Source organism: Pseudophryne corroboree, chromosome 1, assembly GCF_028390025.1.
Source record: "Pseudophryne corroboree isolate aPseCor3 chromosome 1, aPseCor3.hap2, whole genome shotgun sequence".
Taxonomy (NCBI): domain Eukaryota; kingdom Metazoa; phylum Chordata; class Amphibia; order Anura; family Myobatrachidae; genus Pseudophryne; species Pseudophryne corroboree.
In genome coordinates, this window is record NC_086444.1 from 561,473,233 (window position 1) to 561,601,225 (window position 127,993).

The 127,993-nt window shown below is 47.4% G+C and overlaps 1 protein-coding gene across 8 annotated transcripts; it reads left to right on the plus strand.

Annotated features, from left to right (window-relative positions):
• Positions 1–40,993: 40,993 nt before the first annotated feature.
• On the plus strand, positions 40,994–119,364 carry HACD4 (3-hydroxyacyl-CoA dehydratase 4). 8 transcript variants are annotated; one of them, XM_063914156.1, is made up of 8 exons: positions 40,994–41,230; positions 52,888–52,991; positions 62,632–62,759; positions 86,769–86,881; positions 97,038–97,144; positions 115,623–115,754; positions 115,834–115,926; positions 116,833–119,364. In XM_063914156.1, exons 2-7 carry the CDS (start codon positions 52,895–52,897, stop codon positions 115,914–115,916), a joined length of 660 nt encoding a protein of 219 aa, XP_063770226.1. In that variant the 5' UTR covers positions 40,994–41,230; positions 52,888–52,894; the 3' UTR covers positions 115,917–115,926; positions 116,833–119,364. The 8 variants fall into 8 exon arrangements, with proteins under 8 accessions (XP_063770226.1, XP_063770227.1, XP_063770229.1 ...); XM_063914157.1 differs by having other exon boundaries at positions 40,994–41,219; XM_063914159.1 differs by lacking the exon at positions 40,994–41,230 and adding an exon at positions 46,505–46,581.
• The last annotated feature ends 8,629 nt before the right edge of the window (positions 119,365–127,993 follow it).

The window sequence follows — 127,993 nt, forward strand, 5'->3', positions numbered from 1 at the left end:
TGGCTAAACACGGTATGGCCACTCTTCGGTACAAGATCATCGATCAAGTTCCACCATCTCTACGAGGTGGTGACCGTTCGAGGAAGTTGTTACAGGCCGAAGCAAAATGGATCCACACACTTAATACCCAGTCCCCTCGGGGCCTAAATGAGGCTCTTAGTCTTAAATGTTTTTTATAAGAATATTTGAGTAATGGGTACTAGTGGAGGTTGATACAGTTCATTGTATCGATATCATTACCTCTTGATCTTTCCTTGATATCCCCTCTATTAAATTTAAATTTGTAGTGTTCATCGATCCGCAACTTTTAGCCTTAGTGTATTTTACATAGTGTGTACAAGGACATTGGTTTAGTATTATGTATCTGGATATGCATTAAATAGAATTCTCTCCCCCATTATGCTGCTACATTACTTGATTGAGCAATATAAGACTGATTTAATTAATTAATACCCACATGGGTTTATACACTTAAAAATGCTCCCTTAGTAGTTTGCGTTTAGTAGGAATGTTATCAGGCTGTGACTATAATATTTGTTTGTTAACGTTAATCATATATTGTATTGTCTCACAATTTTTATTTTTGTTTGTGGTTATGCCGCAAGACAATTAGCATACACCATGCGTTCACCATCTGTTTTTATGTACTAGATTAGCACGATGCACTTTTTTAATCTTTGTTTGTAATGTCTTACAAATTGCATTGTTTTTCATGTTTATTCTGTCAATGGTAGAGCCGCAAGTTAGGTATTTGATATGTTATGTTCATCATCAGATTCTATATAGATGTCTAGCACGATGCACTTCATCAACATTTGTTGTTGTTTTTAACTTGTTACTATGGTTACTTGTTCTCCAGCCCCAGTGCGCTAGCCGCACGGACCGGAGCCGCGTCACTTCCGGTGGACGTAGTGACGTCGGGACCGGGACCCGGGCAGCGCGGCTGGTGGCGGCGGTGAGTACCTCTTTATGTTATTACTATTTAAACACTGTTTTTTGCACTGAATGGTTATCCTGACGAAGGGGCTGCGTCCCCGAAACGTAGATCTCATTAATACACGGCTTTGCTTCACTTCAATTACAAGACTCTCAGTGCCGCACTTATTTCCACTGCTGCTTATGGGACCTGGGTCCTAGGAGGTGAGGGCACGGGAGCATTTTGCCGTTACGCTGGGGAGCGAGAGGAGTGCCGGGTCTTTTATACTATATATATATATATATATATATATATATACACATACACACACACATTTTCTCAGTTTGGCTCTGTCTATAACTGACCAAAAAGACGACAAACCGTGATTACAGATTACAATTTTCATTTTTTTCCCCCCATCAATTATTTTTTATTGAAAACGGAATTTTTTTTTGAAGGGGGAAGGGGTACAGAAAAGAAAAGAGGAAGGAATGGGGAAGCATACAGAACCAGGGGAACGGGATGTAGACATACAAATATCAAAATTGTCAAAAAGTCAAATATAACAGTCCAATATAGGTAAAATACAAAAAATACAAAGTTATCTGGAAAAATATACAGATGGACACGGGTCAAACATGGGAACATATCAATAGACAGAGAATAAATAAAAGACACAGGGCTAGCAAGGTCAGTACTCAAGGCGGAAGTATAAGCCGAGTCAATTAGGGAGGAGGAGAAACGCCCCCTCCATCAGTGACGTATTCGTGCCATGCCATCCATTTCACCATTGGGGAGGAAGCTGAGGAGGAATAGGGTATAAACTCAGTTTCCATAGTAAAGTGGAATTGGATTTTGTTGGTGACTAGGGATAGAGGAGGAGGAGAAGCTTGTTTCCAACTTTGGGCCAATGCAGCCCTAGCTGCTATACAAATATGCCTCACCAAGTATCTTTGATGGGGAGGTACCTCAGCAGGAAAAATGTGGAGCAGGACTTCGAGCGGAGAGGGGGTGAGTGACAAGTTTAAGACCGTATTAATCAATGTAAATATCTCGCTCCAGAAATTTCGAAGGGAAAGGCAGGACCAGAAAATATGGAAAATATGGCCTACTTCCCCACAGTTACACCAGCAATATTTGGAACAAGACTGCCAGAATGTATGTAATCTATCAGGTGTTAAATATAGTCTATTAAGGCGTTTGATATGCATCTCTGTGTGATTCAAGCACTTAGACATTCAATAAGAAGAAATAAAAATTTGTTCCCATTGGGCTTCAGATAAGGGGAGATCCAAGTCTTGTTCCCATTTCAGCTGCGCATTAGATTTTGTGGTAACAAGCAAGCTGACAAGTGTCCTATACCAAATATGTCCCCCCTGGAATCACACAGAGACACACGCGCTAAGACAACCTGGGATAACGGATTTGGAGGAGCCACATGTTTAGGCAGACTTTTGTACCAGTGGTGAATTTGGAAATAATACAATAATTCTCCACTGGGGAGCTTATATCGAGACTGGAGTCGAGAAAATGAGAGCATAACATTACCATCCAGAAGATCCCTTAAAACATTTATATTACAAACAAACCAGGTAGAGAGATTTAGATTAGGAATTAATTTAGCTATGGCTCGTAGTGAGATAGTAGAATAAGGAAATTGATGCCCAGGTAGGCGATTCACTAATTTATCCCAGATCTGTAAAGATGTTCTGGTGGCTGGGAGAAGGGTCAATGAACGGGGTCTAGAGTTTGGGTGTATCTTAAAAAGATCTTCTAAGGGAAAGTCCAAACTCCCAGTACATTCGAGGGATACCCATCCCACTACAGGTGCCCCACTCGACCAGTATTTGACCTGGGCTAGCACACAAGACTCCTGGTAGAGAACCAGGTCAGGCATATCTAGCCCTCCCTTTCTGCGAGGGAGAATAATTTTAGACCGAGCCAGTCTAGGTGGTCGTGCCTTCCAGACATAGCGTAGCATTATAGCACAACACCTTTCAAGGTACTGTTTAGGGAAAAGAAAGGGTATGGTTCGGTATAAGTACAAGAGTTTAGGTAAGAGGGTCATTTTGAAGGCTGCTAGGTGGCCAATCCACGAAATATCATAAGATAACCAGGACTTAGGTCTAAAAAACTAGTAATGATTGGTAAGTTAACATCAAAAACAGAGGTCGTAGAAGGTGGGATTTGGATCCCTAAATATTGAATTGAAGCCAAGCACCAGTTATATGAATATTGTGATTGAAGGGTGGACACTATGGGAGCTGGAATATTAATGGGGAGAGCATCTGTCTTTGTCGTATTCATTTTATAATAGGAAGCTTCACTATACTGTCCCAAGATAGCGGGTCTGTAACAAATAAAAGGACGTCGTCCGCAAAGAGGCACAACTTGTGAGTAGTAGTGCCAATAGTCACCCTGGGAAGCCCCCAGACATCCTAACTTTCTTAGCAAGAGGTTCTATGCCCAATGTAAATATCAAGGGTGACAGAGGGCAACCCTGTCGGGTTCCATTTGTAATAGGGAATGCATCCGAGAGGAAACCGTTACTAAATACCCGTGCAGAGGGGGAGCTGTATAAAGATAATACCGAAGAAAGAATGTGGACACTAAAACCAAACTTGTCTAGAACCGAGGACATATATTGCCAGTTCAGTCTTTTAAACGCCTTCTCGGCATCTAAAGAAAGCAGAAGAAGGCCAGTGTGAGGGGGAATAATATCAATTAAGTCAAAAACTCTACGGGTGTTGTCAGAGGCCTGTCTACCTGGCACAAACCCAACTTGGTCGTGGGAAATGAGAGATGGCAGAAAGACATTCAAACGAGAAGCGACAAGTTTAGCAAATATTTTAACATCACCGTTCAAAAGTGAAATAGGCCTATAATTTTGCCAATGCGCTGGGTTTTTACCTGGCTTGGGTATAGTGATAATTTGAGCCTCCAACATTTCTGTCGGGAAAGCGCCAACAGAGGAGACTGTATTATACAAAGAGGTCAGGGTGGGCGATAATTGGTCACAAAGAGAACCGTAAAATTAATTCATGAAACCATCTGGACCGAGGGCTTTAGTATGCGGGAGTGATTTCATTACCTGAACTCTCTCAGAAGAGGTCCACGGGGCATTTAAAGACTCGAGTTGTTCCGAAGAGAGGGAAGGGAGTTTGACGTCAGCTAGGAAGGATCGTATAGAGTCAGGGGTAGGTTGGACAGTGAGAGGATCAGAAGAAACATTGTACAGCGTAGTATAATATCTGGCAAATTGATTTGCTATGTCATATGGATTGGACATTTTACCACCTTGAGGAGAGATCAGATGTCTAATCCTATTTTGAGCCTGTAGAGCACGGAGCTTGCGAGCCAGCATTTTCCCTGGTCTATTACCAGTCAAGGTAAATTTCTGCCTCAACCTATTTAAAGCAAATTGGGTCCGTCTCATAAGAAGTTTCTGAAGTTGGCCTCGAATATCATTTAATTCCTTAAGTAGGGCCCTAGAGGGGTGGAGTTTAGATTCCAAGTCTTGTTGTTGTTGGGTAGCTTGTCTTTTAATTCTAGCACCGGCCTGGATCGCCGTGCCTCACACAACTGCTTTAAGGGCACACCAGAAAGTCGTGATGGAAGTATCTGAGGGAGAATTAGTTTCCGTATATAGGGAGATGCAATCATCAATCGCTTTTTTAGATATAGGGTACGATAATAGGTGGGGGAATAGGCGCCACGGCCGTGGGGGAGTAAATTGGTGGCAATTATTCCAAGACCATAAGAGTGGGGCATGATCCGACCAAGAAATAGGCAGAACATCCACCTGTGCTGAGTGCTGCAAAGTCCATTTATCGCAAAGAATAAGATCTATGCGAGAATAGGAATTATGCACTGGAGAGAAATACGTATAATCTCTCGCAGTTGGATTCTGAACTCTCCACAAGTCATACAGGTCATATTCTGCCAACAAATTACGGAAGGCTATGGATGGGCCAGCTGGTGCTGCAGACAACTGGGAAGGAGACTGGGAAGATCTATTTTATTTTGGGTCAAGCACTAAATTATAGTCACCCAAAATAACCAAGGCACGCTGACGAACCTTCGCAATAGCCGAGCTAACTTTTCTAAGGAACAGGACTTGGTTAGAATTGGGAGCGTAGAGAGACACAATCGTGACCAGCTTATCCTCCAATTTTCCAACAAGAATGAGGAAACTACCATTTTTGTCAGCTGATTGGGACAGCAGTTCAAACGAAACAGAGTTCTGAAAGAGAACAGCCACTCCATTTCGCTTTAAGTGGCCATTTGCAAAAAAGCCAACTGGGTATCTCCGATCTTTCAGAGCCGGGGGACCTGTTGACAAAAAATGTGTTTCTTGCAGAGCAACTATGTCAGCTCTGTGTTTATGAAAAGTGGACAAGGCTAGCCTGCGTTTATTGGGGGGAGTTCAACCCTTTAACATTCAATGGGTATACTCGCACCATTTAAAATAGAAAAAGAGCAAAAGTAGCTGACATCCCATATGGGGGGGGGGCAGGGGGGGGGGCAAACTAGGGAAAAAAGAGGTTAGGACAGGTAGGGAAAACCAAAAGGGCCCAGTATATCGGGACCACATTGCTACTGCAGGGGAAAGGTATGCAGTAGAGAAAGTATGGGGAGGTGGCGGTAGCACCACCACCCGGGGTACAAAAAGCACATGTATACCTGGAGTAGTAATGTATATACAAACTACAAGTATCAATAAGGGTATCGACAAGCACATCGTCAAACAATTTAAGTGACCAGTGAGATACCCTTAGGTTTGTATTAATAAGAGAAAAGAAGGATAGAAGAGATAGAATCAAAAGAAAATGCAGGTACACATAGTAATATATACAGCAAATGAAGGAACCAAAAGCATACATATATACAACAGATAAACTCACGTATCCGATAGGGATTATAGGGGGGATGAGGTCCCCAACCAAACAGTGAGATCAACCAGGAACTACGTTAATTGGAACATAGAGTACTCAGTCAGGGCGCAGACCACTCATGGGTAAGTGGCAGGCAAGGCTTCAATGTAGAAGACACCTTAACGGAAATATCCCAGTCATTAAGCAGCTTAACCCCAGCGTCCAGAGTGGCAACCACGTAGGAGGAATTCTCATAGGAAAATCGCCAATTTCACCGGGAAGCCCCATCTGTATTTAATGTCGTGAGAACGTAGTGCCTCCATGATAGGAGCCAGAGCTCTACGTTTAGAGATGGTCAGTGCGGAAAAGTCAGGGAATATTTGTAGACCTCCAAGCGAATCCAAATCAGATGCAGATCTAGCAGCTTTCATTATCCGTTCCTTGGTCGTGAAGAAGTGAACACGGAGGAGGGTGTCCCGAGAGTAGGAGTCAGAAATTGACCGCGGTTTCGGAAGCCGGTGAATTCGGTCAATGAGAAGAACTCAGTCTTCTGCCCCCGGGAGCAGTTTACGGAAGGGGGTCATGGACAGAAGTTCCGAATTGGCCACCGAGTCAGGGATACCCGGATTTTAATATTATTTCTCCGCGACCTGTCCTTTATATCCGCCATTTTATCTTTAAACGATTCCATCTCAGCTTGTTGTCGGTCATGGGCCGAAATAAGGTCATTATGGGAGGACACCAATTCCTCCATTTTACATTCAAGATGGTCTGTACGGTCACCTAAAGCAGTTAACTCCACTTTGACTTCACGGATAGCCAAAGAGAGGTCTTGAGTGAGCTCAGATTTAAAGGCCGCAAGGACTTGACACAAAGTCTTGACAGTGAGAGGATCTGTAGAATTAGGGTCCATCCCAGGGACCGATAAGGAGTGGCCAGAGCCCTCCTTGGTACGATCAGGTTGACTCGAGGGGATGGAGCCCCTGGCAGGAGATGAGGAGATACACACCCCTTTTTGATTAGAGAAGGCCACCGGGGGCGGGAGCGCGTCCTTGATTTTTTTAGGGGGCATCTCTAGAGGGCTGCAGTAGAAGGAATAGACGAGTGAAGTTGAAAGGTCAATGCGTCACAGTCCCTGGAGGCAGATTAGTATGCTGGTTCCAAACAAAAGCTAATATGTATGCATGAGAACCCCGGGTGGAGGCGTAGAGAGGAGAGAGCACATCAGACCCCTATCCAAACATTGTTACATGCAGGATACCATTGCAGGGTCAGGCAGAGAGATGGCAAATATGAGAGAGGCACAACAAATCCCAGCAAGGGGGTACTCACAGATTCAGAACAGGGGATTCCAGTAGAAATTGGCAGCACTACAATGCAATGTAATATTCACCCCAAGGGAGATGAAATGGTGAGAGCTGGAGGAGAGCCCTGGGCAGATAACACCGGTCCTGGTCCAGCCTAGGACCTAGGTTACAGCCTCAGAAGGAAATAGAGCTGCAGAGCTGCACAGAGCTGAAAAATCCAAAATGGCCACCGGCTGTGAGTGTCTCCTTCCTAGCTGGAGACAGAGATGGATTTCCAGCACATAGGAGTGGGAGCACAAGGGTCCATGGGTTCACGGTCTCTGGGAGCCTCCAGAGACCCTCCAGGAACCGGCAGGGAGAGGTAGGAGCCATCCGGCCGTGCCGCGTCCCGTTTTCCCCGGCTCCGGAAGTCCGGCCCGGGTAGGCCAGAAACTTTAGTCCCTGGCTTCTGGGCAGAAGGTAGGCCAACATCCGCGGGAGTCTCTGGGAGCGCTCCCCGATTCCGCGGACCTCACCAACCGGCCAGCACACAGGAGCAGGAGTGGGGGAGAGGACACCAGGCGGAAAGGAGCAGGGATGAGTATGCAGGGAGGGAGAGAAGTGCCCGAAATCCCGTAGCTCTGCACAGACACGTCCTCTCTCAGCAGTAGCTAGGCCACGTCCCTTACAAATTTATTTTTTAATTACATTTACTGTTAAAAAAAGTTCTCCTTACTGTGCATACATGCTGGGCACTGGGACCCAGGGAGGTCTGTCCTCCAAACTGAGGTACTTATTGCATCATGTGACTGCAGCCATTTTGTAGATGCTTTCTTAATACAGTGAGAGACTGTGGAGTTTTGACACAAGTCTCCATGCTTAGCTCCAGGGATAACCACATATGAACCTGTGAAGCTGTTCCAGTATCCCTGCACTGCTAGCCATTTGTAGTATACACCTGATGGTGAGCAGTATGAAAACTTACTATGCTACAAGTTCCATCCATCACCAGTGTGTATTACAGTAAGTACAGCTGTACCTGTGGGATGTAGCCGGTCACAATACTTACATCCCGAACCCTCATGCCAACCAACAGGGACTATTCCCACTTGTGGGTGTCCATGACACCCATAGAGTAAGAATAGAACATGTGGTGAGCACAGCGAGCCCGCAAGGGGCTTTGCTGCGCTCCCCCCCCCCCCCCGCCCTCACCCCAACCCGCCAGACATCTAAATGCCGGGATCCCACAATCGGTATTGTGACCGGTGGACTCCTGACCGCTGGTCACACATACCCAACCCGTACCTGTTATACTTCAATAAACCAACACCACTAGTTAAGTAAGGGGGCTAACCATAGTTTGAGTCATCCAGGTCTGATATGTAATACCAGCGGTCAGGAGAACGACGCCGAAATCTCAACAGTCAGAATACCGGTGGTGATCACAGCTAGTCCTCTCGCAGGCACACTGCGCTCGGCACTCTATTAAATCCCCCCTAGGGTGGTGGCGGGGACCACCACCCGAGTGGGGACTAGGGGCTTTGGTTGGGATTCCGACCGCCGGCATTTTGCACTATTCAACTCATTAGGCTGCTGATTGTGCTCTGATTGATTCTTTAGGGTTATCTTAGTTTGTCAGTGATTTGCATTGTGCAGGTAGGTGCACAACATGCCATAACCTTGGGCATCCATTATTACAACTTCCACACTGCCCTACATGCTTTTGGGTACTTAAAAAGTAATACTGTAACTATCAATTTCCTACTATTAGAATGGATTTAGAAGCCAAAATCAAACGTCTAACATCATTCTAAACATTTGAGGATTTGAGGTTTGATTTGGAGTTTCATTTACAGTTCGATTTCAAATGAGGATATTTTATATAACATTGATGTTTTTCAGAAATTAAATTTCTATTGGGATGTGAGTTGAATTGGCAATAGAATCGATTTGACATTCGATTTAATCTTCAGTAATAATAATAATAATAATTTTATTTATATAGCGCTCTTTCTCCAATAGGACTCAAGGCGCTTAACAGATACACAGCATAATATAGTACAGAAAAATAATGAAGTACATTTTTCATAAAATACAGAAGCATGAAGATACTAAAAGAGACACTATGGAAATGCTTGAGTAAACAGGAAAGTCTTGAGTCTACTTTTGAAGGATTCTATAGTTGGGGCCTCTCGCACTGTGCTGGGAAGTGAGTTCCATAGAGTCGGAGCCGCATGACTAAAAGCTCGACCCCCAGATGAATTACGGTAGATTCTAGGTACTGCTAAAAGTCCTTCATCTACAGATCGCAGTAATCGAGTGGGGCAGTATGGGATCAGAAGCTGTTTCAGGTACCTTGGGCCTTGGTCATGTAATGCTTTGAAACTCAGTAAGCCAATCTTGAAGAGGATTCGCCATCTTACAGGCAGCCAGTGAAGGGAGTAGAGGATGGGTGTTATGTGGCTGGAACGGGGCTGGTTGGTTAACAGCCTGGCAGCTGTGTTTTGCACCAGCTGTAAGCGTTGCAATTCTTTTGCTGGTAGACCAAGGTAGAGGGCATTACAGTAGTCTAATCGAGATGATACAAATGCATGTATGACTTTTGGCATATCATCTGAGGGAATTAGGTGCTTGATTCTGGCTATGTTCCTCAGGTGAAAGAATGAGGATTTGATTGTGGCTGATATCTGATGTTTAAGTGTCAAGCCATCATCCAGGACAACGCCAAGATTCCGCACATGATCACTGGTCTGTAATTCTGAATCCCCGAGTGTAAGTCCAGTTGGTTGGCTATGCTGCAGTCTTGTCCTTTGATGTTGCGGTCGTATTATAAGGACCGTAGATATGTTCAACCCAAATCGAATGGAAATCGAATGGAAAGAGAATGCCAAATCCCTTGAATCCCCAAAATCGAACTTTAGTAAATTTTGCCCCAGGTGATTGAGTTGGCTATTGCAGAATATTCCACTTCTTTGCATTAAAAAACTCCTTGGTGCTTTCGCAGTATGTTTTGGGTTATTGTCCATCTGTACTGTAAAGCACCATCCAATTAACTTTGAAGAGTTCTATTGAATCTGAGCAGACATTATATCTCTGTACACTTCAGAATTCATTCAGCTGCTTCTGTCTTCTGTCACATCATCAATGAACACTAGTGACCTAGTGCCACTGGAAGGCATGCAGGAACATGTCATCACACTGCCTCCACTTTGTTTTACATAAGATGTGGTATGCTTCGGATCATGAGCCATTAATAGCCTTCTTCAGATCTTTTTCTTCCCATCATTCTGGAACAAGTTGATCAACTGGTCTGGCTTTTTTTAAAATTTTGTTTGTCAAAGTCTAATCCGACCTCTCTATTTTTGGGGCTTATGAATTGTTTGCACCTTGTGGTGAACCCTCTGTATTTGCTCTTGTGATGTTTTCTCTTTATGGTAGAAGTGAATTATAATTTGCCTACCTCCTGGAGAGTGTTCTTCACATGGCTGGATGTTGTAAAGTGTTTTTTTCTTTACAATGGCAAACATCCTGTGATTATCTACCACTGTTGTCCTCCCTAGAATGTTCAGGCCTTTTGGTGTTGCGAGCTCACCAGTATGTTTTTTTTGGCTTCTCCTAAGACTCCTGCTATCTCTCTGATGGATTTGTTTTGTTTTTGCAGCTTAAGGATATCCTCTTTCACTTGCATTGAGCGCTCCTTTGAACACATGTTGTGGGTTCACAGCAACAGCTTCCAAATACAAATTACAGTACATAATTGGAATCAACTCCAGACCTTTTGTCTGCTTAATTAATGAAGAAATAACAAAGAAATAGTCCAGACCTGTCCATGAAACGGGATCGGTATGCGTGACTGGCGGACAGGATGCTGGGGTCACAATACCGATACCAGCATCGTGAATGTCATGATCCCGACAGGGGTGACTTACAGTAAGTATTCTACATCCCCCCACCCCCCATAACCCTCCCTTACAGCAGCTTAACTCTAACCTCCCCTCGTAGTGCCTAATCCTAACCTCCCTTCTTAGTGCCTAAACCCCTCTATAACCAACACTAAATCACTGACACCTCTATGCCCTACACCAGAGGTTCCCAAACGCGGTCCTCAAGGCATCCCAACGGTCCTGGTTTTAAATGTATCCATGCTTGGCCACAGGTGACTTAAATAGCACCTTAGTCAATTTGATTTAATCATCTGTGCTGAGCCATGGATATACCTAAAACCTGGACTGTTTGGGTGCCTTGAGGACCACGTTTGGGAACCTCTGCCCTACACTAAACTACTGACCCATTTATACCCTACACTGTATTACTGACCACATTGTAGGTAAAAACACATACACATTGGCACAGATAGAAAAAAACAAAACACACACATGCACATTAGTACAGATAGAAAAAACAACAACACACACATTTGCATGGATAGAAAAATAATAAAGCACAAAGGCCACCACAAAAATCACGTAGGCTCCAACAGGAAAATAATAAAACACATTGGCACTGATGAAGCACCGAAAAATCAAAAAACTTACAACCTCAATGAGTATCTAAGCCTCAGGCTGTTGCGCCATCTACGTGGCTGTTTGGCATGTCTGTTCCTTATATCTAGGAACCCCTGTGTCTCCCCTTTTCTTTCCCCCTGTGTGAGCCATGCCTCCCAGAGGGAGTGATATACCCCCTTTCCCTTGTGTGAGCCATGTCTCTCAGCCACACCATCATATCCCGCCTGCGTCTCTAAGACACACCATCATCTCCCGTCTGCGTCTCTCCACCACACCATCTCCTCCCTGCATCTCTCAGTTACACCATCATCTCCTTCCAATGTATCTCAGCCACAGCATCATCTCCCCCTCGCGTCTCTCAACAACACCATCATCTCCTCCCTGAGTCATCTCTCAGCAAACAATCATCTCCTGTCTGCGTCTCTCTGCCACGCCGTCATCTCCCACCATCCCACTCACTTTGTGTCTCTCAGCCTTCCACCTTCTCTCTGTGCCTCTTAGCCTCCCACACTTCACTCTGTGCCTCTCAGCCTCCCACATTTCACTCTGTGCTTCTCAGCCTCCCACACTTCACTCTGTACCTCTCAGCCTGCTCCCCCTTCACTCTGTACCTCTCAGCCTGCTCCCCCTTCACTCTGTGCCTCTCAGCCTGCTTCCCCTTCACTCTGTACCTCGCAACCTGTTCCCCCTTCACACTGTGCCTCTCAGCCTCCCACACTTCACTCTGTCCCTCTCAGCCTGCTCCCCCTTCACTCTGTGCCTAGCCTTCCACCTTTCACCCTGGGTCTCTCAGCCTGCTCCCCCTCACTTTGTGTCTCTCAGCCTGTTCTCCATTCACTCTATGCCTCTCAGCTTTACCCTTCACTCTATCTCTCAGCCTGCTCCCCCTCCCCCAAGTCTTTCAGACTGCAACTCATCTCTCTCACATGCCTTCGCCTCCCCATTCACCGATAGCTGCCCTAACCCGTAATACAGTGAGTCGGTGGACAGAAAGTGAGGGCAGGCGTTGCTTCTTCACTGCAGGATCAGACAGGGCAGGGAGCGCCTGTGGCCATGATGTAATGCCGGTGCTGCACTCCCGCCTACTACCCTGGCATGGTGGGACTCAGGAAAGCGTTTATAAGGCCGATCACAGGATCAAGGCCGGATCTAGACTTTGCAAAGCTCATGGCGAAAGTTTTCTTTGCAGACCCAAACCACAACCCACCCCCACACAAATATTTAGTATCCCCCAAACGTATGACAGAGGGACCACAGCAGATATCTCTGATACCTACAGTGATTGCTCCATTCCCGTCGGATCTGAAGATGGCGGTAGCCCTCTGTAGCCTATGGGTTACACCACAGATTTAGCTGGCGGTGGGGTCCCCCGAGACCCTCCCTGGCAATGGCAGCCGCAATATGTGGTCAGTGGAGCCACGCATGCACAGTAGCCCTGGCAGCACTCAGAGTCAAATGCAAATACAGGCTCCTTTGGGTGATATTACATGCCACCGGTAAAAGCACATCCTGCCATAACATTGCACCCCAAGCACACTGTGAATGTGATTTTAAATAAGTGCCTCCCTAATACAAACACACATGATGCAACCCACCACAGATTTCACATACAAATACAAACTAACCATGTTGCCTACTAATTATTTTCTATTGATTTTAATTGATATCTATTTCTTTATGATTTTCTAACTGACCAAGGGATCAAAGGGGTTTATTCATTTTAAAACACACTGCACACATGATCTATATAGATTAATGAAACGCACAAAAAATAGTTGCCATAGAAACACAAAGAGATGGAAAAAGCTATTTCCTCTTGCATCATTTTTATTTCCAAAACATTAAAGTTAAACATATGATTTACTGCCACAGTCACTGTCAGACAGTCTGACTGTACTCACAATCACAGCAGAGTCTTCAGTCAGTTCTCCAGTCCACACTGTCCGCAGGGCAGAGCTCAGAGGCTGCAGGCTGCTGTGCACGGGTGTATTACTTCACGTGCCCCGCCGAATGCCAAGATGCGCTGCCTACTGCTGCGGGTGCCGGGGTCAGGGACTGTCAGACAGTGCCTTCTATCAAGGGTCTGGGTCAGTGGCTCAGACAGGTAGACTGCAAGCTGCTGTGCACGGACGGTGTTTGAGGCCAGCCGGCCAGGCAGTCGCGTGTAGTACCACGCACACCCCGCCTAATGCTGAGATGTGACTCCTCTGCTCTTCTCTCCCGTAGGCCACGGCTGCTCACAGATGCCATGGGCAACATGGGAAAGTGATAGGGAACACCAGCAGTCCTGCCACTGTGCAGTTTGTAAATGTCAGCAGGCAGCAAGATCGAGCAGATGTTGGTATCAGCAGAATGACTGCCCTGCTTGCCTCTCCCCCCTTGCACAGTGTGCGGCATGCGGTACTTGCACCGCTGGAGCCACTGCTCTTTAAACTAGCTGTGCACACTTCTGACTGAGTCAGGGTACAATGAAGGAGCCTGTGCCCCCTTCAGTGCTGGAGCCTGGCGGCAACCAACTCTGTTACCTCCGGGAGTTCCGCCCCTGGGTCTGAGGCTGACACTAAGCTGTGCGTTGGCCAGACCGTGCCCACGAAACGGCGGCCAAATGCTGCCGTTTCGCCCCCTCCCGCCCATCGACCGCCTCTGCCTGTCAATCAGGCAGAGGCAATCATAGCACAGCGATGGGCGGCCATGCGCCGGCGCACTGCGGCGCCGGCGCAGTTCTGACCCGATTGCTACGTTGCAAAAAACTGTAGCATGCGATCGGGTCAGAATGACCCCCTATATTCATTATATAACTATAACTTAAATATGTTTTGGTAAACCAATTAGAAATAGCGCAGAGATTACTTAACTACCGCTCCTTGGTAGTTTTATCTCTTTGATGATTTCCACCAGTTTAACCTCATTGCGGAGGGATGTCGTATCAATATGTAAATGAAGAAAAATATATATAGTGAAGTATAGTTTAATACATAAATAATAAAAAAAAGTCTGGACAAAACAATTTCCAATAAATTCTGAACACAAGCTGAAGCCCTTTAAGTGGCAGTCCTTCTATCACTCAATATAGAGGAAAATTACCAAAGATGTTGGAACTGCAATGTAACAGTTCATATCAGCATGAGAGTCCGTGGGAAAGAATTCCCGGGGTTTCCCCACAGGCAAGCAGCTGTCAGAGTAATCACCACTATTGAGCGGAGTCAGAACGCCAGATATCCACCAACGCGTTTCCACCCTTTACTAGGGTCTTTTTCAAGGTGCCAGTAACAACTGACAATGGCTCTGCTTCTCCAGATATTTGAATACCCTCTACCCAATCCTAACGCTCTGCCCACAGCTGGACCCTATACAGCAATCAACTAATTCATCCTGTGGTTCTTTTGCTGAGAGCGGGCGTACCTGAAGTCCACGTCATGCGTAGTCATGATGACGTGACACATTAGGACAATATCTCCAGATTGGTTTGTGATGTATTTATAAAACCTTAAACGAAAGGAGTTTTGAGGGAGAGTGGACCACTATACAGATATATGCCGTTAAGATGAAAAATCCGTTTACGCTGGAGATCGCGACTGAGGAGGACGGACGAAGATAACGTCACTGGGGAAAGGTCTATCAACGGGGGAGACCCGGTTGCCATGACTATACATGACGTGGATTCCAGGAGAGACACGGTCGTCATGACTACGCATGACGTGGACTTCAGGAACGCCCGCTCTCAGCAAAAGAACCACAGGATGATTAGTTGATTGCTGTATAGGGTCCAGCTGAGGGCGGAGTGTTAGGATTGGTTAGAGGGTATTCAAATATCTGAAGAAGCAGAGCCATTGTTAGTCGTTACTGGCACCTTGAAAAAGACCCTAGTAAAGGGTGGAAACGCGTTTATAGATATCTGGCGTTCTGACTCCGCTCAATAGTGGTGATTACCCGGACACTATATACACTGCTCAAAAAAATAAAGGGAACACTAAAATAACACATCCTAGATCTGAATGAATGAAATATTCTTATTAAATACTTTGTTCTTTACATAGTTGAATGTGCTGACAATAAAATCCCACAAAAATTATCAATGGAAATCAAATTTATTAACCCATGGAGGTCTGGATTTGGAGTCACACTCAAATTTAAAGTGGAAAAACACACTACAGGCTGATCCAACTTTGATGTAATGTCCTTAAAACAAGTCAAAATGAGGCTCAGTAGTGTGTGTGGCCTCCACGTGCCTGTATGACCTCCCTACAACGCCTGGGCATGCTCCTGATGAGGTGGCGGATGGTCTCCTGAGGGATCTCCTCCCAGACCTGGATTAAAGCATCCGCCAACTCCTGGACAGTCTGTGGTGCAACGTGGCGTTGGTGGATGGAGCGAGACATGATGTCCCAGATGTGCTCAATTGGATTCAGGTCTGGGGAACGGGCGGGCCAGTCCATAGCATCAATGCCTTCGTCTTGCAGGAACTGCTGACACACTCCAGCCACATGAGGTCTAGCATTGTCTACTCCTCCCTCTGAGCGCCCACAAACCCTCTCCTTTTTACTCCTCCCTCTGAGCGCCCACAAACCCTCTCCTTTACTCCTCCCTCTGAGCGCCCACAAACCCTCTCCTTTACTCCTCCCTCTGAGCGCCCACAAACCCTCTCCTTTACTCCTCCCTCTGAGCGCCCACAAACCCTCTCCTTTACTCCTCCCTCTGAGCGCCCACAAACCCTCTCCTTTACTCCTCCCTCTGAGCGCCCACAAACCCTCTCCTTTACTCCTCCCTCTGAGCGCCCACAAACCCTCTCCTTTTTACTCCTCCCTCTGAGCGCCCACAAACCCTCTCCTTTACTCCTCCCTCTGAGCGCCCACAAACCCTCTCCTTTCTTGCATTAGGAGGAGCCCAGGGCCAACCGCACCAGCATATGGTCTCACAAGGGGTCTGAGGATCTCATCTCGGTACCTAATGGCAGTCAGGCTACCTCTGGCGAGCACATGGAGGCCTGTGCGGCCCCCCAAAGAAATGCCACCCCACACCATTACTGACCCACTGCCAAACTGGTCATGCTGGAGGATGTTGCAGGCAGCAGAACGTTCTCCTTGGCGTCACCAGACTCTGTCACGTCTGTCACATGTGCTCAGTGAGAACCTGCTTTCATCTGTGAAGAGCACAGGGCGCCAGTGGCGAATTTGCCAATCTTGGTGTTCTCTGGCAAATGCCAAACGTCCTGCACGGTGTTGGGCTGTAAGCACAACCTCCACCTGTGGGCGTCGGGCCCTCATACCACCCTCATGGAGTCTGTTTCTGATCGTTTGAGTAGACACATGCACATTTGTGGCTTGCTGGAGGTCATTTTGCAGGGCTCTGGCAGTGCTCCTCCTGTTCTTCCTTGCACAAAGGCGGAGGTAGCAGTCCTGCTGCTGGGTTGTTGCCCTCCTACGGCCTCCTCCACGTCTCCTGATGTACTGGCCTGTCTCCTAATAGCGCCTCCATGCTCTGGACACTACACTGACAGACACAGCAAACCTTCTTGCCACAGCTCGCATTGATGTGCCATCCTGGATGAGCTGCACTACCTGAGCCACTTGTGTGGGTTGTAGGGAGGTCATACAGGCACGTGAAGGCCACACACACTACTGAGCCTCATTTTGACTTGTTTTAAGGACATTACATCAAAGTTGGATCATCCTGTAGTGTGTTTTTCCACTTTAAGTTTGAGGGTGACTCCAAATCCAGTCCTCCATGGGTTAATAAATTTGATTTCCATTGATAATTTTTGTGTGATTTTGTTGTTAGCATATTCAGCTATGTAAAGAACAAAGTATTTAATAAGAATATTTCATTCATTCAGATCTAGGATGTGTTATTTTAGTGTTCCCTTTATTTTTTTGAGCAGTGTATATTTTTCCTCATTTACATATTGATACAACATCCCTCTGCAATGAGGTTAAACTGGTGGAAATCATCAAAGAGATAAAACTACCAAGGAGCACTAGTTAAGTAATCTCTCTGCTATTTCTATTTGATTTACACTTTTGGTGAAGGGTGAAGGAGACCTTCAAGGGGTTTTTACTGATAAGCTGCTCTTAGTGCGCACGGAATCATCACCATTATATTCTTCTAAATGTTTTGGTAAACAGCTGAAGAGACAAAAATTGTAAGTGTCCAAATGTATGTGGCCCTAACTGTAAATACACTTTCACTTTATAACATAAAAAAGTGAAAAAATGCCAAAAATGCCAAAGTAGTTAAATACAGTATGTTTTACAGTCCTTGTATATTTGAATCCTTGACTACTGTGGTACTGTATAATATCCTATCAAATCATATAACTTTATCCTTGTGAAAGTGTACAAAACCAGTTTATCAGCCACAATGCATATTTTGAATTCTTATCTGGCCCTTTGCATTCCTTCCTTCCCTTTCCCATTATAGAATAGAGCTATTTCTTTTTTAGCTATCGGTATAAGCAGAAGACATTTCTTACCGCTTTTTATATTTTCTCTAGACAGTTATTTCTTATACTGTTGTAAAAGTTAAGTCAAAATAAATGTATATATAAAACACATGTACACTTGTACACTAAACATGTGCCGAAACAAGATGAGTACTTTAGCATCTTTATCACTGTGTTTTGTTTCACCCTGGATATGGACCCTGCCAGGGTCATATATAGAGAGGTGGAGGCCCGCATGCAGGCTCTGTCAGGGCCCCCTTCTTTCTAACTGGCGTCAGCGCTGTAACTCTGGGCACTAGAGTACCTAGGGGGCCCAACACTGTCCCAAAATCAAGAGCGCATGTGCAGATCTCTGGGAAAATTGCACAGTGGCAATTTTCCCAGTGATTTTCCTACTGCGCATGCTCAATGTCTGTCCATCCCAGCCTGCGCTGACTGCCGTGCCTGTCCATCCCAGCCTGCGCTGACTGCCGTGCCTGTCCATCCCAGCCTGCGCTGACTGCTGTCTCCAAACTACTGCATACAACTCTCCAGGAAGATGGTCTATGTGTGGCCAGGGATCTTGGCTTTGGAAGGGAAAGTGATGTAGCCATGGGTAAGGGGGGGGGGGGTATTGCGGAAAGGTTAGTTGCATGGCCGTGAGGGTTGGTTGCTCGGGGAGGGGGGGGGGGTTAGCTGCTAATTAACGTGGCCACTGGGGGGTTGTTGTTGTTTGCCCAGGGACAGCTGAACAGCAATGTGGCCACGAACGGCTGATTTGCCTGGGGGTACCATCTTAGTTGTGTGGGGGTTGATTTGTCCAGGGGGTGGGGGGAAGCTGCTCAGTAATGTGGCTTCTGCAAAGGATTTAGGCAGCTGTGGAAAAAATTGCTGCACAGCAAGAATGCTTTCAAAAATAAAAGTGTTAATAGTTTATTTTTATCAATTAACACATTGCAAAGTGAACAGATGAAAAATCTAAATCAAATCAATATTTGGTGTGACCACCCTTTGCGTTCAAAACAGTTTCAATTCTTCTAAGTACACTTGCACACAGTTTTTGAAGGAACTCGGCAGGGAGGTAGTACCAAACATCTTGGAGATCTTCTGTGGATGTAGGCTTGCTCAAATCCTTTTGTCTTGTCATGTAATCCCAGACAGACTCGATGTTGAGGTCAGGGCTTTGTGGGGCCATATTATCACTTCCAGGACTCCTTCTTCTTCTTTACAATGAAAACAGTTCTTAATGATATTGGCTGTATGTTTGGGGTCATTGTCCTGCTGCAGAATAAATTTGGAGCCAGATGCCTCCCTGATAGTATTACATGATGGATAAGTACCTGCTTGTATTTTTCAGCATTAAGGGCACCATTAATCCTGACCAAATCCCCAACTACAGTATACCCACAGGTTTAACAATACTTAAAAAATATATCATTAATTTAAAAAAAAGATAAACATGGCAAAAACATTATAAAAATATATACAGTATCTCTTAAAATATATTTAAAAGGATATATAGATATATACATATATATATATATATATATATATATATCAAAACATCATCTCTTTCATCTTACTTTACTTTCTCAATCGCTTCAAAACTAAAATTCTCTAGATTGGCCCCACAAGACTTCCAGAAATGTGCGTTATGTGCACTGATACCGCTTCTCCCCCATGTATTAATGCAGCAGTGTGTGCTACATGATTAGTGGACTGCAATCTTTAAGATAGTCGTTGCCCACTTCCGGTGGGCGGGCCGAACGATCCGGCTGCCTCTCTCCTGAGCTCTCCCTCCAGGCTCACTAACTAGCCTATTCCAGCGGCTCAACCTGGACCGGAGACCCCACAATTACACCCGCGGGTCCCGGAGATAATAGGGAGCGAAGTGGTGTGTGTCCCGGCTCGCTCCCCCCCCCCCCTCGTTTCGCCCGCCGGAGTCCGCACACGCTGTGTGCAGTGAATGATGGTGGCCATCTTGGACCTCGTGCAGGGCCGAGACTAGGCTGCCTGAGGGATCCCAGACCGCTTGCAGCACTCCGCTTTGCCCCCCGGCGGCCCGCCGGACCCCACACTGCTGACTGGCAGCTCCGCTCTCTCAGGTGCGTGCGGACGTGACTCGTCCTGCCGCCGCAGCGGCTGTGTCTCCCCCTGACCCTCTGTCTGGGAACCTGGTGCGCCCTGTGCCCCCCTGCCCTCATTGAAGAGACGCGGACCCCTGCCATCTCTGCACCACGCCGCCGGCCTACACCATCGGCTGGCTGGCACTAGTGGCAACGTGTGCATCCTGCTGGCCCCTGCTTGTGCCTGTCGGAGAAGAGTCAACACTACACATCTAGGGCTTCTCAGGTACCGCACTGGTCACTGCCTGAGCTCTGCCCTTGCTGCGGTTACACGTGGGCTGTCTTGCTTCCCTGCCTCACCTCCCCCTACCACAACTTGTGCCTGGATGAAGCGTATTCTGCCTCGACACTGCTAAACGTAGGTGCTTGAATCATATTCTCCACTATGGAAAAGTATGTGGCCAAAACACTCTGCACGAATAAGAATTCTCAAAATAAAAATAAACCGACAGCTAAAGATAAAGTGCAAAGCCCTGTTCAACAGGGGTATCCGTCCTCTCCTGGCAGGAGAGACGCAGATGACCTGTCGCTTGCCGATGTCCGAGCTAGCCCGTCCTCAATACAAAAGGCCAGAGAAATTTCAGAAATCATGTCACCACTCTTAGACGCAAAGCTGGTGCCATTGATGGAGGCCATTACGTCAGCGGCAGCTCAATTGACCCAACACACACAACGTTTGGCAGAGGCCGAGGACCGGATCTCCACATTGGAGGATGATCATCATGCGATCCAATCCCAACAGCAATCACATGACAGCACCTTGGTGGCCATGAGCAATAAACTCGAGGATTTGGAAAATCGCAACCGTCGTAACAACTTGCGCCTGATTGGCCTCCCAGAGTCGGTTAGACAGAAAGACCTGCTAGACTTGGTTATCCGCTGGCTCCCCACAACTCTTGATTTGCCCCCCTCACCCACTTTTTATCGGGTTGAACGAGCGCACCGCATCGGCCCCGATAGACAATCTTCACAATCTTCCCAGTCACGGCCTAGACCTGTAATTTTCAAGCTGCTGAATTATCTTGACAAGGTGAAGATCTTGAAGGCCTATCGCAGATGCTCTAACCTCCGTTATGAAGGATCTAAACTTCTGCTCTTTCAGGACTTTTCTTTCCAAGTTTCAACACAACGAAGAGAATTCTCCCCTGTCTGCAAAGAACTGTTTTCCAAAAGCATCAGATTCGCTCTTCTTTACCCTGCAAAACTAAGACTCTTTCATGCCGGCAAGCCACATTATTTCGATACCCCGGACTCTGCTCGCAACTTTCTCAAGTCTTTACCCGCATCACAACCTGATTCTCAGATGGACGATGCTGATTGACTTTTCTAAAACCAAGTATTCTTTCTCCTTTCTCTTCTTTTATCTCTTCTTTCTGCTCCAATGGATAGTACACTGTTGAATATTTACATTTTGCTCTTACAGCCATTGCTGTGTAAGTGCTTTTCTTACTCATTGAGGTTGCGGGGATGGCGGGAGGCCCTTCTTCCATTTTCTCTATCAGCCCCTTTTTCTTTCTCTTTCTCTATTCATACTAAGGTTTCTGTTACATATGGATGGTTATTACTACTATCATATTGGGCTCAAAAATTCAAAAATGTTTTTGACGGGTGGCCAAAGTTATATCGGTTAGTACTTTATACATGTATCATATTGTTTCGTTATATGTTTATTGTGACTACACGTGACTTCCTGACGTGCTCCTTTAGCCCTTCCCCTGCTCGCTGGGATGGGGCATTGGGCTTTCGATTGTGGCTTCTCCTTCTGCGTTCCATCGGACTGGGCATTGGATAATGTCGGACCCTAAAGATGTTGAGCCCCCCCTTGATAGCTTAAGGAGGTCTCTCAAGTTTGTCTCATGGAATGTAGAGGGTTTGAACACACCAATCGAGAGGAAAAAAGTACTGAACCACCTTAAAAAATTTAATCCCGATGTGGTGTTTCTACAAGAGACACACTGGCGAATTACTGATCCTAATATACTTAGGGACACCTGGGTTGGAGACTTTAGAAGTGCCTCATATACTACCAAAACAAGGGGAGTATTGCTCCTTTTTCGTAAATCATTGCACTAAGAGATTAGGGAGGAATGGATAGACCCAGAGGGCCGATTTTTGTTTTTAAAGGTTGATATTGAGGGGGAACGGTTTACTCTGGCGTGTATCTACGCCCCCACAGGGCCAAACGCTTCTTTTTTTTCAGACATCTTTGTTAATTTGCAGGACTGGGTAGAAGGTTCCTTGATTTTAGGGGGAGACCTTAATGTTGTTTTAGACCCGCTGCTAGACGTGTCAGATGGTCCTAGACAATCGGGTTTGAATAGATCCACTCCCCCACCATTGTCCCTAATGCTGGACTCCCTACAGCTCTTGGACCCCTAGCGATTTCTTTATCATGACTCTAGGGAATACTCCTTTTTTTCACACTCACACAAAATATTCTCTAGATTAGATCACTGGCTAGTATCCGCCTCTTTGATCCATAGAGTAGAAGACACCACCATAGCTAATATTCTTCTATCAGACCACGCTCCAATCACTCTATTAATTACTTTGACCACACCCCACTCATATTCTCATATCTGGCGGTTCCCAGAACATCTAGCCCACTCAGAAGACTTCAAACTCTATTTGACCCAGTCATATCTCAATTACACAGGTGACAATGCAACACATATTGATGATATGAACCTTTTCTGGCAGGCTTCTAAGCCTGTTATTAGAGGTCAAATAATCTCATATGTTGCCGCCAGGAAAAAACAACTTCGGGAGAGGATGGCTAAGGCTTCCCTCCAGGTTGCCTCTGTTTATTCCCAACTACTGGCTGACCCGTCTGAATCTAATAGAATACGATATAAAGATGCCAAATTAGTCCATGATACCCTCTGTACTGAACAAGCCAAACTGTTTCTTTCCTTCCAGTCCAACAAATATTTTCGTTGGGGTAACCGCCCCGGGAAATTATTGGCAAATATGGTGTAGGCTCATATGACCCCCTAGGCATATCTCCTCTATTCGAGACACTCACACGTCACCTACACTGACACAGGAAACAATCAGTGACACCTTTCTGACTTTCTTCGAGACTAAATATACCGCCCCTCCCGACCAACCAGAAATTGGCACAGACTTTTTAACACAAGCTGGCCTTCCCGCTTTATCGGAAGAGGACAAAGAATTCCTCACTACTCCCATCACTACAGCGGAATTGGAATAGGCCATTAAATCCTTAACCAATGGGAAGTCCCCGGGTCCTGACGGATTATCGGCAGCCTATTACAAACTACTCCTCCCACATATAAGCGACCACCTTTTAACATTGTATAATTCAATCTTGGCAGGCCATCCAGCCCCTCTTGACTTTAACACGGCACGGGTTATAGTCCTCCCTAAACCCAATAAAGATCACATTTTGGTCTCGTCTTACCGGCCAATTTCATTATTAAATCAAGATTTTAAATTATTCACGAAGATGCTTGCTTCCCGCCTCCAGTTGGTTCTGCCTAAACTGCTCCATCCTGCTCAGACAGGATTTCTATGCAATAGGCACTCTGTATATCATATTCGCTCTTTACTAGCGGCCATGATTAAAACTCATAGCTAACTGGAGACGGGAAACATAGTCCTAAGTTGCGATGCAGACAAGGCCTTTGACCGAGTCTCTTGGGCCCATATTGATAGAATACTTAGATTTCAGAATTTTGGCCTTGATTTTCTCCAGGTGTTTCGCACCCTCTACCAAACTCCACAAGCCTTCTTAACGATTAATGGTCACAACTCCAGACTCTTTTCCCTACACCGTGGCACCAGACAGGGCTGCCCCCTATCTCCCCTACTCTTTAACTTAGCTTTAGATCCTCTTCTCCGCCACTTTATAAAGGAAACCAGATGGCAGGGTATTGTCACGAACCGATCTCTCACCTCTGCGGGTTCTGGGGTTCATCCGTTGCCGGTGCGGTTGCTCGCGGTGCTGTGCGGCCGTGTGGGGACGCGGCGTGATCGGTGGCACAGGTGATGCAGGATCTGGGAGCTGGGAGTGCGGGGACCAAATGGCCTAAGGCACCGCTGTGTGTCTGCAGTATAGGAGGCGGCCATGTTGGAGACCAAATAAGCAATACAGAGCACTTGTGAAAACACCTGTGGGTAAGTGTAAGCCAATCCCGTGCTTGTGCTGCCTTTAAGTAGGCTGGGATTATGGTACTCTGGGCCAGTGCTTTGTTGTATCTACGCTATGCCTTAGCTCTGTGCTCTCTCTGTGCATTCCTGTGTGATTCCCGTGGTCCAGATATCGCCTCCGCTCCCAGAGGTCCGTCTGCAGCCTTCACTGCTAAAGAACCACCAGCTCCCTGCTGTGCTGTCAGTCAATCACTCTCCCAGTGGCAAACAAGTGAACTCCCAGAGTCTTGCAAGAGGTTACCCTGTCTGCCTGCTTCAACCACACAGACTTTGGAGGATTTCTACTAACACCAGCTGTTCGTTTGTTCTGCTCCAAACTTAACCTATTCATCACCAATGTCGTCTGCTGCAGTTTCACAGTGATCTTCAGAACTCGCAAGTAACCCATTTCAGTATTGTATTTTCTGTGTTGCTACAAACAAGGACAATTCTCCACAGCCTTTCAGTTAAATCTCTAAACTTCATTACAAGTCTCTACAGTTACTCATTTATGTCTGCATTATCCAGATTAACACTCTATACAGTTCTGCATCAAATCTTGTTGCTTTTGGACAATTCATCATTCATTCAAGCCTGTTTTAAACTCAGTTCTATGAACATTTCCTCAATGTATCTTTAAGACTGTTCCTGTTTATCATTTTACCACTTCATGCAATACGTCAGTTTATATATGGTGATTTATAATTTGTCATTCAACTTCTTACTGAAATTGTTGCTTTCAATAAATATATGAAACGGAACTTTCTTCGTCCTCTCTGCTTTCATCATACCCCAGCACCTACACCTTTGGTTGGTCCAGGGTTAACGGATTCACAAAAACACCCGGCCCTGACAGGTATAAAACTAGCGGATCGAGAACTTAAATTCTCGGCATTCGCGGATGATATTTTACTTTACTTCGGCAACCCCCGGGTGGCCGTACCACATCTACTAGACATTTTAGATTCCTTTGAAGAAGTTTCTGGGTTCAAAATCAATTATTCTAAAACTGAGGCTTTGGCCTTCTTTCCCTCGGCCAAAATGGGTTGGGGCAATACCTTCCCATTTCACTGGGCCTCAAATAACTGTATTACCTATTTAGGTATTGTGTTCCCTAATCATCCTTCCGAACTGTACTCCCTTAACTTTCCCACATTGTTCACTAGGACATATGCTGACTTCACTAAGTGGGCCCACCTCCCCCTTACATACACGGGCAGGAGTCATTTGTACAAAATGACCAGTTTCCCGCGTTTCTTATATGTGCTTCAGATGTTTCCGCTGATTCCGCCCAGGGACATATTCACTCAACTGGATAAGGCACTATCCAAATTTATTTGGGCGGGTAAACGCCCTAGATTCTCATTGTTTAAACTACGTCAACCTCGGTCCCTTGGGGGCTTGAATTTGCCGTGCCTGTACACTTACGCTTTAGCAGCCAATTACAGGAGGTGCTTTGGACTGGATCGGCGGACAGAGCATATATGCTAACACATATTTAGAACAATCCTTTACATCTTCTTGGAAGCTGGTAGCCCTATTAAACGCAACTCCCAATTCCATGCCAAATAGTGTAAAGGACAATTTACTTATATCCTCTACCTGTGCAGCATGGCGGTTGGTCCGCTCACAGCTTAAACTATCGCGATATACGTCACTGTTCTTACCTGTCTGGGGTAACCCAGACTTTCAACCCCACACAATCTCCCACATATTTCAGACTTGGTACGACGGAGGCCTGAAATACATTCATCATTTTCTGGATGCTGAAACTTTGACCTTGCTAACACATTCACAGGTTATAGCACGTTTCCCACATTTACAGATACCATTATTTCCCTTTCTCCAAGCCTGTAGCTATGTGCAGAAGGTTCTGTCCTTGTTATCGCTACAGGACAAATCCCACAATTTGGATAAAACCCTACGCCTGACCGTGAATAGTAGCTTTTCCACAGCCCTCATACACTCACACTCTCGCACCTTACTAAACATAGAATCCGGCTCAGTGGGACTCATGAAATGGCGACTGGATTTTCCGGATCTTTCTTTAAAGTTGATCCTAGAGGCCAACACTTACTTGGATAAAACATTGGGTTCCATTTCATATTCAGAAATGCATCAGAAAATCTTACATAGAGCATATGTCACCCCAAAGTTGCGACACCTTATTGGAGCTTCCTCCTCATCCCATTGTTTCAAATGCGCTGCTCCAGACGCAGATCTGGTTCATTGTCTATGGTCCTGCCCTAAGGTACAGGCACTATGGCAAGCACTCCAGTCATATATCACAATAGACATTCAGATACAGTTTGAAATTACTAAAACATGGGCATTTTGGGGCATATTCCCGAAATCCTCTCCTATCAGGCTGTCTAAAGAACAACGTATTTTATTAATTAAACTAGCAGCTGCCACCAAGAAGACAATCCTCTCCCAGTGGATCTCTGCTGATCCTATACCCATCTCACTAGTACACCCTAGGATCTTTTCCACCTTGACTGGACTAACACCACTTTACAGAAGGAAAAACTGACGGCACAATATTTTCATATTTGGTTACCCTATGTTCTGACTCTTCCCCCGATCATAAAAGAGGCTCTACGAAAATGTTTTAAGGATACTAAATGGTATCTTTTGGAGACTCTTGACTCCGCAGCCCCCTTCTGATCGTACTGCTCCTAAATATTCAACTGGCCCAATTGTTGCTGTTCTCTTTTGTTGATACGATACTTGTTTGCCTCCTCTAGTGTATAGTTTTGATATCGCTCGGGGTCTACGTGGAGCACTATTACAATCGCAATTACTTTTACTATTACGGTATTACATATCTCTCAATGTTCTCATGTATAACTTGTTGTTTCCCATTTGTATGTTTTTTGATGTTCACCTGTCAATAAAAAACTTTTGATTAAGATAGTCGTTGCCCATTCACAGCCACTGTACCTGGCTGTGGCAGCTGCTGACTCTGGGCTATGTGTAAGATCCTGCGATGGTTGCGAGATCTCATGCATGACCACTGGAGCCAGCTGGTGGTGAGACCAGCGCATCAGCACTAGGCTGATGTGCTGTGAGGGTCTGACGGTGATCACCATGGGGGTGTTTTCCCCCTCACCCTTCTTCAGCTGTGAGATAATACATTTCAGCGCTACTGCTTCCTGCTTCGCCTTGGTAAAGAGGTAAAGCAGGAGGAGCTGTATCTGCACTCTTCATGCCGCTATAGTACATTTACCCGCGAGCTTACCCCTGCAGTAGAATACCAGTGGATGGGTGGCGATCGCATTTGCCATTAGTACATGCAGTAATTAAAGGGAGAAAGGTGGGGGAGCGGAGGTAGGAAGCACCCCTCCATGACAATGAAATGCCCCACATCATTGGGATCAGGAGCATCAGAACGTTTTTAGATTGGGGTGGGCAAGATTTAATCTCATTTTGGCGCCCCTAAATTGCTGAATCGCTAAAGGCCAGATCCACCTGAAATACATTGAGAAGGCCAGATTCACACTAAGGGGGTCATTCAGATCTGATCGCTGCTGTATGTTTTCGCACAGCGGGCAATTAAGAATTAACTACGCACACGCAATGGACAGCAACAAAGGGCATCTCTGGTCAGCGAGGGGATGATGCAAAAAATCCGTTGGCACGGGCGTTCACAAGGTGATTGACAGAAAAAGGCCATTTGTGGGTGGTAACTTACCGTTTACTGGGAGTGTCCGGAAAATCGCAGGTGTCCCCAAGCGTTTTTACGTAGGGTGTCTGACGTGACGGCCCCGATCAGCCTGATGTGATCGCACTGTAGGAGTAAGTCCTGAGCTGCGCAGAGACTGCACAAAGTTGATTTTAGTGGATTTTAGCAGCTCGGCGTACACATGCAATCACACACTTGCACGGCAAATATACACTCCCTCTGAAGGTGGCGACTATTTGAATACAGAACAGCAAAATTAGCACTTCAGCTCTCCCATGCCACTCTAGTTTCCCACCACGTGCCCCATGTAGCAGGGAGAGTAGGTCAAGCACTAGCAGTGACCAGTGCAGTGCTGGCGTCGAGGTGACTTTTAGTAGTGGCCGACGGCCATGGGAGTTACAGGGAGGGTGAGGGCAGGAATGCTGGGGGGGGGGGGGGGGGAGTTACAGGGAGGCTGAGGGCATGGATGCTGAGGGGGAGTTACAGGGAGGGTGAGGGCAGGGATGCTGAGGGGGAGTTACAGGGAGGCTGAGGGCAGGGATGCTGACAGGGAGTTAGAAGGAGTGTGAGGAGCACTGAGGAGGGAGTTACAGGGAGGGTGAGGGCAGGGGCACTGAGGGTGGAGTTAGAGGGAGGGTGAGGGCTGGGACGCTGAGGGGGGAGTTACAGGGAGGGTGAGCGTAGGGATGCTGAGGGGAGAGTTAGAGGGAGGGTGAGTGCACACTGAGGGGGGAGCTACATGAAAGATGAGACCAGGACGCTGACGGGGAGTTTCATGGCACGTGAGGGCAGGGACACTGAAGGGGAGTTACAGGGAGGGCGAGGGCATGGGCACTGACAGGGAGTTACAAGGAGTGTGAGGGCATGGGCACTGACAGGGAGTTACAAGGAGTGTGAGGAGCTCTGAGGGGGAGTTACAAGGAGTGTGAGGAGCAATGAGGGGGGAGTTACAGGGAGGGTGAAAGTAGGGATGCTGAGGGTGGAGTTAGAAGGAGGGCGAGTGCACACTGAGGTGGGAGCTACATTGAGGGTGAGGGCAGGGACGCTGACGGGGTGTTACATGGCGGGTGAGGGCAGGGACACTGACGGGGAGTTACAGGGAGGGTGAGAGCATGGGCGCTATCAGGGAGTTAGAAGGAGTGTGAGGAGCACTGAGGGGGGAGTTACAGGGAGGGTGAGGGCTGGGACGCTGAGGAGAGAGTTACAGGAAGGGTGAGAGTAGGGATGCTGAGGGGGGTGTTAGAAGGAGGGTGAGTGCACACTGGGGGGGAGCTACATGGAGGGTGAGGGCAGGGATGCTGATGGGGAGTTACAGAGCGGGTGAGGGCAGGGACACTGACGGGGAGTTACAGGGAGGGTGAGAGCATGGGCGCTGATGGGGTGTTAAAGGGAGGGTGAAGGCAGGGGCACTGAGGGGGGAGTTACAGGGAGGGTGAGGGCAGGGGCACCGAGGGTGGACTTACAGGGAGAGTGAGGGAAGGGGCCTATAAAAATCGGTTTATTAGAATAAATAAAATACTCTAAATCCAAGTGTGGATTAAACATTCATATACAGATTATAACATACGGAGAGCCATTCCCCCCCCCCCCCCCCCCCTGACTGTTGATTACCATATAGGAGTGTAAGTAAGCAAAAGGCAGCAGCCTGTGACACGTGGGATTCTGTCTGTGTGCTGCGGCTATTCCTTTGATTTAGAGCAGCCCACTGGGGAGGTGGAGCTCGGGTCTCGGCGAGTACTCAGAGCTGCCTGAGATAGTGTGGTTTTCCTGGGCGGGTGGGCGGCACATCTCTTTATGCCGCCGGCACCGCTGCTACGCTGCCTGTGGTAAGTGAGACAGGCTCTGGCAGCAACAGGCAGGACAGTGCGGCTCCCTCAGTAAGGAGGCAGAGAGGGGGGAGTCGCTTTTCATGCTGCCGGAGCAGCTGCTGCCTGTCACAGTGACAAGCGCTGGCAGCCGGCAGTAACAGCAGCACTTCTCAGCAAGGAGGTGTGACAGGGAGACAGAAAGTGTCAGGGAAATAGTGGGTGACAGAAAGACATTGGGTGACATAAAAATAGTGGGTGACATGGTGAGGGAGACAGGGAGAAACTACGTGACAGAGATAGTGGGTGACAGGGAGAGAGAGTTACAGGGAGAGAGAGTGACAGGGAGATAGTGGGTGACATGGTGAGGGTGACAGGGGGGATAGCGGGTTACATGGTGAGGGTGACAGGGAGGATAGCGGGTTACATGGTGAGGGTGACAGGGGGGATAGCGTGTGACATGGTGAGGGTGACCGGGGGGATAGCGGGTGACATGGTGAGGGTGACAGGGGGGATAGCGAGTGACATGGTGAGGTGGTGACAGGGGGACATGATGAGGGTGACAGGGGGACATGGTGAGGGTGACAGGGGGATAGCGGGTGACATGGTGAGGGTGACAGGTGGATAGTGGGTGACATGGTGAGGGTGAAAGGTGGATAGCGGGTGACATGGTGAGGGTGATAGGGGGATAGCGTGTGACATGGTGAGGGTGACAGGGGGATAGCGTGTGACATGGTGATGGTGACAGGGGGTATAGCGGGTGACATGGTGAGGGTGACAGGGGGGATAGCGGGTGACATGGTGAGGGTGACAGGGGGGATAGCGGGTGACATGGTGAGAGTGACAGGGGGGATAGCGGGTGACATGGTGAGGGTGACGGGGGATAGCGGGTGACATGGTAAGGGTGACAGGGGGATAGTGGCTGACATGGTGAGGGTGACAGGGGGATAGCGGGTGACATGGGGATAGCGGGTGACATGGTGAGCAGTGGCGGAACTAGCGAGCGGTGGGCCCAGGTGCGACAAAATGCTTTGGTGTCCCCCCCCAATCCCATCCAAGTCCACCCCCTCACCCCTGGAGAGGATCTGGTGAGGGGGACCTGCTCAGGGCCAGAGAAATGGATACCTAGCAACAGTGCCGTAACTAGACATTTTAGCACTGTGTGCAAGAAACGGCATCGGAGCCCCATCCCTGCATGCAAAACAGGGGCAGTGCACGCCGTAGGCACGCACAAAAATAGTGGCGTGGCTTTGTGGGAAAGGAGTGTGGCCACAAAATAATACCAATTCATAAAACGGTGCACAGTAGTCTCCATTATTCAAATTACGCCGCACAGTAGCACCACTACACCAGGTAGAGACCCTTTTACACCTTACGGCGGACAGATTCCCCTTTTTACACATTGCGGCAGACAGCGTCCCCTTTTTACACATTACGGCAGACAGCGTCCCCCTTTTTACACATAACGGCAGACAGCGTGCCCTTTTTACACATAGCGGCAGACAGCGTTCCCTTTTTACACATAGCGGCAGACAGCGTGCCCTTATTACACATAATGGCAGACAGCGTCCCCTTTTTACACATAACGGCAGACAGCGTCCCCTTTTTACACATAACGGCAGACAGCGTCCCCTTTTTACACATAACGGCAGACAGCATGCCCTTGTTGCACATAGCGGCAGACAGCGTACACTTTTTACGCATAACGGCAGACAGCGTGCCCTTGTTACACATAGCGGCAGACAGCGTACACTTTTTACACATAACGGCAGATAGCGTACCCTGATTACACATAACGGCAGACAGCGTCCCCTTTTTACACATAACGGCAAACAGCGGGCCCTTGTTACACATAGCGGCAGACAGCGTGCCCTTTTTACACATAACGGCAGACAGCGTCCCCTTTTTACGCATAACGGCAGACAGCGTGCCCTTGTTACGCATAGCGGCAGACAGCGTACACTTTTTACGCATAACGGAAGACAGCGTGCCCTTGTTACACATAGCGGCAGACAGCGTACACTTTTTACACATAACGGCAGATAGCGTGCCCTTATTACACATAACGGCAGACAGCGTCCCCTTTTTACACATAACGGCAGACAGCGTGCCCTTGTTACACATTACGGCAGACAGCATCCCCCTTTTTACACATTACGGCAGGCAGATTCCCCCTTTTTACACATTGCGGCAGACAGCGTCCCCTTTTTACACATTACGGCAGACAGCGTCCCCCTTTTTACACATAACGGCAGACAGCGTGCCCTTTTTACACATAGCGGCAGACAGCGTTCCCTTTTTACACATAGCGGCAGACAGCGTGCCCTTATTACACATAACGGCAGACAGCGTCCCCTTTTTACACATAACGGCAGACAGCGTGCCCTTGTTACACATAGCGGCAGACAGCGTACACTTTTTACGCATAACGGCAGACAGCGTGCCCTTGTTACACATAGCGGCAGACAGCGTACACTTTTTACACATAACGGCAGATAGCGTACCCTGATTACACATAACGGCAGACAGCGTCCCCTTTTTACACATAACGGCAGACAGCGGGCCCTTGTTACACATAGCGGCAGACAGCGTGCCCTTTTTACACATAACGGCAGACAGCGTCCCCTTTTTACGCATAACGGCAGGCAGCGTGCCCTTGTTACGCATAGCGGCAGACAGCGTACACTTTTTACGCATAACGGAAGACAGCGTGCCCTTGTTACACATAGCGGCAGACAGCGTACACTTTTTACACATAACGGCAGATAGCGTGCCCTTATTACACATAACGGCAGACAGCGTCCCCTTTTTACACATAACGGCAGACAGCGCGCCCTTGTTACACATTACGGCAGACAGCGTGCCCTTGTTACACATTACGGCAGACAGCGTCCCCCTTTTTACACATTACGGCAGACAGCGTCCCCCTTTTTACACATTACGGCAGGCAGATTCCCCCTTTTTACACATCACGTCAGGCAGATTCCCCCTTTTTACACATTACGTCAGGCAGATTCCCCCTTTTTACACATTGCGGCAGACAGTCCCCCTTTTTGCACAAGAAAGAAAGAAAGAAAGAAAGAATTATACTTACCCTCTCCGTTGGCTCAGGCTCCTCGGTGCAGCTTCTGGCAGATCACGATTCCCGGGCAGGAGATACAGAGGAGGAGGCAGGTGGAGGAGGGAGCCGCAGCAGCGCTGTGTTGTTGGTGGAGGCGCTGCTGCTGCTGTCCCTCTGCTTCACTATAGGCTGTTCTCGGAAGATAGCCTATAGTGAAGCAGAGGGACAGCAGCAGCAGCGCCTCAACAAGTAACAAATCGCTGCTGCGGCTCCCTCCTCCACCTCCCTCCTTCTCCTTACCCCCGTGACCGCTGCGCTGCGCTCCTCTCCTGTGTCCTGCGGGCGGCTGTGTGCTGCGGGCAGCAGTTGCCCGCAGCACACAGCGGCATGTAATGAGTCAGTTTGACTCATTACATGCTTTGGGCCCCTGGACAGTGGCGGGCCCCAGTGCAATGCACTGGTTGCACTGGCGGTAGTTCCGCCTCTGATGGTGAGGGTGACAGGGGGGATAGCGAGCGACATGGTGAGGGGGTAACAGGGGGACATGATGAGGGTGACAGGTGGACATGGTGAGGGTGACAGGGGGATAGCGGGTGACATGGTGAGGGTAACAGGTGGATAGTGGGTGACATGGTGAGGCTGACAGGTGGATAGTGGGTGACATGGTGAGGGTGACAGGGGGATAGCGGGTGACATGGTGAGGGGGTGACGGGGGACATGGTGAGGGTGACAGGGGGATAGCGGGTGACATGGTGAGGGTGACAGGTGGATAGCGGGTGACATGGTGAGGGTGACAGGGGGATAGCGGGTGACATGGTGAGGGTGACGGGGGATAGCGAGTGACATGGTGAGGGGGTGACAGGGGGACATGATGAGGGTGACAGGGTGACATGGTGAGGGTGACAGGGGGATAGCGGGTGACATGGTGAAGGTGACAGGTGGATAGTGGGTGACATGGTGAGGGTGACAGGTGGATAGTGGGTGACATGGTGAGGGTGACAGGGGGGATAGCGGGTGACATGGTGAGAGGGTGACAGGGGGACATGGTGAGGGTGACAGGGGGATAGCGGGTGACATGGTGAGGGTGACAGGGGGATAGCGGGTGACATGGTGAGGGTGACAGGTGGATAGTGGGTGACATGGTGAGGGTGACAGGTGGATAGCGGGTGACATGGTGAGGGGGTGACAGGGGGACATGGTGAGGGTGACAGGGGGATAGCGGGTGACATGGTGAGGGTGACAGGGGGGATAGCGGGTGACATGGTGAGGGTGACAGGTGGATAGCGGATGACATGGCGAGGGTGACAGGTGGATAGCAGATGACATGGTGAGGGTGACAGTGGGATAGCGGGTGACATGGTGAGGATGACGGGGATAGCAGGTGACATGCTGAGGGGGGTGACATGGTGAGGGTGACAGGGGGATAGCGGGTGACAGGTGGATAGCGGGTGACATGGTGAGAGTGACAGGGGGATAGCGGGTGACATGGTGAGGATGACAGGGGGGATAGCGAGTGACATGGTGAGGGGGTGACAGGGGGACATGTTGAGAGTGACAGGGGGATAGCGGGTGACATGGTGAGGGTGACAGGTGGATAGTGGGTGACATGGTGAGGGTGACAGGGGGGATAGCGGGTGACATGGTGAGGTGGTGACAGGGGGACATGGTGAGGGTGACAGGGGGATACCAGGTGACATGGTGAGGGTGACAGGTGGATAGCGGGTGACATGGTGAGGGTGACAGGTGGATAGTGGGTGACATGGTGAGGGTGTGACAGGGGGACATGGTGAGGGTGACAGTGGGATAGCGGGTGACATGGTGAGGGTGACAGGTGGATAGCGGGGGACAGGTGGATAGCGGGTGACATGGTGAGGGTGACAGGGGGGATAGCGGGTGACATGGTGAGGGGGTCATGGTGATGGTGACAGGGGGATAGCGGGTGACATGGTGAGGGTGACAGGGGGATAGCGGGTGACATGGTGAGGGTGACAGGTGGATAGCGGGAGACATGGTGAGGGTGACAGGGGGGATAGCGGGTGACATGGTGAGGGTGACAGGGGGATAGCGGGTGACATGGTGAGGGTGACAGGGGGGATAGCGGGTGACATGGTGAGGGTGACAGGGGGATAGCGGGTGACATGGTGAGGGGGTGACAGGGGGACATGGTGAGGGTGACAGGGGGATAGCGGGTGACATGGTGAGGGTGACAGGGGGATAGCAGGTGACATGGTGAGGGTGACAGGTGGATAGCGGGTGACATGGTGAGGGTGACAGGTGGATAGCGGGTGACATGGTGAGGGTGACAGGTGGATAGCGGGTGACATGGTGAGGGAGTGACGGGGACATGGTGAGGGTGACAGGGGGATAGCGGGTGACATGGTGAGGGTGACAGGTGGATAGCGGGTGACATGGTGAGGGTGACAGGTGGATAGCGGGCGACATGGTGAGGGTGACGGGGGATAGCGGGTGACATGGTGAGGGTGACGGGGGATAGCGGGTGACATGGTGAGGGTGACAGGGGGGATAGCGGGTGACATGGTGAGGGTGACAGGTGGATAGCGGGTGACATGGTGAGGGTGACAGGTGTATAGCAGGTGACATGGTGTGGGTGATAGGGGGATAGCGGGTGACATGGTGAGGATGACGTGGATAGCAGGTGACATGGTGAGGGGGGTGACATGGTGAGGGTGACAGGGGGATAGCGGGTGACATGGTGAGGGTGACAGGGGGATAGCGGGTGACATGCTTAGGGTGACAGGGGGGATAGCGAGTGACATGGTGAGGGGGTGACAGGGGGACATGGTGAGAGTGACAGGGGGATAGCGGGTGACATGGTGAGGGTGACAGGTGGATAGTGGGTGACATGGTGAGGGTGACAGGGGGGATAGCGGGTGACATGGTGAGGGGGTGACAGGGGGACATGGTGAGGGTGACAGGGGGATACCAGGTGACATGGTGAGGGCGACAGGTGGATAGCGGGTGACATGGTGAGGGTGACAGGTGGATAGTGGGTGACATGGTGAGGGTGTGACAGGGGGACATGGTGAGTGTGACAGTGGGAAAGCGGGTGACATGGTGAGGGTGACATGGTTAGGGTGACAGGTGGATAGCGGGTGACATGGTGAGGGTGACAGGGGGGATAGCGGGTGACATGGTGAGGGGGTGACAGGGGGCATGGTGAGAGTGACAGGGGGATAGCGGGTGACATGGTGAGGGTGACAGGTGGATAGTGGGTGACATGGTGAGGGTGACAGGTGGATAGTGGGTGACATGGTGAAGGTGACAGGGGGTTAGTGGGTGACATGGTGAGGGTGACAGGGGGATAGTGGGTTACATGGTGAGGGTGACAGAGGGGATAGCGGGAGACATGGCGAGGGTGACAGGGGGAAATAGCGGGTGACATGGTGAGAGTGACAGGGGGATAGCGGGTGACATGGTGAGGCGGTGACAGGGGGGATAGCGGGTGACATGGTGAGGCGGTGACAGGGGGACATGGTGAGGGTGACAGGGGGACATGGTGAGGGTGACAGGGGGACATGTTGAGGCGGTGACAATGGGGATAGCGGGTGACATGGTAAGGGTGACTGGGAAAGCGGGTGACATGGTGAGGGTGACAGGGTGATAGCGGGTGCCATGGTGAGGGTGACAGGTGGATAGCGGGTGACATGGTTAGAGTGAAAGGTGGATAGCGGGTGACATGGTGAGGGTGACAGGGTGATAGCGGGTGACATGGTGAGGGTGACAGGGGGATAGTGGGTGACATGGTGAGGGTGACAGGGGGATAGTGGATGATAGGGCACAGCCAACCTCCTAAGCCCCCCACCCCTCCCACTGCACGGTGACAGGGGCAGGGGATGCCTCCCAGCAGCATAGACAGCCTCCTCTCCCTTTTATCCCCCCGTCACAGGGGGTGTCCCAGCAGCACAAACAGCCTCCCCCCCCCCCCCCTTTCACAGAGCAAAGTGAATGCTTCCAGCGTCACAGACAGCTTCCTCCACCTCCCCCGCTGTCACTGAGGATGATGCCTCCAGCCGCCTCTTCCCTCTCTCCCCCACGCTGTCTCCGGAGATGCCTCCAGCCGCACAGTCCACAGCCAGCCTCCTCACCCTCTCCGTTCCCACTCACCTGTCCGACTCCGGGCTCAGTAGGTCTGCCATCTGCATCCATCGTGCGTGGAGATATCCTCCCCCGTCATGCTATGGCCGGGAAGCTCGCACCTCACATAGCAGAGCTCAAGGAGGCGGAGTTACTATGGCTGCAGGCATGCTGCTGCTGTATGACTAGCAGCGCAGCGGCAGAAATAACAATAAAAAAATGCCTGAAAATGACGGGGGAGGGGCCGCACCTGGCCTGGGACGTTCACTGCTCCAGGGACGTGCAGTCAGGGGAGGCAGTGCCTCCCCTGTCAGTAATGATTAAAATAATATAAAGAAGATACTTATGACACATATTCTGTGTCATGAGTATCTGCTTTATATTATCCTAATCATGGGATACTCCTGGGAAAATGTGTTTGGGAGGCACCGATCGTGGTGCCTCCCTGTCAGAAAGGGAAAGGTATGGGGAGTGGGGGGGGCGGGCGCGGGGGGGGGGGCCTAGCAATGGGCATTAAAAGCCCATTGAAATAACATGGGAAAGCGGCACCATTAGAGGTGCCGTTTTCACACAGGGACGTGCTTTCAACCTATGAAAGCATGCCCCTGTCAGTCAGGCCACAGTGATTGGCCAGCGGATTTGTCACTGGATCCGCTGTCAATCAATGTTGTGGGCACGACGGAGGTGTGGGCAGCGGAGATGCGGGCGACGGGTGGTGGCGGAGGCGCGGGCAGCGGTGCAGAGTTTTGACAGCGGAGCGGTTCCAATTTAAAAAATGCCACCTCAGCGTCATTTTTTAATTTCAAGATGGCCACCTCGAGTCAATCACGGCACGCAGCGTCATCGCCCCCCCCCCCCCCCCCCCCGACTGACTTATATAAGTCAGCGCGAGGGAGCGGCTGTCAGTCCGACGGCGGAGGAGGAGCGGAGAAGAGCTCCTGAAGGCAGAAGACGCCGGAAGTCCTGGATGGGCGGCGGCTATGCAAATGAGCTTAGCAGCCGCCGCCCACCAGGTGAAGACGCTGGAAGCCCTGGGGAAGGCGGCGGCCATGCAAAAGAGCTTTAAGGCCGCCGCCTCCCAGGTGAAGACGCCGGAGGAAGACGCTGGAAGCCCTGGGGAGGTGGCGCCCCCCCAGGTGAAGACGCCTAAAGCCCTGGGGAGGCGGCGGCCATGCATAAGAGCTTAAAGGCCGCCGCCCCCAGGTGAAGACCATGTCAAATAAACTTTTTCTTAATGACTGTGTGGTGTTTTTATTTTAATATTTTCTTTACAGGTGGGCAACAGGTGCCAGCAGGCCATTTACTATATGTCCGGGCATGCTGGCACTTGTGGTTCTCCAAGTGCCAGCATGCTGGGGCAGGCTTGCTGGGACATGTTGGCCACCTGTAAAGAACAATATTACTGTTTTTTACAGGTGGACCACAAGTGCCAGCGGGCCATTTATATCCGGGCATGCTGGCACTTGTGGTTCTCCAAGTGCCAGCATGCTGGGGCAGGCTTGCTGGGACCTGTAGGCCACCTGTGAAGAACAATATTAACAATGAACCCCGCACCCACCGCCACCAGGGGTGCGGGGCATAGCACTGGGCTATCAGTGCTGGTTGTTGCTCGGGAGGGGGACCCCATTTTCATTTTTTGGGGTCCCCACTTCCGAGGAATTCCAGCCCTAGGCTGACTAATTTGGGGGGCAAATTAATGTTATGGCAGGGGGACCCCATACTGAGTGTCTCCCCTGCTATGGCATTATCCCCCCTGGCTGGTTCTGCCTGGTGCTGGTTTCACGAATGTAGGGGGGGGGGGGGCTACACTTCCCCCTCCCCCCCACTCTATGGGAGGGGGGGGGGGGAATGCTAGCTGCTTGTGCCTCCCCAGCCACTGACCTCAATGCATGCCACTGCACGGAGCAGAACGGAGGATGTAATGTACGGTCTTTCACCTGACCGCACATCGCTCCTCCGCTCTTCCTGTACCTTGATCGGCGCCTCTCTATGTTTTGAGAGGGGGGGGGGGGGCGAGCAGCCCCCTTGCCCCCCCAGTTCCGACGCCTCTGATTGGGATGGTCATCATACACCCGGCATTGCATGAAAAAACTATTTCCATTGAGCTGAGAATATTGATGCTTACTAACCACTGGCTCCAATGTTCATCTATAGCCTGTCCCAATCTGCTCATCTTCAGTGCCAGGAGGTATGGTGACATGCTGGACAGAATAAGCCAAATAAAAACACTTTTCAGTAAAGGCACTAGCAATATTTTACCACTAGTAAAAGTATGTGTATGAGTATGGAAATGATAAGTATAGAAAGCCCTGGATACCACCAGGGCCGGCTCTACCATTAGGCAGCTTTAGGCGGCTGCCTAGGGGCGCCACTGAATTCATCTAGCAAAAAACTGAAGGATGTCTCTGTATGCGGCCTCCTCCTTTTACACTGCGCTGGCTGCTGCTGCGGGTCTAATCAGGTGCATCTACCACTATAAGGCTGTACCACATAGTGCCTCAGCGCTTCCTCTGTGCCGACATGAGTAACATCAAGTCATGTGAAGGCACATAGGAGGCAGATGTAACTATGGTTCCCGAGGGGCGCACCCATGGCCGCTCTTCATAGCCCTGATGCACCTCCTGCAGGGGGGTTGCAGGTTAGGGGCCACTAGGTTGAAGCTTTGCCTAGGGTGCATAGAGACCTTGCACCGGCCCTGGATACCACTGCATATAAACTTTGATATGTGTAAGATGCGGTGTCACTAATGTTTTCCTAATACCAATAGGTAACCATTTTCAATGCAGACATCAATGTCATTTCGGCAATACACAACGCAGCAGCTGTGACCACAAGTTCCCATTGATTTTAGTGGAAATGTGATGACAATGTAATTGTTGCTTTTACCGTGTGATTTAGGGACTTTTTACTGGCTGTTTAAGAAACACAGTTGTGAGGTTCTTTGTTCTCATAAACTGTTATTATGCAGTTAGAAACTGGAAGCAGTAAGGTGGGCATGGCCAGAAAGAGAAATCATATCACTTATACCCCTTTCACACTGAGCAAAAAACCTGCCATACTGCCGTGGAAGGATGGAGCATCCTGGATCCTGGCTCAGTGTGAAAGATAAATCCCGGGTCCAAATTTCCAGGGCCTTGATCCTGGTCGCAGCGTAGCCTCCAGTATGAAAGGCACGACCTGAGTCATTGACTAATAGGAGCTGATTGGCAGACTCAGTAGCAATTGGAGATTATATAATCTCCAAGCATCCACTGTTAAGGTGGGTACACACTGGCTGATAGATCGGCCGTTCTATTGAACGGCCGATATATCGTGGGTCCGTCGGCCAGTGTGTACGTGCGAAATGTCTGAACTCCGTCGTTCACAGACATATTGCGTCGGGCCTGCAGTACAGCCGATGGCCAATGTATCTACCAATATATTGGCGCATCGCTGTGCGTGTACGGACGACCAGCCGATCGCACGTACACATGCTGCAGTAGCCGGTGGTGATTGACAGCTGAACTGGGTGGGCGTGTGTACACGCCCGCCCATTTCATGACGTAAGTCCCCGACAGATCGGGCAGTGTGTATGCACAGCACACTGCCGGATCCGTCCATAGATATATCTGCAGATCAATTGATCTGCAGATATCTATCAGTGTGTACTCACCTTTAGACCGATTACCCAGGTCACTGGAAGATCCAGGTCCGGTGTGCTTGGCAATGACCCGGGAAGACCTAGGTCCGGTGTGAAAGGGTAAGTAACGTAAAACCTGGCTCCAACCCGTGTTTAATGTTCCGAGTTGTAGCCGGGTTTTAGGTGTGAAAGTGGTAATACCTAAGCACATCTTATATCTGCAGTGCTGGGGCTTGTTTCTTTACACCTGTAAGTAATGTATATAAGCTACATGAAAATAAATGAAAGCAGAAGTGTGTGACACCATACAGCTGTCTGTTTCTAGTGTTGTGGTTATTCTGAGCTTGTTCCTCAGTAAGTGCTATGAAGCAGAAACGTAACGTAGGAGGGGAGTACAGGGAGGGAGCCGTTGATTTTAGTTAATGGGAGTGTATTTCCCTCCCTGACCCAGCCTATAGCTTTGTACAGTGCAGAACTGCAGGGACTGGTGTATATTGCCTTTATATATACAGACAAATTACTGAGCTCCACTCTCCGCTTTGGGGGCACTCCAGATGAGAGGTCTCATCTGGAAAACAGCTGCTCTTTGGCTGACCTAGGAGTAAGAACCAGTGTGTACTAGTACCAGGCTCTGCCCAAGTATACTTCCAGAAGAGAGCGACATCCTCAACTAATAGGTACAGCCGGGGTGAGTTGTTTCCCTTTGTTGTTATTGGCAGAGATGTGAGTGACCATGGGGAAGTATAAATTCTGCTATTTCTCATTAAAGTCTGCGGGGACAGAACTGCGAGCTTCCACACAGCATGGCCTAGAACTGATCCTGAAAACAAGAAATAGCTGCTTGGCTTCTCTAGTAGCAAACACCTGGCAATGACACCCTGAAGCTGATGTGCAGGGGAATGCCTAGAATCACGCTCTTGTTTTCTGAATCCCATGAATTAACACTTTCAATAGAATACATAAACATGTATCTGTATATCACACTAGCTGCCAGTTTTATTTAATAAGCTTGAAACAGGAAACAGAAATGAAGAAACCACAGCAAGCCAGCAAAATCATTGTTTCCTACCCTCCCTCATTCTGCAGGAGACTCAGTAGGCAAGAATACAGCAAATGCTACACTTTGGGCAGGGCCGTAACTAGGTGTGTGCAAGGGGGCACTGCACATAGCGCTGCAGGATAGGGGGCGCTGTTGACGGCACTTGTCAATTATCTGTTTTTATTACTTTCACTTGCAGCTCCCCCCCTTTTGAAGCCCAGCATCTCCTGTCGTTAATACCAATACAACATTCATGAACTCAACTTGAGATTTCTTTGTTATTCTGTCACACTGTCCTTTATAACATTTCAAGATGCTGACATACCCGGGATTCTAATCCACAGTCAGACAATCTATTTATTGGGCTATCTGCCCTTGCATAGACAGATAAATAATTCTAAGATAGAGAATTAGAACTATTTGAAGCTTACCTTGTACTTTGTGAAAAATGCATTGCAGCTGAACAGATCTATGTAGTGTGTGGCTGCAAGTGATTGTATGTGTAGCTGCACACTACATAGTTCTGCTCAATTGCAATGCTGATTTTTTTATTTTTTTTTGCAAAGTACCAGTAGCTTCATATAGTGTTTATAGTTTTTATGCAGGATCAAATAGCTCAATAAGTAGGGTGTTTGATTAGAATTCAACAGGTTATAGGTTTGAATCCTGGGTATGGCAGTATATTGGAATGCGTTATTTAATTTGGTATAAAGAGGATTTGTGTAATGTGGGAATGGGCTTTCCCTGGGCTCAATCTTGTCATGCCCCTTCCCCACGAGGCATGTGCCTTATGTCCCTTTTGGAAAAATGAAAGGGAGGGGTCAATTATCTCTCTGGCACAGGGCACCAAAAAGTCTAGTTACGGCTCTGATTCTGGGTGCCAAGTACTGCTAAATATTTCCACAAAACTGTTCCAATCAATGCTTTAATCTGGATACACCAGGGATTGATATTCTGGAATTTTAAACAAAAACAAAAATAGTAACACCTGAAATTCTAAGGAAAGTGTAAAGAACATACTGTATAGAACAGGCATGTATAACCTCGGTCCTCAAGGCACACTAAAGCCTCGTACACTATATAGTCAAAATCATAAGAAAAGTTAGTGCAAATTGCACCATGCATATGCTCGTGATGCCGATGCGCGGTTCTGTGGGATCAGCATCGCAAGAAAAAAATAGACTGCGCAGGCAGTGCTGATATTGGCTAGATTGGGGCTCATGCCTCCGGGCAGGTTCTAGCCAATATCGGCCATAAGCCGAAATCTCACCGTGTGTACACACCATAACAGTGCAGGTTTTAGTGATGTGGTATACAGGTTTCAGCTTATATGCTTAAATAAAAATAACTGAGGTACTAATTAAGTCGCCTGTGCTTAAGCCTGGATATCATTAAAACCTGGACTGATAGTGTGCCTTGAGGACCGCAGGTTGGGAATACCTGATATAGAATAATCAAGTGCAAAATTGTTATCTGTCTATTAATCACTTTCAATGATCTACAGCCTTTTGGCTTTCTAACCTAACAGAAAAGGCTTAACATCCATCTGGCAGTGAAATGCCAACAATTGGTGGGCAGCAATTGGTACTTTCCAACTAGTGTATAGAAATATCAAGAAACGGAGGGAACGATTTTGTACAAGACAATGTATATCATAGATCAGTGGTTCTTAAACTCGGCCCTCAGGACCCCACACAGTTCACATTTTGCAGGTCACCAAGCAGGGGCACAGGTGTATTCATTACCAGTGGCGCCGAGAGGGGGGAGGGGGGGGGGGAAAGCGGGTTCTCTTTACCTGGGCATGTTGAAGTTTTAGGCAGGTGTAGAAAAAATGCTGCAAAGTAAATGTTTTCAAATAATATAAGTGTTGATAGTTTATTTTTATCAATTAACAGAAGAGAAATCTAAATCAAATCAATATTTGCTGTGACCACCCTTTGCCTTTAAAACAGCATCAATTCTTCTAGGTGCACTTGCACACAATTTATGAAAGAACTCAGCAGGGAGGTTGTTTCAAACATCTTGGAGAACTAATTACAGATCTTCTGTGGATGTAGTCTTGCTCAAATCCTTCTGTCTCTTCATGTAATCCCAGACAGACTAGATGATGTTGAGATCATGGCTCTCTGGGGGCCATATCCTCACTTCCAGGACTCCTTGTTCTTCTTTACACTGAAGACAGTTCTTAATGACATTGGCTGTATGTTTGGGGCAGAATAAACTTGGAGACAATCAGACGCATCCTTGATGGCATTGCATGATGGCTAAGTACCTGCCCGTATATCCCCCCCAGCCCTCCACCTGTCAACATATATGTATATATATATATATATATATATATATATATATATATATTTATATATATATAGCAAAGGAGAACAACGTGGCACTCACGGCAGATTTCAATAATCACAACCACAGCGTTAGAGTAGAGCAACGTTTCAGTGGCACCCCACTGTCATCAGGCTTTATTGGCCACTGAAACGTTGCTCTACTCTAACGCTGTGGTTGTGATTATTGAAATTTGCCGTGAGTGCCACGTTGTTCTCCTTTGCTATTATTCTATATATATATATATATATATATATATATATATATATATATATATGTGTATATAGGGAAGTGGGAGTCTGAGCGGTGGCAACACTGCTTACCTTCCAGGATGGACGCTGCTCGGGGAGAGGCAGCTGCGCTGATCAGATGCAGCTTCTGGGTCTGTCTGTGGAACTTTCACCCACCGTTGCATGCCTCCTATTATGCTTTTCTTCAATGAGGTTTTATTGCCTGCAGCATGGTCCCACCCCAAGCTCCAGGCAGTTTCTGATTGAGAGGGAAGGCTGATCTGTCGCTGCCTGATATAATCTCTCCCTGTCATACTCTAAAGATAAAAGCAGATTTGTATCATTTATAACAAACTGTTATCTACAGTATATTGTAAATATAACACTGATCATTGGAAAAATCTGTTCTTTTCATTGGAGTATGACAGGTGAGGCTCTGGCTCTACTGCTTACCCTGACCGCTCATACCTGATTAGCCCCATGGTTTTAGCCATGAAAAGAACCCATCTAGTCATTTCTATGGAGTATTTAGACACTACTACCTCTAAGATAATCTGATGGCATGTTTTTTAAGACACTCTTCATGGTTTTGATGTAGTTATTGGTAGCATGCAATATTTCCTACAACTTAAAGACTATGTGGAAGTCAATGCCAGGAATATTTTCTTCCTAATTCCCATCTCCAATTAAGTACATTTGAAGGAAATTATTCATATTGGGAAGTGGCAGATGATCCTACTCAGAAGTAGACTTGACCCTGAACTTTAAATTTTCCATACATGTATGTTGAATCATCCACTGGACTTGTTGCTCCTAAGGATGTCATTTGGAGAGAGGTATTATATTTTCAAATGTCTGGAACACTTTTTATTTATAGTATGTTCAGGCAACCAGAGAAATAAGTGCCTTAGGTGGGTCCAAAAGTGGTGGGCGTTTAAGCTTGCTCCCACAGCTACACATACTGTACCAGGTGCTTCTTGGCGCTGCAGTGCATGAATTGCTTGGACATATTCCCAATATTTACCATAGGGAGCATCTCATACTCATCATACTCCTCATAGTGAAATGCAGCATGTTTAAAGCCTTGCCATGGTTTTAATCTGAGAACTGCAGTTCTTGCAGCATTAACAGGTTGTTAAATTTGTGTTGCTGCTGGGGACTCCTTGGCACTCGAGGCTGCAATTTGTACAGTATTAAATGACTGGCAGGTTTGTCTTGCAGCTGGGGACTCCATGGCCCTGGATGTAGCAGTTTGTGCAGCCTCGATTGACTGACTGACATGTTTGTCTTGCAGCTGCAAACTCCATGTCCCTTGAGGTTACATGTCTAGCTGCTTCGGCTGACTGACATGTTTGTCTTGCAGCTAGGGACTCCATGGCTCTGGATGTAGCAGTTTGTGCAGACTTGATTGATTGACATGTTTTTCCTGCAGCCGCTGACTCCATGTCCCTTGAGGCTGCATATCTGTCAGCTTCAGCTGACCGACGTGGGGACTCCATGGCCCTAGCTGCTGCATGTCTAGCAGAATCAACAGATTGGCGAGCTAGCTTTGCATTGAGTGATTCTCCGTCAGGTGGTTGCTTGTCTCTCTTGTTGAGCTGCCAAGCCTGCTTTTACTTCTTCTGAAGTCTCTTCACATCTTGCCACTCTTTTACTTCTGACTGGATTGTTTTTATGGTGGCATGGCTTTTCTGAAACTTATGGTTATGCTTTAACAATGAATTGTCCTGAAAAGGACCACACATTTGAAGGCTGAGATCTGAGAAGAAGTAAACTTAGGGGGTTATGTACTAAGCAGTGAAATAAGTGGAGAAGTGAGCCAATGGAGAAGCAGTCCATGGCAACCAATCAGCATTGAAGTAGCATTTATAATTACATTCTTTAAAATTATACAGAGCAGCTGATTGGCTGCCATGGGCAACTTCTCTACTAGCTCATTTCTTTGCGCTTATCATTGCTTAGTACATTTTCCGCTTTAGTCTGAATGTGGTATACTAAAGGGGGAATATTTGAAAAGGAACACAGAAGTCATTCACACCTGTATAACAATTAGAAGTAAATGACAATTCAGGCAGGCATATTCTCTGAATGGGGTATATCAGGAGCAGACTGACTTACAGAAAAAGAAATCAGTATAGCTTCCAAAATCACTGCAGTTTCAGAAATCATTGTCGAGCAGAAATCTCTGAGACCAACATGGGAGACCATCGGCCTAATTCAATGTTGATTGCAAAATAACATTTTCCTCTAATGGGCAGATATAACATGTGCAGAGAGAGTTACATTTGGCTAGTAACTGTCAGTGCAGGTGCAGTGTATTACAGTTGATCCTCCGACTCACTGCTTTTTTGTTGGAGCTCTGCCTGACCCCACTGGTACATATCAGCCTGTGCCTTCAGATCAGCGCAGTTTTTGGCACCGGGAGACATCCTGAGCGAAGTTGGTTAAATGAAAAATTTAATTTAGAGACTCCATGGCAAAGTTGGTGACCACCATGTAGACATACATGGCTCTGATGATGCTCAAACATAGCCAAAATCCTAATCCTGGTAAAACTGCACCACACACACACACTAGATATTATAGTCCCAACATATGCAGTTTTAATCCCATTTGGTAGCAGGGCCGGCTCTAGGCATGTTCGAATAGAGCGGCCGCGCAGGGCGCCACCCTTAATGGGCGCCGCGCGCTTGGGCCGCCATATTCGAAGCTGGAGCCGGCCCTGTGCAGCATTGGCCCGGCAGTGTGTGCGCTATGCGCGCGGCGCCGGTGTCTAACGTCAGACGCCGGCGCCGCGCAGCGCGCATAGCGCACACAAGTGGCCGCCCGGCCGCCCGCACCTGGACCCGGACCCGCACTCGCCCGGCCCCACTCCCGCACTCGGACAGGCTCAGCAGTACTCCTCCCCCTCTCAGCGCCGCAGGTATTGGGGAGGGGGGAAATTAATCTGGCACTGTGGGGGCATATCTGGCACCGTGGGGGCATTTCTGGCACACTGGGGGCATATATGGCACTGTGGGGGGCATTTCTGGCACTGTGGGGGCATTTCTGGCTCTGTAAGGGCATATCTGGCACTGTGGGGGCATATCTGGCACACTGGGGGCATTTATCTGGCACACTGGGGGCATTTATCTGGCATACTGGGGGCATTTATCTGGTACTGTGGGGGCATTTATTTGGCACTGTGGGGGCATATCTGGCACTGTGGGGGCATATCTGGCACACGGGGCATATCTGGCACTGTGGGGGGCATATCTGGCACTGTGGGGGGCATATCTGGCACTGTGGGGGGCATATCTGGCACTGTGGGGGCATTACTGGCTCTGTGGGGGCATATCTGGCACTGTGGGGGCATATCTGGCACACTGGGGGCATTTATCTGGCACACTGGGGGCATTTATCTGGCACACTGGGGGCATTTCTGGTACATTTCTGGCTCTGTGGGGGCATATCTGGCTCTGTGGGGGCATTTATGTATTTGGCACACTGGGGGCATTTCTGGCACAGTGGGGGCATTTCTGGCACAGTGGGGGCATTTATCTGGCACTGTGGGGGCATTTATCTGGCACTGTGGGGACATTTATCTGGCACTGTGGGGCATTTATCTGGCACTGTGGGGGCATTTATCTGGCACTGTGGGGGCTTTTCTGTATCTGGCACTGTGGGGGCTTTTCTGTATCTGGCACTGTGGGGGCATTTATCTGGCACTGTGGGGGCATTTATCTGGCACTGTGGGGGCTTTTCTGTATCTACATATCTGGCACTGTGTGGCCATTTATGTATCTGGCATTGCTGGGGGGCATGTCATGTGTTGCTGGCACTGCTGGGGGGCATGTCATGTGTAGCTGGCACGGCTGGGGAGCATATCATTTAGTGTTCCCGCTAGGCGTTTGTGGCTAGGCAATGTGTCTAACGTGCTCTGCCTGGCGCAAAGTGTCTAACGTGCTCTGCCTGGCGCAAAGTGTCTAACGGGCTCTGCCTGGCGCAAAGTGTCTAACGGGCTCTGCCTGGCGCAAAGTGTCTAGGAGGTTCTACCTGGTGCAGTGTGTATTAACTGCACTACTGTGTGGTGTAATGCGAATTGCCACTATTATGTGGCCACGCACCTTCCCCACGAAGCAACGCCCCTAAATTTTTGCTGCGCGCCTTCGGCGCGCACTGTCCATGCTTTGCCATGTGTGTAGATGAGCAACAAGCATTACAGTATGTACATCATTTTGCCCTCCTAACTTAAAAATGTGCCCTCCCTGCCCTAAAAAGTGAACACTATCGTGTAGCTGGCACTGCTGGGGGGCATATTGTGTGTAGCTGGCACTGCTGGGGGGCATATCATGTCTATCTGGCACTGCACATTGTGTATCTGGCACTATACTGGAGACATTATGTGTATCTGACACTATACTGGAGAAATTGTGTGTAAGGAACACTACTGTGGCTGTTATGTGTAAGGCTGCTAATTGTGTGCGTAGAGGGGGTGTGAAAACATATTTATTTATAGTCTAATAATATGAAGTTATGAGGCCACGCCCACTTTTCCTGGAGCGCGCGCGCATGGGGGGGGGGGGGGGGGGGCGCTTTTACATGTTTTCGCTCAGGGTGCTAGTAGGCCTGGAGCCGGCCCTGTTTGGTAGTATGACATTTCACAGCAAAACCTGTGTTGGCATGTATGCATAAGTAATAAGTAAATAATTTCCCTAGGATGTAGCCAGATGTCTGGTGATAAACAATTGTGTACATCTAAATAGCAAAGTTTCTAGGATGTAAGTGTCCCACCACCACTGGTATCTGCCGTTACTTGGAATTCAATAGTGGGTGAGTGGGCAACTGGATCACAATCAGTGGCAGATTTTACCTACAGATGTATCCACTTACATCTTTGCTCCAGTCACGCTAAACAGCCCTCGAAGTTGCGCCATGCCTTAGTGGAACTCGGTAGCGCAGAGTATTTTTATGTGTTTTTTCCCCGAAAATGTGTATGAGACGCAAAGTAATGCAATAGGCTTTCTACAGCTTCTGGTAATTGAAATGATATGCAGCCCTCCTATATTCTGTGTATAATTGCAGCTCTATCTTCATCCAAAATGCCACGTTAGTGTTTTCCATGAAGACACTGTAGCATAGCATGTTGTATGCAAATACAGTCCCAGTCACACACAGCATATACTGTAGGCATGCTGCATATCATTTTAATCAGCAGAAGCTGCTTGCGCGTCCTATTGCTAAGATGTATTGTCACAGAAAAAATGCAACCCCCTCCTCCAAAGAGGTAGGAGCCGCTGCTGACCACAATCCAAAAAATAAATCTTAACGGGCTTCTACTTTCTGTATTGCAAGTTAAATAATCCCTAATACAGTTCCAGTGGAGGTATAGTAGGAGGTTAAATGCAAGCACAGATCAGTGGCAAACGCAGGATTTGCATGGGGGGGTTTCCAGAACTGGGCGGAGCCAATCACGGGGGTGGGGACTGAGGTGACCCAGTATATGCTGGGTCCGTAAAACTAGTGTGTCTGTGTGTGTGTGTGTGTGTGTGTATCTCCTATATATTAGCCCTGTGACTCTGTGGCTGCACTTCTAACGCTGGGTGGAGTCACAGACCCTGCCCTATGTGTGTCAGCACACCACATGACACACTATAGGAGAAGGGACCACCAGGAGACACACCATTCTCACTGACGGCCCACACTGCCAGGTAAGCAAACACCCACACACCCTTAACACCACCTACTACACCCACCTTACCCACCACACACCCGCTACTAAGGCAACCGCTAGCCCCCCACTACCATCTCACTCCACGACCACACTGCACAGCAGCCTCCTTCATATCCACCCCCCTTCAGCAGCCAAGCAAGTGGACACAGTTCACCACACCTCCTGCCTGGCCAGCCACGGACAGCCGCCGCTGGCCGCCAAGCCACCATTCACTGCCTGTATTCCACTGCCCAGCTGCGGACTGCACAGCAGCCGCCACTGGGCGCCAAGCCGCAGCCGCTTCCCGGCTGCCCGCTCCCATACCTACGCTCCCCAGTCCGCGGCCGCCCCCGCTCCCATACCTATGCTACCCAGTCCGCGGACGCCGCTTCCCCCCTCCCTCCCGCGGTTAGCTTCTGCTAGCCGCTACCCGCCAGAGCTGCGGAGCCGCCAACGGCGGCTTTGTATGCAGAGGGGGGAGAGCTGAAAGGCTGACCGCAGAGAGCTCTCACGCCAGCCGCGGTCCGTCTCTGACAAGGCAGATCACTGGGACAGGGGGGGGGGGAGTAATGCCCACAGGGAGGCCCCATAACTAAGCTGTGTTTAAGGCAGCAAACAGCTCAGGCTATTAAGCCTGTGAGGGGTCAGTGATTTACAGGACTGCTGAGCACTGTAAGCCTATGTTACGTGTAAAGATGTGTGTGTATATATATAGGGGTATCTGTGGAAATCTATATGGATGTGTGTATATTTCTGTATATATATTTCCTAAACTGCTGAGCACTGTAAGCCTATGTTACGTGTAAAGATGTGTGTGTATATCTATAGGGGTATCTGTGGAAATCTATATGGATGTGTGTATATTTCTGTATATATATATTTCCTAAAATATGTTTGTATATGTGTGTGTGTGTATGTGTGTATATATAACGCTGGGTGGAGTGACAGACCCTGCCCTATCTGTGTCAGCACACCACATGACACACTATAGGAGAAGGGACCACCAGGAGACACACCATTCTCACTGACGGCCCACACTGGCAGGTGCGCAAACAGACACCCACACACCCTTACCACCCACCACCACCTACTACACCCACCTTACCCACCACACCCGCTACCAAGCCCGCCGCTAGCCCCCCCCCCCTACCATGTCACTCCACGACCACACTGCACAGCAGACTCCTTCATATCCACCCCCCTTCAGCAGCCCCGTCACCCTCAGCACACCGAGGTGCCGTACAGGAGCCGTGCCATACAAATACCTCACGGCCACACTGCACTTAGGGAGCACCCCCGCACAGCAGCCTCACTCACTTCCAGCGCCCTTCAGCAGCCCCGTCACCGAGACGCACAGAGCGCTCACCCTGTGTCACGGAGGCGCCACACACCGCAGCAGAAGTCAAGGCAGCGCCACCTCCGTCACCCGCAGCGCTGTACCTGCTACCTGCACCTCCCGCCCCGCTCTGCCTGCGGCACACATCGGGCAATCCACCATCACCCAGCACTCATCAACCCCTGCATCCCCACCCCCAATCACCACTTTACTAAAAATTTTGTTTTCACTCAAATTTTTAACATGTAAACCATATCTTCACATACTTGCCTTGAACAACCATCTCCTCTATACATAACATTGACACCTACAATCTTACCAGCCTCCCCTATACACACTGCTCACCCACTCACAAAAGCCTGCACCCCATTCACCAGCACATTCCCTTTTGTCATACTACATCTACCCACAAACAAACCAACCATTCCACCACAACTTCACCATCTACTATTCTACCCCTTCACTTTTCTGTCCAGTTTACCGGGGCGTAGCCCCTTACGACGGTGTGAAGAGTGCCCGTAGGGCGCGATGAATCACCTAGTATATATATATATATATATTTATATATACATATATCTACATATATATATATATACATACATACATACACACACATATACACATATACATAGCATATTAAACATGCATACATGCATGCATACATATATATATATATGTACACACACATACAGTACACATATATATATATATATATATACACATGTATACATATATATATATATATATATATATATCTATCATATCATATGTGTGTGTGTTTATATGTATGTATGTATGTATGTATGTATATATATATATATACATGTGTATATATGTATGCACATGGATATATATGTACTATAATTAAAATAAAGTAAACTTTTATTGCACTTACAAGTGCCACCAGGAAGACAGCAGGCTGCAGAGGACGCTAGACAGCCATTAATAATACTCATGCAGCAAAAAAAAAAAAAAAAAAAAATTTTTTTTTTTTTTTTTTAGTGGAGGGGGGTTTCTGGGTGCTCGGAAACCCCCCCCCCCCCCCCCCTGGGTGCGCCACTGCAGATGATCGATCACATCCAGTAGTAAATTAAAGAAATCTGTAGTAAGGAGTGCAGGAGGACCCTTTTTCAGGAGTGTGGTAAACCTCATAGGACACTGAGCTCGAAATTTCATGTGTTTCACCATCAGGTTTGGTCGCAATGCATATATTTCTTTTTTGGGTTCCATAGGGGGTCCACAGAGAAGACATTGGGAGTTGTAGGTGGTGGTAATAGGACCGGGCACCAAACAGTTAAGCTTTTGGTATCCCAAGATGCTCTGGTCCCCCTCCCCTATACCCCAACTCCATGCTCAGGCATCCTCACTTTCGTTTTGGTAGGCAGGAGCCGCACCTTTAAAAGCTGTGGCTGCAGCTGCTGCTGGGGAGGAAAGAATGATACAGTACATGCCAGCGTCAGTAAGAGGAACAACGTAAGCGATGAAATGTAACACAATCTCCGATGCAGTAAATGTGCATCATTAGTACATCCCGCCCAGTGTTACTCCTTTTTCTGTACTCCTCACATGAGACTTTGTGACAAAATGTTGTTTAGAGTACAGTAAAATAGGTATAAGTGCAGAACAATAGGCAATAAGGAAATCAGCACTACTAAAGTTAAAGTTATAATTGATTATATTTAATAAAACATCACCTTTATGTTCTCTCTCTTTGCAGGTCCAGGATGAAGACGTATCTTTCAGTCTATTATCTCATTCAATTCTGTGGCCATTCTTGGATCTTTACAAATATGACAGCCAGGCTTCTTTTCTTTGGAAAAGGTAACATTGCAGTTGTAAATGATGACATATATATACATATACTGTACATAGGGGGTCACTCAGACCTAATCGCACGCTAGGTTTTTCCGCTGCGATCAGGTCAGAACTGGGCATGCGTATGCACCACAATGCACAGGCGCGTCGCACGGGTACAAAGCGGATCGCTGCTGTGTGATGGATTGTACGAAGAATCCATTCACACGGGTGATCTCAAGGAGACTGACAGGAAGAAGGCGTTTGTGGGTGTCCACTGACCATTTTCTGGGAGTGGTTGGAAAATGCAGGCGTGTCCAAGCGTTTGCAGGGCGGGTGTCTGATCGCAATTCCAGGACCGGACATGGTGAAGTGATCGCAGCGGCTGAGTAAGCCCTGGGCAACTCAGAAACTGCACAAAACTTTTTTGTACCGCTCGGCTGCACATGCGATCGCACACTTGCAAAGCAAAAATATACTCCCCTATGGGCGGCGACTATCTGCTCGCAGCAGTGCAAAAAAACCCTAGCGAGCGATCAGGTCTGAATTAGGCCCCTACAGTATACTAGTTTGTATTCAAATGTACGCATTCAAGTCTAATGAATAACCTGAATTGGTACAAAGGTAAGCTGTAAACTGCTAAAGGTTAAAAAAATTGAAAACATGAAATGTACTGAAAAGGAGACTTATAATAGATTTACCATTGTTAACTCTCTTTCTGCGAGGTACATTGAGTTCCACAGGGAAAACATCGGGGTGTAGAGTGGATCTTGATCCAGAGGCACCAACAGGCTAAAGCTTTAGGCTGTCTCAGGATGCATAGGGACCTCCTCTATAACCCCGCCTCCAGGCACTGAGAGCTCAGTTTCGTTAACCAGTCCAATGCAGGAGCAGGCAAGAGAGAAGGCAGATATTAGTCACATAGAGACACATTCTCATGAAAGGAGAATGCCATACAACCCAATGCCATACAACCCAAAGAAGCTAGGTGCGTCAGGGTGGGTGCCCTGTGGAACCCAATGTACCTTGCAGAAAGAGCGTTAACAATGGTAAGTCTACCATAACTCTCCTTTTCTGCAGCAAGTTACATTGGTTTGCACCAGGAAGACATCGGGGATGTCCTAAAGCAGTTCCTCAAGGAAGGGGACACGCTTTAGCGGATGTGAGAATCCGGCATCCAAAGGAAGCATCCTGGGAGGCAAAGGTATCAAAGGCATAGAACTTAAGAAATGTGTTCACAGAGGACCTTGTAGCCGCCTTGCACAACTGTTCTGCGGACGCACCATGGCGGGCCGCCCAAGAAGATCCAACACACCGAGTAGAATGTGTCATGACTGTAGTTTTGTGAACCCAATGTGTATGTGAAGTCCGTGCAGGTAACTGGGGGACTGTGTGTATATTGGCTGCTCAGTGGGAATCAGTGAGATGAATAGCTCAAGGAAAACCATGGACGATGAATTAGGTACAAAAAGTAAGATTTAATGGAGTAATGATAATTCACAGAGGCTGAGGTTACCCCAATGACTGAACTGAAGAATGGAGTTAATTGTAAAACGATGCTGTAGCACTCTGTATGAAGAACAATGACTGTGGCTGTGACTTTAGGACGAGGCTGAAGAACTGAAGACTATGGCTGTGACTTTAAGATGAGACTGAAGAATACTGTGATTGTGTCTTTAAGACGAGACTGATGAATACTGCGGCTGTGTCTTTAAGACTAGACTGAAGAATACTGAGGCTGTGTCTTTAAGATGAGACTGAAGAATACTGTGTCTTTAAGATGAGACTGAAGAATACTGCGACTGTGTCTTTAAGACGAGACTGAAGAATACTGTGGCTGTGTCTAAGACGAGACTGAAGAATACTGTGACTGTGTCTTTAAGACGAGACTGAAGATACTGCGGCTGAGTCTTTAAGACGAGACTGAAGAACTGAAGACTGTGACTTTAAGACGAGACTGAAGAATACTGTGACTGTGTCTATAAGCCGTGACTGAAGAATACTGTGACTGTGTCTTTATGATGAGATTGAAGAATACTGTGACTGTGTCTTTAAGATGAGACTGAAGGTACTGCGGCTGTGTCTTTAAGACGAGACTGAAGAACTGAAGACTTCGACTTTAAGACGAGACTGAAGAATACTGTGACTGTCTATAAGCTGTGACTGAAGAATACTGTGACTGTCTATAAGCCGTGACTGAAGAATACTGTGACTGTGTCTTTATGATGAGATTGAAGAATACTGTGACTGTGTCTTTAAGAGGAGACTGAAGAATACTGCTGCTGTGTCTAAGACGAGACTGAAGAATACTGCAGCTGTGTCTAACACGAGACTAAAGAATACTGTGACTGTCTTTAAGAAGAGACTAAAGAATACTGTGACTGTGTCTTTAAGACGAGATTGAAGAATACTGTGACTATGTCTTTAAGACAAGACTGAAGAATACTGTGGCTTTGTCTTTAAGACGAGACTGAAGAATACTGTGACTGTGTCTTTAAGACTAGACTGAAGTATACTGCAGCTGTGTCTTTAAAACGAGACTGATACTGGATATAACTGGTAACACAACTGTAATCCGGACTAGGTAGCAAAAGAGCAGAGGTTTACAGGAATTAAGGTAATAGTGTTACCTCTTAGGGAGCTCAGCTACTAAGCTCACACTGAGCTGTGTGACTCAAGGAACCGGCAGCTTCTGTAACACAAGTCTCTCTGCTTACTTCCTGGTCCTTGGTGATTGGTGAACAGAGTCAGGTGAGTCAGAGAGTCTCAGGCTGGCACAGGATTGGATAGCTCCAGGTCAGGTGATCAGACCCTGTCATGTCAGTACTCCAGGTCAGGCTGTGATGTGGAGTAAGGCCTAGCAGGCCGAAAAACACTGAAGCCTGAACTTCTACAAATGAACAGAGGATGCTGACCTTCAGGACTAAACTCCAGATTGCTGAATACAGTGAAGAATCAAATGCTGCTCACAGCTGATTACTGATTCATCAGTGAAATTCCTACTAAGGTGGCTTAATCAAGAAAGCAACACAGATTTGCAGTCTTCATACTATACTCATACTATACTCAAGCCACAGAATATGAGAAATACAGTCAGGATCGTGACAGAATGGGCTTTAATAGCAGCAGGAGCTGGGAGTCCAGCCTGTGCATAAGCTTGTGCAATCACCATTCTAATCCATTTTGCCAAGGTTTACTTATTCGCAAGCCAGCCACGTTTGTGGAAACCAACTGGACAAAAAAAAGGTATCTGACCTCCTGATAGAGGCAGTCCTCTCCACACAGATACGGAGAGCCCTAACCACATCCAAAGAAAGTTCTTTAGAAGACAAGTCCGAAGAGATAAAGGCAGGGACCACAATCTCTTGGTTAAGGTGAAAAGATGACACCACCTTAGGTAAATAACCTGGTCGAGTTCTTAGAACTGCCTAGACACGGTGAAATATCAGAAAGGGTGGACGACAGGACAAAGCGCCTAAGTCCGACCCCCGTCTTGCAGAGGCAACAGCCAGCACGAACAGGACCTTGGCCATGAGCCAGTTAAGGTCCACAGATTCAACAGGTTCAAATGGAGACTCTTTCAGGGCATGCGGTACAACAGACAGATCCCATGGAGCCACAGGAGGAACTCAGGGAGGCTGAATACATAGGACACCTTGAGTGAAAGTATGGACGTCAGGTATAGACGCAATTTTCCTCTGAAACCTTACCGACAAAGCAGATATGTGAACCTTGAGGGAGGCCAGACGAAGACCCAAGTCCAGGCCTCTTTGCAGAAAAGCCAGAATCCTGGAAGTTCTGAATCTATAGGTATCCTAATTCTTATCAGCCCACCAGGTGAAGTAAGAATTCCAAATCATGTAATAAATCCGGGCAGAGGCCGGTTTGCGGGCATTCATCATAGTTTGAATAACTGCCTCGGAAAATCCTTTGGCCTCAGGAGTGAAGCTTCAAGAGCCATGCTATCAAAGCCAGTCTAGCCAGGTCTCGGTACAGACAAGGGCCTTGTACGAGGAGGTCTGGTCGCTGAAGAAGCAGAAGAGGATGCCCTGTCGACAGACCTTGCTGGTCTGAGAACCAATGCCATCTAGGCCCCGCTGTAGCTACTAGAAGTAGCATTCCTCCTTCGTGTTTGAACTTCCGTAGGACCCTGGGCAAGAGTGACACCGGTAGGAATACGTAGGACAGCGAAAGTTCCCTGGAACGGTCAGTGCATCAGTGAATGCTCCCTGGTCCAAGATTCAAAGACCAGAACCTTGTAATTATGTTGAAACGCCATGAGGTCTGCGTCCGGTAGGCCCCATCTGTCCACGAGAAGTTGAAAGATTCTGGATGAAGACTCCACTCTCCGACATGCATGTCCTGGCAACTGAGGCAGTCCGATTCCCAGTTCAGGACGCCCAGACTGAACACTGCCGATATGGCTGACAGATGGAGTTCAACCCAACAAAGGATTTTTGACACTTCCATTATTACCATGCGGCTTCGAGTGCCGCCTTGATGGATTATGCATGCCACCATGGTGGCGTTGTCTGACCGTACTTGAACAGGCCTGTTCTCTACCAGAGGCAGGGCAAAAGAGATTGAACACTGCCCTCAGTTCTAAGATGTTTATCGGGAGGAGTGATTCCTCCTTGGTACAGTAACCCTGATAAGAGTGATGCTCCAACACCGCTCCCCATCCCCTCAGACTGGCGTCTATTGTCAGTAGGACCCAGTTGGGGATCCCGAAGAGATGGCTCCTGCTCAATTGCTGGTCCTGGAGCCACCAGGTCAGCGACAGACGAACCTCCGGAGTCAAAGAGCTCATTTGAGATCTGATCCGATGACGAAGGCCATCCCACTTGGAAAGGATTAACTGTTTTAGAGGGCGGGAATGAAATTGAGCGTACCATTTCGAATGCCAACACCATCAGGCCAAGTACTTTGTGGGAATTTGCCAGAATCAGCAAGTTGTCCAAGTACGGCAGGATTCCGACTCCCTGGCGACGGAGGTAGGCCGTCATCATGGCCTTGGTGAAGATCCGAGGAGCCATAGCCAGTCCAAATGGCAGAGCCTGGAATTGGTAGTGAAGGTTGCCAATAGCAAACTACAGGAACTGCTGATGTGACATGGCAATAGGAATATGCAGACATGCACCCTGTATATCCAGGGATACCATATAGTCTCCGGGTTCCGTAGACAGCACAATTGAGTACAGTGTTTCCATACGAAACATGGACACTCTCACAAACTTGTTCAGAGATTTGAGGTTGAGTATAGGCCGGCAGGACCCATTGTGTTTCGGAACCAGAAACAGGGTCGAGTAGTAACCTTTGCCCCTCTGGGACTGAGGTACCGGCACAACCACTCTTATACCTAGAACCTACAACCTTTTGTAGAGCTTGCGCCTATAACGGGTCCGAAAGGATAGCAGTAGCTCAGAACTGGCGAGGAGGACGTTTCTTGAAGAAGACAGCATACCCATGAGAGATAACTTCCAGTACTCATGCATCTGAAGTGGTCTTTAACCAGACCTGCGCGAACTGTAGAAGTCAGCCACCCACCCTGGAGTCCCCCAGGGGAGGCCTGCCCCATCATGCAGCAGGCTTGTCATGTTTTGAAGCAGGCTGACGGGCTGCCCAGGACTGTTTTGCCTTGGGCTTGGTGGTTTTGGGAGCACGAGATTGTCTCGGGACCCTTTGCTTTCCCTTGAGGCCGAAAGGAACGCAAAGTGGTACCTTGTGCCTTCTGTGCAGAAGGATTAGTAGTGGGGAGGAAAGCTGTCTTAGCAGCTGCTAATTAAGACCCAATTTTATTTAGGTCTTCCCCAAATAGAATGTCCCCAGTAAAGGGGAGTACCTTCAAAGTCTTTTTGGAGTCCAGGTCCACTTTCCACGACCTCAACCACAGAATGCAGTGAGCCAGGACAGACGTAGTCGACGCCTTGGCTTCCAATACTCCCGCCTCAGAGGACGCCTCCTAAATGTAATAGGATGCGGTGGTAATGTGAGACAGGTATTGTCTGGCATTGTCAGAAATATCCACGGGCAGCTCATCCTCTAATGCCTGAACCCATGCTTCAATACCTTTTGCCGCCCAAGATGCGGCAATAGTGGGTGTATGAACAGCCCCTGTAAGGGAGTATATAGATTTCAGGCATCCCTCCACACGCTTATCTGTCGGTTCCTTCAGCGAGATGACAGTGATGACAGGCAGAGTGGATGACAACACGAGGCAAGTGACATGAGAATCCACCGGAGGGTACACAACTCTGCAAAGAGAGGATAGCGAGCCAAGGCCCGTTTAGGCAAAGGGAATTTCTTCCCTGGATTAGACCAGGGTTCCCGCCTGATGTCCACGATAAGGTCAGAATGGGGTAATACAGTTTTAACCACGTTCTGCTGTTTAAACGTATCAGTTTTCTTTGCCACAGTAGTGGAATCCTCACCAGTGATTTGTAGGATATGCTTTAGAGCAACCACTAAGGTAGGGACATCAATTTGCAATGGAGAATCCTCATCAGTAACACAGGATTCAGTGTATGACAGGACCGTATGCTCCCCCTCCTCTTCTGGTGAAACATCAGAGAGGTTTGTAGATTGTGAGGAGGAAGCAGCCTGCTTAGAGGACCCAGGGACACCGGAGTGATCTGGGGTAGATTTTTGTCTCACCAAGGACTGATTTAGTTGCTACATCTGGTTAGACAAATTTTCCGCCCAAGGCAGATTATCCATAGGGACAAATTGTGGCGGTAGTGGCACAGGTGGTCCCATATAAGGGCGCTAGGCGTTCCACCAGAGTACCCAGTAGGTTGGTGAACGCAGCCCAGGGTGGCTCCTGAATAGGTGCAGGAGCTGCGGACTTATTGGGAGGTACATGACAAGTAGTACACAGACCATCGTACAACACTTCTCCCTCTGCTAAATCCTTGGAGCATGCTCTGCATGATGCAGGAGCTTCCACTGATTTACAGCCCTTTTTATTAGACATTGGGTGGTAGTCAAATGATATATCACGCCCAATCTCCTATCTAAAGTGATCCTCATTATCACACAAATTGCACCCATAATAATCAGGTTTAGCTGCGTAAAGGGTTAGGCGCCCTCGCTACCCTGGGGGTAGCGGGCTGAAATGATTATACCACACCCGTCAGCAGAAACAGAACGGGTGTGGAAGGGAGTGAAAAGAATTGAATACCGCCCATTATGAGATATATGCAACAACAGGGCTATTCTAGTACGATCAAGCCAAACAAAAAACAATACCTGCGGATAGAACCTGGTATTATGTGACTGTAACACAGTAGAATACTGTATATGTATTTGATATGTGTAATAATATAAGACCCAAACGCACCTAGCCCAGGGTACAAAATATAGTGACAGTTATATCTGGGAAACACTGAGAGTGAAACCACACAGCAGATACAGGCACACAGTCACAGGCAATGCAGAAGTTGTTATCACAATAAAGCTGCACTGGACTATTATATATACTGTATGTATATATAATAGCACGGTCAGAATACTCGTACAATATATTCTGCAAAGGTACACTTTCTTAACTAACACTGTCTGTTCCACTTCCAAGACATGTAGGATACTCAAGTGAATGCAAAGTCACAGCTCTGTATACAGGCAGCTTTACATGGGAGACCTTGCCTTGCAATCCCAGAGACCAGCTGCTGCTGCTATGGTGTAAGATGGTGCCCAGTGTCTCTGTGAGGGAGAGTGTGAGGCAGCTCCAGGGCGGGAAATCTGCAAGGAGATGGCACCCTGGGCCAGAGGAGGGGCTACAGGTCAAGGGCCGGCTTCCCTATTCTGGACTTCCACCCCAGGTACTGTAGAGCCTTACTAAATGGTGTTAATACACCAGACCTGTGCTCTGAATGCCCTGGTGGTCTAGTGGGGTCCCTGCCCAGTGACAGTGTCCACGCTAGCGCCGCGACCCATCTCTCTAGATCGCGGACGGGACGCGATTTAATGGCAGGTCCTGCCCTGGGGGACCCTCTTACTGTACCCCCTCCCAGTAGCAGCCATGTGAACCAGGAGAGCGGTCTGCATCTCTGCCGCAAGTACCCGGGAACCAGGATGCAGGATTATGCTGCGCCGCTTGGGAGATGGAGCTGCAGCGCTTAATGTCACCCTGACATACAACGCTGACAGCTCAGCCAGAGAAGTAGAAATTTTCTTCAGAAAGCTTTTTAGGGCTGCACAGTGCTGCTGCAGGCACCAACTCGAAACTGAGCTCTCAGTTCCTGGAGGCGTGGTTATAGAGAAGACCCCTATACATCCTGGGACAGCTAAATCTTTAGCCTGTTGGTGCCTCTGGATCAAGATCCACTACACCCCGATGGTTTCCCTGTGGAAACCAATGTAGCCTGCTACAGAAATGCAAATAAAAAAAAACAGGCCATTTTCAGGGAATAAGTTATGGTTTAATAATGTACAGCTGTTCTGTGGTAAGGCGACTAAACCAGTTGATTATTTAAGACTGTATTAAGGACTTATGGACCAATACATTAAGGGTGGGATGCATTAAAACCATGGGGGTCATTCCGAGTTGTTCACTCGTTATTTTTTTTTCAGCAACGGAGCGATTAGTCGCGAATGCGCATGCGCAATGTCCGCAGTGCGACTGCGCCAAGTAAATTTGCTATGCAGTTAGGAATTTTACTTACGGTTTTTTCTTCGTTCTGGTGATCGTAATGTGATTGACAGGAAGTGGGTGTTTCTGGGTGGAAACAGGCCGTTTTATGGGTGTGTGCGAAAAAACGCTACCGTTTCTGGGAAAAACGCAGGAGTGGCTGAAGAAACGGAGGAGTGTCTGGGCGAACGCTGGGTGTGTTTGTGACGTCAAACCAGGAACGACAAGCACTGAACTGATCGCAGATGCCGAGTAAGGTTGAAGCTACTCAGAAACTGCTAAGAGGTGTGTAATCGCAATTTTGAGAATCTTTCGTTCGCAATTTTACTATGCTAAGATTCACTCCCAGTAAGCGGCGGCTTAGCGTGTGCAAAGCTGCTAAAAGCAGCTTGCGAGCGAACAACTCGGAATGAGGGCCCATGTGCACTGCAGGTGGGGCAGATGTAACATGTGCAGAGTGTGTTAGATTTGGGTGGGGTATGTTCAAACTGAAATCTAAATTGCAGTGTAAAAACAAAGCAGCCAGTATTTACCCTGCACAGAAACAAAATAACCCACCCAAATGTAAATCTCTCTGCACGTGTTACATCTGCCCCACAAGCAGTGCAACATTGTTTTGCCCGTTAGTGTGTTTTTTTGGTTTGCTAACAAACCTGAATAACAAGTATAGCCAATAAAGGGGGGTACTCACGGAGCGATTGCTGCTTAAAATCTAAGCAATCTGAATAGATTTCCTAGATTTTAAGCAGCGATCACTCCGTGTGTACCGCTCACAGCGATAGCGATGCGCAGCCCCGCGTATCGCTATCGCTAGATTGGATCATGCAGGCCAATCTAGCAGGTAGCTCACTTCACCCGCTGGGTGAAATGAGCGCCCCTCCGCACGCTCAGCACACATCGCGCTGTGTGCTGAGCGGGGGGAGAGATGTATGCTGAGCGGTCACTGATAGATCGCTCAGCACACATCTCTTTAGTGTGTATCCCCCTTTACATTGCCCTTATGCCACATGCTTATTCATTACAATATACTGTGTTTAGATTCTTTTGCAGATACATTCTACACAATTGGGCTGGTGATGCAGGTGTGCCAGTTACTGTCTGTCCTGGAGATACTACATGTTGTGTTTGGTATAGAACAACAATCCATTCTACCAAAGTTTTTACAGGTATGTTGGTACTACTCCATTTATACATCTGTTTATGTCTCAATAGTGATAGTTAAATAAGATTTTAAACCTACCGGTAAATCTTTTTCTCCTAGTCCGTAGAGGATGCTGGGGACTCCGTAAGGACCATGGGGTTTAGACGGACTCCGCAGGAGACATGGGCACTCGAAAGACTTTAGAATGGGTGTGCACTGGCTCCTCCCTCTTTGCCCCTCCTCCAGACCTCAGTTAGAGAAACTGTGCCCAGAGGAGACGGACAGTACGAGGAAAGGATTTTTGTTAATCTAAGGGCAAGATTCATACCAGCCCACACCATCCACACCGTATAACCTGGAATATACGCAACCAGTTAACAGTATGAACAAAACAGCATCAGCCAACGACTGATCTTAACTGTAACATAACCCTTATGTAAGCAACAACTATATACAAGCCTTGCAGAAATATGTCCGCACTGTGACGGGCGCCCAGCATCCTCTACGGACTAGGAGAAAAAGATTTACCGGTAGGTTTAACATCTTATTTTCTTTTACGTCCTAGAGGATGCTGGGGACTCCGTAAGGACCCTGGGGATTATACCAAAGCTCCAGACCGGGCGGGAGAGTGCGGATGACTCTGCAGCACCGATTGAGCAAACATGAGGTCCTCATCAGCCAGGGTATCAAACTTGTAGAATTTTGCAAAAGTGTTAGAACCCGACCAAGTAGCTGCTCGGCAAAGCTGTAAAGCCGAGACGCCTCGGGCAGCCGCCCAAAAAGAGCCCACCTTCCTAGTGCAATGGGTCTTTACCGAATTTGGTAACGGCAATCCAGCCGTAGAATGAGCCTGCTGAATCGTGTTCCAGCGAGCAATAGTCTGCTTAGAAGCAGGAGCGCCAACCTTGTTGGCTGCATACAGGACAAACAGTGCCTCTGTTTTCCTAACCCGAGCCGTCCTGGCTACGTAAATTTTTAAGGCCCTGACTACATCCAGGGACTTGGTATCCTCCAAGTCTCCCGTAGCCACAGGCACCACAATAGGTTGGTTCATATGAAACGATGAAACCACCTTAGGCAAAAATTGAGGATGGGTCCTCAACTCTGCTCTATCCACATGGAAAATCAGATAGGGGCTTTTGTGAGACAAAGCCACCAATTTGGATACCCGCCTTGCAGATGCCAAGGCCAACAACATGACCACCTTCCAAGTGAGAAATTTTAAATCAACCGTTTGAAGAGGTTCAAACCAGTGAGATTTTAGGAACCGTAACACCACGTTAAGGTCCCATGGTGCCACTGGGGGCACAAATGGAGGCTGGATGTGCAGCACTCCCTTTGCAAAAGTCTGGACTTCTGTGAGAGAAGCCAATTCCTTCTGAAAGAATATAGATAGGGCCGAAAACTGTACCTTAATGGAGCCTAACTTCAGGCCCATATCCACTCCTGTCTGTAGAAAGTGGAGAAAACGGCCCAGGTGGAAATATTCCGTAGGAGCATTCTTGGCTTCACACCAAGATACATACTTCCTCCAAATACGGTGATAACGTTTCGCCGTCACCTCCTTCCTAACCCTTATCAGAGTAGGGATGACTTCCTCCGGAATACCTTTCCCAGCTAGGATTCGGTGTTCAACCGCCATGCCGTCAAACGTAACCGCGGTAAGTCTTGGAACACGCAGAGCCCCTGCTGCAACAGGTCCTCCCTGAGAGGAAAAGGCCATGGATCTTCTGTGAACATCTCCCGAAGATCCGAATACCAGGCCCATTTGAGGCCAATCTGGAACAATGAGTATTGTCTGCACTCTTTTTCGTCTTATGATTCTCAATATTTTTGAGAGGAAGAGGAGGGAACACATAGACCGACTGAAACACCCATGGTGTCACCAAGGCGTCTACCGCTACTGCCTGCGGGTCCCTTGACCTGGCACAATACCTCCGAAGCTTCTTGTTGAGGCGTGACGCCATCATGTCTATTTGAGGAAGTCCCCAAAAACTTGTTATCACTGCAAAAACTTCTTGATGAAGTCCCCACTCTCCTGGATGGAGACCGTGTCTGCTGAGGAGGTCTGCTTCCCAGTTGTCCACTCCCGGAATGAAGACTGTTGACAGAGCGCTTACGTGATTTTCCGCCCAGCGAAGATTCCTGGTGGCTTCCGCCATTGCCACTCTGCTCCTTGTCCCGCCTTGGCGGTTTACATGAGCCACGGCTGTGACGTTGTCTGATTGAATCAGAACCGGTAGGTTGCGAAGAAGATTCTCCGCTTGTCGTAGGCCGTTGTATATGGCCCTCAATTCCAGTATGTTGATGTGTAGACAAGCCTCCTGGCTTGACCATAGTCCCTGAAAGTTTCTTCCTTGTGTGACTGCTCCCCATCCTCGGAGGCTCGCGTCCGTGGTCACCAGAACCCAGTCTTGAATGCCGAACCTGCGACCCTCTAGAAGGTGAGCACTCTGCAGCCACCACAGGAGAGACACCCTGGCCCTGGGGGACAGCTTATTTTTTGATGAATTTGAAGATGGGACCCGGACCACTTGTCCAGAAGGTCCCACTGAAATGTCCTCGCATGAAACCTGCCGAAGGGGATGGCCTCGTAGGTCGCCACCATTTTTCCCAGTACTCGAGTGCATTGATGGACTGACACTCTTTTCGGTTTTAACAGGTCTCTGACCATGTTCTGTAGTTCCTGGGCTTTTTCCATCGGGAGAAAAACCCTCTTTTGTTCCGTGTCCAGAAACATGCCTAAGAAAGATAGCCGAGTCGTTGGAACCAACTGTGACTTTGGTAGATTTAGAATCCAGCCATTTTGCTGCAGCACTCTCAGGGAGAGCGACACGCTTTTCAGCAACTGATCTCTCGATCTCGCTTTTATCAGGAGATCGTCCAAGTACGGGATAATTGTGACTCCCTGCCTGCGCAGGAGCACCATCATTTCCGCCATTACCTTGGTGAAAATCCCCGGGGCCGTGGAAAGCCCAAACGGCAACGTCTGAAACTAGTAATGACAGTCCTGTACAGCGAATCTCAGGTACGCCTGATGAGGGGGACATATGGGGACATGAAGGAATGCATCCTTTATGTCTAGTGACACCATAAAATCCCCCCCTTCCAGGCTGGAGATAACTGCCTGGAGCGATTCCATCTTGAATTTGAACTTTTTCAAGTACAGGTTTAGGGATTTTAGATTTAGAATGGGCATGACCGAGCCATCCGGTTTCGGAACCACAAACAGGGTTGAATAGTACCCCTTCCCCTGTTGAACTAGGGGAACCTCGACAACCACTTGTTGTTGACACAGTTTTTGAATTGCAGCTAAAACTATCTCCCTTTCTGGGGAAGAAGCTGGTAACGCCGATTTGAAAAACCGGCGAGGAGGCACGTCTTCGAATTCCAGCTTGTATCCCTGGGATACAATTTCCATTGCCCAAGGATCCACGTCTGACTGAACCCAGACGTGGCTGAAGAGTCGAAGACGTGCCCCCACCGGCGCAGACTCCCTCAGTGGAGCCCCAGCGTCATGCGGTGGATTTAGTAGAAGCCGGGGAGGACTTCTGCTCCTGGGAACTAGCCGTAGCCGGCATCCTTTTCCTCTACCCTTACCTCTGGTGAGGAAGGAAGAGCCCCGACCTCTTCTGGACTTATGCGGCCGAAAGGACTGCATCTGATATTGTGGTGTTCTCTTTTGCAGTAGGGGAACATAAGGTAAAAAGGTAGATTTACCCGCAGTAGCTGTGAAAACCAGGTCCGCGAGACCTTCCCCAAATAAAACCTCACCCTTGTAAGGCAAAACTTCCTTATGCCTCTTTGAGTCGGCATCACCCGTCCATTGGCGGGTCCACAGGGCTCGCCTAGCAGAAATCGTCATGGCGTTGGCTCTCGAACCTAGCAGCCCAACGTCTCTCTGAGCGTCTCTCATATATAAGGCTGCGTCTTTAATGTGACCTAAGGTCAATAAAATGGTATCCCTATCTAGGGTATCAATGTCATCTGACAAGGTATCTGTCCAAGCTGCTACAGTGCTACAAACCCAAGCCGACGCTATTGCCGGTCTGAGCAAGGCACCCGTATGTGTATAAATTGATTTTAAGGTAGTTTCCTGTCTGCGATCAGCAGGATCCTTGAGGGCTGCCGTGTCTGGAGACGGTAGCGCCACCTTCTTGGACAAGCGCGTTAAAGCCTTGTCCACCCTTGGCGAGAATTCCCACCGTACCCTGTCCTGTGCATGGAAAGGATACGCCATAAGAATCCTCTTGGGAATCTGCAGTTTTTTGTCTGGAGTTTCCCAAGCTTTTTCAAATAACGCGTTCAGCTCATGAGATGGGGGAAAGGTTACCTCAGGTTTCTTTTCCTTAAACATGCATACCCTCGTGTCAGGGACAGAGGGGTCAACTGTGATATACAAAACATCTTTTATTGCAATAATCATATAATGAATACTTTTGGCCACCCTTGGGTGTAACCTCGCATCATCGTAGTCGACACTGGAGTCAGAATCCGTGTCGGTATCAGTGTCTGCTACTTGGGACAGGGGATGTTTCTGAGACCCAGAAGGGCCCTGTGACACAGTCAAAGCCATGGATTGACTCCCTGTTTTATCCCAGGACTCTGCTTTGTCCAATCTCTTATGTAATAAAGACACATTTGCATTTAAAACATTCCACATATCCAACCAATCAGGTGTCAGCGTTGCCGATGGAGACACCACATTGATCTGCTCCACCTCCTCCTTAGATGAGCCTTCCGCTTCAGACATACCGACACACACGTACCGACACAACCACACACTCAGGGATATATCTATATGGAGACAGTCCCCCAATAAGGCCCTTTGGAGAGACAGAGAGAGAGTATGCCAGCACACACCCAGCGCCACCGGACACTGGAATAAAATCCCAGTTAGTACAGCACTTTTATATAAATATATAAATACACTCACTGCGCCAATTAAATGTCGTCCCCCCCCCCCCTCTTTTTTGCCCTCTGTAACTGTGTTCAGCAGGGGAAAGTCCGGAGAGCCAGCTTCTCTGCAGTGTGCTGTGGAGAAAATGGCGCTGGTTAGTGCTGGAGGATCAAGCTCCGCCCCCTCACCGGCGGGCTTCGGTCCCGCTCAAATTATTTATACTGGCGGGGGTTTTTCAATATACCGCCTCTGCAGTATCTAATCTATCTGCCAGTGTCCCTTGAGGTTAATATTGCTGCCCAGGGCGCCCCCCCTGCGCCCTGCACCCTTACAGTGCCCGCTGTGTATGTGTGGGAGCAATGGCGCGCAGCGTTACCGCTGCGCGTTATCTCAGTGAAGATCTGAAGTCTTCTGCCGCCTCTGAAGTCTTCTTTTTTCTTAATACTCACCCGGATTCTATCTTCCGGCTCTGTGAGGAGGACGGGACGATCGGCGAGGGTGAGACCTGCGTTCCGACCCTCTGGAGCTAATGGTGTCCAGTAGCCTAAGAAGCAGTCCCCCCTCAGTCCCACGAAGCAGGGAGCCTGTTGCCAGCAGTGCTCCCTGAAAATAAAAAAACTAACAAAAAGTCTATTTTCAGAGAAACTCAGGAGAGCTCCCCTGCAGTGCACCCAGTCTCCTCTGGGCACAGGATCTAACTGAGGTCTGGAGGAGGGTCATAGAGGGAGGAGCCAGTGCACACCCATTCTAAAGTCTTTAGAGTGCCCACATCTCCTGCGGAGCCCGTCTATATCCCATGGTCCTTACGGAGTCCCCAGCATCCTCTAGGACCTAAGAGAAAGTTAGATCTTGCAGCTTGAAAATCTTCCAGAAACACAGCTGTTTATTTGCAAAAGTGCAAAAATAAGAATTTACTTACCGATAATTCTATTTCTCGTAGTCCGTAGTGGATGCTGGGAACTCCGTAAGGACCAGGGGGAATAGCGGCTCCGCAGGAGACTGGGCACAAAAGTAAAAGCTTTAGGACTACCTGGTGTGCACTGGCTCCTCCCCCTATGACCCTCCTCCAAGCCTCAGTTAGGATACTGTGCCCGGACGAGCGTACACAATAAGGAAGGATTTTGAATTCCGGGTAAGACTCATACCAGCCACACCAATCACACCGTACAACCTGTGATCTGAACCCAGTTAACAGCATGATAACAGAGGAGCCTCTGAAAAGATGGCTCACAACAATAATAACCCGATTTTTGTAACAATAACTATGTACAAGTATTGCAGACAATCCGCACTTGGGATGGGCGCCCAGCATCCACTACGGACTACGAGAAATAAAATTATCGGTAAGTAAATTCTTATTTTCTCTGACGTCCTAGTGGATGCTGGGAACTCCGTAAGGACCATGGGGATTATACCAAAGCTCCCAAACGGGCGGGAGAGTGCGGATGACTCTGCAGCACCGAATGAGAGAACTCCAGGTCCTCCTCAGCCAGGTTATCAAATTTGTAGAATTTTGCAAACGTGTTTGCCCCTGACCAAGTAGCTGCTCGGCAAAGTTGTAAAGCCGAGACCCCTCGGGCAGCCGCCCAAGATGAGCCCACTTTCCTTGTGGAATGGGCTTTTACAGATTTTGGCTGTGGCAGGCCTGCCACAGAATGTGCAAGCTGAATTGTACTACAAATCCAACGAGCAATAGTCTGCTTAGAAGCAGGAGCACCCAGCTTGTTGGGTGCATACAGGATAAACAGCGAGTCAGATTTTCTGACTCCAGCCGTCCTGGAAACATATATTTTCAGGGCCCTGACAACGTCTAGCAACTTGGAGTCCTCCAAGTCCCTAGTAGCCGCAGGTACCACAATAGGCTGGTTCAAGTAAAACGCTGAAACCACCTTAGGGAGAAATTGAGGACGAGTCCTCAATTCTGCCCTGTCCGTATGAAAAATTAGGTAAGGGCTTTTATAGGATAAAGCCGCCAATTCTGAGACACGCCTGGCTGAAGCCAGGGCTAACAGCATTACCACTTTCCATGTGAGATATTTTAAGTCCACAGTGGTGAGTGGTTCAAACCAATGTGATTTTAGGAACCCCAAAACTACATTGAGATCCCAAGGTGCCACTGGAGGCACAAAAGGAGGCTGTATATGCAGTACCCCCTTGACAAACGTCTGAACTTCAGGAACTGAAGCCAGTTCTTTCTGGAAGAAAATCGACAGGGCCGAAATTTGAACCTTAATGGACCCTAATTTTAGGCCCATAGACAGTCCTGTTTGCAGGAAATGCAGGAAACGACCCAGTTGAAATTCCTCTGTAGGGGCCTTCCTGGCCTCACACCACGCAACATATTTACGCCAAATACGGTGATAATGTTGCACGGTTACATCCTTCCTGGCTTTGATCAGGGTAGGGATGACTTCATCCGGAATGCCTTTTTCCTTCTGGATCCGGCGTTCAACCGCCATGCCGTCAAACGCAGCCGCGGTAAGTCTTGGAACAGACAGGGTCCCTGCTGGAGCAGGTCCTTTCTTAGAGGTAGAGGCCACGGGTCCTCCGTGAGCATCTCTTGAAGTTCCGGGTACCAAGTCCTTCTTGGCCAATCCGGAGCCACGAGTATAGTCCTTACTCCTCTCCTTCTTATGATTCTCAGTACCTTGGGTATGAGAGGCAGAGGAGGGAACACATACACTGACTGGTACACCCACGGTGTTACCAGAGCGTCCACAGCTATTGCCTGAGGGTCCCTTGACCTGGCGCAATATCTGTCTAGTTTTTTGTTGAGGCGGGACGCCATCATGTCCACCTTTGGTTTTTCCCAATGGTTCACAATCATGTGGAAGACTTCTGGGTGAAGTCCCCACTCCCCCGGGTGGAGGTCGTGTCTGCTGAGGAAGTCTGCTTCCCAGTTGTCCACTCCCGGAATGAACACTGCTGACAGTGCTATCACATGATTTTCCGCCCAGCGAAGAATCCTTGCAACTTCTGCTATTGCCCTCCTGCTTCTTGTGCCGCCCTGTCTGTTTACGTGGGCGACTGCCGTGATGTTGTCCGACTGGATCAACACCGGCTGACCCTGAAGCAGAGGCCTTGCTTGACTTAGGGCATTGTAAATGGCCCTTAGTTCCAGGATATTTATGTGAAATGACGTTTCCATGCTTGACCACAAGCCCTGGAAATTTCTTCCCTGTGTGACTGCTCCCCAGCCTCTCAGGCTGGCATCCGTGGTCACCAGGACCCAGTCCTGAATGCCGAATCTGCGGCCCTCTAGAAGATGAGCACTCTGCAACCACCACAGGAGAGACACCCTTGTCCTTGGAGACAGGGTTATCCGCTGATGCATCTGAAGATGCGATCCGGACCATTTGTCCAGCAGATCCCACTGAAAAGTTCTTGCGTGGAATCTGCCGAATGGAATCGCTTCGTAAGAAGCCACCATTTTTCCCAGGACCCTTGTGCATTGATGCACTGACACTTGGCCTGGTTTTAGGAGGTTCCTGACTAGCTCGGATAACTCCCTGGCTTTCTCCTCCGGGAGAAACACCTTTTTCTGGACTGTGTCCAGAATCATCCCTAGGAACAGCAGACGTGTCGTCGGAATCAGCTGCGATTTTGGAATATTTAGAATCCACCCGTGCTGTCGTAGTACTACTTGAGATAGTGCTACTCCGACCTCTAACTGTTCCCTGGACCTTGCCCTTATCAGGAGATCGTCCAAGTAAGGGATAATTAAGACGCCTTTTCTTCGAAGAAGAATCATCATTTCGGCCATTACCTTGGTAAAGACCCGGGGTGCCGTGGACAATCCAAACGGCAGCGTCTGAAACTGATAGTGACAGTTCTGTACCACAAACCTGAGGTACCCTTGGTGAGAAGGGCAAATTGGGACATGGAGGTAAGCATCCTTGATGTCCAGAGACACCATATAGTCCCCTTCTTCCAGGTTCGCTATCACTGCTCTGAGTGACTCCATCTTGAATTTGAACCTTTGTATGTAAGTGTTCAAGGATTTCAGATTTAAAATAGGTCTCACCGAGCCGTCCGGCTTCGGTACCACAAACAGCGTGGAATAATACCCCTTTCCCTGTTGTAGGAGGGGTACCTTGATTATCACCTGCTGGGAATACAGCTTGTGAATGGCTTCCAATACCGCCTCCCTGTCGGAGGGAGACGTTGGTAAAGCAGACTTCAGGAACCGGCGAGGGGGAGACGTCTCGAATTCCAATTTGTACCCCTGAGATACTACCTGTAGGATCCAGGGGTCCACTTGCGAGTGAGCCCACTGCGCGCTGAAATTCTTGAGACGACCCCCCACCGAACCTGAGTCCGCTTGTAAGGCCCCAGCGTCATGCTGAGGACTTGGCAGAAGCGGGGGAGGGCTTCTGTTCCTGGGAAGAGGCTGCCTGCTGCAGTCTTTTTCCCCTTCCTCTGCCCCGGGGCAGATATGAGTGGCCTTTTGCCCGCTTGCCCTTATGGGGACGAAAGGACTGAGCCTGAAAAGACGGTGTCTTTTTCTGCTGAGAGGTGACCTGGGGTAAAAAGGTGGATTTCCCAGCCGTTGCCGTGGCCACCAGGTCCGATAGACCGACCCCAAATAACTCCTCCCCTGTATACGGCAATACTTCCATATGCCGTTTGGAATCCGCATCACCTGACCACTGTCGCGTCCATAACCCTCTTCTGGCAGAAATGGACAGCGCACTTACTCTTGATGCCAGAGTGCAAATATCCCTCTGTGCATCTCGCATATATAGAAATGCATCCTTTAAATGCTCTATAGTCAATAATATACTGTCCCTGTCCAGGGTATCAATATTTTCAGTCAGGGAATCCGACCAAGCCACCCCAGCACTGCACATCCAGGCTGAGGCGATTGCTGGTCGCAGTATAACACCAGTATGTGTGTATATACTTTTTAGGATATTTTCCAGCTTCCTGTCAGCTGGCTCCTTGAGGGCGGCCGTATCAGGAGACGGTAACGCCACTTGTTTTGATAAGCGTGTGAGCGCCTTATCTAACCTAGGGGGTGTTCCCCAACGCGCCCTAACCTCTGGCGGGAAAGGGTATAATGCCAATAATTTTTTAGAAATTAGCAGTTTTTTATCGGGGGAAACCCACGCTTCATCACACACCTCATTTAATTCATCTGATTCAGGAAAAACTACGGGTAGTTTTTTCACACCCCACATAATACCCTTTTTTGTGGTACTTGTAGTATCAGATATGTTCAAAACCTCCTTCATTGCCGTGATCATGTAACGTGTGGCCCTACTGGAAAACACGTTTGTTTCCTCACCGTCGACACTGGAGTCAGTGTCCGTGTCTGGGTCTGTGTCGACCATCTGAGGTAACGGGCGCTTTAGAGCCCCTGACTGTGTTTGAGACGCCTGGACAGGTACTAACAGATTTGCCGGCTGTCTCATGTCGTCAACAGTCTTTTGTAAAGTGCTGACGCTGTCACGTAATTCCTTCCATAAGACCATCCAGTCAGGTGTCGACTCCCTAGGGGGTGACATCACTATTACAGGCAATTGCTCCGCCTCCATACCATTTTCCTCCTCATACATGTCGACACAACGTACCGACACACAGCACACACACAGGGAATGCTCTGATAGAGGACAGGACCCCACTAGCCCTTTGGGGAGACAGAGGGAGAGTTTGCCAGCACACACCAGAGCGCTATATATATACAGGGATAACCTTATATAAGTGTTTTTCCCTTATATAGCTGCTGTATTGATTAATCTGCCAAATTAGTGCCCCCCCTCTCTTGTTTTACCCTGTTTCTGTAGTGCAGGACTGCAGGGGAGAGTCAGGGAGACGTCCTTCCAGCGGAGCTGTGAGGAAAAATGGCGCTTGTGTGCTGAGGAGATAGGCTCCGCCCCCTTCTCGGCGGCCTTTCTCCCGCTTTTTTAAGGAAAAACTGGCAGGGGTTAAATGCATCCATATAGCCCAGGAGCTATATGTGATGTATTTTTCGCCATCTAAGGTGTTTTTATTGCGTCTCAGGGCGCCCCCCCCCAGCGCCCTGCACCCTCAGTGACCGGAGTGTGAAGTGTGCTGAGAGCAATGGCGCACAGCTGCGGTGCTGTGCGCTACCTTATTGAAGACAGGACGTCTTCTGCCGCCGATTTCCCGGACCTCTTCTGTCTTCTGGCTCTGTAAGGGGGCCGGCGGCGCGGCTCTGGGACCCATCCATGGCTGGGCCTGTGATCGTCCCTCTGGAGCTAATGTCCAGTAGCCTAAGAAGCCCAATCCACTCTGCACGCAGGTGAGTTCGCTTCTTCTCCCCTTAGTCCCTCGGTGCAGTGAACCTGTTGCCAGCAGGACTCACTGAAAATAAAAAACCTATACTTAAACTTTTTCACTAAGCAGCTCAGGAGAGCCACCTAGTGTGCACCCTTCTCGTTCGGGCACAAAAATCTAACTGAGGCTTGGAGGAGGGTCATAGGGGGAGGAGCCAGTGCACACCAGGTAGTCCTAAAGCTTTTACTTTTGTGCCCAGTCTCCTGCGGAGCCGCTATTCCCCCTGGTCCTTACGGAGTTCCCAGCATCCACTAGGACGTCAGAGAAACTGTGGATATGTATGTTTTACACATATGGAGTTAAACCCATATTCCACTTTTGCTAATGTTCCTTGTGACACCCTTAGGAATGGCCATCAAGCATCGATGATTCAATCGATGGTCTATGACAGATGTTGCATACTTTTACCATCAATGGGGGGAACCAGATAGTTTCCCACCATAGATGGGTCAGTGCTACAGTTTCCCCCCCACCCCCCCATCAAAGTGTCAGGGCATGGAGCTTAGCCCCGCCCCTGACACTAAGAATCCACACCCCTGGGCTCCGATTGGCCCACAGTTCATCTTACAGTAATGCAAGGGTGAACATCGATAGGTAAAACCACTGACGGTTTCCTTACAGATGGTTTTACACCATCAAGGTTATCCATCAATGGTACCACCGATGGATAACTCACCAATGGCCATCCCTAGATACCCTGCACATACCTTGCCTTGCTTAAAAGTCCAGCTGGATATGGTCATGGTTAAAAAAAAAATAGACATATACGTCAGAGACCAACTTATAAGAGCTGTAACGTGGCACTTCCACGCCCTGGCCCTTACTGTTCAACTTCCTACCATACCTGGCTAATCTTGGGACGCCCAAAATAGTATGCAAGTATACCGGACACTGCCTGCTGACACCCACTTTACTGGCTCCATGATGCGATTCACCTTAGAAACGCTGGGAATTGTAATTGTACAGCGAGGGGTGGAGCTACAATGACGTAAATGTAGCTCCCCCCACCACCACACACATCTCTTACCTGACTGCTCCATACCCCCCATCTAGCTGGGCAGCCAGGATATTGTATACCTCCTATGCAGTGGTGGGATTCAGCCGGTTCGCACCGGTTCTTTAGAACCGATACCTAAAGTTAGGTATGGTTCTTAGAACCGGTTGCTAATTGCGTGGGTGCTCCCGGGCCCGAGCACCCATGGACCGCGAGGAGCACCCATGGATCCCGCCGCTGCCCCAGTAGCGCTAGCCGCCGCTGCCCCCGCAGTAGATTGAGATGCGCTGGGGGCTGCGGAAGTGCTTCTGTACCATAGCAATGTAAAAAAAAACAACCAAAAATGGCCGCCGCCAAGGAGGAGACAGATGCTAGAGGTCACATTTGACCTCTAGCGCCTGTCTCCTCGGCGGCGGGCATTTTAAGAGGGTGTTTTTTTTACACTGCTGTGACTGCTTTGGTACAGAAGCGCTTCCGCAGCCCCCATCGCGTCTCAATCTACTGCGGGGGCTGCGGGGGCTAGCAGTAACCACTGAAGTCCACACCCACCCTTCTTAACTTTACTGGGGCAGCGGCCAGAAGATACCTGGCAACACACAGGAAACCCCTGACAACGCACAGGAGACCCCTAGCAACGCGCATGAAACCCCTGGCAACGCACAGGAGACCCCTAGCAACATGCATGAAACCCCTGGCAACGCACAGGAGACCCCTAGCAACGTGCATGAAACCCCTGGCAATGCACAGGAGACCCCTAGCAACATGCATGAAACCCCTGGCAACGCACAGGAGACCCCTAGCAACGCGCATGAAACCCCTGGCAACGCACGGGAGACCCCAGGCAATGTAAGTGGCATTATTGTGTGTGGGCATAAAATGGTGTCAGGACCATAACTGTGTGTATCATAATATGTAATTGGCATTACAGTGTGTGGCATAACGCATAATGGGTATTATTTGAGTATTAAATGCATGAATTATTAAACTACCTTTCGGTATACTTAAAATGGTCATTAGGACATAGAACCGGTTGTTAATTTATTTGAATCCCACCACTGCTCCTATGCCTTTTATATCTCCACTTTTTGGTAAACAAACATTTAAATTTTTTAACTGGGCTTAACATATAATGATAATTAACTCTCACTGAAACTGGTTTTAGTAAGCATTAGATTCTGCGTTTGTAAAACTTGTTATTACATTGCTAGGGCAACACCAAGCAAGGCTGGCATATATTGGGCCTTGCCTTATACGAGATGTGGCGATTAAATAACGAGACTGATGCTATAATTTATGTTTAATTATATATCAAGTACATTTTAACTGTTCCCCTTCTGCATCCACACCCTGCTGAATTCTTATTTTCCATTGGTCAAAGCCATACTGTAGCTCAAATGTCAGCTGTCTCAACAGCACCATAATTTTCTTTATCTCAGTAACTGCTGCAAAAGAGGTTCCTTTGTTTACAGATTTAACGTTAGGGAAAAGAAAGAAGCCACACTGCGCTTGGTCTGGTGAGTGTGGAGGGTGTCCTAGTGCTGCAATCTGTTTCTCATCCAAAAACTGCTTCACAGAGAGAGCTGTGTAGGCTGATGGGTTGTCCTGATGGATGAAACAGTGGCGGAACTAGTGAGTGGTGGGCCCAGGTGCAACAATATGTTTTGGACCCTTCACCCAACCCCAAATTAGAGACTATTTGTTTGCAGCTAAGGCGCATGCTTGAACAAGGGGCATTGACTTGTAGCACACAGGGTATCAGTATTTCTCTATCGTCCTAGTGGATGCTGGGGTTCCTGAAAGGACCATGGGGAATAGCGGCTCCGCAGGAGACAGGGCACAAAAAGTAAAGCTTTAGGATCAGGTGGTGTGCACTGGCTCCTCCCCCTATGACCCTCCTCCAAGCCAGTTAGATTTTGTGCCCGGCCGAGAAGGGTGCAATCTAGGTGGCTCTCCTAAAGAGCTGCTTAGGAAAGTTTAGCTTAGGTTTTTTATTTTACAGTGAGTCCTGCTGGCAACAGGATCACTGCAACGAGGGACTTAGGGGAGAAGAAGTGAACTCACCTGCGTGCAGGATGGATTGGCTTCTTGGCTACTGGACATCAGCTCCAGAGGGACGATCACAGGTACAGCCTGGATGGTCACCGGAGCCTTGCCGCCGGCCCCCTTGCAGATGCTGAAGTAAGAAGAGGTCCAGAATCGGCGGCAGAAGACTCCTCAGTCTTCTAAAGGTAGCGCACAGCACTGCAGCTGTGCGCCATTTTCCTCTCAGCACACTTCACACGGCAGTCACTGAGGGTGCAGGGCGCTGGGAGGGGGGCGCCCTGGGAGGCAAATGAATACCTATTTTGGCTAAAAATACCTCACATATAGCCTCCGGAGGCTATATGGAGATATTTAACCCCTGCCAGAATCCGTTAAGAGCGGGAGACGAGGCCGCCGAAAAAGGGGCGGGGCCTATCTCCTCAGCACACAGCGCCATTTTCCCTCACAGAAAGGCTGGAGGGAAGGCTCCCAGGCTCTCCCCTGCACTGCACTACAGAAACAGGGTTAAAACAGAGAGGGGGGGCACTAATTTGGCGATATGCTTATATATATATTAAGATGCTATAAGGGAAAACACTTATATAAGGTTGTCCCTATATAATTATAGCGTTTTTGGTGTGTGCTGGCAAACTCTCCCTCTGTCTCTCCAAAGGGCTAGTGGGTCCTGTCCTCTATCAGAGCATTCCCTGTGTGTATGCTGTGTGTCGGTACGTGTGTGTCGACAGGTAGGAGGACGATGTTGGTGAGGAGGCGGAGCAATTGCCTGTAATGGTGATGTCACTCTCTAGGGAGTCGACACCGGAATGGATGGCTTATTTAGGAAATTACGTGATAATGTCAACACGCTGCAAGGTCGGTTGACGACATGAGACGGCCGACAAACAATTAGTACGGTCCAGACGTCTCAAAAACACCGTCAAGGGTTTTAAAACGCCCGTTTACTTTAGTCGGTCGACACAGACACAGACAGGGACACTGAATCCAGTGTCGACGGTGAATAAACAAACGTATTCCTTATTAGGGCCACACGTTAAAGGCAATGAAGGAGGTGTTACGTATTTCTGATACTACAAGTACCACAAAAGAGGGTATTATGTGGGATGTGAAAAAACTACCATAGTTTTTCCTGAATCAGATAAATTAAATAAAGTGTGTGATGATGCGTGGGTTCCCCCCGATAGAAAATTATGGGCGGTATACCCTTTCCCGCCAGAAGTTAGGGCGCGTTGGGAAACACCCCTTAAGGTGGATAAGGCGCTCACACGCTTATCAAAACAAGTGGCGGTACCGTCTATAGATAGGGCCGTCCTCAAGGACCAGCTGACAAGGCTGGAAAATATAATAAAAAGTATATACACACATACTGGTGTTATACTGCGGCCAGCGATCGCCTCAGCCTGGATGTGCAGAGCTAGGGTGGCTTGGTCGGATTCCCTGACTAAAAATATTGATACCCTTGACAGGGACAGTATTTTATTGACTATAGAGCATTTCTATATATGCGAGATGCACAGAGGGATATTTGCACTCTGGCATCATGAATAAACGCGATGTCCATAACTGCCAGAAGATGTTATGGACACGACAGTGGTCAGGTGATGCAGATTCCAAACGGCACAGTATGGCCGTATAAAGGAAGAGGACTTGTTTGGGGTCGGTCCATCGGACCTGGTGGTCACGGCAACTGCTGGAAAATCCACCGTTTTTTACCCTAAGTCACATCTCTGCAGAAAAAGACACCGTCTTTTCAGCCTCAGTCCTCTCGTCCCTATAAGATCATATCTGCCCAGGGATAGAGGAAAGGGAAGAAGACTGCAACAGGCAGCCTATTCCCAGGAACAGAAGCGTTCCACCGCGTCTGACAAGTTCTCAGCATGGCGCTGAGACCGTACAGGACCCCTGGATCCTACAAGTAGTATCCCGGGGGTACAGATGGGAATGTCGAGACGTTTCCCCTTCGCAGGCTCCTGAAGTCTGCTTTACCAAGTCTCCCTCCGACAAGGAGGTAGTATGGGAAAAAATTCACAAGCTGTGTTCCCAGCAGGTGACAATTAAATTACCCCTCCTACTACAGAAAAGGGGTATTATTCCACACTATATTGTGGTACTGAAGCCAGAAGGCTAGGTGAGACTTATTCTAAAAAAAAAAAAAAAAAAATTTTTTTTGAACACTTACAAAGGTTCAAATTAAGATGAAGTCACTCAGAGCAGTGATAACGAACCAAGGGGACTATATAGTGTCCCGGGACATCAGGGATGCTTACCTCTATGTCCCAAATTTGCCCTTCTCACTAAGGGTACCTCAGGTTCGTGGTGCAGAACTGTCACTATCAGTTTCAGACGCTGCCGTTTGGATTGTCCACGGCACCCCGGGGTCTTTACCAAGGTAATGGCCGAATTGATGATTCTTCTTCGAAGAAAAGGCGTCTTAATTATCCCTTACTTGGACGATCTCCTGATAGGGGCATAGTCCAGGGAACAGTTGGAGGTCGGAGTAGCACTATCTCGGATACTGCTACAATCAGCACGGGTGGATTCTAAATATTCCAAAATCGCAGCTGATCCCGACGACACGTCTGCTGTGCCTAGGGATGATTCTGGACACAGTCCAGAAAAAGGTGTTTCTCCCGGAAGAGAAAGCCAGGGAGTTATCCGAGCAAGTCAGGAACCTCCTAAAAACAGTGCATCATTGCACAAGGGTCCTGGTAAAAATGGTGGCTTCCTACGAAGCAATTCCATTCGGCAGATTTCACGTAAGAACTTTTCAGTGGGATCTGCTGGACAAATGGTCCGGATCGCATCTTCAGATGCATCAGCGGATAACCCAATATCCAAGGACAAGGGTGTCTCTCCTGTGGTGGTTATAGAGTGCTCATCTTCTAGAGGGCCGCAGATTCGGCATTCAGGATTGGATGCTGGTAACCACGGAGCCCAGCCTGAGAGGCTGGGGAGCAGTCACACAAGGGAAAAATTTCCAGGGAGTGTGATCAAGTATGGAGACTTTTCTCCACATAAATATACTGGAGCTAAGGGTAAATTTATAATGCTCTAAGCTTAGCAAGACCTCTGCTTCAAGGTCAGCCGGTATTGATCCAGTGGGAAAAACATCACGGCAGTCGCCCACGTAAACAGACAGGGCGACACAAGAAGCAGGAGGGCAATGGCAGAAACTGCAAGGACTTTTCGCTGGGCGGAAAATCATGTGATAACACTGTCAGCAGTTTTTCATCCCGGGAATGGAAACTGGGAAGCAGACTTCCTCAGCACGACCTCCACCCGGGAGAGTGGAAACTTCATTGAGAAGTTTTTTCCACATGATTGTAAACTGTTGGGAAATACCAAAGGTGGACATGATGGCGTCCCGTCTGAACAAAAAACGGGACAGGTATTGCGCCAGGTCAAGGGACCCTCAGGCAATAGATGTGGACGTTCTGGTAACACCGTGGGTGTACCAGTCGGTGTATGTGTTCCCTCCTCTGCTTCTCATACCTAAGGTGCTGAGAATTATAAGACGTAGAGGAGTAAGAACTATACTCATGGCTCCGGATTGGCCAAGAAGGACTTGGTACCCGGAACTTCAAGAGATGCTTACAGAGGTCTTATGGCCTCTGCCGCTAAGAAGGGACTTGCTTCAGCAAGTACCATGTCTGTTCCAAGACTTACCGCAGCTGCGTTTGTCGGCATGGCGATGGAAAGCCGGATCCTAAGGGAAAAAAGGCATTCCGGAAGAGGTCATTCCTACCCTGGTCAAAGCCAGAAAGGAGGTGACCGCACAACATTATCACCACGTGTGGCGAAAATTTGTTGCGTGGTGTGAGGCCAGGAAGGCCCCACAAAGAAATTTCAACTCGGTCGTTTCCTGCATTTCCTGCAAACAGGAGTGTCTATGGGCCTCAAATTGGGGTCCATTAAGGTTCAAATTCGGCCCTGTAAATTTTCTTCCAGAAAGAATTGGCTTCAGTTCCTGAAGTCCAGAAGTTTGTCAAGGGAGTATTGCATATACAAACCCCTTTTTTGTGCCTCCAGTGGCACTGTGGGATCTCAACGTAGTTCTGGGATTTCTCAAATCACATTGGTTTAAAACCAGTCAAATATGTGGATTTGCAGCATCTCACATAAAAAGTGACCATGCTCTTGGCCCTGGCCTGGACCAGGCGAGTGTCAAATTGGTGGTTTTTTCTCAAAAAAGCCCATATCTGTTTGTCCATTCGGACAGGGCAGAGCTGCGGACTCGTCCCCAGTTCTCTCCCTAAGGTGGTGTCAGTGTTTCACCTGAACCAGCTTATTGTGGTGCCTTGCACCTACTAGGGACTTGGAGGACTCCAAGTTGCTAGAAGTTGTCAGGGCCCTGAAAATATATTCCAGGACATCTGGAGTCAGAAAATCTGACTCGCTGTTTATACTGTATGCACCCAACAAGTTGGGTGCGCCTGCTTCTAAGCAGTCGATTGCTCGTTGGATTTGTAACACAATTCAACTTGCACATTCTGAGGCAGGCCTGCCACAGTCTAAATCGGTTAAGGCCCATTCCACAAGGAAGGTGGGCTCATCTTGGGCGGCTGCCTGAGAGGTCTCGGCATTACAACTCTGCCGAGCAGCTACGTGGTCAGGGGAGAACACGTTTGTAAAATTCTACAAATTTGATATCCTGGCAAAAGAGGACCTGGAGTTCTCTCATTCGGTGCTGCAGAGTCATCCGCACTCTCCCGCCCGTTTGGGAGCTTTGGTATAATCCCCATGGTCCTTTCAGGAACCCCAGCATCCACTAGGACGATAGAGAAAATAAGAATTTACTTACCGATAATTCTATTTCTCGGAGTCCGTAGTGGATGCTGGGCGCCCATCCCAAGTGCGGATTATCTGCAATACTTGTACATAGTTACAAAAATCGGGTTATTATTGTTGTGAGCCATCTTTTCAGAGGCTCCGCTGTTATCATACTGTTAACTGGGTTTAGATCACAAGTTGTACGGTGTGATTGGTGTGGCTGGTATGAGTCTTACCCGGGATTCAAAATTCCTCCCTTATTGTGTACGCTCGTCCGGGCACAGTACCTAACTGGCTTGGAGGAGGGTCATAGGGGGAGGAGCCAGTGCACACCACCTGATCCTAAAGCTTTACTTTTTGTGCCCTGTCTCCTGCGGAGCCGCTATTCCCCATGGTCCTTTCAGGAACCCCAGCATCCACTACGGACTCCGAGAAATAGAATTATCGGTAAGTAAATTCTTATTTATTCATCTACAATGAAAAATAGTCTTCATTCTGAAAATCAGCTTTGATTAAAGACAATTTTGCATTGTACGTGAATAATACCGATACACTGTGAGGAGTGAGTGCTGTGTATGTAGAGGACGGGTCAGATGACAGACGTTTGAACAGGGTGGGCAGAGATTCCGAAGAGCCTTTACTTATCGATATGAAGGGTGGCGATTGATCTCTTCACCCTTCATTGAACTATGTTCGCTTCCGTGGCTACCCCCAGCATCTTCCCCCCTCCTTACATCACCCCCCTCAATTCTTGTAATGGCCCGAGGTGCAGCAGCAGGTGGTGCATTATGAGTCAGTTTGACTAATTATACCACCTGCTAGTGCTGAGGACTCCTTCATTGCGGCGGGCCCTGGTGCAATGCACTGGCTGTACTGCCGATAGTTCACTTGTCCACTCTTATCACTGCTTTATACAACTCCCCCTAAATCTTTTGTGCCACTGAAACACAAGTGCACGTGACATACAATCTGCCCCGTAAAACCTAGGTTAGCATATGGAAAGATTCGGTGGCCATTTTGTTCAATTTAACTAACACTAACAGCAACTTTTTTAGAGGCTACTATGGATGCTTTTTGCACCCTCTCTCTATAAAGGCAGCAGCATGGCTAACTGCAATCAGATTACACGTATCAAATCAATGGTTTAGTTGTAATATTGATTTGGATTCTGGGCCTCGCCTGATGAACTTGTGCCTTTCCAGATCCCAGCCATGTTGCCGCTGAACTTTATGTAACTTCCTCATAGTTACTATGACATTGTAATGTTTCAGGGGGCATGTGTCATGTTTATCCCTTGTGCAATGAGGATTATGGCCCAGATTTATCAAGTCTTGGAGAGTGATAAATTGCACGTTAATAAGGTACCAACCAATCAGCTCCTAATTCTCATGTTGCAGGCTGTGTTTGAAAAATGACAGGTGACTGGTTGGTACTTTATTACTGTGCAGTGTATCACTCTCCAAGGCTTGATAAATCCTTTGATGTGCACTCATCTTCAGTGTTGTAATTACGGTTGGAGGCAGCAAATGGATATGTGAATAGGGAACGTGCAGCATGTACATTTGAGACAAGGCTTTCTGCTCTATAAATAACAGTCAGCCAATCAGAGCAGTCTCATGTGTGAGCCGTTCTAAAGATACATGCAGGTGAAAATGTACTAAAATGTACCTTTAAGCTCTTTCGTATGGCCCCTGCCTCCCCAGGGCTTGCGGCATCCTCTTCCACTATCTTCACCTTTTATCTCTTTTGTATGGCTGCCGCCCACTAGATCTTTCTTTCAGGAGCTCTTCGTCGCTCCTACTCCACTGTTGGACTAGTACCTACTGCCGCTCGCTGGCTAATCTAAGCCGGCAGAAGGACAAGGGGGCGAGCGATGACGCTGCTTGCCGTGGCCATGTTGAATTTTAAAATTGACGCTGTGGCACCATTTTTGATAAAGAAAAGCTGCTGCCATTGTGCACGCCGCCTGCTGCCGAACTCTATAGATAAAGTCGCCACCATTCCCCCTGCTGCCTCCATCCACCATACCCTACACCGTCTCCCACCACCATGCACAGGAGGAGCCAGAGGCCCAAGGAGTCAGGAGGGTATTGGGCGTAGTAGGGGTCTGGCCTAGGTGACACAAAAAATTCTGAGTCCCTTTACAAGTCCTTAACCAGTCTCAGCATTATACAGACTGAGCTGGTTTCCATTAAAACAGGAGAATCACAGGCATGGTGTGATAACTAGCACTAGGCTAGAGTGTTGGATCAGACTACACTATAACAGAAAATCCCTCAATGTGGGGTCCCCTATAATGAAGAATAAAGGACCCAGCCTGGTCAGATCAGTGCTGGAATGTCCATGCTGAAAAGCACTGGGCCTCTTCTCCGCAGCCTTAAGCTTTGGGCAATGGAATAATGGGGGAAATGTCATTTAGTGGTCACAGTATGATGTAACGAGGTCGCTAATAAGTAAATACTACACTGGCACATTTCAATAATTACATTTTATCTAGACTCCATGAAATACCACTTTTATCAAATAAAATTTTCTCAGGGTCATTGAATGGGAATTCTTGTTTCTTCTTATTTTAAATGGGAATCCTTATTTCTTGATCCACAGGGAATATATATATATATATATATATATATATATAGAATGGGGGAATATGGGTATCGGCGACTGGTGTTGTTTAAAACAGAATCATTAAAGGTTAAAATTTATGAGCCAAAAAATATATAAGATTAACAAACAAGCTTTTTTAATATATAAAAGTGGAATAAAATATAGAAAATTTCACTAGTACTGATAAAAGCATAAAAATCTTTGTAAAAGGTAAGGAATTCAGACTTAGCTTTTAAGATAGGCAAGGGGGGCACTACAGGGAACCCAACGCGTTTCGTCTCAATCAGACTTCTTTTGAAATACGGAAAAATCCGATATCCAAAATACCTCTGGTCCCAAGCATTTTGGATAAGAGATACTCAACCTGTATGTATGTATATATATATATATATATATATATATATATATATAAGTGTTCTGCAACAAGATCTGCTCCTGTGTTGAATCAATTAAATGGGATCTTCAACAGCTGCGGAGTCTCCTGTAATTGTGCAGAGCAATTCTTGTCACGCAACGTTTTCTTTTACAGTTTATTTCCTGTGGAATAAAGCGAAGAGTATTTCCCACTGAATTACTTTATTTTATTTACGTTTCTAAAATCGGCATGTACTAATATCAATTGTGCAATAGTGTTTCCACTTTAGTGGTTGCAATTTTCCCATCATACTCTTACTTTAATCTACAGGTATAGTAGGGATTGGTAGTCTTTGGAGGATGGCCGGGCAGCAACCTCTCCCTTTCCTGTAGAGGCCCCATCCCATACATACATACATACATATATGATAGCTAAAAAAAACAAATGTGCAAGCATGCTTTTGCCAGATTCACTTCACATCTAAATGAGGCCCACAATGAACTGAAAGACAGAATTGCCCATGAGTGTTTGTGCTGTAATCTCTGTAATGGCATTCATTTCAAAACCCATATATATATATATATATATATATATGGCGAAGTTTCCCCAGGGCGCTAATGAATTCCTTTGGTATATCTAAATTTCTCACTTTTAATAAAACTTCATAATTCACTTATATTAGAACTTTCATAAAATCAATTCTGTTTATTTAACAAAGTACAATTGGATACATTATGTCACAATATGTCTACAGTGACCAATAACAAAGTTTTGTACAGATGTTTATGTTGATTCCAGTATATTTCAATCACCAAACAACAGAGAAGTCTTCCTCAAAGACAAGACAATTGCTGCTGTCTTAACCCAACGCGTTTCGTCCTATGGACTTCATACATACCAATTGCGTTGAAAATTAGTACATAGAGCAGCTTCACATCCAAGCGTGAATTTTTACATAAAACTGAAAGCTGTGAATGAGCCTATAATGGAACAAAGTATATAGAAGAAAAAGAAAAGATGGACTTTAAACCACTTCAGCTCTGATCAAAAAATATATTGATATATACTGGAAAGAGTTCCAACGATATTAATTCGTATCCAGTACAAAAGAGGACTAGGTAAACCATATATAAACCTTTATGTCCGTATAAATTCATAGTATGCCTCATAATAGATTTTAATTTTAATCAATTAGTCTTGTTCAGTCTTGTTATCCTATACCCCTCCTCATTCATATTTCTTTTATCATTTAAATCTACAGATATTCCATGTGGTGAGATCTAGTACGATATCACTTTTAAGTGTTTTTATGTATCATTGAAGATACGTTAAGTTGCTCATTCTTATAGTGATCCTTTGGTATGTATTAATTATAATTGTAAAGGAAATAAGTACAATTTTGATAAAATGTTATACTTATGAAACACTTTCTACATTGTTTAGATTATAAGTACAACCCCTGATGAAGTCCATAGGACGAAACGCGTTGGGTTAAGACAGCAGCAATTGTCTTGTCTTTGAGGAAGACTTCTCTGTTGTTTGGTGATTGAAATATACTGGAATCAACATAAACATCTGTACAAAACTTTGTTATTGGTCACTGTAGACATATTGTGACATAATGTATCCAATTGTACTTTGTTAAATAAACAGAATTGATTTTATGAAAGTTCTAATATAAGTGAATTATGAAGTTTTATTAAAAGTGAGAAATTTAGATATACCAAAGGAATTCATTAGCGCCCTGGGGAAACTTCGCCATTCCTATTCCAAATTTAAGTACTCTCATCTAACAGGAGGTACTTCCCCCGAAGGTGCAGCTGGCCACTTTTAGCGCGATAAAGGTCTTATTTTCTTTATATATATATATATATATATATATATATATATATTACTATGGAGGTTTCAATGTACCTTATAAAATAAATTGCATCCTGCAGAACAGAGTTGGATTTAAGGAAACCATGTATGTTGTTAGTATGCAGGATTAAAATTTAGAAATGTACATTTATACCTTCCTTGTCAATCCAGTTGAGTGCTTAAGTGACATATCCCTCTTCCTTTACAGGTAACAGAGAGACTAGTCATCTTGTTCGTGGTCATCAGCAGCCAGGAAGAGGTGCAGAGCAAGTGTATAATCTGTGCACTCTTCTTTCTGTGGAACCTGTGGGATGTAATCAGGTAATTCCTCTAAAGGTGCATACACACGGAGAGATTTTGACTATGAGAGATTTTGACTGAGAGATTTCCCTTGAACTGGCAGTAGGAGATTTTGACTAACTTTTCCAGAGATTTTGACTAACTTTACCAGCGATTTTGACTATGAGCGATTTTGGCTAACTCATTTAAGCAAGGGGATGCATTTTCTTTTCCAGCGACCTAGCCAAAATTGACTTGCCTGCACAGTCTATTTTTAGCAGCGATAGTGACCTGGCGGGGACGCGCATCGCTATCGCTGGCTGTGTACACACAGAGCGATATGCACTAACTTTCTGAGCGATTTTGACTATATAGTCAAAATCTCTCAGCTATATCGCTCCGTGTGTATGGACCTTAAGACAGTGAATCAAATGCCCAAAATGCGGAGATTCTGCTGCCAGTTAGGTCTGATGGGGATCTTTCAGATGTTGAACATGGAAGACGACAACTCCAATGACTGCATCCGACCACACGTGCGATCATCGTTCAAACAAACAGTGTTGTGATATCTTTATGATTCTGTTACTACACACTTGTGGCTTAATTGGACATAGAACTGCCCAGACAGGTGACAGATTGAATGGACACCAAGAGAAGTCTTGTAGTTATCTGTTTCACAACACATTACGGGAAAGTACTTACCATATTCTGGAGTGAGCCAAGTCACATGTAACAATGGCAATAAGTGCACAAATAAGCTCCTACCACAACAGTAGAAACCTAAATGTTTGCAACCACTACCTACAGTACCTATTGTGCTGCGTGGTAAGTCTCTATCCTTATAGGCAGAATAGAGTACACAATTAATGGCATAACTGGCATGCATGCAAATTGGTTGCATTTTACTGGGATTGGCCAGTAACTTTCAAAAGAGAATTCATTGGGGTACACAAACAAGAAGGTGCCACCACCTGCAGCACTAAATGCTTTTCAAACGTCTCCTACCAGATCACAGTAAAAATGAAATCATCGATGTAATGCCAGGCAGGTACAACCCTTACTAAAAATTATATATTTTTTGCCATCATTTTTAATATAAGGAAAGTTAATCCATGAAAGTGACACTTGATGTTGTTTCTTGCTAATAGCAAGGTTTATCTTCAAGAAAAAAAATGATAATTTACCACCACAGGAACTAAAATACATTTTTAGTTAAAATGACTATATTGAACAATTATTTTGCATAATCCCTTCTGCAGAAAATTGGGTTATCCTCTTCCTGTTTCTATTGGCTTTATCTCCTTGAAAATCATACTTGTTCAGACTTCTGTAGTCATAATTTTGACTATTTACTATACTGTGTAGCTTTTGGGTTCTTTGTGATTTCATATAGAATCATATGGTCTGATCTTAGGGAGAGTTTACAGGACATCCACTGATGGGAATATTGGAAACGTCAATGTTCTTTATTTGTAAATAATCTCTCTCATTGTTGATTGATGGACTTCAAATTATTTGGAAATGGCAGTAGAATATTTCTCAGAGTGAGGGGTATTATTTACTAATGTCAGATTTTTGGTGATTTTGTATTTGATTTGCATTCGATTTAGCATTTGGAGATTTACTAAAGGTAAAAATTAATGTAAAATCAAATATAAAACCAAATCACACTTCAAAATCGAATATCTGTAAAACGTTACTTTTTCATAGACAAATATAGATTCCTGACTAACTAACATTCAAATTGAAAATCAAACACAAAATTGAATTACAAATCCCCAAAATAATAGACTAATAACAGACAAGCGATTTGAGCTCCATTCCCTGAACCTTCACTATGATGCCTACAAAAGTAGAGATGATGGACACTATGACAATGTTTTTGCACTTGAGCGATTATTGGTAAAGTAGGCATGGATATTCTTTGCACTGCGCATGCGCCTAAATCTAATAGTAATCGGCTGGATGCACTTGAAAATCTGGACTCAAGCAGCGTGCCTTCGGTATCTCTTTTCAGGATGCCATGTTGCATGGCCAGTGATTCCATTGAGCTGCCGATTGTTGATGGATCTGCGTGTGCCTTGGGAATGTGTAAGCAGGTGCGGTGCCTTTGTACAATTGCAGGTGCAGTCGCCAATATGTCCATCAATGAATCAGGCCAGATATTAATAATATTGTAAGGGCTCTATGTAACAGGTCCCCATTACATGATTTCAGATGTTTTTATCAATAAAAAAAAAAAATCAAGAAATACTTGATGATTTGCGCACATCTCTAATAAAAGGGACCCAAACATGTCGCTCACCCTGGCTGTAGGAATGATGAGCCTCATTCAGAGATGTGCACAGTGGCAATTGCTCCTGTGTCTTTGTATTCCCCGAACCCTGCGGCTTAGGGGACACTATGTGTGACTACGCAGGACCCGTTACACACATTCACAGAATGGGTCCTGTGCATGCACAGATGAGCTCACCATCGTAGTTATATGCAAACCAGAATTAGAGGAACCACAGCAGCTTCTTGCATGTGACTTTGTCCAATAGAAATACATAGGGAAGTGTTTGTTCTATTTTATTAGATTTTATATTTGATTTTATAGGTGATTTCATGTTCGGTTTTGAAATGTATAACCTAAACCGAACACAAAATGATTTTTTAAAATCGATTTCAAAATTGAATCTAGTAAATGCGTGATTTAATAAAGAATGTTGATTTGATTCAATTTCAGTCAATTTAAATCACACATTAGTAAATATACCCTACATTCCTCAGACCACCCTGCTAAAGGTTCACCTTATAACCAGGAGGTAGCGCTTCATGGTAATCAAATACATGCACTAGATTAGCAACACCCAGCACAATTAACTTCCTTACCTGACATCAAGGCAGTGATAGTGTCATTGGCTTCACACATGGCTTCTTCATGTTGATTACACTATTAAAATCCATTATGGGTTATTTGCTGCATGATTAATCATGTTATAACTAGAGATGAGCGCCTGAAATTTTTCGGGTTTTGTGTTTTGGTTTTGGGTTCGGTTCCGCGGCCGTGTTTTGGGTTCGAACGCGTTTTGGCAAAACCTCACCGAATTTTTTTTGTCGGATTCGGGTGTGTTTTGGATTCGGGTGTTTTTTTCAAAAAACACTAAAAAAACAGCTTAAATCATAGAATTTGGGGGTCATTTTGATCCCAAAGTATTATTAACCTCAAAAACCATAATTTACACTCATTTTCAGTCTATTCTGAATACCTCACACCTCACAATATTATTTTTAGTCCTAAAATTTGCACCGAGGTCGCTGTGTGAGTAAGATAAGCGACCCTAGTGGCCGACACAAACACCGGGCCCATCTAGGAGTGGCACTGCAGTGTCACGCAGGATGTCCCTTCCAAAAAACCCTCCCCAAACAGCACATGACGCAAAGAAAAAAAGAGGCGCAATGAGGTAGCTGTGTGAGTAAGATTAGCGACCCTAGTGGCCGACACAAACACCGGGCCCATCTAGGAGTGGCACTGCAGTGTCACGCAGGATGGCCCTTCCAAAAAACCCTCCCCAAACAGCACATGACGCAAAGAAAAAAAGAGGCGCAATGAGGTAGCTGTGTGAGTAAGATTAGCGACCCTAGTGGCCGACACAAACACCGGGCCCATCTAGGAGTGGCACTGCAGTGTCACGCAGGATGTCCCTTCCAAAAAACCCTCCCCAAACAGCACATGACGCAAAGAAAAAAAGAGGCGCAATGAGGTAGCTGACTGTGTGAGTAAGATTAGCGACCCTAGTGGCCGACACAAACACCGGGCCCATTTAGGAGTGGCACTGCAGTGTCACGCAGGATGTCCCTTCCAAAAAACCCTCCCCAATCAGCACATGATGCAAAGAAAAAGAAAAGAAAAAAGAGGTGCAAGATGGAATTGTCCTTGGGCCCTCCCACCCACCCTTATGTTGTATAAACAAAACAGGACATGCACACTTTAACCAACCCATCATTTCAGTGACAGGGTCTGCCACACGACTGTGACTGATATGACGGGTTGGTTTGGACCCCCCCCAAAAAAGAAGCAATTAATCTCTCCTTGCACAAACTGGCTCTACAGAGGCAAGATGTCCACCTCATCATCACCCTCCGATATATCACCGTGTACATCCCCCTCCTCACAGATTATCAATTCGTCCCCACTGGAATCCACCATCTCAGCTCCCTGTGTACTTTGTGGAGGCAATTGCTGCTGGTCAATGTCTCCGCGGAGGAATTGATTATAATTCATTTTAATGAACATCATCTTCTCCACATTTTCTGGATGTAACCTCGTACGCCGATTGCTGACAAGGTGAGCGGCGGCACTAAACACTCTTTCGGAGTACACACTTGTGGGAGGGCAACTTAGGTAGAATAAAGCCAGTTTGTGCAAGGGCCCCCAAATTGCCTCTTTTTCCTGCCAGTATAAGTACGGACTGTGTGACGTGCCTACTTGGATGCGGTCACTCATATAATCCTCCACCATTCTATCAATGTTGAGAGAATCATATGCAGTGACAGTAGACGACATGTCCGTAATCGTTGTCAGGTCCTTCAGTCCGGACCAGATGTCAGCATCAGCAGTCGCTCCAGACTGCCCTGCATCACCGCCAGCGGGTGGGCTCGGAATTCTGAGCCTTTTCCTCGCACCCCCAGTTGCGGGAGAATGTGAAGGAGGAGATGTTGACAGGTCGCGTTCCGCTTGACTTGACAATTTTGTCACCAGCAGGTCTTTCAACCCCAGCAGACTTGTGTCTGCCGGAAAGAGAGATCCAAGGTAGGCTTTAAATCTAGGATCGAGCACGGTGGCCAAAATGTAGTGCTCTGATTTCAACAGATTGACCACCCGTGAATCCTTGTTAAGCGAATTAAGGGCTCCATCCACAAGTCCCACATGCCTAGCGGAATCGCTCCGTGTTAGCTCCTCCTTCAATGTCTCCAGCTTCTTCTGCAAAAGCCTGATGAGGGGAATGACCTGACTCAGGCTGGCAGTGTCTGAACTGACTTCACGTGTGGCAAGTTCAAAGGGCATCAGAACCTTGCACAACGTTGAAATCATTCTCCACTGCGCTTGAGACAGGTGCATTCCACCTACTATATCGTGCTCAATTGTATAGGCTTGAATGGCCTTTTGCTGCTCCTCCAACCTCTGAAGCATATAGAGGGTTGAATTCCACCTCGTTACCACTTCTTGCTTCAGATGATGGCAGGGCAGGTTCAGTAGTTTTTGGTGGTGCTCCAGTCTTCTGTACGTGGTGCCTGTACGCCGAAAGTGTCCCGCAATTCTTCTGGCCACCGACAGCATCTCTTGCACGCCCCTGTCGTTTTTTAAAAAATTCTGCACCACCAAATTCAAGGTATGTGCAAAACATGGGACGTGCTGGAATTTGCCCATATTTAATGCACACACAATATTGCTGGCGTTGTCCGATGCCACAAATCCACAGGAGAGTCCAATTGGGGTAAGCCATTCCGCGATGATCTTCCTCAGTTGCCGTAAGAGGTTTTCAGCTGTGTGCGTATTCTGGAAAGCGGTGATACAAAGCGTAGCCTGCCTAGGAAAGAGTTGGCGTTTGCGAGATGCTGCTACTGGTGCCGCCGCTGCTGTTCTTGCGGCGGGAGTCCATACATCTACCCAGTGGGCTGTCACAGTCATATAGTCCTGACCCTGCCCTGCTCCACTTGTCCACATGTCCGTGGTTAAGTGGACATTGGGTACAACTGCATTTTTTAGGACACTGGTGAGTCTTTTTCTGACGTCCGTGTACATTCTCGGTATCGCCTGCCAAGAGAAGTGGAACCTAGATGGTATTTGGTAACGGGGGCACACTGCCTCAATAAATTGTCTAGTTCCCTGTGAACTAACGGCGGATACCGGACGCACGTCTAACACCAACATAGTTGTCAAGGCCTCAGTTATCCGCTTTGCAGCAGGATGACTGCTGTGATATTTCATCTTCCTCGCAAAGGACTGTTGGACAGTCAATTGCTTACTGGAAGTAGTACAAGTGGGCTTACGACTTCCCCTCTGGGATGACCATCGACTCCCAGCAGCAACAACAGCAGCGCCAGCAGCAGTAGGCGTTACACGCAAGGATGCATCGGAGGAATCCCAGGCAGGAGAGGACTCGTCAGAATTGCCAGTGACATGGCCTGCAGGACTATTGGCATTCCTGGGGAAGGAGGAAATTGACACTGAGGGAGTTGGTGGGGTGGTTTGCGTGAGCTTGGTTACAAGAGGAAGGGATTTACTGGTCAGTGGACTGCTTCCGCTGTCGCCCAAAGTTTTTGAACTTGTCACTGACTTATTATGAATGCGCTGCAGGTGACGTATAAGGGAGGATGTTCCGAGGTGGTTAACGTCCTTACCCCTACTTATTACAGCTTGACAAAGGCAACACACGGCTTGACACCTGTTGTCCGCTTTTCTGTTGAAATATCTCCACACTGAAGAGCTGATTTTTTTGGTATTTTCACCAGGCATGTCAACGGCCATATTCCTCCCACGGACAACAGGTGTCTCCCCGGGTGCCTGACTTAAACAAACCACCTCACCATCAGAATCCTCCTGGTCAATTTCCTCCCCAGCGCCAGCAACACCCATATCCTCCTCATCCTGGTGTACTTCAACATCTTCATCTTCAATCTGACTATCAGGAACTGGACTGCGGGTGCTCCTTCCAGCACTTGCAGGGGGCGTGCAAATGGTGGAAGGCGCATGCTCTTCACGTCCAGTGTTGGGAAGGTCAGGCATCGCAACCGACACAATTGGACTCTCCTTGTGGATTTGGGATTTCGAAGAACGCACAGTTCTTTGCGGTGCTTTTGCCAGCTTGAGTCTTTTCAGTTTTCTAGCGAGAGGCTGAGTGCTTCCATCCTCATGTGAAGCTGAACCACTAGCCATGAACATAGGCCAGGGCCTCAGCCGTTCCTTGCCACTCCGTGTGGTAAATGGCATATTGGCAAGTTTACGCTTCTCCTCCGACAATTTTATTTTAGGTTTTGGAGTCCTTTTTTTACTGATATTTGGTGTTTTGGATTTGACATGCTCTGTACTATGACATTGGGCATCGGCCTTGGCAGACGACGTTGCTGGCATTTCATCGTCTCGGCCATGACTAGTGGCAGCAGCTTCAGCACGAGGTGGAAGTGGATCTTGATCTTTCCCTAATTTTGGAACCTCAACATTTTTGTTCTCCATATTTTAATAGGCACAACTAAAAGGCACCTCAGGTAAACAATGGAGATGGATACTAGTATACAATTATGGACTGCCTGCCGAGTGCAGACACAGAGGTAGCCACAGCCGTGAACTACCGTACTGGTACTGTGTCTGCTGCTAATATAGACTGGTTGATAAAGAGATGTCTATGTAACTATGTATGTATAAAGAAGAAAGAAAAAAAAACCACGGTTAGGTGGTATACAATTATGGACGGACTGCCTGCCGAGTGCAGACACAGAGGTAGCCACAGCCGTGAACTACCGTACTGTACTGTGTCTGCTGCTAATATAGACTGGTTGATAAAGAGATGTCTATGTAACTATGTATGTATAAAGAAGAAAGAAAAAAAAACCACGGTTAGGTGGTATACAATTATGGACGGACTGCCTGCCGAGTGCAGACACAGAGGTAGCCACAGCCGTGAACTACCGTACTGTACTGTGTCTGCTGCTAATATAGACTGGTTGATAAAGAGATGTCTATGTAACTATGTATGTATAAAGAAGAAAGAAAAAAAAACCACGGTTAGGTGGTATACAATTATGGACGGACTGCCTGCCGAGTGCAGACACAGAGGTAGCCACAGCCGTGAACTACCATACTGTACTGTGTCTGCTGCTAATATAGACTGGTTGATAAAGAGATGTCTATGTAACTATGTATGTATAAAGAAGAAAGAAAAAAAAACCACGGTTAGGTGGTATACAATTATGGACGGACTGCCTGCCGAGTGCAGACACAGAGGTAGCCACAGCCGTGAACTACCGTACTGTACTGTGTCTGCTGCTAATATAGACTGGTTGATAAAGAGATGTCGTAGTAGTATGTATGTATAAAGAAGAAAAAAAAAACACGGTTAGGTGGTATACAATTATGGACGGACTGCCTGCCGAGTGCAGACACAGAGGTAGCCACAGCCGTGAACTACCGTACTGTGTCTGCTGCGACTGGATGATAAATGATATAAAAAATATATATATATCACTACTGCAGCCGGACAGGTATATATTATATATTATATAATGACGGACCTGCTGGACACTGTCTGTCAGCAGAATGAGTTTTATTTTTATAGAATAAAAAAAACAACAACACACAAGTGAAGTCACACGACGAGTGTTTAACTTTTTCAGGCAATCACAATATAAGTATACTACTAACTATACTGGTGGTCAGTGTGGTCAGGTCACTGGTCAGTCACACTGGCAGTGGCACTCCTGCAGCAAAAGTGTGCACTGTTTAATTTTAATATAATATTATGTACTCCTGGCTCCTGCTATAACCTATAACTGGCACTGCAGTGCTCCCCAGTCTCCCCCACAATTATAAGCTGTGTGAGCTGAGCAGTCAGACAGATATATAATATATATAGATGATGCAGCACACTGGGCTGAGCCTGAGCAGTGCACACAGATATGGTATGTGACTGAGTCACTGTGTGTATCGCTTTTTTCAGGCAGAGAACGGATATATTAAATAAACTGCACTGTCTGGTGGTCACTCACTAGTAAACTCTCTGCACTCTCTACACTTCTACAGTACTCCTCCTAGTCCTAAGCTCCAGTAAATCTCTCTCTCTTATAATCTAAATGGAGAGGACGCCAGCCACGTCCTCTCCCTATCAATCTCAATGCACGTGTGAAAATGGCGGCGACGCGCGGCTCCTTATATAGAATCCGAGTCTCGCGATAGAATCCGAGCCTCGCGAGAATCCGACAGCGTCATGATGACGTTCGGGCGCGCTCGGGTTAACCGAGCAAGGCGGGAAGATCCGAGTCGCTCGGACCCGTGAAAAAAAACATGAAGTTCGGGCGGGTTCGGATTCAGAGAAACCGAACCCGCTCATCTCTAGTTATAACATTGAGAAAACTAAACCATTAATACCTATGGTGTGCTATGTTATAAAAATACAGAATTATTCTTCACATAACTGTATACAGGTGCCTTCCCCACGCATTGACCTATTAAATCACATTTTACCAATCGTGGGAATTTCTTAATATGCTAAGTAAAAAGCCATAGCAATGATTTTGGATGTGCACTGAATTTTGATTTTGACTCCAGTCGAGTCGGTCCTCACTAAGAGAGTTAGATTTGGGTGGGTTATTTTGTTTCTGTGCAGGGTAAATACTGGCTGCTTTATTTTTACACTGCAATTTAGATTTCAGATTGAACACACCTCACCCAAATCTAACTCTGTCTGCACATGTTATATCTGCCCCTCCTGCAGTGCACATGGGCCCTCATTCCGAGTTGTTCGCTCGGTAAATTTCATCGCATCGCAGCGATTTTCCGCTTAGTGCGCATGCGCAATGTCCGCACTGCGACTGCGCCAAGTAAATTTGCTATGAAGTTAGGATTTTTACTCACGGCTTTTTCTTCGCTCAGGCGATCGTAGTGTGATTGACAGGAAATGGGTGTTTCTGGGCGGAAACAGGCCGTTTTATGGGCGTGTGGGAAAAAATGCTACCGTTTCCGGAAAAAACGCGGGAGTGGCTGGAGAAACGGGGGAGTGTTTGGGCGAACGCTGGGTGTGTTTGTGACGTCAAACCAGGAACGACAAGCACTGAACTGATCGCAGATGCCGAGTAAGTCTGAAGCTACTCTGAAACTGCTACGAGATGTGTAATCGCAATATTGCGAATACATCGTTCGCAATTTTAAGATGCTAAGATTCACTCCCAGTAGGCGGCGGCTTAGCGTGTGCAATACTGCTAAAATCGCCTTGCGAGCGAACAACTCGGAATGAGGGCCATGGTTTTGCCCAACTGCTAACACATTTGCTGCTGCGATCAATTCAGAATTAGGCCCTCTATGCTGACAACAGTGACGAAAAAACATTGTTACATTACTTAGAATAGTATCACACTTTCACTCATTGGTTTGCTTGGTGCATACAATACCTTATGATCTAGCAGTGTTTGCTCCAGTCATGTTTGAATTGTTTTTCTGCAGATACCCATACCATCTGTTGTCAGCTGTAGGAATAGATTACCCAGTTCTGACATGGCTCCACCATACATTGTGGATTCCAGTTTATCCTTTGTCACTGGTGGCTGAAGGTAATTATGTATATTTTCATTGATTGTATATCCCTTAATCCAACATTCCCACACTGAAATGAATTATTACAATAAATTACCTGTATTCAATTTCACTATGTTGTATAAAGTGTATTTATGCAAGGCACTTAATTAGCTTTCCAGGTTTTAACACTACGTATATACCTAAGTAGTTAGAATATTCAGCACATTTTGGACTAGAAATGAACTGGAAGTCGCTAAACATCCATGCTTCAGACCCACGTGTATCTTGTGGCACAAATATGAGAACTAAACAATGAGCATTTTTACACTTGTTCACTATCATACTAGCCACGCGCTCAATTAAACCACACCCACTATTTATGACCACTTAATGTGCAACTATTTTTTGGGTTCTAATTTAGTAGAACACTGGCTACTTCATCCTTCAACATGTAAACAGAAAATACTAATCTACAGTATACTGTAACATAATTTATGTACACATAGAATAATCTTAGTGTGTTTGCTATTCACTGACACTTAAGCATCTCATTATTAATATTATATACTTGCTCTTGTTGCCATCTCTGCCTGTATTTTCCTCTAAACCCCCCCTCTCTCTCCCACCTATCCACCCTTCCTTTTTGCCTTTACTCTTTCTCCCCCTCTTACTCCATGTCTCTCCTCCCACTTCTATTTCTTTCTCCCTCTGAAACTCAATCTCTTTCCTTCTTTCTTAAACTCCGTTACTCTCTCACTCTCTTTTCCCCTTTGGCTCTCCTGCTTCTGTGTCTGCATCTATATATCTCTCCTGCCCCTCTGTTTCTTGCTCTTCTCATCCACCCCAGAGACAGACTATGGTAACAACCACATTAAATTTCCAAGCCGTCATAAGGATTAATGAACTATAGCAATATAACTGCAATTTAGAAGTGTGGTATATTCCATAAACAGGAGATTATTATTATTAAACATTTTTTATACAGCTCAATCTGTGAACAGCTGTTTCATTAATACACGTCTCATGGACCCAACATAAAAAATACAAAATTCTTCAAACACATACTTTTGTTTTAATATCTTGCTTTTTGCTATTTATGACCTCTTCACCATTTACTTTTATTAAAGAATATTAAAAGATAAGTTTTAAATTATTTACTTTTAAATTAGGAGTGTTATCTATTGTGTGACGATTAATGGAGTACGTACTAACAGACATTATAGAGAATGAAATGACACACCACACACCATAACCCTTGCTGTGTACACGGAAGGACCTCTAACTTAATCTCCTACATAATCACAAAGCTTATGAACGTGATTACAGTATTATACCTCTGCAGTGGTAACAACTTTTCGTAGTAATTTGGTCCATTTACAGACATCTGATGGATAGAAAGAATACTGTAATAGTCTATTTCCTATCTGCCAAACACAGTTGAGAAGGAATTAAAGTAGGACACAGTTAAAAGTATTATTGAAGTGATTAATGCCCCTTACAGATGTGTCCTTATACATGTTTGCTGCAGTAGCATAAAACAGCCCCTCTCGGGTCACAGGTCCAGTCAAACTTTTCTAGTGTTGGGTGTCTTTTTTTGCAGAAAATGTGTCTCAGACACAATGCGACTAGGACGTACCAGGAAACTGTGCTGATAATGTGATATGTGACACTTGTATCTGTGTGCAAAACATTGCAGAATTACAACACACACAAGCAGGCGCTGGCAACTTTTAGCCGGGGGGGCAAATGCAATCATGTGGCCCTGGCTTTGCTACAAGCCCTCCCTGCATATCTCCTTGCTGTCTTATTGAGTCCTACCTGCATACAGTGCATCCGGAAATTATTCACAGCGCTTCACTTTTTCCACATTTTATTATGTCACAGCCTTATTCCAAAATGGAATAAATTAATTTTTCACCTCAAAATTCTACACACAATACCCCATGACAACGTGATTTTTTTTTTAGATTTTTGCAAATTATTAAAAATAAAAAACTAAGAAATCACATGTACATAAGTATTCACAGCCTTTGCTCAATACTTTGTTGATGCACCTTTGGCAGCAGTTACAGCCTCATGTCCTTTTGAATATGTTGCCACAAGCTTGGCACACCTATCTTTGGGCAGTTTCGCCCATTCTACTTTGCAGCACCTATCAAGCTCCATCAGGTTGGATGGGAAGTGTCGGTGCACAGCCATTTTCAGATCTCTCCAGAGATGTTCAATCGGATTTAAGTCTGGGCTCTGGCTGGGCCACTCAAGGACATTCACAGAGTTGTCCTGAAGCCACTCCTTTGATATCTTGGCTGTGTGCTTAGGGTCGTTGTCCTGCTGAAAGATGATCCGTCGCCCCAGTCTGAGGTCATGAGTGCTGTGGAGCAGGTTTTCATCCAGGATGTCTCTGTACTGTACATTGCTGCATTCATCTTTCACTCTATCCTGTCAAGCCTCCCAGTTCCTGTCACTGAAATACATCCCCACAGCAGGATGCTGCCACCACCATGCTTCACTGTAGGGATGGTATTGGCCTTGTGATGAGCGGTACCTGGTTTCCTCCAAACATGACGCCTGGCATTTACGCCAAAGAGTTCAATCTTTGTCTCATCAGACCAGAGAATTTTGTTTCTTATGGTCTGAGTCCTACAGTTGCATTTTGGCAAACTTCAGGTGGGCTGCCATGTGCTTCTTACTAAGGAGTGGCTTCCGTCTGCCCACTCTACCATACAGGCCTGATTGGTGGATTGCTGCAGAGAGGGTTGTCCTTCTGGAAGGTTCTCCCCTCTCCACAGAGGAATGCTGTAGCTCTGATAGAGTGACCATCAGGTTCTTGGTCACCTCCCTGACTAGGTCCCTTTTCCCCTGATCACTCAGTTAAGACAGCCGGCCAGCTCTAGGAAGAGTCCTGGTGGTTCCGAACTTCTTCCATTTATGGATGATGGAGGCCACTGTGCTCATTAGGACCTTCAAAGCAGCAGATATTTTTCAGTACCTTTCCTCAGATTTGTGCCTCGAGACAATCCTGTCTCGGAGGTCTACAGACAATTCCTTTGACTTCATGCTTGGTTTGTGCTCAAACATGCACTGTCAAGTGTGGGACCTTATATAGACAGGTGTGTGCCTTTCCAAATCATGTCCAATCAACTGAATTTACTACAGGTGGACTCCAATTAAGCGGTAGGAACATCTCAAGGATGATCAGTGAAAACAGGATGCACCTAAGCTCAATTTTGAGCTTCACGGCAAAGGCTGTGAATACTTATGTACATGTGATTTCTTAGTTTTTTATTTTTAATAAATTTGCACAAAATCTCAAAAAAACTTTTTTTCACGTTGTCATTATGGGGCATTGTGTGTAGGATTTTGAGCGAAAAAATTAATTTATTCTATTTTGGAATAAGGATGTAACATAACAAAATGTGGAAAAAGTGAAGCAAATACTTTCCGGATGCACTGTATATCCCTGACTGCTCACTCTATAGCTGTCTCTCAGGATGGTATTATAATCCCAGTATCACTGACCTGGTTTGGGAGTGTTGTGGACTCGGGGTTTCTTCCGGTGACCGGGAAGAGGAACCGCCGCTGGACCGCAGCAGAGATGGCCGAATATAGGTTTTCCTCATGCAGGATCTGGTCGGCAGACAGGAGGTACGTGTGGATGCTGGAGGTCTCCTGAAAGACAGAACTTGAAAAGGTGCTGAGGAATAAATGAGAAAGTACTGGATGCTGGGGACACCAACTACGCTTGTGAGCACTGGGTGTTTGGAGGCTCTGAGGTGTTTAGAGGCACTGAGGTGCTTGCAGGCACAGAAGTGCTTGGAGGCACAGTGGTGCTTGGTGGCACAGAGGTGCTTGGAGGTACTGAGGTGCTTATAGGTGCAGAAGTGCCTGGAGGCACTGAGGTGCTTGGAGGCACTGAGGTGCCTGTAGGTTCAGAAGTGCCTGGAGGCACTGAGGTGCTTGGAGGCACTGAGGTGCTTGTAGGCGCAGAAGTGCTTGGAGGCACTGAGGTGCTTGTAGGTGCAGAAGTGCCTGGAAGCACTGAGGTGCTTGTAGGCGCAGAAGTGCTTGGAGGCACTGAGGTGCTTGTAGGCACTGAGGTGCTTGGCGGTACTGAGGTGCTTGTAGGCACGGAGGTGCTTGGAGGCACTGAGGTGCTTGGAGGTACTGAGGTGCTTGTAGGCACGGAGGTTCGTCTGGAAGCGCTGAAGTGCTCGGAGGCACAGAGGTACTTGGAGGCACAGAGGTTCGTCTGGAAGCGCTGAAGTGCTCGGAGGCACTGAGGTACTTGGAGGCACAGAGGTTTGTCTGGAAGCGCTGAAGTGCTCGGAGGCACAGAGGTTCGCCTGGAAGCGCTGGAAGCCACGGGGATACGAGAGCTCTGGAGATCACAACTACAATAGCAGTAAAGATGATACTCAGGCGCCGGAGCTCTGCCCGGCGTCTGAATTTGAACTTCCCGCCAGCGTCTGATTGGGGAAGCGCTTGATGACGTCACCTGTCCCCCAGGGAACGCCAGGCGCACCCGCGACGTCCATACTACGAGCGCCGGACGGAGCGCCGGGTGCCGGAGACTGCCAGTGAGGACGGCCGCCCGGAGATCCAGCGCCCCCAGAGAGGCAAGTACGGCGGCCGCGGCATGACAGTACCCCCTCCTCTAGGAGTGGCCCCTGGACACTTTCCTGGTTTCGTAGGGTGTCTAGAACGAAAATCCGGATTAGTCGAGGAGCAGAGACCTCAGAAGCCTTTATCCAACTTCTCTCCTCAGGACCATACCCTTTCCATTCCACCAGATATTGCAGATTCTTGTGAAGGTAACGAGAGTCCAGAATAGTTTTGATCTCGAAGTCTGTTCCGGTTTCAGCTTCCACTGAGGTGGGGCTAGAGGACTTTGAATGAAAACGATTAAGGACGAGAGGATGAAGAAGAGAAACATGGAAGGCATTTGGTATACGTAGGTGAGAAGGCAAACCCAACCTACAGACCACAGGATTTAGGACTTGTAGCACAGGATAAGGACCGATGAATCTTGGAGCGAACTTCATAGTGGGCACCTTTAACCGGAGATTACGTGTGGAAAGCCATACCCTATCTCCAACCTTGTATTGAGGAGCGGCTCACCGTTTCTTATCTGCGAAGAACTTGTATCGGGCAGAAACCTTTTTAAGACTAGCATGAATCTTACTCCAAATTTGTCTGAAGTGTAGTAGAGTGGACGTTACAGCTGGAACCTCTTCTGTCGAAAGACTTGGTAATTCCGGAACTCGTGGGTGGAACCCATAAGTTGACGAAGAACGGAGACTCACCAGTGGAAGAATGAAATGAATGGTTATGGGCAAACTCCGCCCAAGGCAGCAACTCCACCCAGTTGTCCTGTGAAGGGGAGAGATAAAGGCGGAGGAAAGTCTCTAGATCTTGATTGACTCGTTCCGTTTGTCCATTCGTTTGGGGATGATAAGCGGACGAAAACTTAAGTTTAATCTGTAAGGCCGAGCAGAGAGCTTTCCAAAACCTTGCGGTGAACTGTACCCCTCGATCAGAGACTATTTCCTGAGGCAACCCATGCAACCGAAAATGTTCTCGGACGAATAATAGAGCTAATTTAGGAGCTGTCGGCAGACCCGTCAATGGAACGAAGTGCACCATCTTCGAAAAGCGGTCGACAATCACCCAGACGGTGTTGCAACCTTTGGAACAGGGCAAGTCAGTGATGAAGTCCATGGAAATGTGAGTCCAGGGTTTCATAGGAATAGGCAAAGGACGAAACAACCCAGCAGGAGGCAGGCGAGGAGATTTATGCTGTGTACACTGTGGGCAAGAACTAACGTAATCCTGTACATCCTTCCTGATGGTGTCCCCCCAGTAAGATCTTTGCAGAAACTTGTACATCTTCTGGGCGCCGGGATGACCGGAAAACTTGGAGATATGGGCCCACTGTAGTATTCTCGGCCGGAATTTAGCTGGTATGGACATTCTTCCAGGGAGAGGACCTGGAGTAGTTGAGGCAGCGGAGACAGAGATTGGATTCAGAATTAAACTCCGCTCGAAAGAATCATCTTCGTCTGTGGGAGTTTGTGAACGGGACAGCGCATCCGCTTTAGTATTGAAAGTCCCGGCCCGGTACTTGATAACAAAAGAAAATAGAGTGAAGAAGAGTGCCCATCTAGCTTGGCGAGGATTCAAGCACTGTGCGGTTTTGATATACAACAATTTTTTGTGATCAGTGTAAATGGTAATCACATGTTTGGCCCCTTCTAAGAGATATCTCCACTCTTCCAAGGCAGATTTAATTGCCAAAAGTTCCTGGTGGAAGCCACACGGATGTAATTTCTTATCTGAGGAGTACTGAGAGAGAACGGCCCCAACTCCGACCGAGGATGCGTCAACTTCTAGGAAGAAAGGTTCTTCGAAATTTGGTTGTTGAAGTACTGGAGCGGACATGAAAGCTGATTTCAAGTGGGAAAAAGCCTCTATGGCTTCGGGAGGCCACAAACCCGGGTTGGAGCCCTTTCTCGTCAAGGCAGTAATGGGTGCAACAATGGTGGAGAAACGCCTAACGAATTTCCTGTAGTAATTCGCAAAGCCCAGGAATCTTTGTATTGCTTTCAAAGAGAGAGGCTGAGTCCAGTCACGAATGGCAGAGAGCTTCTCCGGATCCATGCGAAGCTCCGTCGCCGAGATGATATAACCGAGGAACGGAATTGAAGGTACATTTAGAGAACTTAGCATAGAGACGATTCTTTCGTAAACGGTGGAGCACCTCTTTACTTGAGTCCTGTGTTCAACAAGGTCTTTGGAAAAAATCAATATGTCGTCTAAATATACCACAACACTTCGATATAACATGTCTCGGAAGATTTCGTTGATGAATCCCTGGAAGACGGCAGGAGCATTACTAAGGCCAAACGGCATCACCAGGTATTCGTAATGCCCATCCCGGGTATTGAAGGCGGTCTTCCATTCATCCCCTTCTCGGATGCGTATAAGATTATAGGCTCCACTCAAATCGAGCTTGGAGAAAACGCGGGCGCCACGAACCCTATCAAATAACTCTGTGATTAGTGGCAAGGGGTATTTATTCTTGATGGTGATATCGTTTAGCCCGCGGTAGTCAATACATGGTCTCAACCCCCCGTCCTTCTTTTTCACTAAAAAGAAGCCCGCTCCAGCAGGGGAGGAAGAGGGGCGAATTAATCCCTTGAGCAGATTGGACTTAATATAGTCCGACATAGCTTGAGTCTCAGGAAGTGACAAAGGATATGTGCGGCCACGGGGCGGCATCTTCCCTGGGATAAGGTCAATAGGGCAGTCCCAAGGCCTATGAGGTGGTAACTGGTCAGCCGCCTGTTCCGAAAACACATCCTTGAACCCTTGATACGCCTCCGGAATATGCTCTTCATCCGACTTAGAAGAGACACGGAGCGGACAAACGGAAGTGAGACAGTTAGCGTGACAAAAAGAACTCCAAGACAGAATTTGAGAAGACTTCCAGTCAATGTGGGGATTATGAATTTTGAGCCAAGGCATTCCGAGGACCAGATCATGATGCATTTCCGGAATCACCAAGAATTCCAGACATTCTTGATGTAGAGCTCCGATCTGCAGCTTAACTGGCTCCGTGCGCCACGTTATGAGACCCTTGGATATTCTAGTACCATTGATAGCCATCAACGAAATAGGCCGCTCGATAGGCCGTACCTTTAAATCCATGCTTTGGACACAGGAAGAAGAAACAAAGTTCCCCGCAGCTCCGGAATCCAACAGGGCCTCACACGACTTGGAGACTGACTTGGTGATTAAAGACACAGGAAGCAAACAATCCAAAATCGGAGAAGATTTAGTCGTGACCCCCAACTTGACTCCTCCGGAACAAGCTAGGCCTGCCCGTTTCCCGGACGGGATTTACAAAACTTGAGGAAATGATCTGTGACTCCACAGTAAAGGCACAGTTTACCCTCACGACGACGCTGTCGTTCCTCCGGAGACAGTCGGGACCGGTTAATTTGCATGGGTTCGTCCGAACTGGGCACAGCCGCCGGCCTGGGAGGAGGATGCCGGAACCTGGAACGATCTGAATGACTACGTTCTCCTCCACACTCCTGCATCCGAAGATCCACCTTGACGCAGAGGGAGATCAACTCTTCTAATGGATCCGGCAGATCCCTAGTGACCAACTCATCTTTCAGCCGGTCGGAGAGACCGTTCCAGAAGGCAGCCCTCAGGGCGTCATTATTCCAGCGAAGTTCAGAGGCAATGGTCTGGAAATGAACCATGTACTGACCCACGGAGCGGGAGCCCTGACGAACACGGAGCAAGTCAGAAGAAGCAGTGGTCATTCTGCCAGGCTCGTCGAAGATTCTTCGAAAGGACGTGATGAAATTGGTGTAGTTGGAAACCACGGGATCAGATCGTTCCCATAACGGAGACACCCAATCCAACGCTGACCCCTCGAGCAGGGAAACAATATACGCCACCTTAGACCGATCCGTAGGGAAATTATGAGAGAGAAGCTCGAAGTGCACCTCACACTGGTTTAGAAAACCACGGCAATTCTTTGGATTTCCATTATAGCGGGAAGGAGTAGGAATCTGAATGCGTGACCTGGTACCGGCCGGAGGTTGGACGTTACTGGAAACGGCAACTGGAGCAGTTACGGGAACTGAAACCGGAATTACGGAAGCTAAGGATGCTTGAATTTGATCCAATCGGCCGGAAAATTCCTGGAGATATTGCATCACCTGGCCCTGTGTCGCCTCCTGAGTCTGAACTCGGGAAGCCAAGCTTTGGATGGCGCTCGACTCTGTGTTCCGATCCCCCGGGTCCATGTGGCCTGAGTATACTATCACTGACCTGGTTTGGGAGTGTTGTGGACTCGGGGTTTCTTCCGGTGACCGGGAAGAGGAACCGCCGCTGGACCGCAGCAGAGATGGCCGAATATAGGTTTTCCTCATGCAGGATCTGGTCGGCAGACAGGAGGTACTTTGCTGGAGGTCTCCTGAAAGACAGAACTTGAAAAGGTGCTGAGGAATAAATGAGAAAGTACTGGATGCTGGGGACACCAACTACGCTTGTGAGCACTGGGTGTTTGGAGGCTCTGAGGTGTTTGGAGGCACTGAGGTGCTTGGAGGCACTGAGGTGCTTATAGGTGCAGAAGTGCCTGGAGGCACTGAGGTGCCTAAGTGCCTGGAGGCACTGAGGTGCTTGTAGGCGCAGAAGTGCCTGGAGGCATTGAGGTGCTTGTAGGTGCAGAAGTGCTTGTAGGCACTGAGGTGCTTGGAGGCACTGCTTGTAGGCACTGAGGTGCTCGGAGGTACTGAGGTGCTTGGAGGCACTGAGGTGCTTGGAGGCACTGAGGTGCTTGGAGGCACGGAGGTTCGTCTGGAAGCGCTGAAGTGCTCGGAGGCACAGAGGTACTTGGAGGCACAGAGGTTCGTCTGGAAGCGCTGAACTGCTCGGAGGCACAGAGGTACTTGGAGGCACAGAGGTTCGTCTGGAAGCGCTGAAGTGCTCGGAGGCACAGAGGTTCGTCTGGAAGCCACAGGGATACGGGAGCTCTGGAGGTCACAACTACAATAGCAGTAAAGATGATACTCAGGTGCCGGAGCTCTGCCCGGCGTCTGAATTTGAACTTCCCGCCAGCGTCTGATTGGGGAAGCGCTTGATGACGTCACCTGTCCCCCAGTGAACGCCGGGCGCACCCGCGACGTCCATACTACGAGCGCCGGACGGAGCGCCGGGTGCCGGAGACCGCCAGTGAGGACGGCCGCCCGGAGATCCAGCGCCCCCGGAGAGGCAAGTACGGCGGCCGCGGCATGGCACCCAGCGGTTAGTATCCAGACAGTCAGAATGTCGATAGCGGCATTCCGACGTTCATAATCCTGACAGATCCCGGTAAGTATTTTAACCGTACCCCTAACCCACCCCTCCCGCAGCCTAACCCTAACACCCTTCAACACCACCTCCGCAGCCTACCTCTAACACCCACCACCTCCGCATCCTACCCCCTAACACTCCCCACCACCACCACAGCCTAATCCTAACCCTGTCCCTAGTGCTAAACCTAATCCAGTACTTACTGTCAGGATCCTGACCGCATTCCCTGTCCCACATTGAGGCCATCGCCACACATACTGACCTCACAGAATTCAGTGACCCGCTCACATCTCACTCATTGACCCCTACAGCACACACTGACCCCTAACAACACTCACTGTCCACCTCAGTGCACTCACTGACCCCCCTGACAACATTCATTCTCCATTCACTGACCCCGTCACAGCTGATACGCTGCCTCCCACAGCACAATGACCCCTTTACTGCCCACCCCCCACACAGCACTCACAACCTTACAGTACACCCTCTGTATGGTCCACCTCAGAAAATTCCTCACTCCCTTTAATGTCACAGTTCTCCCCTCTCCTTCACTGTCCATCTCACAGCTCCCATGGCCCTTTCAGTGTTTCCAGTGTCTGCTAATCCATATTTTAGTAGGTAAATTTTTTTTTTTAAATCACCATTCAGTGTTGAAAAAAACAAAACAGTTTGGTCATCACAAATCTTTTTACCGCAGCCTATAACACTGGATGAACAAACTGCTTCAATTTCTATTCAGATCACCTTCCAAAAGCAAAACAAAGTACCAATGATAAGCACATACAACCATCCTACCGACACCAAAAAGTTTCTCCTTTCCTTACACCAGAGATTTTGAACTCTCAGCACACTGAGGATGTTAAAATAATCACCATCAACTTTTTTTTTAGTACTGCCTGATGCATATTATGCCCCATTATAGTGCCCTCTATACACATTATGCCATATCGTTATGTCCCTTATACCACATTGTATTGCCCCAATACACACTATGCCACATCATTATGCCCCTTATACACTGTGCCACATTGTAGTGCCCTTGTTATTTAGTATGCCACATTTTAATACTCCTGGTACGTATTATGCCACATTGTAGCATCCCCTGAAACACATTATGCCACACTGTAGTGCCTGCTGATACACATTATACCTTATTGTAGTGCCCCTAGCACACATTATGCCCCATTATAGTGCCCCTAGTCCACAGTTTACCACACAGGCCACACTTGAAGTAACTAACTTAGCAAAGATATTGCAAGTGGGAAAAGCAGAAATCACTTTATCAAGGGATCTGCTGTATTAGTCCAATATGGAACCCTGATCCACACACAAAGCAGATGCGGAACTGCATGTCACAACAGTTCTGTAAGGCATCAGCCGGAATGCCAACATGTGGCACATATCTCAGCCGCTGACAGTGGTGTATGTGTGTGTGGAGAGCGGGTAGTACAGGATACGAGTTTAAAAGCTTGCCCAAGTGTGTGCATATTGGGTCAATGAAGTACAAGAAAACTGCACAAAAAATAGTAGTAATAACCAGTTTTTAATCCAGAGATAGCTTTCGTGTAAACTGCATGGAAGCTATACAATTGTTTAAGTGAACACCCCATTTCTTGCACATGAATGTACGGGATTAGCCATGTTCAGCAGCTACTACCGTGCTATGTGCCAGGTGCACTGCAGTGTAATGCTGGGTACACATTAGAACACAATGTTACCATCTGTCATATTAGGACGACAAATCGTGAAAATAATATAATATGTATGCAGAATTGTGTATTCCTGCAGACGACATATAAGATTGTTGTATGCAGCTGTGCATATTTATGAAGGACAGAACAAGAGATACCAGAGTATTTTATTATATGCTTGGAGTGGCGCTTTATTTGGAGGTATGTAACTGAGCAAATTAACTTGTTTTGGGAGTACAAGACCCCAGACCCGATGGCTATATACGTGTGTGTATATATATATATATATATATATATATATATACACACACACACACACACACATACATACTAGCTATATACGTATATATATATATATATATATATAGATTTCTCAATGGGCAGCACTCACAATGCAATGTAGGTAAAGATCCCGTTGCCTTCCTGGATACCCCTGCGCTGAGGTTCAATATACATATATTCTGAGGCAGCACTTGGTAAAATAAACGTAGACCAGACTACTGATGCACAAGCAGTAGTCTGGTCTACATTTATTTTGCAGAGTGCAGCCTCTGAATATATATATATATATATATTTATTTTACACACACACACACACACACACACACACACACACACACACACACACACAGTATCCATTTACAGCTTGGCCCGTGATGTGAAACTGCTGCGGCATAGCGTATGGTAGCCTGCTACCCATACAGTACAGCTGAAGGAGCTGGCGGAGGTAGCTGTGAGCGATACCCATAACTACACAGGGAGCAGGCAAAGATAAATTTGTGGGCATGGCAGGAAGCTATGCTACCGTTACCCATACGTTTGCTTGTGGTAGTTGGTAGTGGCCAGCCTCCTGCAGCCAGTCACAGATGAGCACAGTGCGGCTGCAGACAGCCCTGTACTACTAAAAATAAGATTTTACACTTACCAGTAAATCTATTTCTCGTAGTCCGTAGAGGATGCTGGGACTCCGTAAGGACCATGGGGAATAGACGGGCTCCGCAGGAGACATGGGCACTTTAAGAAAGACTTTAGACTCTGGGTGTGCCCTGGCTCCTCCCTCTATGCCCCTCCTCCAGACCTCAGTTAGAGAAACTGTGCCCAGAGGAGATGGACAGTACGAGGAAAGAATTTTTGTTAATCCAAGGGCAAGATTCATACCAGGCACACCAATCACACTGTATAACTTGTGATAAACTACCCAGTTAACAGTATGAACAAACAACATAGTCTCGGTCCAAACCGATGAACTATAATATAACCCTTATGTAAGCAATAACTATATACAAGTCTTGCAGAAGAAGTCCGCACTTGGGACGGGCGCCCAGCATCCTCTACGGACTACGAGAAATAGATTTACCGGTAAGTGTAAAATCTTATTTTCTCTAACGTCCTAGAGGATGCTGGGACTCTGTAAGGACCAGGGGATTATACCAAAGCTCCCAAAAGGGCGGGAGAGTGCGCATGACTCTGCAGCACCGATTGAGCAAACAGGAGGTCCTCCTCAGCCAGGGTATCAAACTTATAGAACTTTGCAAAAGTGTTTGACCCCGACCAAGTAGCAGCTCGGCACAGCTGTAGTGCCGAGACCCCTCGGGCAGCCGCCCAAGACGAGCCCACCTTCCTAGTGGAATGGGCCTTAACCGATTTCGGTAACGGCAATCCTGCCGTAGAATGCGCCTGCTGAATCGTGTCACAGATCCAGCGAGCAATAGTCTGCTTTGAAGCAGGGCCGCCAACCTTGTTGGCTGCATACAGGACAAACAGTGCTTCTGTTTTTCTGATCCTAGCCGTTCTGGCCACGTAAATTTTCAAAGCCCTGACCACATCAAGGGACTCGGAATCCTCCAAGTCACGTGTAGCCACAGGCACGACAATAGGTTGGTTCATATGAAAGGATGAGACCACCTTAGGTAGGAATTGAGGACGGGTCCGCAACTCCGCTCTATCCATATGGAAAACCAGATAGGGACTTTTATGTGATAAAGCCGCCAATTCCGAAACTCGCCTAGCCGAAGCCAAGGCTAACAACATGACCACCTTCCAAGTGAGATATTTCAACTCCACTGTTTTAAGTGGTTCAAACCAATGTGACTTAAGGAAACTTAACACCACGTTAAGGTCCCAAGGCGCCACCGGAGGTACAAAAGGAGGCTGAATATGCAGTACTCCCTTCACAAAAGTCTGTACTTCAGGTAAAGAGGATTCTTTTTGAAAGAAAATGGATAAGGCCGAAATCTGAACTTTAATGGAGCCTAATTTTAGGCCCAAATTCACTCCAGTTTGTAGGAAGTGAAGAAAACGGCCTAGCTGGAATTCTTCCGTAGGAGCATTCCTGGCCTCACACCAAGAAACATATTTTCGCCATATTAGGTGATAATGTTTAGACGTCACGTCCTTCCTAGCCTTTATTAGCGTAGAAATTACTTCATCCGGAATTGCAGATCCGGATACCAGGTCCTTCGTGGCCAATCTGGAACAATGAGAATTGTTCTCACTCCTCTTCTTATTATCCTCAACACCTTGGGTATGAGAGGAAGAGGAGGAAACACATACCGACTGGAACACCCACGGTGTCACTAGGGTGTCCACAGCTACCGCCTGAGGGTCTCTTGACCTGGCGCAATACCTTTGTAGCTTTTTGTTGAGACGTGATGCCATCATGTCTATTTGGGGTAGTCCCCACCGACTTGCAATGTGCGCGAAGACTTCCTGATGAAGTCCCCACTCTCCCGGATGCAGCTCGTGTCTGCTGAGGAAGTCTGCTTCCCAGTTGTCCACTCCCGGAATGAACACTGCTGACAGAGCGCTTACATGATTCTCCACCCAGCGAAGAATTCTGGTGGCTTCCGCCATTGCTTCCGCCACTCTGCTCCTTGTGCCGCCTTGGTGGTTTACATGAGCTACTACGGTGATGTTGTCTGACTGGATCAGAACTGGTCGATTGCGAAGTAAGATCTCCGCTTGACGTAGGGCGTTGCATATGGCCCTTAGTTCCAGGATGTTGATGTGAAGACAAGTCTCTTGACTTGACCAAAGTCCTTGGAAATTTCTTCCCTGTGTGACTGCTCCCCAACCTCGGAGGCTCGCGTCCGTGGTCACCAGGATCCAGTCCTGAATGCCGAACCTGCGGCCTTCCAGGAGGTGAGCACTGTGCAGCCACCACAGGAGAGATATCCTGGCTCTGGGAGACAGGGTGATCCTTTGATGCATTTGTAAATGAGACCCGGACCATTTGTCCAGTAGGTCCCATTGAAAAGTCCTCGCATAGAACCTGCCGAAGGGGATGGCCTCGTACGAAGCCACCATCTTCCCCAGGACACGGGTGCAGTGAAGCACTGAAACCTTTTTTGGCTTTAATAGGTTCCTGACCAGAGCTATGAGCTCCTGAGCCTTTTCCATCGGAAGAAAAACCTTTTTCTGTTCTGTGTCCAGAATCAGGCCCAAAAAGGTCAGACGCGTTGTAGGAACCAGCTGGGACTTCGGAATATTGAGAATCCAGCCGTGCTGTTGCAACGTCCTCACTGACAGTGACACGCTGTCCAGTAACTTCTCTCGAGATCTCGCCTTTATGAGGAGATCGTCCAAGTATGGGATAATTGTGACACCCTGCTTGCGCAGGAGCACCATCATTTCCGCCATTACCTTGGTGAAAATTCTCGGGGCCGTGGAAAGCCCAAACGGCAACGTCTGAAATTGGTAATGACAGTCCTGTACCGCAAATCTCAGGAACACCTGGTGAGGAAGAAAAATCGGAACATGAAGGTAAGCATCCTTTATGTCCAGGGAAACCATCCAATCCCCCCCTCCAGGCTGGCGATGACCGCTCTGAGCGATTCCATCTTGAACTTTTTCAAGTACAGGTTCAGGGATTTCAGATTCAAAATGGGTCTGACCGAACCGTCCGGTTTCGGAACCACAAACAGGGTTGAGTAATACCCCTTTCCTTGCTGGAGAAGAGGAACCTTGTCTATCACCTGTTGCAGGTACAATTTTTGAATTGCAGTTAACACTAACTCCGTTTCTGACGGAGAAGCTGGCAGAGCCGATTTGAAAAATCGTCGAGGAGGCATCTCTTCGAATTCCAGCCTGTATCCCTGAGAAACAATCTCTATTGCCGAGGGATCCACCTGTGAGTGAACCCAGACGTGGCTGAAAAATCGAAGATGTGCCCCCACTTGATCTGGCCCCCCCAGGGAAGCCCCAGCGTCATGCGGTGGATTTTGCAGACGTAGGGGGGGGGGACTTCTGCTCCTGGGAACTAGCTGTGTGCAGCTTTTTCCCCTTGCCTTTACCTCTGGCAAGAAAGGACGATCCCCGTACCATTTTGCTTTTATTTGAACGAAAAGACTGCATTTGGTAATGAGGTGCCTTCTTAGTATGTTTTGGGGAAACATAAGGTAAAAAATTTGATTTACCAGCCGTAGCAGTAGAGACAAGGTCCGAGAGGCCTTCTCCAAACAACTCTTCCCCCTTGTAAGGCAACGACTCCATATGCCGCTTTGAGTCGGCATCCCCCGTCCACTGTCGGGTCCACATGAGTCGCCTAGCAGAAATAGACATAGCATTTATTCTGGAGCTTAGTAAACAAATGTCTCTTTGAGCATCCCTCATATATAACGCAGCATCCTTGATATGCTCTAGGGTCATTAGAATGGTATCCTTATCTAGGGTCTCAATCTCCGTAGACAAGGAATCTGTCCATGCTGCGACAGCACTACAAACCCAGGCCGATGCCATAGCCGGCCTAACAATAGTACCAGAATGTGTGTAAATGTACTTCATGGTAACTTCATGCTTACGATCCGCAGGATCCTTGAGGGTAGCAGTATCCTGGGAAGGCAGTGCCACCTTCTTGGATAAGCGTGTCAACGCCTTGTCTACTTTAGGCGAAGATTCCCATCGTATCCTGTCCTTTTGTGGGAAGGGATACGCCATTAGAATCCTTTTGGGAACTTGTAGTCTCCTGTATGGAGATTCCCAAGCCTTTTCGCACAATTCGCTTAGCTCAAATGAGGATGGAAAGGTGATCTCAGGCTTTTTCTCTTTATACATGTATACCCTCGTGTCAGGGACAGGGGGTTCCTCAGTAATATGTAACGAATACCTTTAGCCACTTTTGGCTGTAATTTTGCATCCTCATAGTCGACACTGGAATCTGAATCCGTGTCGGTATCTGTGTCAGTGATCTGGGATAATGTGTGTTTCTGAGACCCAGAAGGTCCCGGTGCCACTGGGACAGGCATGGTCTGACTACCTGACTGATCCCTAGCCTCAGTCTTGTCTAATCTCTTATGCAATAAATTTACATTAGCATTCAAGACATTCCACATATCCATCCAGTCCGGTGTCGGCGTTGCCGACGGCGACCTGGCAATCATGCACTCCCCCTCCTCCGTAGTCGAGCCTTCGTCGTCAAACATGTCGACACACGCGTACCGACACACTCCACACACACAGGGAAGCTCTTTTCTGAAGACAGGTTCCCCTTTAGGCCCTTTGGAGAGACAGAGAGAAAGTATGCCAGCACACACCCCAGCGCTATATGCCCCCGGAGAAAAACACAGAATGTTTACCCAGTAGCGCTGCTGTAATGTATAATCGCCAATTATGTGCCCCCCCTCTACTTTAAAACCCTCTTTCACCGTGTGTCAAGCAGGGGAGAGTCCGGGGAGCTTCCTCTCAGCGGTGCTGTGGAGAGAAAATGGCGCTGGTGAGTGCAGAGGGAGAAGCCCCGCCCCCTCGGCGGCGGGCTTCTGTCCCGCTCAAACTTAATAAAATATGGCGGGGGCTCTTTTATATACATGTACAGTGCCCACCTGTACATGTATATAGTCATTTGCCATAGGAGAGGTATTCTATTGCTGCCCAGGGCGCCCCCCCTGCGTCCTGCACCCTTACAGTGACCGGAGTATGTGAGGTGTATGGGAGCAATGACGCAGAGCTGCAGTGCTGTGCGTTACCTCAGTGAAGCACCCGAGGGCTTCTGCCGCCTCAGTAGTCTTCTTTCTTCGTTTCTTCCGGCTCTGTGAGAACGGCGGCGCGGCTCTGGGATGAACGCCCAGGACGAACCTGTGTTCCACTCCCTCTGGAGCTAATGGTGTCCAGTAGCCGAGAAGCAGAGCCTATCATTTAAGTAGGTCTGCTCCTCTCTCCTCAGTCCCTTGATGCAGGGAGTCTGTTGCCAGCAGAGCTCCCTGAAAAAGAGAACAAAACCTAACAAAATGCTTTCTTAGCAGGAAACTCAGGAGAGCTCCCTGCAGTGCACCCATCTTCCTCTGGGCACAGTCTAAAACTGAGGTCTGGAGGAGGGGCATAGAGGGAGGAGCCAGTGCACACCCAGAGTCTAAAGTCTTTCTTAAAGTGCCCATGTCTCCTGCGGAGCCCGTCTATTCCCCATGGTCCTTACGGAGTCCCAGCATCCTCTAGGACGTTAGAGAAAGTGTACTGGCATGGGGGGCAGATGGCACTCTGCTCCCCAGGCCAGCCCGCCACTGCATACAAGTCACACATAGATTGTTGGTTAAATCCTGTTACTGGATTTTTGTGTCCTGTACTCTTTACTCTGTATGGTTTTGTATGAAGCTTTGCAATAAAATCTATTTAAAAAAACAAAAAACAGAACAAGTACATAAAAGTGCAAATTTAACACAGAGGTAGAGAGTACACTACACTGTTCCTATATTCTGGCTTCAAGCAGTTCCGGAATACTCTACCCTGGTGGCACTGATCAAAGTCAGTTGTTCGGAGCTCGACACCATGGAGAAGTGTAAATTAATGCATCAGTTAGTTATTCTGGAAATCAAGCATCTGGAACATGGAACACATGATTTGGCCACTTTTATGGGGAAAGAAGTTAATGGATGTAAATAAGTTTTTACTAGAATATTTAGGACTTTCTATATATTTTCTTGTGTTTAAGTAATATGACAATTTTCTTTTTTTTTTTTTGCAGTATATACAGTCTATGAATCACTTCCATATTTTGAAACTCTTGGCACATTTTGCTACAAGATGGCACTGCCAATTGCTGTGTCAATTCACTTTCCATACATTCTAAAAGTATATGAGGTCTTTCTACCTGCAGGTAAAGTGCTATTGAGAAATTATATACTCTGGAATGCTCTGCGTAGCCATTTAGCTAACACTATCATATCATCACTTAGGGATGCTGTACACATGCAGCCATTTACTTTCAGAAAGGAAATGTTATCTCAAACAAAGACATGCAAAGTTAAAAGTGAAGTAATAATCACAAGGTAAGAAAAATAAAGTATTTGAATAACATTTTACAGGTTAATTTAATGTTTGTTCACATCACGCTTACATTGGTAATGTGCCTTATATACTGTTCCTTCTCTCTGTATTGTTGACATCTGTATACAGATGATAGAGGGGACAGATTCAGCAACATTCTAGTAATTTTAAATGATGACCTGTAATATAATATAAATAGGGGAAAGATATGAACGATTATAAATCTGTACTAGTCACAGTGCCGTGTTTAGGACCGGGCCAGCCCGCGGATTCTGTGTGCAGTATTCTATGAGGTCTAGCCAGCCGCACAGAATACTGTGAAAAAGACCCTCCCAAAATGGCCACCACCTGAGAGAAGACAGTTTTGATGGATACTAGAGGAGGTGGCGATCATTTTGGGAGGGACATTTTGACAAAGCCCAGAGGGAGGACACAGCAGGCAACGGCACAGCAGTGCCAGGAATGTGGCTGTGGCAGCAGCGGAGGGAGCAGGCTAGCAGCACCATACAACCCCTGACAATGAGCAGGACCAGGTACAGTGCCAATTTTAAAGGGCATTGCGAATATTTCTAAATGAAGTATGGTGCAATGGGCATAACTGTGTGGGGCATACTTTAGTGCAAGGATTACAATTTGGGTCATAATATGGTGCTAGTGGATTTACTGTTTGGGGCATAATATGGTTAAAGCAGTATTTTTCCTGCAAGACCATGCCCATTTTAGCAAGACCACGCTACCCTTTCCCTGGGGCACGCACATTTTTTTGTTCGCACTGGAAGTCAAATTGTCTAGAAACATCCCCGCCTAGGCAAATACTTATTTATTTCAAAATCTTCAGGATAGCACCTCAAACGTAATGCACAATGCAGTTAATACATTTGCTAAAGAAATACATATTCTGTGTATAGGTTACTTCCTGACATGAAGATCTGAAGTTCATTCTCTGCCTACAACAGCAGGATCTGCCTTGCATGCTGCCACGCAAATCTCTTATACTGACTGAACCTAAAATACTGACTGAAACTAACTCTAAAGTTAAGACTCAAACACAAAAGTATCGGCTATGAAAGCAGAGATGGAGTAGGGTTTCTGGGAGCAGGTGGTTGTCAGATGATCTGTCAAACGTGTCTCCTCCACTGCAATGTGCTTGCATATTGCTGGTATTAAGAAGAATGGGCCAACTAGGTGCAACGTAGTGCATAGTCTTCTTCCTGTTCTATCTGTAATGCCTACAGTTAATACAATTAAATTGGGGTATATAGTTTGAAATTGCAATTAGAACTGCATTGTATTATAAAAGTATTATCAGAATGACATTTATTTAATTGAAAAAAAAAAGAAAAAAAGTCACATCATATCTTACATAAACACCGAAAAATAGTATCTTTTTTTTAGACCTTTAAATAGTGTTTTTTTCCGTTGATCATAAACAAAGTGTAGTTTTCTAAGCATTCTTATTTTCTTCTAAGTGTGCATTTACTACGGTATAAAACTGTAGTCTTACTGGGAAGCTGTGCCCCTGCTTAGCAGAACACAGTAAATTGTGTATTCACAACTAACAAATATGAAAAGTCTGATGAGAGGACACATTATTACATTCTGCTGTATGTCATGACTGGCACAGCAAGCGAATTTCCTATTGAACAGTGGTGTGGCTAGCAGGTAAGAGAGCAGCTCAGAAACACTAACGCTGTATGCCCACATCCGAATAGGTATATATAGGCACATGTCTACTCTACAGAGAGCAAGAAATGCCATGTCATAGTTTTGGAAAGTAGGCCTGATTCATATTTCTAAGTAAAGCAAAAAAGCAAGCAACGGGACAAAACCATGTTGGGCTCTGGGATTCGGGTGGGGTGTGTTCAAACTATAATCTACAGATGTGTCCAGATATGTTGTTGCTTTGTACATGTACAGCAGCGTTTCATAGCGTATGCATCCCGGTATGTTGCGATTATTCGCAGCCGCAAGCTCCTCTATTGGAAATAATGGATAGCGGGAGCTTGCATATGCGCGCTACTCATAGCCAGATTAAGGGGGGGATGCAGGGTATACTGTACCCCGGGCCCCCCTTTATCATGGGGCCCCCCAGCCAGAGCACACTGACATCACTAGCTTTCCCTCTTAAGCAGCAGCAGAGCCAGCAGCCAGAATGCGAGCAGAACAGTATGCAGTGCAGGTAGAGACACAGGAATATGATGTTTCATGAGCTACCAACGGAGCTTTCTGACCAGAGGAGAGATAGAAGGGTGGAGAGAGCTGTAAGTGACACAGGAGGGATCCCAGCTTCTCCTCCCTGCCTGGGTGTCTGGGTCCTGTGTAAACTGTTATGCAACTAAACCATTTGGGTCTAGAGATAGAGACACACACAAGGAGTCATCCTAAATTCTGTCCCAGTGTGTAAGTAGTACATAGGCTGCTGCTATTCTTGCATGTGACAAGATAAATGTATTTATTTTTCTATGTGTATTTTAAGGTTAAGTTGTCTTTGTTCCACTACAAGAAAAGTTTATAAAATAGTTGTCTTTCAATTAGATGGAGCTATAAACAGTACCCAGGCATTATTAAACAATTAGTTAAATCTAATATACACCATTGGTTTAAATTTAATACACACAATCTATACCTCCCACCGTGACCCATTCCAGGAGGGACAAAATGCTCTCTGCATGGACTTCCCTCTTAATTTATGATTGCAATCACCTGTGTTGAAGTACCTTTCTTCTCAATTAAATAGTTCAACACAGGTGGCACCAATCATATGTTAAGTGGGAAGTCCAGGTAGAGAGCATTTTGTCCCTCCTGGAATGGGACATGTTAGGAGGTATGCACAATTTAATCTACATCCCGCACCTTCCATCGGGTCCCCCTGTCTTTAGTGCCCCGGGCATCCCCAATGCTTAATCCAGCCCTGGCGCTACTCGCTATACACACCGCAATTTAACAATGTAACCGGACACATCAATAAAGTGCAGAATAAAAATAAAGCTGGCTAACATTTGCGGAGTGCATGCAAAAGTAGTTCTGTTCCAGACACAAAGTTACATGTTTTTTTGCTTTGCTTACAAACATGAATCAGGCCCAATATGTGAAATATGTAAGGAAAAAAAAAAAAGCACAAATGTACTCGTTATACAACAAATTTTAAGCTCTGGTAAACAAGACAGATTTTAGCATTGTTCCTGCATTATCAGCAGTTATCAACATGAAGAATAAGTTATCAGAAGTTTCATTACTCTTATCTGTGGATGATCTCTATTGTACAGCAGAGTACCTACTGTACATGCAGGACTGCAGTCTGCTGGAGACCTGACAACAATGAACTATCCCTTGTGTTTACAATTGTGCACTGGGATAAGTTTTCAAGTCTATGTCCATTGGAAAATTTATTTGCTTGTATTCTGTACATGACTATAATAAAAGCAAAACTGTTCACTGTACATCTTAAAGTCTATTTAACTGTCTAAATGTGGATTCAGATGTTTATGCTTAGCTTAGATATGTCAATGTGCTGACGTTATGTACAGTTCGGGGTTGATTCTGAGTCGCATGCTAAGTGGCTGTAATTGGGGCAGCTAAGCCAGATCTACCACCTTATGCTAATGCATGGGTCCGTGCATCTACAAGCGAGAAACCATGCTGCCCATTGATTTTACACCAGCCGCTGTAACCATCATTAGCATGGGCACTTGCACCAGCCCCATGCTATGTACAAGAGATGGGATGTAGTCATGCTACCGCCGCTCACTATACCGATGCCGGGATCCCGAGCACTTGAAAGCCCGATAGCATGCCAACTAACAGGGACTTATTGGCTTGCTGTGCTCGCAACAGGTTCTATTCCCACTTTATGAGTGTCGTGGACATACACGAGTGGGAATAGAACCTGTTGCGAGCGCAGCAAGTCACAGAGCCCACTGTGTGCCCGCAAGGGGCTTCGTTGCGCTCGCCCCCCCACCGGTAATCTAAAGCACGGGATCCTTACGTCGATATGGTGACCGGCGGGATCCCAAATGCCGGTTACCTGTACCCAACCCCAAGAGATACATCAGACACAGGCTTCCCTTTCTCTGTACGCACAACTCAGAATCACACAGAGCTTTAGATACTGGCCCTTTACACTCCGACGGCAGTTATGTGATTGCACTGTAGCTCCCCAGTTCCCACCCCAACACCCCCAATTTCAGAGACAGCGCAAACATGTGCAAAACCTGCCATTTGCATACAGTATGTGCATAGAGATCCATCCGATTCAGAATCACCTTCTCTCTCTCTCTCTTATTATACACGTCTGTTAAATCTTCCCTTCTTTATAGCTTAGAGATAATTAAAACCCTTATTATAACATGTGGATGTCAGTCCCTGCTATCATGTGTACTAGAAGCTGGGCTTCAAGCCAGCTCCCCCATGCAGGGTATAAGCAGAAAGGTTCATAAAATAACTCAACTGCCGCTCACATTACACAGGAGCCATAGAGAGATGGCAGTGTTTCCTTTTTCCCTGTAATCATCCCTGCATGGCAGATACATTTTATCTAAAGGGGGGTACACACTAGAGATGTGCACTTGAAATTTTTCGGGTTTTGTGTTTTGGTTTTGTGTTCGGTTCCGCGGCCGTGTTTTGGGTTCGACCGCGTTTTGGCAAAACCTCACCGAATTTTTTTTGTCGGATTCGGGTGTGTTTTGGATTCGGGTGTTTTTTTCAAAAAACACTAAAAAACAGCTTAAATCATAGAATTTGGGGGTCATTTTGATCCCAAAGTATTATTAACCTCAAAAACCATAATTTCCACTCATTTTCAGTCTATTCTGAACACCTCACACCTCACAATATTATTTTTAGTCCTAAAATTTGCACCGAGGTCGCTGGATGACTAAGCTAAGCGACCCTAGTGGCCGACACAAACAACTGTCCCATCTAGGAGTGGCACTGCAGTGTCACGCAGGATGGCCCTTCCAAAAAACACTCCCCAAACAGCACATGACGCAAAGAAAAAAAGAGGCGCAATGAGGTAGCTGTGTGAGTAAGCTAAGCGACCCTAGTGGCCGACACAAACACCTGGCCCATCTAGGAGTGGCACTGCAGTGTCACGCAGGATGGCCCTTCCAAAAAACACTCCCCAAACAGCAAATGACGCAAAGAAAAAAAGAGGCGCAATGAGGTAGCTGTGTGAGTAAGATAAGCGACCCTAGTGGCCGACACAAACACCTGGCCCATCTAGGAGTGGCACTGCAGTGTCACGCAGGATGGCCCTTCAAAAAAATACTCCCCAAACAGCACATGACGCAAAGAAAAATGAAAGAAAAAAGAGGTGCAAGATGGAATTGTCCTTGGGCCCTCCCACCCACCCTTATTTTGTATAAACAGGACATGTACACTTTAACCAACCCATCATTTCAGTGACAGGGTCTGCCTCAGCCGTTCCTTGCCACTCCGTGTGGTAAATGGCATATTGGCAAGTTTACGCTTCTCCTCCGACAATTTTATTTTAGATGTTTGAGTCCTTTTTTTACTGATATTTGGTGTTTTGGATTTTACATGCTCTGTACTATGCCATTGGGCATCGGCCTTGGCAGACGACGTTGCTGGCATTTCATCGTCTCGGCCATGACTAGTGGCAGCAGCTTCAGCACGAGGTGGAAGTCGATCTTGATCTTTCCCTATTTTTGGAACCTCAACATTTTTGTTCTCCATATTTTAATAGGCACAACTAAAAGGCACCTCAGGTAAACAATGGAGATGGATGGATACTAGTATACTTATGGATGACGAGCGACTGCCAACACAGAGGTAGCTACAGCCGTGGACTACCGTACTGTGTCTGCTGCTAATATAGACTGGATGATAATGAGATAAAATTAAAAATAAGATTTTACTTACCGATAAATCTATTTCTCGTAGTCCGTAGTGGATGCTGGGGACTCCGTCAGGACCATGGGGAATAGCGGCTCCGCAGGAGACAGGGCACAAAAGTAAAAGCTTTAGGATCAGGTGGTGTGCACTGGCTCCTCCCCCTATGACCCTCCTCCAAGCCTCAGTTAGGATACTGTGCCCGGACGAGCGTACACAATAAGGAAGGATTTTGAATCCCGGGTAAGACTCATACCAGCCACACCAATCACACTGTACAACCTGTGATCTGAACCCAGTTAACAGCATGATAACAGCGGAGCCTCTGAAAAGATGGCTCACAACAATAATAACCCGATTTTTGTAACAATAACTATGTACAAGTATTGCAGACAATCCGCACTTGGGATGGGCGCCCAGCATCCACTACGGACTACGAGAAATAGATTTATCGGTAAGTAAAATCTTATTTTCTCTGACGTCCTAGTGGATGCTGGGGACTCCGTCAGGACCATGGGGATTATACCAAAGCTCCCAAACGGGCGGTAGAGTGCGGATGACTCTGCAGCACCGAATGAGAGAACTCCAGGTCCTCTTTAGCCAGGGTATCAAATTTGTAGAATTTTACAAACGTGTTCTCCCCCGACCACGTAGCTGCTCGGCAGAGTTGTAATGCCGAGACCCCTCGGGCAGCCGCCCAGGATGAGCCCACCTTCCTTGTGGAATGGGCCTTGACAGATTTAGGCTGTGGCAGGCCTGCCACAGAATGTGCAAGTTGAAATGTGCTACAAATCCAACGAGCAATCGTCTGCTTAGAAGCAAGAGCACCCAGTTTGTTGGGTGCATACAGGATAACAGCGAGTCAGTTTTCCTGACTCCAGCCGTCCTGGAAACCTATATTTTCAGGGCCCTGACAACATCTAGCAACTTGGAGTCCTCCAAGTCCCTAGTAGCCGCAGGTACCACAATAAGCTGGTTCAGGTGAAACGCTGACACCACCTTAGGAAGAAACTGGGGACGAGTCCGCAGCTCTGCCCTGTCCGAATGGACAATCAGATATGGCTTTTGTGAGACAAAGCCGCCAATTCTGACACTCGCCTGGCCGAGGCCAGGGCCAACAGCATGGTCACTTTTCATGTGAGATATTTCAAATCCACAGATTTGAGCGGTTTAAAATGTGATTTGAGGAATCCCAGAACTACGTTGAGATCCCACAGTGCCACTGGAGGCACAAAAAGGGGGTTGTATATGCAATACTCCCTTGACAAACTTCTGGACTTCAGGAACTGAAGCCAATTCTTTCTGGAAGAAAATTGACAGGGCCGAAATTTGAACCTTAATGGACCCCAATTTGAGGCCCATAGACACTCCTGTTTTCAGGAAATGCAGGAATCGACCGAGTTGAAATTTCTTCGTGGGGCCTTCCTGGCCTCACACCACGCAACATATTTTCGCCACATGTGGTGATAATGTTTTGCGGTCACCTCCTTCCTGGCTTTGACCAGGGTAGGAATGACCTCTTCCGGAATGCCTTTTTCCCTTAGGATCTGGCGTTCAACCTCCATGCCGTCAAACGCAGCCGCGGAAAGTCTTGGAACAGACCTGGTACTTGCTGAAGCAAGTCCCTTCTTAGCGGCAGAGGCCATGAGTCCTCTGTGAGCATTTCTTGAAGTTCCGGGTGCCACGTCCTTCTTGGCCAATCCGGAGCCACGAGTATAGTTCTTACTCCTCTACGTCTTATAATTCTCAGTACCTTGGTTATGAGAAGCAGAGGAGGGAACACATACACCGACTGGTACACCCACGGTGTTACCAGAACGTCCACAGATATTGCTTGAGGGTCTCTTGACCTGGCGCAATACCTGTCCAGTTTTTTGTTCAGGCGGGACGCCATCATGTCCACCTTTGGTCTTTCCCAACGGTTCACAATCATGTGGAATACTTCCCGATGAAGTCCCCACTCTCCCGGGTGGAGGTCGTGCCTGCTGAGGAAGTCTGCTTCCCAGTTGTCCACTCCCGGAATGAACACTGCTGACAGTGCTATCACATGATTTTTCGCCCAGCGAAGAATCCTTGCAGTTTCTGCCATTGCCCTCCTGCTTCTTGTGCCGCCCTGTCTGTTTACGTGGGCGACTGCCGTGATGTTGTCCCACTGGATCAATACCGGCTGACCTTGAAGCAGAGGTCTTGCTAAGCTTAGAACATTGTAAATTGCCCTTAGCTCCAGTATATTTATGTGGAGAGAAGTCTCCAGACTTGATCACACTCCCTGGAAATGTTTTCCCTGTGTGACTGCTCCCCAGCCTCTCAGGCTGGCATCCGTGGTCACCAGGACCCAGTCCTGAATGCCGAATCTGCGGCCCTTTAGTAGATGAGCACTCTGCAGCCACCGCAGAAGAAACACCCTTGTCCTTGGAGACAGGGTTATCCGCTGATGCATCTGAAGATGCGATCCGGACCATTTTTCCAGCAGATCCCACTGAAAAGTTCTTGCGTGAAATCTACCGAATGGAATCGCTTCGTAAGAAGCCACCATTTTTTCCCAGGACCCTTGTGCAATAATGCACTGACACTTTTCCTGATTTTAGGAGGTTCCTGACTAGCTCGGATAACTCCCTGGCTTTCTTCTCCGGGAGAAACACCTTTTTCTGGATTGTGTCCAGAATCATCCCTAGGAACAGCAGACGTGTCGTCGGAAACAGCTGCGGTTTTGGAATATTTAGAATCCACCCGTGCTGTCGTAGAACTACTTGAGATAGTGCTACTCCGACCTCCAACTGTTCTTTGGACCTTGCCCCTATCAGGAGATCGTCCATTTTCTTTGAAGAAGAATCATCATTTCGGCCATTACCTTGGTAAGGACCCGGGGTGCCGTGGACAATCCAACCGGCAGCGTCTGAAACTGATAGTGACAGTTCTGTACCACGAACCTGAGGTACCCTTGGTGAGAAGGGCAAATTGGGACATGGAGGTAAGCATCCCTGATGTCCCGGGACACCATATAGTCCCCGTCTTCCTGGTTCGCTATCACTGCTCTGAGTGACTCCATCTTGATTTGAACCTTTGTATGTAAGTGTTCAACTATTTCAGATTTAGAATAGGTCTCACCGAGCCATCTGGCTTCAGTACCACAATATAGTGTGGAATAATACCCCTTTCCTTGTTGTAGGAGGGGTACTTTGATTATCACCTGCTGGGAATACAGCTTGTGAATTGTTTCCACTACTGCCTCCCTGTCGGAGGGAGACGTTGGTAAAGCAGACTTCAGGAACCTGCGAGGGGGAGACGTCTCGAATTTCCAATCTGTACCCCTGGGATACTACTTGTAGGATCCAGGGGTCCACTTGCGAGTGAGCCCACTGCGTGCTGAAACTCTTGCTTCTGGCAGATATGGACATCGCACTTAATCTTGATGCCAGAGTGCAAATATCCCTCTGTGCATCTCGCATATATAGAAATGCATCCTTTAAATGCTCTATAGTCAATAAAATACTGTCCCTGTCAAGGGTATCAATATTTTCAGTCAGGGAATCCGACCAAGCCACCCCAGCGCTGCACATCCAGGCTGAGGCGATCGCTGGTCGCAGTATAACACCAGTATGTGTGTATATACTTTTTAGGATATTTTCCAGCCTCCTATCAGCTGGCTCCTTGAGGGCGGCCCTATCTGGAGACGGTACCGCCACTTGTTTTGATAAGCGTGTGAGCGCCTTATCCACCCTAAGGGGTGTTTCCCAACGCGCCCTAACTTCTGGCGGGAAAGGGTATACCGCCAATAATTTTCTATCGGGGGAAACCCACGCATCATCACACACTTCATTTAATTTATCTGATTCAGGAAAAACTACAGGTAGTTTTTTCACACTCCACATAATACCCTTTTTTGTGGTACTTGTAGTATCAGAAATATGTAACACCTCCTTCATTGCCCTTAACAAGTAACGTGTGGCCCTAAAGGAAAATACGTTTGTTTCTTCACCGTCGACACTGGAGTCAGTGTCCGTGTCTGTGTCGACCGACTGAGGTAAAAGGACGTTTTAACGCCCCTGACGGTGTTTGAGACGCCTGGACAGGTACTAATTGGTTTGCCGGCCGTCTCATGTCGTCAACCGACCTTGCAGCGTGTTGACATTATCACGTAATTCCTTAAATAAGCCATCCATTCCGGTGTCGACTCCCTAGAGAGTGACATCACCATTACAGGCAATTGCTCCGCCTCCTCACCAACATCGTCCTCATACATGTCGACACACACGTACCGACCCACAGCACACACACAGGGAATGCTCTGATAGAGGACAGGACCCCACTAGCCCTTTGGGGAGACAGAGGGAGAGTTTGTCAGCACACACCAAAAACGCTATATTATACAGGGACAACCTTTATATAAGTGTTTTTCCCTTATAGCATTTTAATATATATAGTCATATCGCCAAATAAGTGCCCCCCCTCTCTGTTTTAACCCTGTTTCTGTAGTGCAGTGCAGGGGAGAGCCTGGGAGCCTTCCCACCAGCATTTCTGTGAGGGAAAATGGCGCTGTGTGCTGAGGAGAATAGGCCCCGCCCCCTTTTCGGCGGGCTTCTTCTCCCGTTTTTCTGAGACCTGGCAGGGGTTAAATACATCCATATAGCCCCCAGGGGCTATATGTGATGTATTTTTAGCCAGAATAAGGTACTATCATTGCTGCCCAGGGCGCCCCCCCCAGCGCCCTGCACCCTCAGTGACCGCTGCTATGAAGTGTGCTGACAACAATGGCACACAGCTGCAGTGCTGTGCGCTACCTTATGAAGACTGAAAAGTCTTCTGCCGCCGGTTTCTGGACCTCTTCACTTTTCGGCATCTGCAAGGGGGTCGGCGGCGCGGCTCCGGGACGAACCCCAGGGTGAGACCTGTGTTCCGACTCCCTCTGGAGCTAATGGTGTCCAGTAGCCTAAGAAGCCAATCCATCCTGCACGCAGGTGAGTTCACTTCTCTCCCCTAAGTCCCTCGATGCAGTGAGCCTGTTGCCAGCAGGACTCACTGAAAATAAAAAACCTAACAAAACTTTTACTCTAAGCAGCTCTTTAGGAGAGCCACCTAGATTGCACCCTTCTCGGCCGGGCACAAAAATCTAACTGAGGCTTGGAGGAGGGTCATAGGGGGAGGAGCCAGTGCACACCACCTGATCCTAAAGCTTTTACTTTTGTGCCCTGTCTCCTGCAGAGCCGCTATTCCCCATGGTCCTGACGGAGTCCCCAGCATCCACTAGGACGTCAGAGAAATATATATATATATCACACTAGTACTGCAGCCGGACAGGTATATATTATGTAATGACGGACCTGCTGGACACTGTCTGTCAGACTCAGCACTGCAGACTCCTAAAGTAAGCTACTAGTATCAAGAAGATAGAAAAAAAAAAAAAAACACGGGTAGGTGGTATACAATTATGGATGGACGAGCGACTGCCGACACAGAGGTAGCTACAGCCGTGGACTACCGTACTGTGTCTGCTGCTAATATAGACTGGATGATAATGAGATAAAATTAAAATATATATATATATCACACTAGTACTGCAGCCGGACAGGTATATATTATGTAATGACGGACCTGCTGGACACTGTCTGTCAGACTCAGCACTGCAGACTCCTAAAGTAAGCTACTAGTATCAAGAAGATAGAAAAAAAAAAAAAAAAACACGGGTAGGTGGTATACAATTATGGATGGACGAGCGACTGCCGACACAGAGGTAGCTACAGCCGTGGACTACCGTACTGTGTCTGCTGCTAATATAGACTGGATGATAATGAGATAAAATTAAAATACATATATATCACACTAGTACTGCAGCCGGACAGGTATATATTATGTAATGACGGACCTGCTGGACACTGTCTGCAGAATGCGTTTATAAAAACACCACACGACGAGTGTTTAACTTTTTCAGGCAGACAATCACAATATACTGGTGGTCAGCAGACAATCACAATACTGGTGGTCAGTGGTCACTGGTCAGTCACACTGGCAGTGGCACTCTGGCAGCAAAAGTGTGCACTGTACTTAAAATATGTACTCCTGCTATAACTGCTCCCCAGTCTCCCCCACAATTAAGCTGTGTGAGCAGTGAGCACTCAGCACAGTCAGATAATGATATACAGTATTACATATGATGCAGCACACTGGGCTGAGCACAGATATGGTATGTGACTGTGTCACACTGTGTATCGTTTTTTTTCA

Excerpts from the sequence above, each read along its gene's own strand:
- HACD4 (XM_063914155.1), top strand. The coding sequence starts at position 52,606 with ATGATACAGTACATGCCAGCGTCAGTAAGAGGAACAAC. Across the intron at positions 86,882-97,037 it reads AACCTGTGGGATGTAATCAG|ATACCCATACCATCTGTTGT; the intron begins GTAATTCCTCTA and ends GTTTTTCTGCAG. Across the intron at positions 115,755-115,833 it reads TGAGGTCTTTCTACCTGCAG|GGATGCTGTACACATGCAGC; the intron begins GTAAAGTGCTAT and ends ATCATCACTTAG.